This window comes from Kogia breviceps, chromosome 1 (genome assembly GCF_026419965.1).
Source record: "Kogia breviceps isolate mKogBre1 chromosome 1, mKogBre1 haplotype 1, whole genome shotgun sequence".
NCBI lineage: Eukaryota > Metazoa > Chordata > Mammalia > Artiodactyla > Physeteridae > Kogia > Kogia breviceps.
Window position 1 is genome coordinate 22,665,828 of NC_081310.1, and position 134,006 is coordinate 22,799,833.

The window sequence follows — 134,006 nt, forward strand, 5'->3', positions numbered from 1 at the left end:
GGGATCTTCGTTGCCACGTGTAGGATCTTTTTAGTCGTGGCACGCAGGATCTTTAGTTGCAGCATGCACTTAGTTGTGGCATGTGGGATCTAGTTCCCTGAGCAGGGATTGAAGCCAAACTCCCTGCATTGGGAGCGTGAAGTCTTAGCCACCGGATCACCAGGGAAGTCCCCATGTGTTCCACAATTTAAATTCTTAATATAATTGGGAAAAAATAGTCTATTAAAAAGAAAAATATCTTAATATACTAGGGATAAGTTAACTTGTCTGGTATTTGAGATATTCTTATAAATGCTAGGAGTGAGAAAGGAGATTATAGAAGAAAGAATTTACTCTTTTTTTGATAATAGAAAAGGGGAACACCACTGCTTGAACCATTAAAAAATGGTACCAGGCAGTTCAGGGCTCCCTGATAATTCAAGTCCTTGTCCTTCTGACAGGCAAGCTCTATAAAGTAGAATATTCTGTCTGTCAAAGGAAGCATAATTCCTCTTTTTCCCAGAGGAGAAGGTAGTACTTTTTTTATTTTTATTTTTTGGCTGCGTTGGGTCTTTGTTGCTGCACATGGGCTTTCTCTAGTTGCGGTGAGCAGGGGCTGCTCTTCGTTGTGGTGCGCAGGCTTCTCATTGCAGTGGCTTCTCTTGTTGCAGAGCACGGGCTCTAGGTGCGCAGGCTTCAGGAGTTGTGGCACACGGGCTTAGCTGCTCCCCAGCATGTGGGATCTTCTTCCCGGACCAGGGATCAAACCTGTGTCCTCTGCATTGGCAGGCGGATTCTTAACCACTGCGTCACCGGGGAGATCCCAAAGGCAGTATACTTCTTGAACCTTATTTTTCTTTGAACTTGGACAATTAATCCAGTTCTTGGAAAAGGGGGGATTTTTTTTTTTTTTTTTTTTTTTTTTTTTTTTTTTTGCGGTATGCGGGCCTCTCACTGTTGTGGCCTCTCCCGTTGCGGAGCACAGGCTCCGGACGCACAGGCTCCGCGGCCATGGCTCACGGGCTTAGTTGCTCCGCGGCATGTGGGATCTTCCCGGACCAGGGCACGAACCCGTGTCTCCTGCATCCGCAGGCGGATTCTCAACCACTGCGCCACCAGGGAAGCCCAAGGGGGGATTTTTTTAAAAAGAGAGAATCCTCTTTTCTTTTAAAGGCTTTTTTATGAAATAGAATTTTCTCACCTGTTTATTAATACTTAGCAAGTATCAAGATCATTGTATTAGAATGTTGGAGTTTGAAGGAAGGGGTTGGGGAGTGTCTCAAAGGCTGTCTAATGTCCAACAAGCTTCACCAGGTGCCATTTATATGTATGAATTCACAACAGTTCAAAGACCTGGCTCTGGGCCTTGTGGTCTTAGAAACCACTTAACCTCTTGGCCGTCCTTCTTCAGGGCAGACCTACCCCAACTCACTTCACCAAGGCTGATGTAGAACTGGGACACCCATTTATTCATTTACAAAGAAATGTGACAATCTCCAGGATACTGCGGAGGGCACCTCCAATCTACATAAGGAGCCCAACTGCAATCCCAAGGCTGCTTGGTGAGCAGAAAATAATGATAAGAATAGATGCCATTAGTCATTTAATGCGTGTTCAAAATTTATAAAACATTAATAGTGACAGGTAGCCCTGGTCAAAAGCACAACTCATCCTCACAACTTCACCATGAGAAAAATATTTACCTTCCTTATACTGATGAGAATACTGAGAAAGATATCATAGCTCATTAACTCTAAGAGGTACATTTTTTCAAATGTGAATACCCTGCAAACAAAATACATTTAAAAATTGGTTATAAAACTCTATAAACTATGGTCACTTTTTATTTATCCATCAAATAGTTATTAAGTGTCCAGCATGGACTGGGTACTATGCAAGTTGACAGGGACAGAACAGTGTATAAAATATCAAGGTCCTTGCTCTCATCAAGTTTACAGTCTAGTTGGGGAGACCACTAATCAGCAAATGAATCAAAACATCAGGTTGTGAGAAGTGCTGATGGAAATAAGCATGGAAATGTGACCAAGTATAACATGAGGGGTGGGGGGCAAGGAAGACAGGGACTCAAGGAAGACAAGGTGGCTCTCTGAGGGGTGACAGTGGAACTGAGACCTCAGAGCCATCCAGTGGTCTTCACTCTGGGCTATGTAGGTACCAGGAGATAGGTCCTCTCAGCCCTATGGCCCAGGGCTCCTGGCTGTGAGCAGCCCCTTCCCAGGCCCCTTCGAGGGCAGCCTGAGAGGGTCTGACCTGTGCCCCACAGTTGGCACAGAGCTGAGCAGATAAGTGGTGCCCACGAGCCACTGTTCCATGTGATATGCTAAGCACAGCCCAGGAGGTGCTCTAGCCCCTCATCCTTGCTTTAGTTCTGCAGCAGGGAACACTGCCCATCATGGACAAGGAGACAGAGGAATACCATGCCAGGTGCCCAAGAAGCACTGGCGTTGCCCAAAATGCAGCCAGTCGGGGCTGGGGACAAGGAGGCTGAACAGGGCTGCTGGCGCAGATTTGAATTTCTGTCCTCCTACCAGGTACTTCTCACTATTTTAGACTCTTTTTGGTGGTGACCAAGGCACCTACAGGGTGACTGCTTAGCAACATGTGCATTTTGCAAATTTGAGCTGTATCATAATTTTAAAATACTTGACCTTTAAAAAGTTTAATTAGATTCAAAATCCATTCACAAGAAATTCCAAGTTTACATTTGTCAATGAAAGAAAGGCAAGAATTTTAAATATATAACTTCAACAGTTACACTTTTTTGGTTTTTTTTTTTTTTTTTTTTTTTTTTTGTGGTACGCGGGCCTCTCACTGTTGTGGCCTCTCCCTTTGCGGAGCGCAGGCTCCGGACGCGCAGGCTCACCGGCCATGGGTCACGGGCCCAGCCGCTCCGTGGTATGTGGGATCTTCCCGGACCGGGGCACGAACCCGTGTCCCCTGCATCGGCAGGCGGATTCTCAACCACTGCGCCACCAGGGAAGCCCTACACTTTTTTGAATGACTGAAAACAATTATTTTGAAGTTTTTCAGTAAGATCATCAAGAATTTGAAGAGCTCTTCATCCTAAAATCTTGATCAGGAATGGCATGTGGCCATTTCAAGTATAAAACCTGATATAAAAAATTATGCTCATGGATGTAAGCTCAACATTTCCCATTAAAAACTTTGAAAACATTTTATTGGGGAATTTTACACAAGTTTGATATTTATTATCTTCTTTAAAATGTAATTATTTTCTTTCATAGTGATTAGGTAATATAAAAATATATAATGAAAGTTTTAATCAAGTTCTATTTTAATCACTCCAAATCCCCTTCACTTTTCCTCAGTGTACCGTACACAGAGGATCTTTTTCTGAGACATGGAAAAGTGGAAAAGTTGCCTTAGAAGATGAGGGAGCCAGCCCTGTGAAAAGCTTGGGGAGAGCACTCAAGCTGCAAAACACAGTGAAGTGACCCTCAGGAGGGAAGAGCTTGAAAGATAAGGTAGCAGGACTAGAGCAGAATGCCACTAGAGAGGGCAGGGGTGATGCTAGGCCCTGGATTTTAACCAAAAGCAGTGGGAGGCCTCTGAATGCATTTACCCAAGGGTGTGACTTAATCTGATTTACATTCTATAAATCTAATCTCTTCATGCAGTGTAGAGAATGGAATACAGAGGTGCAAGAGTGGAAAGAGAAAGGTCATACAGGAAGTAACTGGGGGCCAGGTGAGAGGTGAGGAGAGAAGGAAAGGAGTAGGTCATTCTGAGAAGCTTTTCAGAGGTCGGACCAATAGGACGATGGGAGTGAAAGAAAGGGAGGCTTCAGTAGGATGCCTACATATTTTGGTTTGAGCAGTTAAGTAAATCATAATGCCATTTACTGGGCAACACTGAAGGAGGGACAGTTATGGAAGAAGGACTGGGATCCAAAGTCTCAGGACATAGTTTTCAACAAAGGGCAAACAGAATCATAGATGATAAGAGATTTAATGGGCATATGAATCATTAATCTGGCTCCTACAATACATACTGAAATATCTACAGGTAAAATGATGCAAAGCCTGCAATTTGCTTCAAAATCATTTGAGTGGGGGGAGGTGGGAAGAATGAGTACAGGTGTAGATGAAACACAAGATTGGTCATGAGTAGATCATTTTTGAAGCTAGCTGATGGGTACCTAGAGGTTCATTATACTACTCTCCTTTTGTGTATGTCTGGCAATTCCATGGGACTGGATGAGATCACCTAATATTCAAGAAATGGGGACAGCCCCACATTGGGGGTGGAGTGGAGTAGAGGTGGCAGTGCTAGTGCAGTGGAAAGAAAGAGATAAGACCACTGCTGTCCTAGCATTGACATTCTCTGGGGAAGAGACAGATAACAAGCACGTAAACAAATATGACAGATTTAAATCAATGTGATAAACAGGAAGGGTGATGTGATAAAGTGTGCATGGGTACAGCAACTGAGTGGCCAGAAGCAACAGCTCCTTGAGGCAGTAATCTTTGCATTGGACTGACTCACGAGCTAAGCAGATATCAATAGTGGTGTTTTTAAAGTCCTTTCCATTCTACTGTTTAACCTTTTACTGATAAACAAATCTGAATTAGTGACCATAAGCTTTCTACTCTAGGGAAAATGTTTTAACTTAAAAGCTTTTGCTCCCCTCCTCTCCGGTTTTTTTTTTTTTTTTTTTTTTTTTTTTTTTTAAATTCATTTGGCTGCATTGGGTCTTAGTTGCAGCATGCGGGATCTTCAGTTGCAGCATGCGGGATCTAGCTCCCCGAGTCTTAGTTGCAGCATGTGGGATCTTTAGTTGTAGCATGCGGGATCTAGTTCCCTGACCAGGGATGGAACCTGGGCCCCCTGCATTGAGAGCATGGAGCCTTAACCACTGGACCACCAGGGAAGTCCCTCCATTGTTTTTTAACTCCAAATTTTGAAGCTATTATTAGCCCAAGAGTTCTAGAAGTAGAGCCAATTCAGGACTGACCCTGGTACCCCTTTAGAATCCCTTTTTGCCCTGACAGCTTTCCTTCCCCCATCACCTGACTCTAAAGTCCTCTTCTCCCCTTAGCTACAGTTTTTGCCACTCTTAGGACTCCAAAGGACCTCTTTCCTTCCCTCTTCCAAGTGCTACTTCCCTGTGCAAAGCAATGCTTCCAGAGATCATAAGCCCCATGAGGGCTTGTGTTGTTCACTGCTGTCTTCCAGCACCCAGAACTGTGCCAAGCACCCAATAAATATTCACTCAGTGAGAAAACTTCCAGAAGCGACTAGGTAGGTAACCAGGCATCTACCTATGTGCTAAACGTACTTGATCCTACAACTAGAAAAAACTTGTAGCCTATCTTCACACAAATAAATATCACTCCTATTTTACAAACAGACAGCTGAGTCGGTTCAGAAAATCCAAGATCAGAAGTATTTCACCTAAAATAGTCTTTCCTGTCCTTAGAAATATTTTGAAGACAAAAAATAGAAGCTATGTTAAAATCTAGCATATAAAGAGAACGTTACCAGTGTCATTTAACATTTCTTGAAGATATGATGAATTGAATTGATGTGTAACAGCCTTCCTGGAAAAAAACCCAACAAATATTTTGGTTTCCTCAAAACAAAACAAGAAACAAGCAAAGAAACCTCTTCTTGTCCTGAATTATACGAAGTCTTTGCTGTCAGCTCAGCCTAAGCTTTTCTGCATACGTGCTTTTAGGATAGGCTTGCAGATTGCATGTATTCTGCAGAGCAACCACAGACACTTAACATTCATTAAATAATAATGAAACAGGAGGCCTGGATTTTTTTTGGTTTCTCCTGGGTCTGTTCATCACTCAAGTGTCCTTGGACAAATCTACTCCCTCTCTCATATCTGATTTCCATATATCCGTTTCAGGATAATCTCTCATATCTGATTTCCATATATCCGTTTCAGGATGATGTTTATGACTAAGATGCTTTATAAGACCTTCAGACTACCAATAGTAGTTATGCCCTCCATCTATGAAATTTATCTCCTTCACTATCCTATGGGATGTCTTCATGACACTTCTACTGAAAACCTTCACACATAGTTGCGAGTGCTGTCAAAACCATCTAGGGACGGTACAGATATTCTAAGGCCAATGAGCTGACAACGTGGATGACTTGAACCTGAAGTCTGTTTCCTATGCTACCGAGAATTGCAAAATGGATAAATGTGATAATCCCCAAACCACGTTGTCCTTATTTCTGCCGTTTTCCGCCGCATCTAAACTATGCCGAAGCTGCTGACAACACTTGACTATCCAATATTTGGCAATTCTACCGAATACTGAAAAGGTTAAAAGGCCGAACTTGCTAGTAGGACAAGCTGCCAGGACTGGTAGTCAGGCTCTGGTGCAGTTAGCTGTGTATTCCACACATTGTTTTAGAGGCTTACAAAATACAGCCATCTTGCATCAGGCATCCCGGCCCAGGAAGAAGGCGAGCCCCGTCCCCTGGGCCCTGGAGATGCCACCTGCGCGGGGCCAGGCGTCCTAGGTGGCAGAGCCCTTGCAGACCGCCTACAGCCTGCACCGCGGGGCCCGCCACGGCCCGGGCCGGTGTGTTGAGTGACTAAAGTTGTCTACGGGAGGGCCCGCCGCACCTGGCCCGGAGAGAGCGTGAAGACTGCCCTCCGGCAGCCCTGCCAGCGGCTAGAGCAGCCCCATCCGAAAGTGGACGCGGGACGCTAGGCTGCTATTTGCAAGCTTCCTGTTGGGTAGTGTTCTCAACTGAGGTGCACCGACCCGGCCGGCGGTGCCCTCCTCCCCGCCCCCACGCCGCCCGCCCGGGCGCCTCGGGGACGCGCGCCTGGGCCCGCGCCGGAGCGGGGCGCCCCCTCCCTCGCCCTCCCCGCCGCGGCCCGAGACGCCCGCAGGCCGGGCGTTCACCGACCGCGCCTCCTCCCGCCCGCCCCTCCCCCCTCACTTCCCCCTCGGCGCCCCAAACCCGGGCTTCCCGAGTTCCAAGACGTGTGCGCACGGAGCAGAGTGGGAGTGCGGGGCCGGAGAGCCGGAGTTAAAACAGGGACGGGCGGGCGGCCATCGCGGCCGGAGCCGGCGGCCCTTCGGCGTGTCTTTTGTGTTTGTACACACACTGCGCGAGGCGGCCGGGAGGAGGGAGCGGGCGGCGCGCGGGGGAGGGGCGAGCGCGCGCCAGCAAACGGGCGCGCGGGGGGAGGGGCGGAGGCGGGGCGCGAGCGAGGGGCGGGGGCGGGGCCGAGCCTTCCCTCCATTGTGTGTGATTGGTTGGCGCGCGGCGCGGGGGCGGGGCGGCGTGTGTTGGGGGATAGCCTCGGTGTCAGCCATCTTTCAATTGTGTTCGCTGCCGCCGCCGCGCCGCTGTCGCTCTCCGACGCCAGCGCCGCCTCTAGCTCGCTGAGCTCCAGCCGAAGGAGAAGGGGGGTAAGTTTCCCCGTCTGCCCGCTTCCCCGGAACCGAGCCCCGGTTGCCGTCAACCCCGGGCCGGGCCCCGGCGGTGCGGTGAGGGGACCCACGGTCCCTCCGGCTTGGCCCACAAACTTTTTGGCCCAGAAATGGAGGTGAGGAGCGAGTTTCCCTCACCCCTCAGGCGGCGGCGGCTCCGGCGGCTCCCCAGTCTCTCGCCGCCTCAGCCCAACAGCAGCAACCGCCGCGTCGCCGAGCCTCCTCTCCCTCCCCGCGCCCCTGGCTCCTCTTTTTTCGGTGAAATCCCTCCCGCCGCCCCTTCCCGGGACCCCAGACCTTCACCACGACCCGCGCGGGCCTCTTAACTACCGACCCCGGACCCCGGACCCCAGTTTTCGAGCGGGAAAAGGGTGGAAATCGCCGCTGCTTCCCACCCTGGGGTAACTCGCTTTTTGCTGCCTCCCCACAGTTGTTGCTAAGCTTCACCATCTTGTCTCTCTTCTCTGGTCACCGACCATATTTTTTCCCCCGTTTCTCTCTTCCCCATTTCAAAAAACGAGGAAAAATTTTTAAAGAGAAACGTTTTTTTCTCCTTTTTTAGAGAAGCGGAAACTTGATGCATTTGAAATGCACAAAAAAAAACTTTTGCATTTTGGAGGGCGGCACGTGGCAGGGGATCGGGCTATTTTCGAGCGATTTGGTGTTTTGTCTCTTTGGTAGGGAATCGGATACGTTTTGCGATTGTTTCCATTTTGTTCTGGTCTGGGAGCCGAGTTTGTGCCTGCGCGAGACGCTGGGAGCGAGGCGGGCAGGCTGAGGGACCCTGTGCCGAGGGGCCGGAGGAGGCGAAACCAAAAGTTTATGTGGTGCTTGGGGTGGACTGGTCGGCCGGTCCCCTGCGTTAATTAAAGCCTGGGTGCGGGGCACTTTTTTTTAAATTTCACTGCGAAGCTTCTGAGGACTGGACGCCAGGACGGTGCTTTGTAGAATGCTCGCTGGTGGTAGCTGTTGTTCCTCTCTTGTTTTTTGAGACGCCTTTTTGTCAACAGAACTGTAGAGATGCAAAAGCAGGAATGTTTTCAGATATTTACAGCAGTCTATCAACTGCCAGACGTTAAAGGGGGGGCGGCGGGGGGGTGACCAAAACCTTTTTTGCTGTAATTGGACTCGACCTTTCTGTGGTTTGTGGCTACGTTCTTTTGACTTGATAATGGATCGAATATTTACAGACATTTCTAATTTCTACTTTAATTAAAGAAACTGAAGTGAAGGCTGTTTGGGGGTCTTTTTGTTTTGCCGTTTATCGCTCAGATTTGGCATTTTTGAGAGATGATTGGTGTTAATGCTAACAATTTTCTAGTACTACAGTTTGTTTCAGGAAGTCATATTTGGGTGGTAGACGTAATTTGCACACTTTCAAATTATGTAACATTACAGACATTTTTTTATACTGATCATAATTTCCAGATTTGGGGGGGCGGTGGTAGTGGCAGGAAAACTTGTATGTTTGGTAGTTGCATATGGTGATTTTTGTGTTTTGATGTTGGTAGGTAAGTAAGGAGGTCTCCATACCATGGCTCGTACAAAGCAGACTGCCCGCAAATCGACCGGTGGTAAAGCACCGAGGAAGCAACTGGCTACAAAAGCCGCTCGCAAGAGTGCGCCCTCTACTGGAGGGGTGAAGAAACCTCATCGTTACAGGTATTAAAACGAGAGGAGGGAAAAAAATGGGACAAAGCCTATCTCCCGAAGAAGTATCTGTCTATATAATTTAATAAAAAGATGTATAATCATATTTTTTGTTTTAGAGAAACTGATAATTTTTCCTTTTGAATATTTACTAATACATATATATATATATAACTTAGTGTTAGGTTTTATTGGGAACATGTTTAATTTTGAAGCCATGATTTTGCCCATAGCCCAAAGGAGAGGTGTATCACTAATAATGTTAATGGGATGGGGTAACATTTTATTTAGCTGTTAGGTGTAATGTATATTTTTTAAATAGTAAAGTGTTTTTAAATACATTTTTGAGGATACTCTTTCTCTTGGTAAAGTAATTTAATCAAGATTGGGGGTCATTTTGTTTTAGGTAAGTCCTTCATTTACTTGAATTGGTTTATTTCCTTCTGTTAGCACAGGTTTGAACTACCCTGAGCGGTGTTGTTAAGGGCATCTGCCATTAGAGGGCAGAAGTTGTCTGTATTTAGGTGCCCTCTGCAAATGCTTTTACAGTTAGCCTAAAATAAAAGTGGAAGAAATAAGTCAGAATTGAGGTGGATTTCTTGCTTAAAGTTAGTTTTAGAAAGAAAGAAAGAAAGAAAGAAAACTTCCATATGGAAGATACCATAAAAGAGTATTCACATTTAATCATTCATGAGGGATGTGCAGTATTCAAAGGTATTCTGGGAAATCAAACTTAAATGCCATAAGTGTATTTTTTAAAGGAAACTCATTGGGTTGTGCTGGTATGTCTTTTAGAAAAATTGGGGTGCCAGTGGGAAGGAGAGTGCTGCCAAATTGAGAAGAGTCTGAACAATTTTGACCTCTTTATTTGTGGCCTAGTACTTTCCCAAGTTAGTGATATATATGTTAAAGAGGAAGAAAATAAAGGGGACTTTGATTAACGCCCCCCGTCAGGAATCTACTTTAATATCATGCTTTTTGCTTTAAAGGTATTGTTGTGTTACTCTTAACAGGCTTGAATATTCCGGTCATAAATTAATAAGTGAAATTTGATACAGAAGCTGAAGAGTAGTTGGGTGATTTATTTTTTGAAAAGTGACTGCGTCTTTTTAAAGCTGATGACCACTCTTTTATGTTTTTTATGTATTTGGTAACCATGTCTTTATTGTGTTTTGTTTTAAAGGCCTGGTACCGTGGCACTCCGTGAAATTAGGCGTTATCAGAAGTCCACTGAACTTCTGATTCGCAAACTTCCCTTCCAGCGTCTGGTGCGGGAAATTGCTCAGGACTTCAAAACAGATCTGCGCTTCCAGAGTGCAGCTATTGGTGCTTTGCAGGTAAAATGGCGGGTGGGAAAGGCCCTAAGAGTTGGCCGTTCCTGCTTTGTACCAAGAACAATTGTAAATCTTTGCATATGCTTGTTAAATTTAATCATCACAAGCAAATGGGGTAGGTCTTATCTATTTCACTGTTAAGATGTCAGAAAGGTTAAGTTGCTCAAGGTCATACAGGCAGCATAGGATTTTAAAATTTTAGACGTTGCAGTGTTTAAAGGGAAAAAACCTTCTGGTTTGGCTTACAGTTGCTGCAGGACATCAAGAAGTCATGGGGCTAAAGGTCTGTATTGGTAATTAGTTTCAAACAGTGACTGATATAAAAGGAATGTTAGAATAAATGGCTTCCTGAGCCTGAAGAGGCAGTTGCAAGTGGAGAGAACATAATATCTGGGATGGGAACAGGCAGCATAAAAGAATTGTGCATTGAGGTAAAAGAAGCATGAGTGGTAGTTAGGATTAGGTTGACGATAAGGAGAAAAAGATAATAGGCTTGTAAAGAGAAATTGGAAGACTTGTAGTTTGCTAAAGGGGATTATGTATGGATTTCCACTTAAATGGGAAACATAGTGAATTTAATCTTAGCTCCAGTGTGTCAGAACTTTGAGAAGTACTGTTTTAGCTGTGGTTATTATGTATTTGAAATACTGATGGTTTGTGCTAAGATTAAAACTTGAAATGCCCACAAGTAAGATATTTGATTAGGTATGTGGGTATAATTAACATCAGTCACTTAAGTAACCTATAATGTTAACGAGTTTGGCATTTGTTAGATCATTGTAACTCAAAATATGGTAAGACTGCCACCTCCTTCAGAACGTGGGGTTAGAGGTGATTAAAATTGCAGATTGCTAGGCACCTCCACAGACCTGAATCAGAAGCTCTTTTGGGGGAGGGTCCAGAATCTACATACACTCCATTGGAGGATTTTTCAAGGCTGCTGTTGCCAAGCTTTTCCTTTATGTGTGAGGAAGATTTGATAGGTGGATTCTACCCTGAAGTGTAATTGGTTGAACTGTTTCTATGGTTAGTCTGAACTTCATTTCATTGGTGAATTCCAGGAGTAGGCATCCATTAAATTCTCAATGAATTGAAATTACTGAAATTTCAAACTACTAAAATCTTCCAGTGCTGTTATTTAAAACCTTTATTTTCTGTTTTAATCATTGACTATCTTTAGATCCCATTTTGTTTATTACTACAATTGCTAATCACATTTTCCCCACTAATTTTAAACATAGAAATATTGATATTCTCAAGCATTGATTTAAAGCTGCCAGTTTTGTTTTGTAGTTACAGTTAGCAGGGCTATGCTTGAAGAACACACTATACTTGAAAGTCCAACATTGTTGAGCTTAAGTGTCAATGATAGAGCTTTGTAAATTGATTACTAAACAGTCTGAGTAAAAGACTATTGTCTTTTTAAAATTCGCGTATAAGCTTCCACGTTGCTGTTATTAAGGTGTGTGTTTTATATTTGTCAGTAAGTGTGGTTGTATTGGTTTTGAGCAAAATGTTCAATTCTGCTGCCTGTAGTACTCTTGCATTAGGTAGCTCTTTATTGGAAGAGTAATCTTTGTTAGAAGTTTATTTTGTTTTTGTTTTTGTTTGTTTGTTTTTGTGGTACGCGGCCCTGTCACTGTTGTGGCCTCTCCCGTTGCAGAGCGCAGGCTCAGTGGCCATGGCTCACGGGCCCAGCCGCTCCGCGGCATGTGGGATCTTCCCGGACTGGGGCACAAACCTGTGTCCCCTGCATCGGCAGGTGGACTCTCAACCACTGCGCCACCAGGAAAGCCCTGTGTTGCTTTTTTTAATACATCAGTTCTCTTAAAGATACAGAGATGGAGAATTTGCTAGTGGAAATAGGGCAATAGAAGAGAGCAGTTGAAATAGAATTCCAAAAGTCACTATTTTTGCCGTTAGAATTACACAGTTTACAAGTTTTCTAATACAACTAAATGAGGAGGGGAGGTAGTCCAGTGAGGATGGGAGAGAATTTAGTCTAGGTTTGCCATAGATAATCAAGAATTAGCTAACTTGAAATTTAGCCTTTGCCCCTAATATCTGAGAGTTAGAACTAAGGTTTCGTGTTAAAAATGGACATTGGTGGTTTGAAGTGGTGGAAGAGTCAGATATTGAATATACTCAGAATGTTGTAAATTAACATTTGCTTCCAGTTAAAAGATATTTTTTTATTTTGCTATTATCTCAAAATTACGTTCATTAGGCTATAAATTAATGTGTCAGTCTTTGATTCCCATCATAGCCTTAATGTTTAGGAGACTTTGGGACATTGGCAATAGAATTAGAAATATATGAGTCATGGTTAAATTCCCTATGAGTATTGACTCTTCTCCCGGAGCTGACCAGACACAACTCTATAAAACCTATAGCCAGGTTGTAAGATGGCAGTGAGAGGCCCAGCTGCCACATGCCACATTTGAGTAGTACTAGGGGAGCCAGTAGATCATTATTCCACTCTGAAATGGTCTCAGAATTGCAGGACCTGTTGGCTTGTCCATATAGCAGCTCATAGTGCTATGTTTTGCAGAAGCCTTCTAGATTTCCATAATCCTGAGATACGCTGGGTGAAACAAAAATGAAACTAGTTTCTTTCTTGAGGAACTTCAGTCCTAGTATCTGATGTGTGTTGTGAACCCGTAAGAGTAGGTAGGCCTATAGTATGTTGTGTTTCCTAAATTTTTTACCCATTTCTAGAGCATCCCAATAATTAATCCCTGAACATTAAGGACTTTTGCTTTTAATATATTCTTTGGAATAGGTAATATACACAGAACTAATTGCATAGAAAAGATGCACATTTCGGGAATTCCCTTGTGGTCCAGCGGTTAGGACCCTGAGCTTTCACAGCCGAGGAGCCGCATTCAGTCCCTGGTCAGGGAACTGTCCTGTAAGCCACATATCCCAGCCAAGAAAAAAAAAGAAAAGATGCAAATTTCAGTTAGGGTTAGAGATCTCTGTTAAGTACTTTAAGGGCATTAAAAGATGGCTAGTGTACAAGGCCAATGTGATTGCCAAGGAATTAGGAGTTCAAAGTTACCTGCACCTGGGAACCAGGGGCAGGAGGAGTGTTTGCTTTCTCCTTCATGGAATAATCTTAGGTAGTCCATAAAGGGTAGGGAAATAAGACTTAGCTCTTGATAACAAATGCTGCAGAAAGACATGTAGGGATGGTAAACTTTGGGTGAAACATTTTTATAGAAGAGAGAGATTAGGCTAAAAAGAATGAAGATATAAATGTGGGAAATAATTTTTTCATAACATGGAATAACGTTAAACCATTTGAATTAATTATTGCTGTGTTAGTGCTTTTAAAAGAAGAATCTCAAGTTTTATTGGCAAAGTCAAAATGTTTGTAAAAAGCAAATCTGGTTCTTCCCATCTCTGTATCTTGTGTGTTATATAGTATTGTGGGGCTTGAGTTGCTCAAGTAGTCTGTGTATTTCTCTTTTAGTTTTATTACCTAAAGTTTCCAAAATGGAAATAATTTTTTTAATTAGGACAAACATAGCAATTACAAAAATCTGTTTTTTTCCCCTAAATGTATCTCGAACAGAGAGATAACTTGCTTATAGAGAAGCCAAGTAATGTCTTTGATTTAGTGTGTTCCTAATCCACTAAAACAGTTGGACTGATGACTGGACTGGTAGAACAGTAGGTTCATTTCAAAATGAGTAATCAGATGTTTTAACCTAGACTAAAGGAGTCTTCAGCTTTTCAGACAGCTGTAAGATGTACTAACAATTTAAGAGTTATTTATAAGTAGAAGCTCCCCTTTTTTCCTCTTTACATGCCAAGTGTTAGTGAATGATTTCATGTAGCTACCAGTTTTTGAGTGAAAGTAGGGATAAGAAGATGCCTTCAGAAAAGTCTTAAGAGTATAATGAGAAAAACCAGAGGGATTAATGCTGCTGGGAGGTAGCAAAAATGCCATTACAGATAGGGGTGCATAGAGAAAGGTACAGTTAGTGGGGAGTATGGGGGCATATCTCAGCAAAATAGGTCAATGTATGTAAGTAAGACACAAATCTGGTGTGTTCTGGGACCCAGTAGCACTCTAGTGGTAAAACTGAGGTGTTGAAGGAAAGGTAGATGAGGACCATATGATGGAAACCAGTGGTCAAACAGATAAAATGAAGTGTGAGTAAGATTCAGAAAAAGGAGGACACAGCAGGGTAGGAGAGTATATTACTTTGGATTAGATACATGATTCTATTTATCTTTCTGAGGATGAGAATGAATGTTAGAATTTAAGTTGGATTTTTTTGTTTTACTCAAGACACATTTCAGTTAACTAAAAATCACATATAACATTAAAAAAATTAAACTTCTTTAGTAGTGAAATTATTTGACTTGTATTATTTGATAAAGACTTGAGTTTTCACTTTCATAAGCTGCCTTTCAGCCTCGTTGCACAGATTTTAAAATGTAAGCATTTGGTAAAATAGTCAACATCTTCTGAAGTAGGTTTTTAAAGGGCTCAAAAACCTCATCTTTTTAACTGATACAGATGTAACTTAACTATTGATAATATTGATATTTTTTTCTTTATTCCTGTTGTAGGAGGCAAGTGAGGCCTATCTGGTTGGCCTTTTTGAAGACACCAACCTGTGTGCTATCCATGCCAAACGTGTAACGATTATGCCAAAAGACATCCAGCTAGCACGCCGCATACGTGGAGAACGTGCTTAAGAATCCACTATGATGGGAAACATTTCATTCTTTAAAAAAAAAAAAAAAAAAAAAAATTTCTCTTCCTGTTATTGGTAGTTCTGAACGTTAGATTTTTTTTTTTTTTTCCCGTGGGGTCAAAAGGTACCTAAGTATATGATTGCAGGTGGAAAAATGGGGGACAGAAATCAGGTATTGGCAGTTTTTCCATTTTCATTTGTGTGTGAATTTTTAATATAAATGCGGGGACATAAAGCATTAATGCAAGTCAAAATGTTTCAGTGAACAAGTTTCAGCAGTTCAACTTTATAACAATTATAAATAAACCTGTTAAATTTTTCTGGACAATGCCAGCATTTGGATTTTTTTAAAACAAGTAAATTTCTTATTGACTGCAACTAAATGGTGTTTGTAGCATTTTTATCATACAGTAGATTCCATCCATTCACTATACTTTTCTAACTGAGTTGTCCTATATGCAAGTACATGTTTTTAATGTTGTCTGTCTTCTGTGCTGTTCCTGTAAGTTTGCTATTAAAATACATTAAACTATACCTGCTTTTGGTCTTTACTATCAACCTTACCTGTACAATTAACTTACTTAAAATTTCCATATTCAGAACAATTTTAGTATCAAGTGTTTTGTCACTTTTTATCTGAAACTGTTGAGAGAGGAGGAAAGTATAAGCTTTGTATGGGAAGGAAACTGGAGCTAATGGCTTGCCTCCAAATTTTTAAAAATTTGAAGATGGTATATCTATTTTCCAAAACCAGAGTTTGACTATGGATATGTGTACTTTTAACCAATTCCCAAACCTAGCCGGCCAGCAGAATCACATGAAAATAGTTAAATCTGTATAAGCAGTGAAAGTACATTTATAAACATAATCTGTTATTAAACTTTGAATATTTAATGGTAATTTAACTGCAAATTTAATAGTCTCCAGCTCAAAAATTAGTGCATCAGAAAGCTGGCTATTTTAAGATATTGTATGTTAACCTTGAACTTATAAATCAAACACCCATAGTTCATTCTTACCACTGTGTTTTATTTAGCATTGGGGTGATTAATGTGAAATGAGGATGGTGAACCTTTTAAGACAACATTTCTTATTAGAGAAATGCAAATCGAAACTACAGTGAGGTATCTCACACCAGTCAGAATGGCCATCATTAAAAAATTGTCTGCAAACAAATGCTGGGGAGGGTGTGGAGAAAAGGGAACCCTCCTGCACTGTTGGTGGGAATGTAAACTGATACAGACATTATGGAGAATACTGGAGGTGCCTTAAAAAAACGGAAAGTAGAACTACCATACGACGCAGCAATCCCAGTACTGGGCATATACCCTGAGAAAACCGTAATTAAAAAAGAGTCATAGGGCTTCCCTGGTGGTGCAGTGGTTTAGAATCCACCTGCCAATGCAGGGGACACAGGTTCGAGCCCTGGTCCGGGAAGATCCCACATGCCGCAGAGCAACTAGGCCCGTGCGCCACAACTACCGAGCCTGTACTCTAGAGCCTGCAAGCCACAACTGAAGCCCGCGCGCCTAGAGCCTATTCTCTGCAACAAGAGAAGCCACCACAATGAGAAGCCTGTGCCCCATAACGAAGAGTAGCCCCTGCTCACCGCAACTAGAGAAAGCCCGTGTGCAGCAGCGAAGACCCAATGCAGCCAAAAATTAAATAAATGAATAAAATTTATTAAGAGTCATGTACCATAATGTACATTGCAGCACTGTTTACAATAGCCGGGTCATGGAAGCAACCTAAATGCCCATGGACAGACGAATGGATAAAGAAGATGTACATATGTACAACAATATTAGCCACGAAAAGGAACGAAATTGGGTCATTTGTAGAGACATGGATGGACCCAGAGACTGTCATACAGAATAAGTCAGAAAGAGGAAAACATCGTACATTAACGCATATATGTGGAATCTAGAAAAATGGTACAGATGAACCAGTTTGCAAGGTAGAAATAGAGACACAGATGTAGAGAAAAAACGTATGGACACCAACGGGGGAAAGCAGGGGGTGAGGGGGTGGTGGTGTGATGAATGGGAGATTGGGAATGACATATATACACTAATAAGTATAAAATAGATAACTAACAAGAACCTGCTGTGTAAAAAATAAAATTCAAAACAAGGGGCTTCCCTGGTGGCGCAGTGGCTAAGAATCCGCTTGACTGGGACGTGGGTTCAAGCCCTGGTTGGGGAAGATTCCACATGCTGCAGAGCAACAAAGCCCGCGCGCCACAACTACTAAGCCTGCGCTCTAGAGCCTGTGCGCCTGGAGCCCATGCTCCACAAGAAGCCGCTGCGATAAGAAGCCCGCGCACTGCAACAGAGTAGTCCCTGCTCGCTGCAACTAGAGAAAAGCCCGCGCACAGCAACGAAGATCCAACGCAGCCAAAAATTAATTAATTAATTTAAAATCAAAACAAAAACAGAAAGACACATGCTCCCCCAGTGTTCCTTGCAGCACCGTTTACAACAGCCAGGACATGGAAACAACCTAAATGTCCACCAACAGAGGAATGGATAAAGCAGATGTGGTACATATATTCAATGAAATATTACTCAGCCCTAAAAAGGAACGAAATTGGGTCATTTGTAGAGACGTGGATGGACCTAGAGACAGTCATACAGAGTGAAGTAAGTCAGAAAGAGAAAAACAAATACTGTATATTAACGCATATATGTGGAATCTGAAAAAAATGGTATAGACAATCTTGTTTACGAAGCAGAAATAGAGACACAGATGTAGAGAACAAATGTATGGATACCAAGGGGGAAGGGGGGTGGGATGAATTGGGAGATTGGGATTGACACATATACACTATTGATACTCTGTATAAAATAGATAACTAATGAGAACCTACAGTAGAGCACAGGGAACTCTGACATTAGTTGTTAGCATATGAGTGAAGCTGCTCTGGAAGTGAACTGAGATGAACTAATCAATGGGCTAAGAACAGATTCATGTCAATAGGATATAACATTGGGCTTATAAACATTGGTGTTAAGCTCCTTTTTAGCAGTAACTTCATTTTTAGATTTTAGGTCATTATAAAATCAATGTGAGAAATATGAGATTTTTTGAGAGCCTGTTTCTGGTTTGTTGACATGGTATCCTAGTTTTAGCGTGATCGTTTGTATAGGCTTCTATAGGCAGGCACTAGTATTACTTGGAGTATTGACAGGAGCATATGTTCACTGCAGTATAAGCTACTAAGAGCCAATTGGAGTATGTTTGATACAAAATAGATGAACTTGGCACTCAAAGCAGGTACACAGATGTCTGGTCAATGTACTGAGCTTGTCTCAGTATACCATGGTCTGTTAATACTTGACATGTATTCTCTTATTCCTATAAGGTAGGTAACTCTTTCCTACTTAACTAAAGAGGCAGTGAAATTTGGGAGGATTATTCTTATTTGACTAGGGTCTAAACAATATGCATAATTTTGAGGTCAGGGTTATTCTTTGACTTAGATATGAATGTGATCTGCCACTCCCATTGATGCTTATTAACCTGGGCTGAAAATCCTCTTACCTGCTATGCTTTGGAGTTGGCTACATGAGAATTTACCTAGGAAAAATCTATAGTGAATTAGAGTTGGGCCCAAAGTGATATGCGGGGACCATAGCTAAACTCACCACTTGTTATTAAGTTCAGTTTTTAGCATCTGTAACAAGGTGATAACCAGCTTTTGAATATGAAGTATCTTATGAACATAGCTGATTAATACATAAAAGTTTCCAGAAAATATTCCTAAAGTCTAAGACAAATTTACAGATGAAAAACCCTATGAAATCATGTGGTAAGATAAAAACTTTATTTTTATTTATTTATTTATTTTTAAAAAAAACTTTAGATAAAGTTTTAGGGAAATCAGGGAATGCTGGAAGAACTTCTAGGAAGGAATTTGGAAATGTCATTCTCTTAGGCAAATGAGGGGAGGAAATCTTCTCTTGGCTAAATACTGTCAGGTGGGTTAGTGCTTGAACAATGTCCAAGCTCTTGCCCTTCTCATCTTGACAGCCTAGAATCTGAGAGGAAATCAACGTTGCACATTTGAATATATCGAGGATCTGCTAGATGCTGAGTATGTAAAGCTATAAAACTGCTTCAATTTAAATTCTCAACAACTCTGTAAGGTGGGTACTATTATATACCCTATTTTACAGGTGAAACTTGCCCAAGATCACACAGTAAATAGAGGGGATGGAATTTGTTCCCCGGTAGACAAAACCCAAGGCCTTGCTCTCTAATTCCCATGCTCTAAGTGTGAGACATACAAATAAGAGCAGTTAATTTGTCGGGGACACTAGAAGAAGTTAAGGAAAGTCTTGACAGTAGAAACAAATGGGGGCCAGGGGAGAGAAAATTGGGAATGAGAGGGACAGATTATAGAAATTACAAGAAAACTCTTCATTTGAAAACATGCTGCTCACCACCTGCTCAGTCTTGAGCTTCCCCCTTAATTCCTCCCTCTTCCTCACCTCCGTTAAATCCTGTTGACTTTCTCCAAAAGTGCATCCAAAACTTTCCACTTACTTACTCCTTCTACCATCCTAGTCCTAGCTGCTATCAGCAGCTAAGGTATGGACTATTGCCATAACTTATATCAGTCTGCATTCATCCACTCATTCCCTCTGGCCTCTTCACACAGCCCCCAGAGAATGTTTCTAAAACATAAATCATTTCAGATAATTACCACACTTAAAAATATCTAGTGACTTCCCATTGCTCACAGAGAAACATCCAAACTGGCTCATGAGGCAGGCCCTGCATGATCTGGCCTTGTCAATCTTTTCTTTCCACCACTTGCTTATTAAGCTGTAGCCAAACCCTCTGCCCACATACCCTTTGTCACAGCCCTTGGCTTTATTTCCTTATTTATCAAAATCTGAAATTACATTACACTTTTCCTGACTCTACCCCTACTAGAATGTGCTACAAAACAGGGGTTCATTGTCTTCTCCATTGTAGCCCCAGTGCTGGTACCTAGTAAACCTAAATAAAAATCAGTTGCATTCATGCTAGAATGAATGTTCTTGCTGTCCTTCAGATTTTAACATTAAGCTCGTATAACCTTAAAATATAGTAACTGATTTATTGTTTTGAAGATTAAGTGAAAACGTGAGGTTTGGCACACAATATTCAATAAATACTGGGCTAGAATTTTAAATTCCAGTAAAGCAAGTCAGCATACATACTGTTTCTTGCAAAGTTGTAGAGAAAAATGCCTCCAACTTCCCATCTTTCTAAGTAGTATGCATTTTCTATTAAAACCCTGCTGAATCGTTATCATTCTTATGCTATTAAGCATAGGTGTCTAAGTGAAATAGGATTTAGGTGACCCCCTTATCAAAGTCAGTTGAATCAGTAAGTACATAACTAGTGGTGAAACCATAGGTAAGAGGCATTCTTTTAAAGTCATTGTGAGTACTTTTTTCACCACTATCACTAAACATTCTTTGGAAAGTTCTAGTCAATGAGAAAATGTATTTTTTTTAAAGGAAATTATTTGCAGTATAGCTTCATAGCTGAGTTCCGGCTCTGGGAGTTTTCCTGGCTGTCCAGTGGTTAGGACTCCGGGCTTTCACTGCCGTGGCTTTGGTTTGATCCCTGGTCGGGGAAATAAGACCCCGCAAGAGCAGCGGTGCAGGGGGGAGTTCAGGTCCACCCGATGCCTTGTTCATTCAGTATTTATGGAGCACCTTCCATGTGCCAGGCACTGTTGAAGGAATACTGAAGTGAACAAAACAAAGTTACAGTTCTCTGTCCTCATGGAGCTGCATTCTAGTGAGGGAAATAGACAAGGATAATCCTCAAAGGATAAAGAAGTAAAATACAGTTGTTCCCCTGAATCCCCTGGGATTGGATCCAGGACCCACCGCAGACACCAAAATCTCGGATGCTCAAGTCCCATAGTTGGCCCCTCCACGGCCGTGGTTCCACATCCAGGAAATCAACCACCACTGATCATGTGGTACTGTAGGATGTATTTAGTGAAAAAAATCCACGTATCCTTGGACCCACAGAGTTCAAACTCGTGCCATTGATCAACACAGGCTTGAATTGTGCAGGTCCACTTATAGGTGGATTTTTTTTCAATAAATATGCAGTGAGCCCTCAATTTCCGCGGGTTCTGCATCTGCAAATACGGAGCACCCACTATGGGACTTGAGCATCGGCAAATTTTGGTATGCGAGGCGGGTCCCGGAACCAGTCCCCCACAACTGTACATCGTTTATTAGATAGCGGTAGGTGCTAAAGAGAAAAAGTAACATGGGTGAAAAGTGTTGTGATACAAGGGAGGTGGGTGTTGGGAGTTAGGCCAGGAAGGCATCACTGAGGTGTCTTTGGAGTAAAGCCCTAAAGAAAATGAGAGAGCAAGCCACACAGGCCCTACTGGGGGTCCTGCTGGAGGCAAGCCTGGTGCGTTCAGGAACCACAGGGAGACAGGAATGGGTGGAGTGGAAAAAGTGAGCAGAGTAGGAGAGAAATCAGAGATGCAATGGGGACCAGATCCTGCAGGACTTAGAGGTCCTAGTGAGGACACTGAGTGAGAGGAGATGCCTCAGGAAAGTTTTAAGCAGAAGAATAATATGGTGTGACTTAAGTTTTAACAAAATCACTCCAACTGCTGTGTGGGAAATGAGGAGAATAAAGGTAGAGCAAGAAGGAAAACCCCTTAGGAAGCTACTGGCAGTAACCTAAATGTGACATGATACTGTGGCTTGGACTTGAGTGATGGCAGCGGAGGTGGTGAGAAGTGGCATGCTGGCTATTTTTGAAAGGTAGGATGGCTGGGACTTGCTAACGGGTGTGGGCAGGAGAAAGAGAGGAGTTAATGGTGTCAAGGTTTTTGGCCTGAGCAACTGAAAGAATGAAGTTGCTATTGCTTGAGACAGGGGAACCTGACCGGGCGGGTTGGAGGGGAATATAAGGAACTTAGTTATGGACATGTTAAGATTGAGACGCTTATTAGACTTTAGTGGAGATTTCAAGTAGATTGTTGGATACGAGCCTGGGGTTTAAGAGAGAGGTTTGGGCCGGAGACAGAACTTTAGAAGTCATCAGTAAATGCATGGTCTAAAAGCCAAGAAGCTGGATGAGATCACCAAGGGAGTGGGTGTAGATAGAACTTAGAGAAGAGGTCCAAGCACTCAGGGACTCAACATTCAGAGTTTAGGGAGCGAGGGAGCACTCCAAAGGAGGCTGAGACAAGTGGGCAGACAGGAAGAAAGCCAGGCGTCCGTGATGTCTCTAAGCCCGAAGAAGCAAGTACTCCAAGGAAGAGGAGTGGTCTCTGTGACAATACTACTGCTGTGTCAAGAAGAGGGAGGTCTGAGAGTTGACCATTGGATTTGGCAGCGTGGAGGTAATTGGTGATCTTGATAAGAGCCATGTTGGTGAAATCGAGGGAACAAAATCTGATTAGAGTGGATTCAAGAGCGACCGGGGCTTTAAGCAAAATGATCATACTTCACATTGTGAATAATGACACAAACTGACATTATAAACCCCTGATGTAAAACACTAAGGACAAAACACCCAAAGGTTTACCCCAAATGTTTAATCTGTATATAATCATGAGGAAACAACCAGCTAAATCCAAAGCGTGAGATATACTACAAAACAACTGGCCTAGACTCTTCAAAAATGTCAATTTCACAAGCCAAAACAAGGCCGGGGAACTGTTTCAGATTAAAGGTGATTTAAGAGACATGACAATTAATTGCATGTTAATCGATCCTTCATTGGATCCTGGATTAAAAAAAAAAGTTAAAAAGAAACTTTGGGGACAGTTGGGCAAATTTCATTATGGAATATATGTTAAATAATATATCAATTTCAAATTTCTTTGGTGTATGATAATGGTATTAAAGTTATAGAGGAGAATGTACTTGTTCTTCACTCATGCTGAAGGAGTGAAGAGTCATAATAGCTGCAGCTTAATCCCAAATATATAGAGGGGAAGGTGGGGGAGGGATAGATTGTGAGTTTGGGGTTAGTAGATGCAAACTATTACATATAGAATGGATGGACAATGATGTCCCACTGTATAGCACAGGGAACCATATTCAATGTCGTGGGATAAACCATAATGGAAATGAATATTTTAAAAAATGTATATGTATGTATAACTGAGTCTGCTGTATAGCAGAAATTAACACAACATTGTAAATCAACTATTCTTCAATTTAAAAAAGAAAACATATATAGAGAAAATGATAAAACAAATATAGTAAAATAACAATTGGTAAATTTACACTGTGCCATTCTTTCAACTTTTTTATAGGCTTAAAATTTTGAAAACAATCAGTTGGAAATGTTTTTAAAAAGAATTAGAAGAAATGAATTGGTAACTCCAGGAGTTTTGCATAAAATAAAGAGAAATGGAAAGTAAGTAAAGAGGAAAGTGGAGCTCAGTGTTTTTGTTTTTGTTTCCTGTAAGATGGGAGAGATAGAATATTTGTTTGCTGTTGTACGTATGTGCTATTGGGGTTGTGAGGATTATATGAATTAAAACATGTCAACTGCTTGGAACGTTCCTGGCACATAGTAAATGCTCAATAAATATTCACTGATATGTTTATTATAAAATTGTTATTATTAACAAATAATATTTATCTTGGAAGCCCAAGAGTCTCAACTACAAAATTATTGGTTTTAATGAGGTGTCAATAAGATGGTAGGTAATAAAATATACAAAAGTCAATAGTAGTGATCATTTTGTAATGTATAAAAACATTGAGTCACTATATTGTACACCTGAAACTAATGTAATGTTGTAAGTCAATTATACTCCAGTTTTTTAAAAGTCAATGTAATTTCTATACATTAATAATTAGTTAAAATTTATAATGAGACTAATTGCTGATTATAAGATTAACATATGCATATGTAATATAAAAAAATACTATCTACCATGTCCACTAACTTATAACACATCAAAAAAAAGACCTAAGAAATGTGTGGAGAATTATTTAAAGAAAACCCAAACTTTTGTTGAAGGCCATAGAAAGATCTGAATAAAGTAAGAAAGATATATGTTCCTGGATGGAAAGACTCAATACTGTAAAGAATTTAGTTCTTTCCACATTAATCTATACATTGAGACAATCTCAATAAAAATTCTAACAGGATTTTTAATGGAGCTTTACAAATTAATTCTAAAGTTCATTTGAGGGGACTTCCCTGGTGGCGCAGTCGTTAAGAATCCGCCTGCCAATGCAGGGGAATAGGGTCCGAGCCCTGGTCGGGGGAGATCCCGCATGCTGTGGAGCAGCTAAGCCCGTGCGCCACAACTACTGAGCCTGCACTCTAGAGCCTGCGCTCCGCAACGAGAGAAGCCACCACAACGAGAAGTCCGCGAACCTCAACGAAGACCCAACGCAGCCAAAAATAAATACATAAATTTATTTTAAAAAAATCATTGGATAAGGGTGAAACTATTCAATTTTGAAAAAGTAAGATAATTGCACTATTCATGAGGCAGCAGTTGTATTACTATTTCATAACCCCCAAATTAATTTCAGGTTGATTAAAAGACTAAACATCAAAAACAAAATTAATAGAGAAATGAAAGGAAATACTAGAGAATATTTTAATATTCTTCCTCAAAAGCTCCACGTCTATAAACCTGTCCCCTAGAAATGCAAAGATAAGCTAGGATGAGCATATGTTTCCCAGCACTGTTTGTAAAGCTGAAAATTTTGAACATCCTAAATGTCCATCAGTACAGGAATAGCTAAATAAAATTTTATGGAGTGATATTAAGAAATACTATGTAGCCGGTACTTCCCTGGTGGTGCAGTGGGTAATACTCTGTGCTCCCAATGCAGGGGACCCAGGTTCGATCCCTGGTCAGGGAACTAGATCCCACATGCATGCCGCAACTAAAAAACTTCACATGCCACAACTAAGGAGCCTGCCTGCTGCAACTAAGACCTGGTGCAACCACATAAATAAATAAATATTTTTTTAAAAAGAAAGAAATACTATATAGCCATTGAAAAGAATGAGGCAGAGAGAACTATACATGCTGATGTGGAAAGATTTCCAAACTATACTGTTAAATAAAAAAGAAAGCTGTGCAACAAGCGTAGCATTTTTCTTTCTATGAGTCTAACAACAAAAACAGCAACAAAACCGCAAATCACTTGTAAATCGTGTGTGTATGTAGAGACTACATGCATATGCATAGGAAAGGTCTGGAAAAATATGCACCAAACTGCTAACAGTGGTAGCCTAAGGGGAGCAGAGTTTGTGGAATCTTAGATATTCTGGCAGAGGAGCCACTCACTCACAAGCATGGCTTCAGAGCTCCTTACCCAACTTTTTATAGCAACAGGAGGGATTTATTGAGGGCTTGCTATGTGCCAAGCCAAGCACTGTACTAAACACTCTGCTTTATCTCAGTTCTCACAAGGACCTCAGGAAGGAGACTGTTACTACCTCCATTTCAGAGATGGGAGAAGCGAGGCTGAGTATCCCCAACTTCCCATCCCTGCCCAGCCCTAGTGTCTTGGACACATCACTGTGTCTGTGGTTCCCCTTTGCGAGAATCCTTCTGTTTGGACCACTCCAGGTTGCTTCCTTTTGTAGTCACCTGTGTCTGATTTGCGGGCAGTTTCAGGAGTTAAGTAGGGCAGTAGCTTGGCCAATGCCACAACCGTGGGCCGGACACTTAACCTCCGTGAGCCTCAGTTTACCAGTCCAAAAAACAGGGGCCACTGGTGGGACATGAGGTGATTTCATGTGGCTTATGAGTGATTTTTTTTTTTTTTGGCTGCGCCGCGGGGCATGTGGGATCTCATTTCCCAGTCCAGGGATCGAACTTCCACCCCGTGCAGTTTCTAGCGCAGTCTTAACCACTGGGGAACTCCCATGAGTGACATTTTAAATATATATATATAGTTTATGAACTAGTAAAATAAACATTGTACATCAAACCTGGGATTTCAGATAGCACCTCTTTACATTTTGAGTGGATTAAAAATTATAATAAGGGGCTTCCCTGGTGGCGCAGTGGTTGAGAGTCCGCCTGCCGATGCAGGGGACACGGGTTCGTGCCCTGGTCTGGGAAGATCCCACATGCCGCGGAGCGGCTGGGCCCGTGAGCCATGGCCGCTGGGCCTGCGCGTCCGGAGCCTGTGCTCCGCAACGGGAGAGGCCACAACAGTGAGAGGCCCGCGTACCACAAAAAAAAAAAAAAAAAAAAATTATAATAAGTAAATAATATAGTACAGGTGGTGCTGGCCAAAATGACGAAAGGGGTAAGAGAGGAGGGGAATTTATGAGAAAAAGCATGAAAAAATGCTTAGCACAGAGCCAGAACGCACACACAGTGAGTGCTCAATGCACAGATTTAACTGGTTATCATCATCACATTTGGACTTGAAATAAGCAGTTCTGATTCCAAGTGTAGGGGAGCGAGACGGAGTGGGGAGAGAGAGAGGTGGCCAGGACTTCTGTCACCAGCCTCGGGCACCCTCAAGACGTCCCAGGCCCGGGCTTAGCCCCGGTGGGGCCCGACAGCGTGCTGGGGAACTCGGTGGCTTCACGGCCAGCTGAGCCGAGGCGACAGCGCTCCTCCAGACTGGTCAGCAGAGGGCCGCGTATAGGGTCCTTCCTGCACTTCCTGCGCGACTCGCGCGGCTCTCAGCGCCCGAAGCGGCGCCTGCCAAGGACGGATTCCGGAGGAGCTCTGCCCAGTCCCGGGGAATCAGCTGCGCGAAAGGCTGCCGCTGCCAACCCGCCCTCGGGAGCAGCTAGCGGGGGACGGGGCACGGACGGGGCCTCGAGAACCGAGCGCTCAGACTCCTCCCTGCCCCTCGCCGTCCACACCCCGTCTACCTCAGGTTGGGAGGTCAGTCCTCCACGCCTTTCGCCTCTCGAGCCCACCCCTTTCGCTCCTTGCCCCTGTTGTTGCTCTAATGAGGGCTTTTCCTTTTCCGCACTTTTCTGAAATCGCCTCCTGACCTGGGCTCTCTCTCTGCGATCTCTCCCTCTCCACACACTGTCCAGCGCCTGAGGGACGTTCCTACGACGCCAAGCTGATCTTTCCGGCCCTTTCCAACCTAACGCCAGGCCAGTGGGCAGCACCGCCGCCTTCCTCCGCGGTCACTGGAGGCCGCCCGACCCAGACCACGCCCCTCGGAATCCCGACAAGCCCCCTCCGAGACCACGCCCCTCCGCGTCGGCGGCTCTTCTGGAGATCCGGAAGGTGAGTTATCGCTAGGAGTCCCGGCTTTGCAACGCACTCTCCTCCCGCACCCTGAGGAGGGAAGATCCTGGACGCCCCCTGCCGTCCCTGCGAGGGCCACACGCGTCCACGATGAGACCTGCTTCCCAGACCTCAGCCTCCCCGGGGGGCAGGGCCCGGGCTCGCTGTCCCCACAGCTTCTCCCGGCCCTCAGGTTTGGGGCCCCTTCCCCCGACGAGGGGCCGGAGGCCCGCACGGCTCCGAGCTCAGGGCCTCCCCGCCCCCGGCCCGCCCCCGTGGCCATCTGTAGGCCCGCGAGCTGCAGCTGCGGCCCCGAAGACGCCGCACGTCCCGCCGAGCGGTTACACTTGGCGTTTTGGAAAAACAAAGCTGGTTAGTGCTCAGCTGCCTCCAATGAAAACTGTGGATGAAAATGTAACACTTGTGAACGGAGAATCCATGAGCATGTAAACTGCGTTTATTCTTGCCGCGGCTCGTGGGGAGCAGGAGTTGCTGGCCCCGCCGAGCCCGCAGTCGTCTCCGGCAGCCGCCTCCTTCAGCCCCGCGAAGGTGGGCTTCAGCCTTTAACCCACCTGGACCTGGCTGAAACTGATCGGGAAGCAAGGCTGACGGAGAAATCGCCAGGAAGCCGCAGGCTTCCGAGGCGCAGTCACTGCGCCCCAGCCTCCCCTGGGGCGGAGGAGACCGCTTCCCTGGCTCGCCCGGACCGGCCCGATTCCCAGTGCTCCGGATTAAGTTTTTTTTTTTTTTTACCCGGAGCTTCGGTCTTTGATTCAGCCGCCCCGCTGGGAGCTAGGAGAAAGGATGACCAGGCGGTTCCCAGTCCGGAGAAGGCGAGTCCGTAGGGGACACTCAGGAGAGGGGAGCCAGTGCTGAGGGAAGCGGCGGGGTGGGGGTGGGGGGCGGTCGTCCAGGTTAGCTTTCCCCTTGCCCTCGAGGATGAGCAAGATTTATACAGGTCAGGAGAGGCAACCGGGGAGGCTTTAAGATGGGATTTTCCTTAGGAATCAGTCATGTGGGATTGTCGCAAAGTGATCAGTTATGAGGTCAGGGCAAGGCCTGAGGAGCTGCCCCTGGGGGAGAGGGAATCCTCAGTCCTGGAGGAGTCATCTTAGGGACACCAAATGTAGAAGGGTCCTGGGATTGGGGCTGTCTCCCAAGGGTGCCTTAACTGCCCAGCTCAGCTTCTCCCACTTGCTGGGGAGGAGGCCTGGGGCGACCTGGGGAGGGGACCCCAGCACGAATACCACCTTCAACAGAGCTTTGCCTCTGTACCACCCCAGCCCCTGCCCAGAGGTTTTAACAGGACCATTTCCTCCCTCCTCACAGAATCAAGCACTTGGCAATGAGTCTGAGAGAAAGAGCAGGTCAAAACAGTCCTCAGCACAGCAGGGGAATACTTTTCTAAGGAAAGGACACACCCAGAGAGAGGATGCCACCTCCACTCCTGGCGATTTCAGGTAGGTGCCACCTGGGATCTCCCCAGAGCCTCCCTTCCTTCCATCTGCTGGTTGAGTGGTGGGGACACTGTTGAAGTCTCCCAGGAGTCTGCTCTTGGGAAATAAAGAACAATGGATTAACCCAAGAGTTCTAGGACCCTGGAACTTAATGTTGAAAATGGTTGAGAAACAATTTAAAGGGAGATATTTGGCTTCATATTCAGGATGAAGGGATGTTCTTGAATATCTTCACCATGAGCCAAGCACCATGCTAAGCTTTCATTCTCATGTCCTCAGAGCAACCCTGAGGAATAAGTATTGTTTTCCCTATTTTAGAGATATGGAAACTGAAGCTCAGAGTTATGAAATAACGGTCACCAATCACACAGCTATTGAGGGGCAGAATCAGAATTATAACACAGGTCTTGACTTCAATCTTGGTATAAGGAGAAATTTAGATAATTAAGAGATGGATGAAACCTTTTTAGGTTTGGGGAAGCATATAAGGACAAACATGGACCCAGCCACAGGTTTAGTAAGCAGGGTCTTCCAAACGGGAATGACCAACGCACCCCAACCCCTTGGGTTGCCCTGTGCCGTTTCCACTTTGCAGTGCGGGGCAGCACCTCTGCTTTCCCGCTGGCTGACCTGTAGACCGCACCGGGGAGCAGGGCAGGAGACTGCCAGCCTAGAGGGGGCAAAGGGGACTGACTTCTTCCCGGAGGCTTCCTGTGGGCTTTCCATCTGCTTCCAATTTCCGGGGGCATCACCCGGGTCTCAGTTCTTCAGCCCAGCAATAGCAGTTCTTTCCTGTGGCAGCGGCTCAACCCAGTTTGCAGAGTTTCTCCTACATCCTCATCATGTACCACCGCAACCCCCCACCCCCTTCACATACCAGAGATCTCAGCACTGTTTGGACAACGTCCCCTCCTCAGAAGATTGGGTTCCAGATCCACAGGGCCCTTCTTCCCAGCTCAGAGACGCTAGCACCAGCCAAGCAGTACCCCCTTCTCTGAGGTCTGTGTTTCAGCTCCGGGCCTCTCGTGTGAGTTTCTGTTTTCATCATTCTGACCACTTTAATTCTCCCAGCTCTAGAGTGGTGGCTGCTTCCTGTAGTTGCTCCCTTTGTGATACCTTAAAGCTTTCTTTTTACTCAATGTTTACCTACTTAACAGTTCTTTTTTTAAAACTTTATTTTACTGAAGTAGAGTTGATTTACAATGTCATGTTAATGAATAGTTCTTTATATTAAATTTTCTCTGTTAAAAAAAACTACTGTGGGGCTTCCCTGGTGGCGCAGTGGTTGGGAATCCGCCTGCGAATGCAGGGGACACAGGTTCGTGCCCCGGTCCGGGAAGATCCCACATGCCGCGGAGCGGCTGGGCCCGTGAGCCATGGCCGCTGAGCCTGCGCGTCCGGAGCCTTTGCTCCGCAACGGGAGAGGCCACAGCAGTGAGAGGCCCGCGTACCACCAAAAAAAAAAAAAACAAAACTACTGTGGCTTCCGTCACCTGACTGGCCCTTGACTGATACGGAAGTTGGGACCACGATTGGAGTGTTAGGTGTGATAAAAGCAAGAGGAGCCACTCTCGCCCTGATTCCCAGGCCCGGGTGTCGTGGCTGTGGGACAAACAGCGCCACGTGATGGTCTCTGACTCAAAGCATCCTCTGTAGCCTGTGAGACAGAACCCCATCCCTTCAGGGTGGTGACTCCCAACAGGCACCATAACTAGGTCATCAGTCGGTCATCCCACCTTTCTATTAGGTCAGCTGCTTCTGAGTGATAGGGTATGGATTAAACTGGTTAGTTCCACGGGCATCAGCCCTTTGCTGCTCTTCTTCTGATGTGAGGTGACTTCTTTGATCCAAAGCAGTGTTGTGTGGAGCCGCGGGACCGTGAACGAGGCACTCCGCCAATCGGTGCATGGGGTTGCTTGCAGAAACACTATGAGCAGGAAAGGCACGTCTGTATCCAGAACGTGTGTATAGCCCATTGGGCACAAATCTCTGCCTCTTCCATTATGGAAAGGGTCCAGTGTAATCAACCTGCTGCTAGGTGGCTGGCTGCGCCCCCCAATATGGCTCAGTGTTGGTATCTGCTTCTGGCTGATTAGACGGTCGTCGGCCAAGTCAGCATTGGTGAGGGGAAGCCCGTGCATAGACTTGGACTCAAACCCTGCCGCCATGGCCACTTGGTTCCATGGGCCCATTGAGCAAGCACTGGGGCAGCTGTGCAAAGAGGCTGACTGACATCCTCAGAACATGCTTTGTTCACCTGATTGGCAAGAGCCTGCTTTGCAGTGAATACCCTTTAGCGAGCAGTTACATGGGGCACAAATATCTTGGCATTCCATGCCCGTTTGGAGAGACACATCCACATACTTCTTCCCCAGACCTCCTTGTCACCAACCTTCCAATCATATTCCTTCCACATCCCTGCCAATGAATCCATATAGACCCAACTTCTGGCCGTCTCTCAGCCCAGACAAAGTGGGCAAAGTGTCTCTTGAAGTCCTGCCCACTAGGAGGATTTTCTTTCATTGTCCTTCAGAGCCACCCTGGCACGGGGTTGGTGCCAGCAGATCGTGTAGAACCTTCTGTAAGCCAGACCTGAATTTTTTCCTTCTCATCCAACTGATCACAAGGAACTTTCTATGAAGTCCTGGGATTAAGGGAAAACAGGCTATGAAGGAAGAGTCTCTGTTACAGGCATCTGAGCCACATGCACACACAACCTACCTGTGTCTTCTGAACCTGCTTGAGCCCAGCCTCTCACGTGCCATTCCACGGGACAAACCAGTGTCGGATGTTGTACCTGAAAAGCTATCACCATACCCAAGTTCACGTAGATTTTCTCCAGTGTTATCTTCTAGGAGTTTTATAGTTTTACCTTTTATACTTAGGTCTGTGATCCAGTTAGAGGTAGTTTCTGTGAAGGGTATAAGGTCTGTATCCATATTCCTTTTTTTAAAAAAAATAGATCTGTATTGGAGTATGATTGCTTCACAATACCGTGTAAGTTTCTGTTGCACAACAAAGTGAATCAGCCGTATGCATACACATGTCCCCATATCCCCATATCCCCTCTCTCTTGCGTCTCCCTCCCACCCTCCCTATCCCACCCCTCTAGGTGGTCACAAAGCACCGAGCTGATCTCCCTGTGCTATGCGGCTGCTTCCCACCAGCCAACTATTTTACATTCCGTAGTGTATATATGTCGATGTTATTCTCACTTCACCCCAGCTTTGCCCTCCCACCCCATGTCACCAAGTCCATTCTCTATGTCTACCTCTTTATTCCTGCCCTGCAACTAGGTTCATCAGTACCATTATTTTTTTTTTTTTTAGATTCCATATATATGCATTAGCATACTGTATTTGTTTTTCTCTTTCTGACTTACTTCAGTCTGTATGACAGACTCTAGGTCCATCCACCTCACTACAAATAACTCAGTTTCGTTTCTTTTTATGGCTGAGTAATATTTCATTGTATATACATGCCACATCTCACATTCACTTTTTTGCATGTGGATGTCCTGTTGTTTCAGCACCATTTGTTGAAAAGCATAATTTTATTTTTTGAATTTACATACAGTAAAAATTGACCTTTTTCACAGGGTGTGTGTGTACACTTCCGAGTTTTAACGTATATATAGATTCATGTAACCATCACCACAATCAAGGTACGGAACAGCTCCATCACTCTGCAAGATTCCCTCATGCTCGCCCTTTGTAGTTGAACTGTCTACCCAGCCACTAGCCCCTGGCAGTCTCTGATCTGTTCTCCATCCCTATAGTTTTGCCTTTTCCACAATGCCATATAAATTGACTTGAACAATATGTAACCTTCCAACGCTAGCTTCTTTCACTCAGCACAATGCTTTGGAGATTCATCCATGTCATTTCCTATATCATAGTTTGTTCCTTTTGCTGAGCGGTGTTTCATGGTATGGATGAACCATTTGTTTATGTATTTGCTCATTGAAGAACATTTGTTACTAGATTGATGACTTATTAAAGTTGCTATAAACATTTGTGTAGACGTTTTGGGGTGAATGTAAGTTTTCATTTCTCTAAAGTAAATACCTAAGAGTGGGTTGCTTCATTTTTCAGGTCACTTTATTAACTCTTTTTTTTTCTGTTGGCCGTGTGGCGCGACTTGTGGGATCTTGGTTCCCTGACCAGGGATCGAACCTGTGCCCTCAGCAGTGAAAGCATGGAGTCTTAACCGCTGGACCACCACGGAATTCCCTCAGGTCAGTTTTTTAAAAAAATATTTATTTATTTATTTATGGCTGTGTTGGGTCTCAGTTGCGGCACATGGGATCTTCGTTGCAGCCCATGGGCCTCTCTCTAGTTGTGGAGCAGGGGCTCAGTAGTTGCTGCGGTGCATGGGCCTAGCTGCCCCATGGCATGTGGAGTCTTCGTTCCCTGACCAGGGATCAAACCCACATCCCCTGCATCAGAAAGAGGATTCTTAATCACTGCACCACCAGAGAAGTCCCAGCCCTCAGATCAGTTTAAATTGGGCTTGCTGTTACTGAAGATGGAAAGCATCCTAGGAAGTACACATCCCAGGATCACAGGGTCACGTGCAGTGCCCAGGCACCACATGGTCTCCAATCTTTGGTCATAGGTCCCTGGTGGTATCAGCAGTGACGCCCATGACCCCAGCTCACAAGATCCCTATGGGTGTGGAGGTGCTGTTGCTTCCATGCCTCTTATGAAGTTGGGGTTCTTGGGTGAGGCTGGGCCTCCCACATCTAGGATCTGCCTTCCCTGGTGTTACAAGCAGCCAGCTCTCTGAAACACTACCCCCTTCACTGCAGCTGACAGTAAGTAGGCTCCATGGAACCTGTGGCAATTTCCAAACATGGTCCACACATTCTTTGACACTCTTTCCATCAAAGAGTAGAATCTAATTCCCCTCTACTTGAACCTGGGCCATCCTTGGCAACTCGCTTCTAGTGAATAGAATGTGACAGAATTGATGCCGCGTGGCTTCTGGGGCTAGATTAGAAGAGGCAATGTGCTTCCTTGTGGCTCTCTCCCAGGATGCTTGCTCTTGGAACCCAAGCCCCATGCTGTGAGAAATCCCAACAGCCACATGGAAAGGCCACACGTAGGTGTTTCGCCTACAGGTCCAAGTGAGGTCCCAGCCAATAGCCAGCATCAACCAGACATGTGACTGAGGCCTCAGTGATTCCAGGCCCCAGCCTTTGAGTCCAGGTCCAAGCTGATGACCAGAAGAACAGAGACAAACGGTCCCCACCAAACACTGCCCGAGTAGCAGATCTGTGAGCAAAATAAATGGTGTCATTGTGTAATGCTAAGTTTGGGGGCATTATATTATGCAGCAACAGATAACTGGAACAGCAGATAACTTCTTTCCCCGGACTCTCTCCTCTGGGTCTTACTGCTTGTCACCCCTCCCCACCCCCTGGAGCACCCAGCATAATCTCTTCAACATCACCAGCTTTGGGAAAACTAAAGCCAGAAAGGAGAATGTGGTAACTTGCTAGTTATGCCTCAAAATATCTTCTCCCCTTCCTCTAAAGTAATCGAGTTAGGTTAGCACACGTTGCTCCAGCTAGAGATGCCATTTCTCAGCATTCCTTGCAGCTGGATGTATCCACTTGATTTAATTCCAGACAATGGAATGTGAGTGGGTGATGTGTGCTACTGCTGAGCCTTGGGCATGTGCTTTTCTAAACTCTCCCCTTTCAATGGGCTGTATCATAGATGGGATGATGTCCCAGCTGCAACCATACAGATGAGGATAACAGCCTAGGAGATGGAGGAACAACAGCTTAGAGGAAGCCTGGGGCCCTGAATAATCCTGTGGAGCAGAGCAGTTTATCCTTCTTGAACCTCAGCTGGCCTCCTCTGCGCTGGCACATGAGAGAGAAGTAAACTTATATCCTGTTTGAATGACTATACTTTGGGGTCTCTTCATTACAGCAGCTTAGTCTCTACCCAAATAATACTAGAAGTAAGTGTCTCAAGCCCTGTGACCTAACTTTCCCTGAGACAAGGGCACAGAAGGGCGTGGCTACTTTCCTAAAATGGGGATTAAAACACAGGGATGAAAATCGCAACCAATGCTCAGGAAATTATCCTGCTCTAAGGTCTTCTCTGATGAGTGCCATATAACTGGTCCCAGCAAGGGCGCTATGGGAACCTAGAAGAAGGAGAAATTGCCTTCAGATGGAACTATTAGGGAAGACTCCTGCAGAGACAGTGGCATTAAATTGAAGGTGGAATTTGGATAGATGGAAGTGGGGTATGGGAAGTTCAGATAAAGGGAAAGTGAGCCAAAAGGTGGAGATAGGAAGATGACATATCTTTCTGGGAGAGATGCAGAAGAGATAGTACGCAGTTTAAAAGTAGAGCTAAATATAAGCCGGTACGTTGGGGCTTAAATTCAACATGGCAAATTCACAGGTTTAGTATCCTAAAAGACTCTTTCCTGTTTCTATTAGAGAACTGTGTGCAAACAAATCTTTACTTGATGAGAAGTTTAAACATAATTACGTCTTTTATATTACATGCATATTTCATTGCTTTCTTAAATCCTTCAAACAACACAGTTCTTGGAAGTATAATTAAACTCTTTAGAACATTACCTCACAAGAGAATGAATGAATCATAAACTTCAGATATTCTTTCTAAATACGTCTTAGTCTGTAATGTCTGCAGTGATACTGAGTGATGCCATGTGAAAGTGGCCTAAGGGAGTGAGGGTGGTGGTACCCAGCTCACTTACTCCTACTCCCCTTCTTCTGGTAACAGACTTTCTGGCCAGAAGAAAGGCATGTCAGCCAGGCCTGGGCCATTGTAGTACACCATTCCCCAGGCCTCAGTGATTAGACCAGTGATGGATATGTGACTAAACAGTGCCAATCAGAGTTCTTCCTTAGGATTGATGCACAGAGGTAGGTAGAGAGGGATTGGGAAGTATTTTACTCTCAGGACTATTAAGCTGGGGTTTCCGCCATGGAGGAAGAGAACCCATAGGCAAAGATGAGCAGAGATGAAATATGGACAGAGATCTAACAGGTTGAGTCCTACTTTCAGTGTCTCTGCAGCTCTTCCTTCAGTCCAATGACTTATTCCCAGGATCCTTCCCAATTATTGAGGGTAAGTTCCCCTTTGAGCTGGATTTCTGTCACTTGCAACCAAGAGTCCTGACACAAGGATGAACTATATATAAGGGAGGCTACTAGGATCAGCCACTTAATACCTTACCTCCCTCTCCCTTCTCCCTTTACAGGCAAACTCTGCTAAGAGTTGCCCATCCCTCTCCTCCCCTCCTCTCTTGGAGCCGCTCCAGTCAGGCTTTGGGCCCACTGCTCCTCCAAAACTGCTCTTGCCAGCATCACCAGTGAGTGACCTCCTGGTTTGGACCCAGTGTCCACCCTCTGTCCTCATCACTTGACCCTGCAGCAACGTTCTGCCAGGTGCTCACTCCCTCCTCCTGGTATCACCCTCTTCTAGGGTCTTCTGGGACACCACACCTGCCTGGTTTTCCTCCTGTCTCTTTGCTGCTTCCCAGGCTTTCTGCCGGTTCCTCCCCATCTTGCTGGCTTTTACATAATGGAGTGCCCTTGGGCTCAGTTAATCCGTGGACCCCTTCTCTTCTCTAACCACCTTCCCTCCCTAGATTGAAAGTATCCAATAGAAGTTGAATATCAACCACATGTATAATTAAAATTTTTCTAGAAGCCATTTTTTAAAAAGTAAAAAAGAAACAGGTAAAACTGATTTTAATAACATCTAATTAACCCATATATCCAAAATAGCATCATTTAAATATGGAATCAATATAAAAATTATTAATGAGACGTGTAGCTTTTTGTATTAAATCTTCGAAACAGTGTATATTTGACACAGCATATCTCAATGTGGACACCACATTTTCATTGGAAGTTCTTGATCTGTATTTAGATTTTATAAACTCTATAGCTGAAAAAGTAGATCTGTATACCCAAGTTGTTCCAAACATTAAAATTTTTCCAATAATTCAATCAAATATCAGTTTTTAAAATGTAACTAAAATTTAAAATTTAGCTCTTCAGCTGCACAATTTCCACTAATTTCAAGTGCTCAGTAGCCACATACGGCCAGCAGCTACTGCATCAGACGGCACAGAGCTAGATCATCTCAGAAAATTTTGGCTCTGAATCCCAGCAGATCTTGCTGATGACTTCCCATTTTTATCTCCAGCCTGTACATTTCCTCTGGCACTGCAGACCTGTCTAACCAGTGTCTACTCAACCCTGCACCTGGACGTCTAAAGGGCACCTCCACCCTAACCTGTTCAAAACTGTGCTCCAGAGAGGTCCACTCCCACCCACCAAACTAGCAAGGCCAGTTTTCTCCATCTTGGTTAATGACCACTCTTTCTTCCTGTAGCTCAGGCCAAAGCCTTGGTACTCTCCTCGTCCTTTTTCTCTTTCCTACCTCATATCTGGTCAGTCTCCCCATCGAAGTATTTCCAGAATCCCACAACTTCTGGTCATTTCAGCTGCTACCACCTTGGACATGCCCCCTCATGGCTCCTAGATTACTGAAGGGCCTCCTGGCTCTGGTCCTGCCCCGGCAGTCTGTTCCCATTCAGAATGCTGTTTTAAAAATAAGTCAGACACATCCTCTGCTCAGAACCCTGCAGGGCTCCCACCTCACCCAGGGGAGAAGCGCAGAGTCCTTACAGTGGCCCCATAAGGCCCTCCCACATTGGATCATCCACCCTGACCCCTTCATCCCCAGCTTCTCCTAGGTGCCTCCCCCTACTCTGCTCCAGCCTCCTGGCTGTTCCTGGAACACTGTAGGACACCAGATATCTGCGTGGCTGGCTCACTCAGTCCTTTACTCAAAAATCGCTGTTCTCCTACATGTACATTTCACACCTGCTTTCCCTGCCTTTTTGCCTTTAGCCCTAATTACTAACACATTCTATATTTCACTTATGCCGTTCTGTCTCTTCTATTATAATATAAGCTCCAGGAGGGCAGGGACTTTCGTATGTGTTTGTTTTGCTGCTCTAACCCCGGTGCCTAGAATAGTACCTGGAACCTATCAGGAGCTCAAGAAATATTTTAGATGAATGACTTTCAGTCAGGGAGAAAAGCTGGAGCAAATCCAAGGGCAGTTGCTACCTTGAGAAGCCTGAAGCTGTAACTGGGGAGCAGCGGGGGGTGGGGCAGACCACTCCCCCGGTTGAGGTTGGCTCGGGGGGTGGGCACTGAAACTTTGCTATCTGCAAGATGGGAGCCGGCGCCGGAAGCTCAGAGTCTTGGGAAAGCGGCGGGTCTGTGATCTCCTCCAGAGAGGCTGGCAGAGAGGGAGAGGCGGGTTGGCTTCTTCCGTCACCACTCCCCCCCGACCCAGGGAAGCCCGGGAGATCCGAATGTCGAAGAACTCTGAGAAAGCAAAACGTGTCATTAAACTCAAGCTGGGGATTTGTATGGAGGATCCTAAATGACGGCTGCCCCCTCGGAGGAGCGCGGAGGGCGGGCCGGGCTTTGTCCCGGGAGGAGGAGCCGCAGGCTCGGGAAGCGCGCACGTCACGTGGCCGCCAGTGCGCCGCTCCGCGAAAAGGGGCTGACCGCCGGGCCGTGGGCAGTGAGGCCCGGGAGGGCGGCCGAGGACGCAGAGTGGCGTGCGAACCTTCTCAGTCCTCGGTCCCCGCCGGGACAGTGCAGGCCCGAGCTACCGCTCGGAGCCGGAGGCGAGGCCTCCGGAGCCCTGGGCAGCTCGGCGCGGGCGCGTGCCCGGGTTCCCCGCCGCCACCAGTACGTCCGCGTTGCCGGCGCGCGTCCGGGCCGTGCTCACAAAGGAGATCCTTTCCCCGGGCGCCCCGCCGCCCGCGCGCTAGCCGCGGCCCTGGCACCAAGGGGAGGGGCCGCCCACGAGCCGCTCCAGGCTTCCAGGCTTCCAGGCTCCCCGGCCGCTTGCCCCGAGCTGCCCTTCATTTATTTATTTTGGTGGAGGAAGGCGGCATCTATCTTGGAGCAGCAAATCTTTCCAGGAAGTTTGTACCTATTAATATTTCAGTTCCTGGCAGCTGCTTTAAGTGCCTGGGTGTGGGGGTGGGGTGGGGGAAGGGCCAAGTTCAAAGCCGCGAGAGAGGGAGCTGCTGAGTGCGGCCGACTGTTCTCGGCAGGCCTGCGGCGGTGGGACCGAGGGGCAGTCCCCGCGCCTCCGAGACACGTCCCTCTCCGCCGGAGGCAGGAGCTGCCCGGACCCCCGTGGGGAGCGGGCACGACAGTGGCGGGTACCTCGGGAGCGTCGCGCTTGGGGGCAGAGGCGGGCCCAGAGTCTGCGACCTGAGCGGGGACGCCAGCTCCGGGTTCCCACAGCGGGGGCGGTGGAGGGAGCGGGGCGGGGAGGCTGCTCAGCCAGCAGATGTCGGCGCGGAGCGGACGCGGGCGGGGAGGAAGGAAAGGCGGCGCCGGGAGCACTCCGGCTTGGAGGGCGCGTCCCCGCAAGCGAGGGGCCGCCCGCCGGGTCCCTGCGGCTCAGCAGTCGCCTGCGTTCGCGGGGAACCGGCGACGGTGAGGCCCAGAGACCTGAAGAGGTCGGGACGCCCTTTCTGACCTTGGTCCAGCCACACAGTGCGAGGGCGCTGCTGCAGAAACTTGATCTTTCAAAGCTCGATACTCCTCGCAAGCACCCTGCAAGGTTATCGTTATCGCCAGTCTACAGAAAATGGAGCTCAGATAAGTTAAATAATCTCCTCGCGATCGCAGTGCTGCTGCCCCACAGCGAGGTCCCCGATTCTTGACATATCTTGCAAGAAGTGGTCCCTTGGAAGCAAGTGCAACGCTGTTCTTCCTATAGTACCGCCCACAGGATCGTCCCCTAAGGGGAACCACGGGAACGAGTAAGAACCTAGACCCCACAGCACCTGGACTGGCCAGCTTTTCAAAATCCCTTTCATTCATCGCAGAAGTGCCTGCTCAGGCTTCCTAGCCAATCACACGTCCGGAAACACCAGTCGTTTTGCCAAAGAAAACTTATTTTTAACATCCCCCAGGTGCATATGTAGATGAAGAGATTTGAAGCGGTTGGCATAGCCACCTCTGAAGTGTGGCTCCTGAAAAGTTACTTCAAATGCTAACATCCCCACGGTAAAAATTGAAGTCCTCACACATAGCAACACGGCACTGCCTTGTCCCCAGTATTGCAAAGTCAGTCGTAGACACTATGGCAGCGTTCCTTCTCAGTATTATCAGCCCCACTCGGCTGAGGCTCTCTGTTCAGCCCGGCATGGAGGTCACTCACTCCAGGGACAAGACTTGGAAACCCTTGGGCAAGGGGAAGTTTGTCTCAGGCACCTTCTCACTCTAGTCTCCAGGATCCCCTCCTCCTTCCACCCTCTTATCCCCTCCCCAGCTACATGTGTTTCTCCCAGGTGGCCAGAGCCCCACTGGCCTTGGACCAGAAGGGAGGATGTGACAGATTCAGGCATCTTAAGGTAGCACTTGCTGACTAGAAAGCCTTCCCTGACCACGTATCCTGGGACAAGTACTCATAGGAAACCCCCTGGTGGAGCGTGTAGAGAGCTGGCTGCCACATCTGTCTTGCTGGGATGCCAGCCTTGGTGAAACAATGGAGAATTTCCAGCCTCTGCTGGCTACAGTCAGCAGGGCGTGCTTTTTGGAGGCTTAAGTCCTCAAACATGGCTGCCTCCTGTGAGCTTTCTCTCGCAGCCCTGGGCCATACCCAAAGCACCCTGCTTCTGTTTGCATTCCCACCGCTGAGGTTTTCGTGAGGGGGGGGGGGGCGCTGTCGGTGAAACAGATGCCCTCTCCCCGGCTTGGGTGGGCTAGCCCTGCCAGCTGCCTTCACTTTTGGCTGCAGAAAGCCTGCCAGGCTGCAGTGTGCAAGGGCCTGAAACAATGACTGGTAGCATCAGCTATTTTAATGCAGAGTTAGGCACACACAATCCTTGCTAAAAATATGTACAAAGGAAAGCCCCAAAGTAGCTAAGCCTATTTTAATACCTTTTATTTTTCTTGGTCCTAGTTCCTTTGTCTTCCCTTGCAACTTGGGAGGTGCATTTCACACAGGGCCCACCCTGAGTGTTGTCCGGGCTCCCCCCACCCATGTCCTGTGGACCTACAGCCCAATCTTGATCATTGGCAGGAACAGTCAGAGGGAATAGAGGGAAGAAAAGGAAGAAGACTCAACGGCCATTCATTTGGGTGCAATTTATATTGTTAAATAAAATGACGGCATGATTTCTGAGGCATGAGAACCACAAAGGAGCTTAGGGGGGATGCGTCCTCTTCCCACTCTGCCCAGCTCCCATCCAGCTCCCACGCAGCCCCACGGTGGGGAGAATGGACGTCTGCAAAGCACCTGCCTGAGAAATGGCTAGCGGATGCTGCTCTCCTCTGTTGGGAGGAAACAAATTCGAGTGCCTTTGGGCTCCTGTGGGCATCACCGCTTACCTTTTCAGAAGGGAAACAAGGGTGGCAGACACCTTTGTGGGTGTCTACTGTTAAATTACTTAAACAAGGAGGCCATTAGACTGACTGTGGCTCTAATGCTTTGGGGGCTACCTAGGCAGACCAAAATCTAAGCCTGTAAATGCTTCAAGGTTATGAAATCAGAACTATAAAGACAACTCATCACAAACAGCCAACTAGGCTGTAAGCTACTGCCAAGCAAATGATTTCCTTTTTTTCGCTTCCACAAATAAGTCTCTCTTTCTGTCTTTCCCCAGCTCCTGGAGGAGTGCTCCAAACCACTTCCAGTTTAACCCTGCCCACTTCAAATGGGTTTTTGCTCAAACAAACTTACAATTTTCAATATGTCTCAGTTGATTTCTTAACGCTGCCTGGATTGGAATCAATGACCCCTCTTTGCCCTGGGAACTGGTCCTCATCCCTGTGGGCTCAAAGAGGTAGTTCCTACCTGCTATGGCGTTACAAATTTTCTCTACCCACCCGCCCACCACCCCTGCACCTCTCTCACAGGTGATAGGATCGGAGTGGACACCTGGTCCGATCAGGCTCTTCCCTGGAAATTGGAACAGAGAGAAAGGGAGGGAAGGAGACAGATGAAGCCCAACATCTGGGCCCCCTCAGTGAATTTCTAGTGACTCCTTTTTTTCAGATTACAGGGCACACTTTTCTGTTTCTTTGCATATCCTGTATTTCTTTTTTTTTATTGACAAGTGGCTATTGGAGGTCATATATTGTAGCGGCTCTGAACTTGGACCCCACCCCACCCCTGCTGCCTGCCCTTGTTACTGCTGGGTGTGTTTGTTTATGGGCTTGCTCGGACCAGTTCTGTGGAGTCTGTCTCCCCGCAGCTGTGCAGCTACTGCTCTCTCTACTCTGTTTTTTCTTCTTGTTTTGATGTTTTGTTTTTTTTACATTTTTAACATCTTTATTGGAGTATAATTGCTTTACAACGGTGTGTTGGTTTCTGCTTTATAACAAAGTGAATCAGCTATACGTATACATATATCCCCATATCCTCTCCCTCTTGCGGCTCCCTCCCATCCTCCCTATCCCACCCCTTCAGGTGGTAACAAAGCACCGAGCTGATCTCCCTGTGCTATGCGTAGGCTTCCTACTAGCTATCTATTTTACACTTCGTAGTGCATATATGTCCATGACACTCTCTCACTTTGTCCCAGCTTATCTCTCCCCCTCCCCATGTCCTCAAGTCCATTCTCTACATCTGCGTCTTTATTCCTGTCCTGCCCCTAGATTGTTTTGCTGTTTAATCTGGCCTGTCTAGAGGCTGTCCCTGTGAGCCAGTGATTGGTCAGAGGTTATGCCCACACTTTTTGAGCCAGTAAGGCTTCCACCCTTTGCCGATGGATCTGTGTGTAGGTCAGTGGAATGCATTCAAAGTTCAGGCAGCTGTGCAAGTTTGACCCCGCCTTCACTTTCTGCCAGGCCCTTTTGTGTCTCTTCCACATGCGTGCAAGGCATGCATTCAGCCAAGGATGTGTGGAGAGCCAGGGCTGTCTCAGGTCTCTCTCGAGTGGTGCAGCCTTGGGCCTGCAGGCAGCCTCCAGACCACGCAGGATGTGAGGAAGACTACACACTGATGAGAAGAGCCCTCCTTGTTCTCTCCTCCGGGGACCAGAGGGTGAGATCACTGGTCACCAGTGTTAGGTCCCTTATTGCCATGACCAAGAAGGATGCCTGTGTTCGGACCTCAGGCACAGCCCAGAGGCCTGAGCTCCACTGCCAACGTACTGAGGGGACAGCTGGGGTCTTTCTGCCCTCACAGAAAAGTGAAGACTTCTGCCCCAAGCCAATTCTACACCGACTTCTCACTTCTCCTCCCCTTCACCAGTAAGCAGGTCAGGCCTGGGGGAAAGAGACCACAAGATATGGTTCTCAGGCACCAGAAACGCAGGGCTCAGGTGGGGAAGGGAGCCGGGTAAGTGACTAGCTCTAGGACAGTCCCCTAGGTGTCCTAACCGAGGGGGCAGGAGCTTGATTGGGAGCAGAGGGGGAGCGGGGTGGGAGTGTGGGTGGGCGGACCCCGTGGCAGAGTGTGGGTGGGGGACACTGGGCCTCGAAGGATGAGGGCGCACCTGGCTTCCCTTGCTTCTGTCTCCCCCTCTCACTGCCCCTGCTTTCTGTATGCCCCCCACATTCCAGCCACCACCAATGAACCCTGCCTGGATCATCACACTTTGGTCCTTTCATTGGTGGATTTTCTAAGATTTGTATTGTTAAAAGATAAACTGAGACACATTAAAAATGTTAAGTTATTTGAGCAAAAATCAATTCAAATTGGGCAGCATCCAGTCTTGCAGAGGACCTGTACAAAATGGAAGACTTTTATAGACGGGAACAGGAACAGTTATATGAGGCCAAAAAGCAAGGTCTTGGCTATGGCAAGGTCACTTTTAGGGAACGGCAGGGCTCTGCCAGGCAGATGACCTCACTAGTGCTGACTGGTTGTTTCCTGATGGACTGGTTTAAGATTCCATTTCTGGGAGAGCCAAAACTGTAATTAAGTCTCAGATTGGTGACATAGGGCCTAGCATAAGTAACTCCATGTGGGGCTGTTGCCTTACTTTTTTTCACAATATGTTACTCTTTCGTGATTTATTTTTTCTGTTATGCCTCACTTTTTTTTTTTTTTCTTTTTTTTTTTTCTGGCTGCATTGGGTCTTAGTTGTGGCACGTGGGATCTTCTTTGAGGCATGCGGGATCTTTTGTTGAGGCGCGCGGGCTCTTTGTCATGGTGCACGGGCTCTCTAGTTGTGGCATGTGGGTTTTCTCTTCTCTAGTTGTGGCGCACAGGCTCCAGGGTGCGTGGGCTCTGTAGTTGTGGCTCGCGGGTTCCAGAGCGCATGGGCCCTGTTGTTTGCGGCACGTGGGCTCCAGTTGAGGTGCGCACGAGCTCAGTAGTTTTGGCATGTGGGCTTAGTTGCCCCGTGGCATATGGGATCTTAGTTCCCTGACCAGGGATCGAACCCGTGTCCCCTGCATTGGAAGGTGGATTCTTTACCACTGGACCACCAGGGAAGTCCCTATGCCTCACTTTTTATAAGTATTTGACTTATTTATTTGTCAGGTGGATGATACATTCACATAGTTCAAAATTCAATAGGCACAAAAAAGGTATTCAGGGACGAACTCCCTCCATTCCCAGGCCCCAGCAACCCTGCTCCTGTCTGTAAAGGCAGACTCAGCTCTGTGTTCCAGCTGAAAGGTTTCAGCTCCGAGCTACATGACAAACATTTCCCTGCCAGCGGGACTATGGGTCCACCAGTCAGGAGCACCTTCAGTCCCAGCCCTGGAGGCAGGAATGTCTTGACTGTAGCAGGACTTGATGCCTTGTCCATCAAGAACCCAGTGCCTGTTTGTGGAAGGGATGGACAGACGGATCAACATTATTTAATATTCAGCTACCACATATTAGGGGCCTGCTGCATAGTTGTTCACACGTCTTATTTCTAATCCTTTCAAAACTCTGTGAGGTACATCTATTATCTTTATTTTACAGATAAGGGAACTGAGGCTCAGAACACTCAGGAACACTCAGCTTATAAGTGGCTTTATTGGTTTTATACTGCTGGATAATAAATTACCCTAAAGCTCAGTGGCTTTGAAACAATGCACATTTATTACCACTCACATTTTATGTGGCTCAGGAATTCAGGAGTAGCTTCATTCTGGCTCAGGATCTCTCAGGAAATGAGAGTCAAGATGTCAGCCAGGGCTATAGTCATCTGAAGGCTCGAGTGGGGCTGGCGAGTTTGCTTCCAAGGCTGCTGACTCACGTGGTTGGCAAGTTAGTGCTGCTGCTGGTTGGGAGGCCTCAGCTACCCGTACACGGGCATCTCCGAAGCTGCTTCGGTGGCCTCACAACATGCTGGCTGGCCTCCCCTAGAGCCAGTGATCTGGGGGGGGGGGGGGCGTGTCACGGGGAAGCTGCAATGCCCTTTATGACCTTGTTTCGGAAGTCACACGTCACTTCCGCCACATCCAATTCATTATAAGCAAGTTATTAGGTCAAGTCCAGCTCACACTCAAGGGGAGGGGATTTTGCTCCATCTTTGGAAGGGAGATATGCCAAAACACTTGTGAACACATTTTAAAACCATCACAGGGCTGATCCAGAATTGTAACTGTAGTCCCCAAAGCCCATTTTTTTCACTCAAGCCCTGGAGGTCGGTGAAGCTAAGCTCTCAGAACGGGAAGCTCTCAGAATGTAAAGTCTTTGCCCTCAGGATGCCCCCATCTGGATGTGTCATGAGGACAAGACCCCACAAGGCAACATGAGCGCTAGCTTGTTGGGTGTGGATGGCAGTTACAGCCAAGGCCAGTGGAGGGCAGGGCCAGAGTGGGTCTGAGGGCCTGGGAGAGGCTGGGAGGAACCAGCCACAGGAGGCTGGTCCTTGACAAGTTGGCTTGGAGGGGCCACAGGGCATAATGAACTGGGAGGGACCGAGGCGGGATAGAGGCCTGGGGGCTAGTGGAGAGGGCCCCTGAGAGGGGGAAGAGCCCTGGGCAGGTGCGAGGGAGTGGAAGGCTGTGACACTGTTCACTGCCGACCCAGGGCTGGGGATGTCCCTCTTGTTGGAACAATATGACCAGCTGCCTGGGTCCACCATCAAGCTCCTCCTGACTTTCTCAAGGCACTAGTGTGCTGCTTGAGGCCCGTCTTGGGCCCAGACAGGATGGTGTCCCAGCTCCCCATTTCCTCTGGGTCCCATGGCTCTGGCTGCCCCAGTGAGGAGGGGTGCTGGTGGCCTTATGCACGTCTCATCTCCCTGGAAGCATAGATGCCCTCCCTTTCTTGGGCCTGGCAGGGCATTGACTCATCCTTCCATTGTGTCCCAAAGCCCTCTCCTCTTCGGCTTCAGCTGGTCAGGGACCCCAAGTATTGGGAAATCTGTCCACACTGGGTCCACCTGACCCCCTCCACCGTGTAGCTCCTGAGGACAGAACCCCGTCCCTGGGGGGAGGGCTCGTCTCTTGCCCTTTGCGGGGGGGGGGGCAAATGCCAGCTGTATTCCAGATGACTTTTAGTGTTTGCAGAACTGGGTCAGAAGTGGGCAGGAGGAGAGAATTCTCCCGCATCAGATGGTCATTTCAGCAGGGGAATGTCGCTTCTGGGAGGAGTAGCATCCACGGTCTGCTAGAGGGTTCATTAAAGAAGCCCCTGACAGTAACAGAGAGGAGGTGAAGAATAATGATGATGAACGTGGGTGAGCTGAACCGTGGGTCTTCTCGATGGTGCCAGCCCCACACACGTCTCCTCGCCTCTGGCGGCCTCTGTCTAGGCTCATCAAGGTGATTAGAATTGCTGTGGGGGACAGCAGGCCTGGGTGTCTGTCTCCCCTCTGACCTTGGGCTGCTGCCCACTGCATGGAGGAAGGGAGAGAAGGGAGAAGAGGAGAGGGATGAAAGGGAGTGGCAGGGGAGGGGAGACATCAGCTTTTTCTTAAAGGCCAGGAAAGCTGGCTGCTGGGTGGGCTACTTTGGTGGGGAGGAGGCCGGGAGGAGTGGGTAGCCCTTCCCGCTGTGATAGGGAATTTTCCTGGGTGGGGGTTGTATTTCTAAGGAAGGAGATGAAGGGTCCAGATGAATTCTCTTCACTGATGGCTGACTACAGGGAGGTGTGAGGAACGGACCCTCATGGGATGGGGTAAGGCCCTGAAAGGAGGACACACAGCCACCAGAGGCAGAGCCGGGATATGGGGGGGGCCTCCTGACTTGGAGGAGCTGGAGGACCCCTTTCTTTTGTCGTGGGATATCTGCCCCTGTCCTGGTCAGGAGTCCTCGGTGGTCCTTGGCATTCAGTCAGTCAATTACCAATCACGCAGACAGCACATGCTTGCGTGTCTCCAGACAATAGGGAAGAGACTGATGAGGAGGCTTTGTGGGCTGAAGGAGCCCTGGCGGGTGAGGGAAGATGGAGGGAGACCAAGGGCCTTCGGGGAGGAGGGTCTGAGCTAATCTCCACCCCTAGAGCCTCAGGCTACCTTTCTATTGTGGCCAGAGAAAGTTCTACAGGGACCTCTCAGAGCTTTATGGCCAAGGCTCATAGTGGAGGTATCTGGCCAAGGTGCCCTTGGTCTCACTTTTCAGATGAAGAAACTGAGTCTCAGAGAGGTTGACTGACTTGCCCCAGGTCACACAGCTGATAAGTGGTGAAGTCAGTTCTTTGCCTCAGTATCAGGAAGTAAGTAAGAAGCACTCTCCATGAATCCTATAAAAATATGTTTTAGGGGGACTTCCCTAGAGGTTCAGTGGTAAAAAATCTGCTTTCCAACATGAGGTATGCGGGTTCGATCCCTGGTCGGGGTGCTAAGATCGCACGTGCTGTGGGGCAACAAAGCCCACGCACCACCACTACTGAGCTCACGTGCCTCAGCTAGAGAGCCTGCATGACGCAAACTACAGAGCCCACGCGCCCTGGAGCCCAGGCGCCACAACTAGAGAAGAGAACACCCGCGTACAACAGCTAGAGAGAAGCCTGAGCACCGCAACAAGCCGTAACAAAAGGGTCCCGCACGACTCAGCGAAGATCCCGTATGCTGCAGCTAAGACCCGGCAAAGCCAAAAAAATAAGGAAAATAAATAAATAATACATATTTTAAGAAATATGTTTGGACTTTCCTGGTGGCGCAGTGGTTAAGAATCTGCCTGCCAATGCAGGGGACACGGGTTTGAGCCCTGGTCTGGGAAGATCCCACATGCCGCGGAGCAACTAAGCCTGTGAACCACAACTACTGAGCCCACGTGCCACAACTACTGAAGCCTGCGCGCCTAGAGCCCACGATCCACAAAAATAGAAGCCACTGCAATAAATCCGCGCACTGCAACAAAGGGTAGCCCCCGCTCACCGCAACTAGAGAAAGCCCATGCACAGCAACAAAGACCCAACGCCGCCAAAAATAAATAAATAATTTTTTTTTAAAAAGAAATATGTTTTAGGTCTCCACCCCCACCTCTACTGGAGAGCCTGATTCAAAATAGGTGTCAACAATAAAGATGTTAAAAATAATAATTTTTTTTAAAAAAAGGTGTCAGGAACTGTGTGTAGAGCAAATAAGTGAAGAATAAATAGAAAACAATGACTGAAATCTGCTTCCTGAAGTGCCTTCTGCACATGCTGCCCAGAGGATTGAGCCCATCGCTGCTGAATAGGCTCTAAGCCCACACCAGTTGCAGGGGAGGGGAGGGGGCCACCGTGGTGAAGGCAGTCGGGTGGTTCCTCCCTGAGGCCCCAGGTCGTGTGCCCCTCCCCACAGGCTTCCCAGGCTTGGCCCTTGCCCTCTGGCCAGGGAGGCCCAGCGCTGCTGGGGTGGTGGGTGGTTTCCCTAAATGGGAAACCCTGACATTCATTGGCTCTGCCTCTCCTCAGCCAAGGGAGGTGAGCGCTTGTGTGTTCGCCTGGCTCTTTGGACTTGACGAAAAATTCACAAGGTCAGAGGATTTAAAAGCAGCGAGTGAGCAGTGCTATCTGCTAATGGTTGGTCTCTGCCCAGCACCAAATGGCCCAGGGAAGAAGAAGGCTTGTGTCACCTCCTTGCCCAACGCTGGGTGGCTGGGTCTTTCCTTGCAGCAGGGTGGCCTGGGGCTGGTGGACCAAGAGATGGTCCACACTTCACACGAAGTCCTGGAGCCCAAGATGCCATCTCCTCCATCCACCAGCATCCAGATGCCCCCACTGAGTTCAGGAGTTCTGTGGGTGGGAGTAGGGAATGCGTGGGTGTCCCCAAGCCAGTGTCCCCAGGAGGAGCACCCAGGCAGGGTGGGAGGCCCTGGTCAGCACACAGGGGTTGACTGGCCAGTGAAGCTGCTCCCTGTGTGGTCTCTAGGTCTCTTCCCGCAGTGGCACATGGAGCAGCCAGATAATCTGTCCTGGGGGTGAGGGGGGAGGAGGTGGGGTCAGGAGGGGAAACTGAGGCAGGAAGGGGCCCAGCTTTAGTATCCCCAGACCAGGGGAGGCAGAATCCCGGCTACAGAGCGAGTGGGAAAGAACTGACCCTAAGCAGCAGGTCAGGTCACCTATCAGTTGAGCCCTGAGTCAGCTCCCCCATCACATGCCCGCCCTTGGCCCTGTATCTGTTATTACCAGGGAAGTATTTATTTTATAAAAGGATTGATTTTCAAGTCCCCTGAGCTGTTATAGATGTTCTATTTACAAGGGACACTTTCCTACAACTTATTCATTGAGAGAAATCCCACTGCAAGTGATTTTGTAAGGGGAGGAATCCCTTTGTTAAGCTGATGCCAGATTTCCCTTTACGGAGTGTGCTCAAAGGAAGGGCTGCTCGCGACTGCCCAGGCTGGTAGTGAGTAGCGACAACATCACAGCGCCCGGGGGTAGGTGCACCTGGGAATGAGAGGACCTGGCTCCCACTCTCACGCACTTTCGATTTTAAATACAATAACGAGGCAGTTTGTACCACTTCGTCCGTGCCGCTCTGGGAAAGCCCACCCGCCGGGCCCCTCCCGGGTGGCCTCGGGGTGCCTCGCAACCGCGCCCAGCACGCAGAGAGGCAGTGCTCATTCTCTGTCCACAGGCGGAAAACCGAGTTCCCAGGAGGGCCAACACATGCCCCGAGGTCACACGGCGACCGAGCTTGGTTCTCGGGTGGCCTCAGGAGGTTCGGGCCGGGACAGGGTCTGCGCGATTATCCCCCAAGGCACACATCCCCTCCAGGCCCTTCCCCGCCGGACCAGGCCGGTCGGCCTCCGCCAGCACGTCCCCGCTGCCCTGCGCAGGAGCGGGGTGGCCCGCCCGCCGCGGACCTAGGAGTCCGCCGGCCCGAGCCTGGGTCGCGCGCTCGGCCGGGTCTCGGCGGCCGGGGCGCGGGAGGACCAGGGGACGGCGCCGCGCGCCCTCTGGTGGCCGCTGCGGGCGGAAGCGGGAGCGCTGGTCCCCCGCGCCGCCGCCGCCGCCGGGCGGGGGCGACAGCGGCCGAGGATCCCCCCGCATGAAGCAGCGTCCGGGCCTCGCGCCCGCTTCCCCTTTTCCACAAAAAGGAAGCACGTTTGGGGTAAAACCGAACTTCTGTAAAATCAATGAAATCGACAGGGACCCCCGGTCTATAAAACGAGAGAGAGGCGCCCAGGCGCTCGGGACCCGTGGGGAGAAGCCAGGGGAAGCCGCGCCAAGCGGAAATGGTGGCTATTGTCGTGGCGGCGCGCAGTTCCGCTCGGGCCACCCACTGAGGGGCGCGGCCGCGGGGCCACCGGGCAGGGCGGGGGGCGAGAAGGACACTCCCCCAGCCCGGCCAGGGCCCAGCCTGCTAGGCTGGCCCGCCGCGTCAGCCGCCCTTTGTCCACCGCCGAGCCCCACCCCGCCTCCCCTGCGACTCCGCCCGCCGGGTGCCCGCCGCTTTCCCCGCCTCGGCCCTCACGGGTGAGAGAGAAAAGCCGGGGAATGTGATCGCCTGTCTCGGCCGCCGAGAAAACCTTCTCTAGGAGGGGAGGTGACTGATTGCTCGTCACACGGCACGGCCAGGACCCGAACCCAGGTCTGCGGGGCCAGCATGAGCCTCCCGCAGATGTGGGAGCCGCACCCTTCCTGCCCCCGCGCCCTGTCCCTGGGGAGTCCAGGCCCGGAGGCGGGGAAGGGCCGTCCCAGTCGCTGTGCGGGAGGCAGTTTGCTGGCTAAATGCCCAGCACCCTCTGGTTTTTAAAAATCGCCTTTATTTGCAGAGCCCAGTCAGCGGCGCGGCTTCCTGGACTGTGAAATCAGAACTGGGAGAAGATCTGCTGCTGCTTCTGGGGATTTGGTTCCAGCTTCTAGGTGCTTCCTTGAGAAGACAAGCACTTACTTGAGGGGCGGCTGCAGCCCCGGCAGGAGAGGGGAGGATTCAGCGAGTGCAGCGGTTGGGCCTTGCCTTCCAGTCCGGGGACAGAAGCTGGATAGACAGGGCTCTCCCGGGAGCTGCGGAAGGTGGTGCAGAAGCCGGGCGCTGCTGGAAGATTCAGAGCGGGGGGAGATGGGGGACGAGTTAGGCACGCTCCAGGACCTGGCACATGGTAGGGGCTCAATAAATAATTGTCTAAGTGTCTGCTGCAGGATGGAAGTGGGACTTGAGCTGCGTGAACTCCGGCTGAGCAGAGAGGACTGAAAAGATCTGAGGGGACTGTTTGGAGCCTGGCAGCCCAGGGGCTTTTCAGGGCAGTCAGGAGCCGCCTGGAGGAGAGGGGCTCCAGGTGGTGTCTGGGTTGGAGAAGGTTGGCCGGGCAGGAATGAGTTTGAGGAGGGTTTGAGGGCTGGCAGAGGGTCTCAGAGGGTGATGAGGGCACCTGGGAAGTGGCCCCTCTGCTGGAGCTTATTGCTTGTAAAAGTGACAGTTGCCTTGGCAGTACCCAGTCACCAGCAAATGTTTGCCCAATGCGGCTGCTGGTCTCTCGAGCTCCTCCTCCCTGAGGGGTGCTCAGTGGTGGTGGCCATGGTCGGCCTTTCCAGGTGAGGCCCTGCCAAGCCAGGAAAGGCCCAAGTGGGAGCTCACCAAGCCCTTCATGTCCCCATATATACCTTGAAAACCCAGAAAAGTCATCTCCTGTGATTGTAGAAACTGCCTTTAGAGTGGCACATTTGCTGACTCTAAACATCTGGGTCCTGATGCAACTTCTTGCTGCAACAGCTGCATGGACCAGAGTTTATCACACTTATCAGGGTCCCTCACACAGTTAGGTACCTGTGACACTTGAAAGGGACTCCCCAAAGGAGTTACTGGGAGGGAACTAGGAGCTCGAGGAGCTGCCTGGGAGTCAGCGGACCGGGGCTCGGAAAACAAAGAGGGACCAAGGGAGCCTAGTTAGCCGACGCCACCACTGGGCCGCAGCACTGCTGGACTCAGCCCCTGCTGCTGTTACTCAGCCATAGGCTCTGCTCCTGGGGGAGCGCCCACAGCCCAAGCTTGCTCTGTGCTCTGCACCCCCAGCTGCCCAGCAGAGGGGGAGGTGAGAGCTGGAGCCCTTCAGCCTCTGAAGTGGGAGGAAAGGCCCTGCACAGTGCAGATTGCCCCCAATGGGAAGGCCGTGTGGACGCTGACAGCCCACCAAGTGTTCGCTACTGAGAGCTGTGAAGGGTCTTCAACAGGAGCAGCCGGACCACATAAGCTTCTGAAGTTGCCCCCTGGCTGGGGATGATGTCGTGGGGAGGGTCTGGCAGCCACAGCCAGAGAGCGGTTTCAATTGCCAGGTGTGAGGCTGAGAAGGACATGCTGATGGGAGGGGGGCAGAGCCACTGGGGAGCCTGGTGGCCCAGGGAGGTGGAGGCTGGGAGCTGGATCAGGTCACGGCTGTTCCTTTTGCAAGAGCAGCAGGGACTCCGATACTGGCAACAGAAGGTTTCTGTTTGTTTCTTTGTTTACCTCTTAAAAACGGAAAAAGATGTACAGTAAAGGTTTGTAAAACGAAAGGCCTCCTTCACACTTCCCCATCCCCCCCCCTCACCAGGCCGTGTGTCCTGACCAGTCCTCCTTTACATCTTCAAACTGATGTGTAAACCATAGGTCAGGTTTGGGTTGGTCTCTTTTAGTAGCTGGAATTGTGCTGTATATGTTGATCTGTGATATGCTTGTTGAAGATGTTTACAGTCCTGCAATACTCCTTTTAGCCACTACATAACATTCCATAGAATCAGTGTTCACCATCTTTTTTTTTTTTCTATTATAACCAGATGATTTTATTGAAAGTTACAGAAAACATAGCCAGTGAATTGAAAGTGCCTTGCTTAAGATGCCACTGAGAGTCACCAGGAGATCCAGACCCATGCCCCTTAACAGCTTTTTATAATTGATGCTTTTTATAATTCTACCCCCTTAACAGCCATCCTAGGATGACACGTTCTGAAAGGAGTGACTTTCCCCCTTCCCTGTTTGGGTCATTTGTTTCTTGCAGTTCTGTCCCACCTTTGAAAATGTTTTTTTTATTTTGTTTTTGGCTGCACCATGCAGCTTATGGAATTTTAGTTCCCCAACCAGGGATCGAACCCGTGGACCACGGGACCCGGGCCCTCAGCAGTGAGAGCGAAGAGTCCTAACCACTGGCCTGCCAGGGAATTCCCCCACCTTTGAAAATGCTTCAATCCCTCTCAGGTTGAATCCCCATAAAATCCCCGTGAGTTGGGAGGATGAAATATCAGTATTTTTGTTTTCAAATTAAAACAAAGTCTTGATCGGGAGTTCCCTGGTGGTCTAATGGTTAGGATTCAGCGCTTTCACTGTCATGGCCTGGGTTCCATCCCTGGTCAGGAAACTGAGGTCCCAGAAGCCACGAGGTGGGGTTAAAACCCAAACCAAAAACCAAAGCAAAAACAAACAAGGTCTTGATCAAAGGGGTTCATTGGCTTTTCCAAAAGCATTTGAGAACGCCCTCCAGCACCTGCTGGACCACTCGCCAGCTTGCAGCACACTTGTCTAACCCCGAGTGTACCTGCATTGATGTCTTCGAAAGGTGGTTACCTTTTCTTCTAAACATTAAAAACAATTGGATGGGAAGCTAGAAAGGGAGAAGGAGATGAAAGTGGGAAGTTATGATTGAGAGAGTTATGAGCATTCTCATTCGGTTTTTCTATCACTCCCTAAGAAGGAAATTACAAATCTGTGAACTTCCCATTACTGCAGCTGCAACAGTAAATTCCTGATGGCTGCTGGATGAAAGGAGCACCTGATTGGTTTCTCATTTCAGCATTTCCCATTGCAGGCATAGTCTCTTACTTGTGCTAAGTCTCATTCAAAATATTTTCCCTTCCTATTTTACTTGTTTTGTTTTTGGTTTTTTTTTTTTTTTTGGTCTGCACCACGTGGCTTATGGGATCTTAATTCCCCGAGCAGGGATTGAACCCTGGCCCATGGCAGTGAAAGTGCCGAGTCCTAACCACTGGACCGCTGGTGAATTCCCTCCCCTTTCTATTTTGAAAAAAAAGTTAGTTTTCTTCCTATTTTACTTTTCTCTCCATGAGGCAGTTTCTGGAACAGGGGAAGGTGAGCCTTGATTGACAGGATGCCACTTTCTTGCCAGCTGCTAATCTTTCCCTCCGCCCCTCATATTTCTTTTTCCTACAGTGTTCACCGTCTCGATGGACATTTGGGCTGTTTCATTCTGCTCTAGTTATGAGCACTTTTGTGCACACGTTTGAGTGCAGGGCTGGGATTTGAAGGGGAGACTCTCCGTGTGGATCCCTGCCCATCTCAGGGGAAGAAGTGTTGACTTGGCATCCAGCAGGCACCCCACTGCACGCTAAGCCACGTGGGAGAGCGTCTGGCCTGTGGATTTGGGACTCAAAAAAGTCCAGAGGCACCCGTGCGGCCAGGTAGGTCGCTGGTTTTGCTTCTGGGCTACAGAAAGGTCTGTGGGCCGGGGCGGGGGGGGGGGGGGGGGGGGGGAGAGACATGTCCACTAGATGGCGCCAAAGCCAGTAAGACGAGGCCTGGGCTTCGGAAGCCCCAATTGCTGCAGGGGAAGTGGTTCCAGCGTCTGACCCCTTCGTCCCTAGAAGACAGGTGAAGATTCTCCTAAGGCACCAGCTGCCTCACTTAAACACCTTGGAGGTCGCGCGGTGGGGAGCGGGGCAGCCGTGAATGGTTCCACAGCTTAAGCCCTGCCCGGGGGCTCTGGCCAATACAGGGGCTGAAATTCAGGCTGTGAGACTGGCCGTGACAGCCCAGGGGAGGGGCTGCTTTCTTCTCATTCATACAAGTTCAGAAAGCGCTTGCAGTGGCCTGGGGCGGGGCGGGGCGGGAGTTCCAGTAATACAGCCCCGTGTTCCATATTGCTAGTACCTGCAGAGGAACCCAGCTCCTGGAGAAAATATGGGATTGGATGGCACAAGGATTCTCTCTGCTGGCCACTGAAGGTTCGAGATGGCTGTAGACAGTCCTGCCCCACGAAGGAGCTCACCGTCAGGTAGGAAATAGACACTGGACAAATTGCAATTTGTTATGGCACTGCTCTAATGGTCCATTTGGAATCAAATAGGATGATGTGAGGGACGGTGCTTTGAAACACCTAAAGCCCTCATGCGCGTGGGATAATTCGCCATTTGTCGAGAAAAGCTTCAAAGCAGCAGCAATAGCAGAATCTCTCTCCCTCCTTCCTTCCCTCCCTCTTCTCTCTCCCACCCCCTCACTGTCCCTAAGTTCCGAGCCCACCCTGCTGCTCAGTCGCCCTAGCAGTGTCCAGGCTGCTCCACTCCCAGCATCTGAAGCTGCCCCAGGCTCCCAGGACTGGAGCTCAGGCCTGACTCTTTAAATTGTAAATGAATTTGCAGAGAAACGTTAGCCTCTGGCCCGGTTCCCAGCATACTGTAGGTGCGCGATGTAGGGTCAGAAGGAAGCAGGGAGGAAGAATGGACTCTGGCTGATCAGAGTTCCTTCCCTTCCCTTTCTGTGCTGGGGCAGGAGACGAGGTGTGGCTAAGTGGGTTTCCTGACTGTGGATGAGCATCTCCCCCCACACGGGGGTGACGTCACACCCTCCGTGGAGCGTGGGGTCTGTTTCCTCCCCTGGAATCTGGGGAGCCTGTGACTGCTTCGGAAGTGATGTTCTCTGATGACAGACTTCCCATTCGTTTTTTTTTTTTAATTTTTAAAATTTCTTTTTTGGTTGAGTTGGGTCTCTGTTGCTGCGCGCGGGCTTTCTCTAGCTGCGGCGAGAGGGGGCTACTCTTCGTTGCGGTGCGCAGGCTTCTCATTGCGGTGGCTTCTCTTGCCGTGGACCATGGGCTCTAGGTGCGTGGGCTTCCGTAGTTGTGGCACGTGGGCTTCAGTAGTTGTGGCTCGCGGGCTGTAGAGTGCAGGCTCAGTAGTTGTGGCGCACGGGCTTAGTTGCTCCGCGGCATGTGGGATCTTCCCGGACCAGGGCTCGAACCCGTGTCCCCTGCATTGGCAGGAGGATTCTTAACCACTGCGCCACCAGGGAAGCCCAACAGACTTCCCATTTGTGTTCTCTCTTTTGGGACATGCCCCCTGGGACCCTGATCGGCAGGTAAAGGGCCATCTACCCTGAAGCCACCAGGCTGGAGGGACCATGTGTAGCCAGAGATGCCAAGGGCCTCACTATTCCAGTCTCAGCGCAGGAGCCAGACCTTTTCACTTTTTTGTTTTTTCTTTTCCTCCTATGGCTGCGCCGTGCAGCATGTGGGATCTTAGTTCCCCGACCGGGGATCGAACCTATGCCCCCTTGCAGTGGAAGCACGGAGTCTTAACCACTGGACCGCCAGGGAAGTCCCAGGAGCCAGACCTTCTGATGACGCGCAAACCCCAGACGTTGAGCTGCTCAGCTAACACAGAGTGGAGCAGAGATGGGCTGGCCCTGCCCAAGTTGCAGATTCATTAACAAAATAATATTGTTTCGGGTCACTCTATTTTGGGGGCGGTGTTGTTTCACAGCAACAGAAAATGAAACACAAGGCCTGAAGCTGGGGTGACCAACCATCCTGGTTTGCTGGGAACTGAAAGGTTTCTGGGACTCAAGACATTCAGTGCTGACACTGGCAGGGTCCAAGGCACACGGAGAAAGCAGTGGTTCTCAAACTTTCATGTGTATCAGAAACACCTAGGGATTTATTAAAACACAGATGGCTGGGCCCCACCCCTAGAATTTAGTGGGTCTAGAGTTGGGTCTGATAATTGGCATTTCTAACAAGTTCCCTGTTGCTGGAGCCCAAACTTCCAGAAGGACTGGCCTGAATGAAAGGCTGAGTTCGGGACCTGCAAATCCCAGTTTACTGCATGTCCCACTACTTCATGCTCTGTGCAGTCCAGCAGTGTGGCAGGAAATGGAGGAGGTCAAGGTCCTCTGGGCGTCAACCAGGAGAAACCCACATTTTCCTGGCAGGGTGGCTGGGTGCTATGGAAACAAGGCTAAGCCCAGAAGTGCCCAGGCTCCTTGGCATCTGCTTCCCAGAGGGAGCCTTAGCCCCTGGGGAGGAGCGAAGTGAAAAAGCAAACAGCAGAGATCAGCACTCGGCCAGGGAGGGTGCCTGCAGGTGCCCACCTCTCAGGAAGCAATCCTGAGGACAAGCCTCTGCCAAGGAAACCACCCATCTCCCAGGGCCTTGAGTTTTGTAGCTAGACGGGACCTTTGCCATCATAGGGCCAGCCTCCTCTTTTAACTGGGCGGGGTGGGGGGAGCAGGCTGTGTGTTGACATGACTTGTCGAGACCACCCGTCGAGAACGAGGTGCAGTCAGAAGCTTCTCCCCTCCTACCTGGGTAGTGCTCCCTCCTACCTCAGCCTCTGGCCCCAGCTCCGCCTGGATGCCCACAGCTCCTCACCCCACTTGGTCCTACGCTGTGAACCCACATCCCCCTGATGGGCCCTCCGCATCTTGAGCATCTCAGTCCGCGTCAGCACCAGCCACCAGGAGCTGCAGGCCCGGGCAGAGGACAGCTAGAAAGCGGCTGCTGCCTTACTGCAGGGCCCCAAGCTTCAGTGTGAAGACTGCAGATTCCTGGACCCACCCCCGAGAGTCTGTCATGGGGCCCAGGCACCGACATTTTCGACAAGAGCCCTACGTGATTTGGATGCAGGTGGCGTTGGCCAGACTCTGAGAAGCAACCCCCTAGCATCATCTTCCACAGAAGGCCACCAACAAAGAGGTGATGAAGTGACAGAAACCTGACTCAAATACACTTGGGAGGAAGCCGGAATTTATTATTGGTTCTAAAACCCAGACAATGGACAAGGTAGAGCAAGGATGTCATTTGGCCTCATGGACAGTGGGAGCTGAGGCCTGGGATGAATTCTCTTGATTCTCATGGCTAATTTTTCCATCCAGCTGGACATAATTACCCACAGGTCACATCTTCCACCAGGGGGTCAACTCACTCTCCCAAATTAAGAAACTCTGGGGGGGCTTCCCTGGTGGCGCAGTGGTTGAGAGTCCGCCTGCCGATGCAGGGGACGTGGGTTCGTGCCCCGGTCTGGGAGGATCCCACGTGCCGCGGAGCGGCTGGGCCCGTGAGCCATGGCCGCTGAGCGTGCACGTCTGGAGCCTGTGCTCCACGACAGGAGAGGCCACAGCAGTGAGAGGCCCACATACCGAAAAAAAAAAAAAAAAAGAAACTCTGGGGGAAGGCTGATTGGGTCAGGTGCTTCTCCCTGGACCAGCGAGTAGGATCCTACACAGGCCCCAATAGCCCAGCCTGGTCAATACCGCTCAGGGTCTAAGAGAGGGAAATGTGGTGAAGAAGGGAGGACTTGGTTCCAGTCTGTGGAGGCTTCTCCCAACCACTGAGACTCTGGGCAGGAGACCTGGTATGGCAGCCAGCCTCCAAGACGGTCCCATGATTCTTGTCTCCTGGTATTCATGTACCTATGCAGTCCCTCCTATATTGAATAGGGCTGACCTGTGTGATGAATAGGATATTGCAGAAGTGATGAAGTGTCTTCCAAGGTTATGCTTTAAGAAGTATTGCAGCTTCTTCCTTGCTCACTCTCGGGTCACTGGCTCCAGGGGAGCCAGCTGCCATACTGTGAGGCACTCAGTCAGTCCTTTGGGCCAGGGCTGGGATGAGGGTGAGTGAGGCACTTGCCTCAGGCTCAGAATCTAAGGGGTTGCCAATAAAGTCAGTTATCAAGATAGACATTTTTAAGTAATATTTTATTTATTTATTTTTTTAATAGTACGTCAAGTATACCTCAATTTAAATATTTATTTATTTATTTATTTATGGCTGTGCTGGGTCTTCGTTTCTGTGCGAGGGCTTTCTCTAGTTGTGGCAAGCGGGGGCCACTCTTCATCGCGGTGTTGTGCGGGCCTCTCACTATCGTGGCCTCTCTTGTTGCGGAGCACAGGCTCCAGACGCGCAGGCTCAGTAGTTGTGGCTCACGGGCTTAGTTGCTCCGCGGCATGTGGGATCTTCCCAGACCGGGGCTCGAACCCGTGTCCCCTGCATTGGCAGGCAGATTCTCAACCACTGCGCCACCAGGGAAGCCCCTAAAGTAATATTTTAAAAAATTCATGCAAAAGATCCATCATGAACAAAATATCAAATTTTTAAATAAAGACAGGCTCAGTACGGTCTGAACTGTACTGGAGCCTGAAGCAAAAGGGAAAATCAGTAACACTGGTCCTGACAGCAATACTAGAGCCCGCCAGGAGTGTGGGAGGTCTCGGTCCCGGGGCTGAGGATCTAGTGACATCCACTCAGTCTCCCAACAAGTGACTGGATAAGAAGAACACACATGTGTTATTTTCTGGCTCCAGGAAGAAGGCAAATCTAGCAGGGCGTCTCCCTCTGTGTCTGGACTAGGGTGACTAAGCTAAGGTCCACTTAGCCAAGCAGAACAGTAGCTGGCCACTTCCAGGGCTGCAGCCTGATAATGACTAAGAATCGTAATAACCACATTTGTGGATTACTTATCACGTGCCAGGTCCTTTGCCAAGCACTTTTCAGGTATTAACTCCACTCCTCAGTGGGGACCTGAGCTAGGTTCTAATCACTATCTTACAAATGAGGGAACAGAAGTACAGAGACTTAAGTAACTTGCCCACGTTTCCACAGAGCGAGTGGTCGGAGCTGGGGTTTGACCCCAGGCAGTGTCTGCCTCTGGAGTTTCTTAATTACATTCAGCTGCATTTGAATCTCAGCTCTGCCGAGTATTTGCTGTCTATACTGGGAAAATTACTTCACCTCTTTAGGCTCAGTGTTCACCCCTGTAAACTGGGGATAGTAGATGAGCGCATGCTTAAAGCACTTAGCACCATAGTTGCTAAGAAGCAAATGAACACTCAGCATTAGCCATTATTCTTCTTCCGTCAGGTGCACTTGAACTTCAGATGGTAGCTTCCACTCAGGGACGGTCTCCCCCTGGCCTTTCCCTCCACTTCCTTTTTTACTGGCTTCTGTAACCATCCTCCCTCACTCTGCAGGGACCCCTTGCCTCTCATGGGATTGAACCTACTCCCCACCCAACCCTCATGCCGTGAAGCTCAGAAAATCCAGGAAGAGCGATGGGATGCTGGGGAGAGCCTGGGGTGGGTGTGGGGAGAGGAGCAGGAGGTGAGCCAGGCAGGGAGAGCGTGGCCCTGGGGCAGGAAGCGCCCGGCTAGGGGAGGCCTCAGGGCCCCAAGCGAGCAAGCTTGCCGAGCTTGATCCTGTCTGCTTCCCTGGCTGCAGCCCCGACTCACAAGGAGACCTACCAGAGTGGACACACCGACTAACCCGCGGGTCTTCTCCCCTCCCCACCGCCAGGCGCCACCAGGGCGATCCCAGAGGCCTCGTAGGTGGGAAGGGGATCCAGGAGCACAGGGCAGGCTGGGCCGCTGCGTGGAAACCTGGCTTGAGGGGATGGAGGGACCACCTCTGCCATTCGTCCGCCAACACCCCCACCCCCCGCCCGCCCAAATTCATGCTCATAAAACAGCTTGTGGGCACAGGCTGGGGACCAGTGACTGCGTGTGCACTGGAGTGCTGGTGGCAGTGAGCTCTGCCAGGTGGCTCCTGCTGGGCGCTACTCCCCTTCAGCCATGCCACCCAGTGTCACCCAACAAACCCATCACGACGTCCCAAGTCTGTCTAGTCTTCTGAAAAGACTTGCTCTCTTCTCTTATTGCCATCCTGGCTCCTGCCCTCCTGGGAAGGGATGACCTTCATCCCGTGGCGGGTCCCCGATGCCGTGCTGGAAGCGTGAGACACACAGATGAAAGGTGCTCTAGGATTCTCGGTTCCAGTCTGCAGGGGGTGGGGGGTAAGAGCCGATTTGGTCCCAGTGTCTGGGCTATGGTAGGAGGCTATGCAAGGACAGGGGCAGCAGAGGGAGTTCCAGAGTCCTGAAGGTCACCAGGAGTTGGCCAGGGGAAGTAGAAGTGTCCCCAGAGGAAAGGCCCTGCAGGGTAACTGGGATGAATTCTGGGGGCGTGTCCTGGAGGCAAGTGGGGAGGAGTGGGGAGGTGGAGCCGATGCTGCTGGGCTTTGTAATTAGCGGGCTTTCATAGTTTGGCTTTTATCTAGAATCCTCTGGGGATCCAAAGGGTTTTAAGCTGAGGGACATGATTAGATCTGCCTTTTGGAAAGCTCTCTGGCTGCAGAGAATGGATGGGTGGATGGGGAGGCCGGGAGAAGAGTGGAGGGAGAACAGGTGCCGGCCCTGGGAGGAGAGCGTTGGCGTGGGAACCAAGAGGACTTGGGGGCTGATGAGGGGAGACTCTAAAGAGGACACAGTTTGCTGACATGGGGGATTGAGGAAGAGGGCAGATTTGGGGAAGGTTTCCGACACGTCCACAGAAGAATCCAGAAGGTACCTGGATAGCACCGTGTAACTGCGGCACCTCCCTTAACCCCCTTGAGCAGGAGTTGCAGGCCCATTGTTTCTAAGTTTGTCCCTCAACCCTCCTCCCCCCTCCTCCTCCCACATGACCAAGACCCCAAACCTACTCAGTTTAAAGGGTGGGGCTTCCCTGGCGGCGCAGTGGTTAAGAATCCGCCTGCCAATGCAGGGGACGCAGGTTCGAGCCCTGGTCCGGGAAGATCCCACATGCCGTGGAGCAAGTAAACCTGTGTGCCACAACTACTGAGCCTGCGCTCTAGAACCCACAAGCCACAACTACTGAGCCTGTGTGCCACAACTACTGAAGCCCGCGAGCCACAACTACTGAAGCCGGTGCGCCTAGAGCCCGTGCTCCGCAACAAGCCACCGCAGTGAGAAGCCCGTGCACCGCAACGGAGAGCGGCCCCCACTCGCGGCAGCTACAGAAAGCCCGTGCGCAGCAACACAGCCATAAATTAATTAATTTTAAATTAATTAGTTTTCAAAAGGGGTGGGTACTGTGGTCTGCAGCTGTGACTCCCATAGGACTTGATAACACTGCTCAGGGCCCCAGCACATCCGGTGGGGTGGCCCTCGCTATGAATCGTGGCCCCGCGGTCCTCTGCAAACTGCCACTCAGAACAGGTCCTGTCACCTGCCAGCTCTGACTCCAAAACCTATCCTGAACTCAACCCTCCCGTCTCCACCGCACCACCCCACAGTTCAAGCCACCAGCGCCTCACCTGGACCACTGCCTCCTAACTGGTCGGCCAGCCTCTGCTCTGGCTTCCCCACTCTCGATATGGCAACCAGAGTAATCTTTTCAAAATATAAACCAGATCATGTCACACACTGGGTTAACACCCCTCTGTCTGCATGGGCTAACTTACCACTCAGGCCTCAGACAAAATATCCCCTCAGAGAAGCCTTCTTGACTCCTCCCCCACCCAAGCTAGATTAGTGGCCCCAGCCTCAGTATCCCATCACCTTCTTCTACTTACTTTGTCGCTCTTTCATTATCTGACATTATCTTGTTGCCTTGCTTCCTTGCCTTGGTCTGTCTCTGCCCGACAGGATGTCAGCTGTCTGACAGCAGGGCCCTTGCTGGGCTCGATGGTCCAGTATCACCGGCGTCCGGTGCCGGGATAATAGGTGCTCGAGGAGCATCTGTTCAAGGAACTGTTAATGCAACAGGGCCCCTGGTGCAAACTGCCTCTGAGCCCTGGCATTTGGGCAGCCTGGTGATCTCCCCTGACCTGAAGACAGCACCTAGTGACAAGGGTCAGGTAGAGGAGTGAGACTCTGACAGCCTGCTCTCCGTGCCAGCCTCCTCCTGCCCGGCCCTCCCCGCCGGTACCCCAGCACCGCTCTCCTCTCCCAGTGTCCCAAGTCTGCTCCACGGTCTGCTCTGTGGAGAGGACACTCCTTTTAGGGAACCCCTACTCCTACTCCACTTCGGCGGTGAAGCCAGGAGCTGGTGGGAGCTAGAGGGGAGCAGGCCGTCCAGAGCAGAGGGGCAGCACTAGCTTTGGTCAGTCACTGGAGAACAGGCTGCGAGCTGAGAGCACAGCCGTGAGTCCACATCTCGCATACAGGCTTCCAGTGTCCCTGTGCCGCCACGGCCTCTCTGCGGGGTCCAAAGACTGAATCGGGAGCCTCCCTCCCATTCTCTAAACTGCTCACATTGTTTACTACACACAGGCCCTCATTAAACCTAAGAAAGCCCTGCAGGAGGAGCTCCTGTTTTTTGGGTGCCTCCCCTGGCGTGTGGGGAAGGAGGGCTGCGGCCAGAATCCTGGGAACACTGGCCTTCAGGAGACGGGAGGAAGCGGAGGCTAAGGCGAGGATGAAAGTGCCCAGAGGCTCCGAAGGAAGTCTAGAGAGGACGCTGGAGGCCAGTGGAGCAGAGGATTTCAAGAAGGAAGTAGTAAACAGGGTCAACGTTGCCAAGCAGTCCGGGTTGCAGAAGTGTCAGTGGTTCACCACTGAGATTGTTGGTGACTCTGGTGGGGGCAGAAGCTAGCCAGGCGTTGTAGACACGAGGAGCCTGGGACTTCTTCCTCAGTAGCTTGTGCCTGTGATGGAAGGGAGACGGGGCAAAAGCTCATAGGGCTCAGGGGACATGAGCCTTTTTCCTTTTGAGATGGAATGTGAGCATGTCTACATGGGAAGAGAAAGGCGGCCGGGCCAGAAGAGAACCTAAATGATGCAGGGAGGCCCCGGGGGACAGGGGGTGGAATGGGATCGGTGGGCAGCAAGGCAGCAACGTGAGGTGATGCACAGTGGCGATGAAAGGGCTTCTTTCTCACTTGTTGGCAGGAAGCGAGCTCACTTGCTGGAGTTGGGGGTCGAGGGGCAGCGGCAGGGCGGTAATTGTTGCTGTAGGGGAGGGAGGGCGGGTCGTGCGAAGAAGTGAAGGGGCCCTGAGGCCACGTGACCTGGACCAACACCCTCGAGAGGGAGCAGGAGACTTTCTCTCCAGAAGCATTTGTCAGCCCAAGTGTAGAAACAGATTCGAGGGTTTTGCTTTCCTCCTCCTCCTCCAAACCCTCATTTTACGGAGGCAAGTCTTGTCGTTACTTTGGTTAGCAGTATGGCTCCACGAGAGCTGGCTTTAACGATAAAACCTGCTGGATAGAAGAAAATTCTTCCATAAAAGCCACCCAAAAAACTATCCAAAAAAAGGGGGGGTGGGGGGAGTGTCATGGGTCTACATTTACAGGTGAAATAAAATAGTACAGTCCCACCGAAGCATACATACCAAGGCCTCTCGCAAAATGACTGGAGAAACCAAGAGTATTAAAAAACAGTTTCCAAGTAAAATGACTGGGTAGCTCCAAATCTAGTTTTGGTTCTGCTGCAAATGATTACGTGCTTTTATGTAGGTGCGCCGTTTCCTTTTTCTTAAAAAAAACTTGTTAAAAGGGAGTGGAATTAGAGAGCTGCGGACTCCCTGGGCTCTGAGGCTCTGAGCCTGAGAAATTTCCGTGCGTCAGCAACCCCCGGGGCAGCCGCAGGGACGCCGTCTGGTGGCTCTGACCCCAGTCATGCTGCCCTGACCTGGCAGCAGGCCTCCACCAGCAGTGGCCACTCCCGCTCCGGGGACTGTTGTTAGTCTGGAGCTTGGCTTTAGCCACTCCTTCTTCCTTTAAGTTTGTCTCCAGCATTTGGGGCTCTTTCTGGCCAGGATGGAGATCTTCGTAGTAGGGATACCAGGAGGAAATATGTCTGCTCCCAGCATGAACGAACTGCCCAGGAGGGAAGGAATTCTGTCACAAAACATCTGAGAGATCAGTTCATCTGGTCCAAACCTCCCATTTCACAGATAAGAAATACAAGTCAGCCCAGAAGAGCTGCGTCTTTGTTAACCTCACAGTTGGTGGCAGCACCTGTGTGCCCTACACACTGGGGGCAGGGTAGGCGGGTCGGGCCGTCTTGGAAAGACAGGGAAACTGAGAAAAGAGGGAGGCAGCCTGTTCAGATGCTGGCAGTTAGTACGTGAAGCCAGAAAGCATTACCAAGATTTTGTGGTACACCCATTTTGGGGCCAGAAGAAACAAAAATCTTCACTTTAATTTTCTGTGATCCCCGTGGACTGCCTGTCTGTGTATGTACTCAGTGCTTTGTTGTGTAATACAATGACTTCCCCAAGATGCTACACAGGTATACAATCCCTTAGGCAGAAATAGTATTCACAGGATATTAATAAATGGAACATAAAGACAGTGTTGGCCACAGACGTTTTAATTCCTTAAGGGATTTAATTATATTAAAGAGCTAAACGAATCTGTTCCAGGGAAGATTCTGTTCCCCTTTCACAGCCAGTTCATGGCAAAAGGTTTCTGGGGACAGGCAGCTGTCCCCAGAGACAATTAACTGAGGCTCCAGGCTACTGCTGGTTGCCTTATTCGGCTCAACTCTGAGGAGTTCCTGACAGTCACTGTGGGGGGACGATACAGGCAGAAACCCCTCAGTCTCCTCACAGATCGCTGAGAAAAGGGCCTTTAAAACAAACAGAAAGAAGGCAGACAGAAGACTCTGGAGAAGTAGCCAAATAAAGGCCTTTGAGACCACAGAGGAGAGGCTTACTGCATGCACAGCTCAAAGTATAATCACCAGCTGGCTGTGACAGATCTGTCCTCATCAGACCTTGGACTCTAAAGCTAGTTCTCAATATAATCCTGAAGCCCAGTGGTGGATGTGGAGAGTGTTATCTGTTCTCTATCCCCTCTGCACTTACTGTTTTAAAAGGTTCAGCAATCTTGTTTATGCCACAGGTTTAACAAAGCAAAAGCCTTCAAAAAATCACTATGTCCAACCCAAAGAATTGGAGAAAATATTTGCAAACCATTTATCTGTTAAAGGATTGATACCCAGAATATATAAAGAACGTCTACAACTCAACAACAAAAAACCAAACCACCCAGTTAAAAAAATGGGCAAAGGACTTGACTAGACATTTCTCCAAAGACATACAAGTAGCTAACAGGCATGTGAAAAGATGCTCAACATCACTAGTCATTAGGGAAATACAAATCAAAACCACAGTGAGATACCACTTCACACAAATTGGGATGGCTGTTTCATAAATATATATAACAGGCAATGGAGAGAAACTGGAACTCTTGTACATTGCATTCTGGTAGCACTGTAGAAAACAGTACAGATGTTCCTCAAAAAATGAAAAATAGATCCAGCTATTCCACTTCGGAGTATATAACCCAAAGAGTTGCAAAGTAGGGTCTTGAAGAGATATTTGCACACCCATGTTTATAGCATTGTTCACAACAGCCAAGATGTAGAAACAACCCAAATGTCCATCAAAAGATGAATGGATAAACAAAATGTGGTATACACAGATATACAATGGAGTAAGATTCAGCTTTAAAAAGGAATGAAATTCTGACATATGCTAAACATGGGTAAACCTTGAAGACATTATGCTAACTGAAATAAACCAGAAACAGAACAAATATTGCATGATTCCAATTATATGAAGTATACAGAGGAGTCAAATTCATAGAGATAGAAAGGTAGAATAGTGATTACCAGAGGCTGGGGCAGAGGGTAAGAGAGTTACTGTTTAATGGGGACAGAATTTCAATTTGGGATAATGAAAAATTTCTAGAGATATTGGTGATGTTTGCACAACACATGAATATACTTAATGCCACTGAAATGTACACTTAAAAATGGTTAATATAGTAAATATTATGTTATATATATTTTACTAAAATAAAAATAAATTAAATAAAAAAATCAATCTGTCACCAGATTGGTACAACTGTCATGTCTCAATACCAGTATCAAATAATCTTGTTCTAAGGCTGGAGAGAAAAAATGTGAAATCTTTTCAAGACAGAATAACTTATTCTAAAAGACTCCTGGGGACCTCCCTGGTGGTGCAGTGGTTAAGACTCTGTGCTCCCAATGCACGGGGCCCAAGTTTGATCCCTGGTCAGGGAACTAGATCCCACATGCGTGCCGCAACTAAGAGTTCACAGGCAACAACTAAGGAGCCCGCCTGCTGCAACAAAGACCCAGTGCAACCAAGTAAATAAATATTTTTTAAAAAAGACTCCTGGATACAAGATCAATATGAAGTTAGCAACAAATCACGATAAAAGGCATTTAAAAAATATATTTTCTAGGTTCACCATTCTTTTTAAAAAATTTTTTTAAAATTTTATTTATTTATTTATTTTTGGCTGTGTTGGGTCTTTGTTTCTATGCGAGGGCTTTCTTTAGTTGTGGCAAGCGGGGGCCACTCTTCATCGCTGTACGCAGGCCTCTCACTATCGCGGCCTCTCTTGTTGCGGAGCACAGGCTCCAGACACGCAGGCTCAGTAGTTGTGGCTCACGGGCCCAGTTGCTCCGTGGCATGTGGGACCTTCCCAGACCAGGGCTCGAACCCGTGTCCCCTGCATTAGCAGGCAGATTCTCAACCACTGCACCACCAGGGAAGTCCTCACCATTCTTAATATGTAGAAATACATTAACAATGGAAGAAAAACTGAATAATATTAAAAAATCATAACTTTCCTTGGGCCCATCTCAGAGCTATTACAAAGGAACCAAATAAACTGAATTCCAAAGGGTAATGAACCCATCCAAGCAGAGAAAGGGATGCACTGAGCATGTCATATTATGCTGATCATGGAAGAAAAAGGTGAGTGCCATTGGAGATAAGGAAGAAGAAATGAACTAAAATTTTAACAAGTTTTTAAAGGCCAAGTGTGGGCTAGTGTGTCAATTTTGACAGCAGAGAGGACCAGAAAAGGAGAACTCACACTCACTTGCAAGCTCTTTTCTGGGTTGGGCCTCCAACAGTACAGACCAGGAGGATGGAGAGAACCACCCTTGGCGGCACATGCATGCAGGAGTGATAGGCTGCTCTGGGGGAACAGATGTGAAAACCCACCTCCTTCCCAGGAATCCTTCTCTCCTCCACAGCCCAGGCAAAAATCTATTCTAAAGACACTAGGGAGGACATGAAATATGCTGCTGTAATGTTTTTATACTGTACATGAAGTGGTATAATATATTTGAAGGTAGACTGTGACACATTAAAGACATGTATTATGAACTCTAGCACAAACACTAAGTAAACCAAAAAGAGTAAAAACAAAAGAATAAGTCAATAGGAGAATTCCAAAAGAAGGCAGTAAAAAAGAGGAAAAATCATCCAAAGAACAGATGCAACAAAGAGAAAACAGCAAGAGTATAGAGTTAAATGCATATCTACCAACAATTACATTAAATGTAAATTGTCTAAACACTCCCATTAAGAGCAAATGATTTTTTTAAAAAAAATCCGACTATATGCTATCAATAAGAAACCCACTTTAGATATAAAGACATGGACAGGTTAAAAGTAAAAACATGGAATAAGATATACCCTGTAAACTTTAATCAAAAGAAAGCTTAAGTGGCAGTATTAATACAAGATGAAACAGACTTTAGGACAAGGAATAAAACTTAGGAATGAAGAGATACATTACATAATAAAAAAGAGGTCAATCCATCAAGACATAACAATCATAAATGTAGACACCCAATAATAGAGCTTCAAAATACATAATTCAAAAATCGACCAAAAAAAAGGATTCAAAATAGACAAACTCAGAATTTAGTTGAAGACTTTAACACTCCTTTGTTGGTAATTGACAGGGCATACATAAAATCAGTGAGGATATAGAATACTTTAATACTACTATCAACCAACTTGACCTGCTTGACATTTACAAAAACATTCTACCCACCAAGAACAGATAACACATTCTCTTTAAGTGAACGTGGAACATCTACTAAGAGAGACTATTCTGGGATCTAAAACAAGTCTCAATAAATTAAAAAGGACTGAAATCATATAAAATATGTTCTTTGGCCACATGGAATTAAATTAGAAATCAACAACAGAAAACATTTTGGAAATTTCCAAATATTTTGAAATGAAACAATGCACTTCTAAATAACTTACATATCAAAGAAGAAATCACAAAGAAAATTAGAAAATATTTTAAATAAATGCAAAAGTACCAAATTTACCAATATACCAAATTTATGGGATGTAGATAAAGCAGCATTTAGAGGGAAACTCATAGCTTCAAATGACTAGACAAAGAAAGATCTCCAATTAATAACCTAATAAGCTACTTTAAGAAACTGGGGGGTGGAGAGGTGGGAGCAAATTAAACCCAAAACAAGCAAAAGGAAAGGAGTAATAGTAAGAGGTAAAATAAATTATGTTAAAAAAAAATCTATGAAACCAACAGCTGATTCTCTAAAGAAAAATAAATCACTAGCCAATCAGATCAAGAGAGAGAAGATACAGACCAACTGGAATGAAAGAGGAGACAACTCTATACAGATCCTCAGACATTAAGTGAACAATAGGAAATATGAATAAATTTATACCAGTAAATGATAGTTTGGTAAAATGGACACACTCCTTGAAAGTGACAAACTACCAAAGCTCACTCAAGAAGAAACAGATAACCTGAATAGCTCTACGTATGTATCAAAAAAGTAAGTTCACAGTTAAAAAGAAAGAAAATTCCAGGCTGAGATAGCTTCTCTGGAGAATTCCACCAACGTTTAAGGAAGAAATAATAAGAAGCCTACACATGCTCTTCCAGAAAATAGATGAGAGTATACTTCCCAACTCATTTTATGAGGCCTCCATTACTCTGAAACCAAACCCAGACAACAATATTATCAGAAAACAAAACTACATATCAACATCACTCATGAACACAGACATAATTTTAAAAATTGAATCCAGTAATATATAAAAAGGATCATTACCAAGTAGGGTTTATCCCAGAAATGCAAAGTTGGCTCAACATTCGAAAAGCAATCAATATATTTCAACATATCAATAGGCCAATAAAGGAAAGTCATGTATATCTCATCTCCATAGACAAAGAAAAAGCATTTGGCAATATTCAACATATAATAACTCTCAGACTTCCCTGGTGGTGCAATGGTTACGAATCCGCCTGCCAATGCAGGGGACATGGGTTTGAGCCCTGGCCCTGGAAGATCCCACATGCCGCGGATCAACTAAGCCCATGTGTCACAACTACTGAGCCTGCGCTCTAGAGCCCGCAAGCCACAACTACTGAGCCCGTGTGCCACAACTACAGAAGCCTGTGCGCCTAGAGCCTGTGCTCCACAACAAGAGAAGCCACTGCAATGAGAAGCCCATGCACTGCAATGAAGGGCAGCCCCTGCTCACAGCAACTAGAGAAAGCCCAGCGCAGCAACGAGGACCCAATGCAGCCAAAAATAAATTTAAAAAACAAAACAAAACAAAAAACTCTCAGCAAGTCAACAGAAGGGGACTTTCTCAACTTGATAAAGAAAAACCAATAGCTATCATCATCCTTAATGGTTAGGACTAAATGTCTTCTCTTTAAGATGGACTAAAGCAAGGATGTCTACTCTTATTACTCCTTTTAAAAGGAGTGTTTTGCAGGGAGCTGAGCCGTTATAGAGGCAGCGTGCACCCCGAGCAGTGAGAGTGGCACTGCCAAGCTCCTTCCTTGGAAACTACACTCAGCATCAAGCCACCAGAGCTGTGAACTGTGTCTGTGAACATCTGCACTTTACCTCGATTTATTTTGTACATGTTAGCAAGATATGTCCTAACATAACTGCTGTTTCACTTTATGCCACTTTGGCTTATGAAAGGTTTCACAGGAATGCTCTACTTTCAGTGGGGGAAACCTGTATATGGTCAACTAATTTTTGACAAAGGTGCCAAGGCAATTCAAAAGAGGAAAGAGTCTTTTTAATAAATGGTGGTAGAATAAGTGGACATTTATGTACAAAGACAAAAAAACCCCCTGTTACCTCACATTATACACAAATATCAATTTGAAATGGATCATAAAACTAAAATGTAAAACTAAGCTATAAAACTTCTGGAAGAAAATACAACAGAAAACCTTGAGTTAGGCCAAGATTTCTCAGGACACAGAAACCACAAATCATACAAGAAAAAACTAAACTTGGGGCTTCCCTGCTGGCGCAGTGGTTGAGAGTCCGCCTGCCGATGCAGGGGACACGGGTTTGTGCCCCGGTCCGGGAAGACCCCACGTGCCGCGGAGCGGCTGGGCCCGTGAGCCATGGCCACTGAGCCTGTGCGTCCGGAGCCTGTGCTCCGCGGCGGGAGAGGCCACAGCAGTGAGAGGCCCACATACCACAAACAAAACAAAACAAACCCCCCAAAACCCTAAACTTCATTACATTAAAATGTCTGCTCATCAAAAGGTACTGTTAAGAAAATGAAAAGACAAGCCAAAATATGAGAGCAAATATTTGCAAAACACATTCCTGTAAAGGGTTTGTATCCTGAAATATAGGGAACTCTTAAAAGTAAATAGTAAGAAAATAGCCCAGTCAAAAAAGAGCAAAAGATCTGAACTGATAATGCATCAAATGATAGATATGGATGGCAAATAAGCACATGAACAGATGCTCAACGTCTAGTCCTTAGTGAACTACAAATGAAAATCACAACGAGATACTTGTACCTATTAAATGGCTAAAAATTTTTAAATGACATACAAAGTGCTGGTTAGGATATGAAGTAACTAGACAGAACTGTGTTGGTGGGAATGCAAAATGGCAGAGCTACTTTGGAAAGCAGTTTGGCAGTTTGTTTAAAAAAAAATTAAACATATACTTACTAAACAACTTAGCAAACCCACACCTAGATATTAATCCATGAATAATGAGAACATATATCCACACAGTTACCTATACATGAATGTTTACAGCAGCTTTATTCCTAATTACCAAAAATTAGAAAAACCCAAATATCACTAACAGATGAATGGATAAACAATAGAATACTTCTATGGTATACAACAGAATACTTCTCAGCAATGAAATAGATTTATATATCTACAAGGATGAGTCTCAAATGCATTATGTTTAATAAAAACATCCAGACACAAAAAGCTCCACTTGTTTACATTTATATGACATTCTGGCAAAGGCAAATCTACAGGGTCAGAAATCAGACCAGTGGTTGCCAGGAGGCAGCGAAAGGGGACTGACTCCAATGGGACAAGGTAAAAAAATTTGGCATCGTGACACCTAACAATACAACTCAAAAGGGTGCATTTTACTGCCTTTAATTTATACCTCAATAAGCCTCAATATAAACTTGATATTTAAAAAACGACAAAGATAAAAAAAGATAATCTACAATAGCACCAAAAAAGTATCAGAGATTTAAAGATGTATTTAAGAAACAAATGAAATTATCCTGAGATACATATGCAAAATGATATAGGTACATGATCATTTACTGCAAAATTCTAATGGCAAAGATTGGAAACCTAGATATCCTTTATTACTGAAGTTGTACAATCCATTTATTGATAGGCCAAAAATAAACTGAAACATGTATGGTTTCAACAAGGATTTTCAACAAGGATTCCAACTGATTTTCAAGGAGCATTCCAAGACCATTCAATGAAGAACAGTCTCTTCAACAAATGGTGCTGGGACAACTGGATAACCATGTGCCAAAGAATGAAGCTGGAACTCCACCTCACTTCATATACAAAACTTAACTCAAAATGGATCAATAACCCAAATGTAAGACCTAAAACTATCAAACTATTAGAAGCAAACATACAGGTAAATCTTCATGACCTCGGATTTGGTAGTAGATTCTTAGATTTGACACCAAAAGCACAAGCAACAAAAGAAAAAATAAGATAAACTGGACTTCATAAAAATGAAAGACTTTTGTGTATCCAAGGGACCTTATCAACAATGTGAAAAGACAATTTAGAGAATGGGAAAAAATATTTACAAATCTAATAAGGGTTTAATATTCAGAATACATAACAAACTCTTACAACTCAACAACAAAAAGACAAATGACCCAATTTAAAAATGGGCGATGGACTTGAATAGACATCTCTCCAAAGAAGATACAGAAATGGCCAACAAGCACATGAAGAGATAACCAACATCACTGGTTGTTAAGGGAATGCAAATCTAAACCACAATGAGATACCACTTCACATACACTATGAGGCCAGAAAAAAAAACCCCAAACAGAAAACAACAAGTGTTGGAGAGGGTGTGGAGAAATAGGAACTCTCATTTGTGGTCAATGGGAATGTAAAATGGTGCAGCCGCTGCAGGGAACGATTTGGCAGTTCCTCGAGAAGTTAAACATAGAATTATCATATGACACAACCATTCTTCTCCTAGATATACACCCAAAAGAACCAAGAACAAGTATGCAAACAAATATTTGTTCACAAATGTTCATAACAACACTATTCACAACAGCCAAAATGTAGAAACAACCCAAATGTCCATCAACAACAAATGAACAGATAAACAAACTGTGGTCTAGCCAAAGAATGGATTATCATTCAGCCATAAAAAGCAATGAAGTACTGATAACATGCAACAACTTGGATGAACCTTGAAAACATTATGCTAAGCGGAAGAAGAAAAACACAAACTGTCACATATTATATGATTCCTTATATATGAAATATCCAGAATAGGCAAATCCAAAGAGTCAGAAGACAGATTAGCAGTTACCAAGGGATGGGAGGAGCAGGAAATGGTGTGATTTTTTTAATGGGTATGCGTGTTCTGCTGGGCAGATGAAAAAATTTTAGAGGCGGTGGTTACACACTGTGAATGCACTAAATGTCACTGAATTGTACACTTTATAATGATTAATTGTATGTTATGTGATTTTCATCTAATAAAAAGAGAAAAAGATGCATTGGTCTATCCAACGACATATATATTTATAAAAAAGAATGGGGGCTTCCCTGGTGGCATAGTGATTAAGAATCCACCTGCCAATGGAGGGGACACGGGTTCGATCCCTGGTCCAGGAAGATCCTACATACCGTGGAGCAACTAAGCCCGTGCACCACAACCGCTGAGCCTGCGCTCTAGAGCCCGTGAGCCACAACTGCTGAGCGCGCGTGCCACAACTACTGAAGCCCACGCACCTAAAGCCCATGCTCTGCAACAAGAGAAGCCACTGCAATGAGAAGCCCGCGCGCTGCAACAAAGAGTAGCCCCTGCCTGCTGCAACCAGAGAAAGTCCGTGCACAACAACGAAGACCCAACGCAGCCAAAAATCAATAAATAAAATTTTAAAAAATAATAATAGGCAAAAGATAAATATTCTGAGTCTTAAAAAAAAAAGCTATTATGTATTGATATAAGATTACAAAAGTAAGTTTTTGGGCTTCCCTGGTGGCGCAGTGGCTGAGAATCCGCCTGCAGATGCAGGAGACACGGGTTCGTGCCCTGGTCCGGGAAGATCCCACATGCCGTGGAGCAACTAAGCCCGTGAGCCATGGCCAATAGGCCTGCGCGTCCGGAGCCTGTGCTCCGCAATGGGAGAGGCCACAACAGTGAGAGGTCCGCATACCGCAAAAAAAAAAAAAAAAAAGTTGTAGAGTATATACAGTAGGGGAGAATTTATAAATATGTACTTATTTACTTGGATATGCATAATACACATGAAACTGGTAATACTGGTTGCCTTCAGGGAGCAAAGTTTGAATCCTTGGGTGGCTGGGGACAGGGTGAGGAGCTAATTTTTATATAAGCTGTTGTACATATATAGTATGAATATATATATATTTTCTGTATATATCAGACTCATAAATAATAAATATAAAAATACACACAGGGTAACTTGTTTATGAATGACAGTGGAATAATTTTAGTTATCCCTCTAGAAAAATAAGTTAATAACTCCTACTTCACAAAATAAAATTTAACGTGTACTTGAGACCTAAATGCAAAACACATTTTAAAGTACATTTTAAAGTACAGAAGAGAATATATCCTCAGGGCTGAGGAAAACTTCTTAAATATGGAAAACACAAACCATGAAAGTTTAATAAATTTAAAGTAAAAACTTCTGAATAGTAAAAGACATTATAAAGTAAAAAGACAACCTGAAGTGTCACACCAGTTATTTGTGATGCACATGACCAAAAATAAATTGTAGGATCCAGAATATTTAAAGTACTCTCACAAATCAAGAAAAAACACAAGAGAATGGATAAAGGATATAAATATGCACTTCACAAAAGGCCAGTAACATGAAGAAATGCTTATCCTCACTGGTTATTAAGGACGGGCAATTAAACCACACATGACATTTTGTTTTATATCCATTCAGTTGGTAAATACAAAATCTGACAACTGTCAGTAAAGATGTGGAACACAAGCACCCCTGAATATTGCTTTTGGGAGTTTAAATGGGCACAATCATTTGAAGAGTAATTCTGCATTATCCAGAATAGTTGAAGATCCACGTAGCTTATGACTTAATTCTATTTCTTGATATATACACTAGAGAAACTCTTGTACATGAGCATAAGTAGACATGTATAAGAATATTTATAATAGTGGAAACCCGAAAAAACCCTGAACATCCAACAGCAGGAGAATGACTCCATGGCGTTATATAGTATCCACATGATGGACCACTCTAAGCGTAGAGCTATATGAAGCTAATCACTAAAAACAATGCAGGTCAGAAAAAACAAACTATCAAATGATATCATTTTATATAAAATTCAAAAGCATTCTGTAAAACTGTACTATTCTGGCAATCAAACTTTTTTGGCAACATACATTATTATAAAAGGCATACAGGGGATTTCCCTCGTGGCACAGTGGCCTGCCAATGCAGAGGACACAGGTTCGAGCCCTGGTCTGGGAAGATCCCACATGCCGCGGAGCAACTAAGCCCGTGCGCCACAACTACTGAGCCTGTGCTCTAGAGCCCGCAAGCCACAACTACTGAGCCCGCATGCCACAACTACTGAAGCCCGCATGCCTAGAGACCGTGGTCCACAACAAGAGAAGCTACCACAATGAGAAGCCTGTGCACCACAATGAAGAGCAGCCCCTGCTCGCCGCAACTAGAGAAAGCCCGCACGCAGCAACGAAGACCCAATGCAACCAAAAATAAATAAAAATTTTTTTAAAGGCATATGGAATGATAAACATAAAAATCAGAATAATTATTATCTTTGGGAGGAAGAAAGAGGATTGGTAATCAGGGAAAGGTAGAGAAGGCTCAAACTCTCATTAATGTTTTATTTAATTAGACAAGATCTGAAGCAAATAAGGCAAAATGGCAAATATGACCAAAGGGGGTGTTGGGTACATGAGTAGTCATGTTATGCTCTATACTTTAATGTACACTAGAATTATATCATAATTGAAAATTAGAAAGAAAGATCAGAAGGAAAATTCCCAAATGATAACTATTATCTCCTAGTGGTAGGTTTATAATTTTATTCTTTTCACCTATGTATACTGTCTAAATCTTCTATAGTAAATGGGTATGGCTTTTATAATGGAAAAAAAAAATCAATGAAAGTTATATATTTTAAAACTCACTTGGGGACTTCCCTGGTGGCACACTGGTTAAGAATCCACCTGCCAATGCAGGGGACACGGGTTCAATCCCTGTTCCAGGAAGATCGCACATGCCGCAGAACAACTAAGCCTGTGCGCCACAACTACTGAGCCCGCACAACACAACTACTGAAGCCTTCGCGCCTAGAGCCCGTGCTCCACAATGAGAGAAGCCACTGCAGTGAGAAGCCCGTGCACCGGGCTTCAACAACAAAGTCCCAATGTAGCAGCAACAAAGACCCAATGTAGCCAAAAATAAAATAAATTAATTAAAAAAAATAAAATACTGTTAAAAAAAAACCTCACTTGATAAATCCAAGTCTGCTCACTGGCCACTAGAATCCATTTCCTTTTCATAATAAACATACTCACCCCTCTCCAAGTTCCAAGTTTTGGCTGTGTACAAGACTGCCCAGCTAGAAATGGCCATGTAACTTAAGTACTTGCTAATGGAAAATGAAAAGAAATAGGGGTTTTCTCTTTAAAACTAGTCATGAACCCCTCCCCCGACCCTAGCTGAATCAGGAATGTAATCCCAGCAAGCCTGAGTCTAACCATGCACACAGAAACAATATCCCCCAGGATGGTGGAGCCAGTAACATTTTAAGAATCTGGGGCTCTCAATCACTTCATCAAGTACTGCAGCCCACCTGCCCTGCAACACTCGCCTCCTTTGGCCTGTATGAGACAACAACTATCCTATCTGAACTACTTTATTTTTGAGTCTCTGTTGTCCCAGATTAGCCAGTATTCTAATTAATTATGGCAGGAAAGACCACTTAAGGGTTGTATTTTCCATTTCTTCTACTGAAACTACCATTTAAGAACAAAGAACTATCCATCTTTCTTTAGAAAGGCAATCTAAATGACACTAAAAATCAGTGGCTGAATCTCTACCAATTCATCTAGAAATTCAACACAGTATTGTAATGTAAATCCCAAGATTTTTCATGAAATATCAATATGACACCCTAATGATTAAATTCATATGGAAGAAAGGTGCAAAAATAGCCAAGAAAAAGTATCAAAAGAACAGAGGAGATTCGCCTTTGTATCAAAATATATTTTAAACCTACAGGTATTCAAAGTGTAGTATTAGCACATACATGGTCAAACAGATAAATGGAACAAAGTTCACAGACAAACTCATATATATATATGGAAATAAGCAAAAGCCATAAAGAAAAAAACTGAATAAAACTGACAACACAGTTTATAACTTCTATGACCAAACAGACATATACACACACCAAAAACACCATAAACAAAATTAACAGACTAGCAATAAACTGGGAGAAAATACTTATATATAATGTATGATTAGTATACGAACTATTTTTTTAAATGCTAATAAATCAATATAAAATTACCCAGCTGAAAATAGGTAAAGGACATAAACAGGCAATTTATAGAAGAAATACATATAACAATAAAAATGGATGCTTAATCTTACTGGTTATCAGAGAAACACACAAAATGAAATTCCATTTTTCACCCATCAGATTAACCAAAACTTAAGTCTGATAATATCAAGTGTTAAAAGAGAAAAAAACAGTATTCTCAGACGCTGCCCACCATAGTGCATTAGAGGGAAAATTAGTTCAGCTACTTTGGAGGACAATTAAAATTTAAAATGCACAGAACTGGACTTCCCTGGCAGTCCAGTAGTTAAAACTCTGTGCTTTCAATACAGGGGGCGCAGGTTCAATTGGGGAACTAAGATCCTTCATGCCACGCAATGCGGTGAAAAAAAAAAAAAAAAAAAAAAAAAAGCACAGAACTTATCCAGCAATTCCACTATTCCACTACTTGGTATTACTCTTGAAAAAGTCATGCACATATGCAGAGACATATAAAAGAGTGTTCACTGGAACACCATTTATAAGAAAAAAATCAGAAGCAACCAAAAACACTCACTAACAAAAAACAGCCAAAGAGCCACTCCACAGAAGAACATAGAGCAGATTGAAAGAACACAGTAGACCCATACCTACTAACAGGAAATGTTCTCCAAAACGCAACCTGAAATTTTAAGTAGCAAAATGTAGACCTTTTGAAAAACATGTTTATATTTCTGCATTTTGCCATGCCCCCCCCAAAGTTATGTTATCTTCAAGCTGGATATATTTAAATGAATGATCTTAGAAAAGGGTAAAAATTGTTATAATTGTACAGATATGCCATAAAGAAAGGTTAAAAAAAATCGGCACTTGTAATCAAATTTGTACTTGCTCTTTTCAGAGATAGACTTGCAAATCACCAGTTCACCGTAGGGTTGAACTAAGCAACCACACACAAGCTTTCAACACAGATGAGTTAACTGCTCAGTTTACACGTTTACCCCATGTTTGGACTGCACTTCCAAATCCAAATGCCAATGTCAGTTCTGAAAAAGTCAGCCACTTAGTTTTCTGTACTAAATTAAGTACCCTAATCAATTTGCAACTTACAAGTGACATGTCAACTAATAAAAATAGAGCTAGTGCTTACATCTCTAATTACAAAACAAATCAAGCAATATAATAAGCAACTGAAAAAATGTAATAAACTCAAAATAAGGGTGTTGAAAGGACAATAATCAACTTGGTCTTAAAAAACTTTCATTAAGAAAGTTGAGGAACCCTACGCAAATGTATGGAGATAAAAGTCCAATATTGATTCATACACATTTTGAAAAGTTAGTGAATGGAAATGAAATTAGGATTTGTGCTACCCCAAGAATACATGCATACATTTTTAGGTTGCTGACAGAAGTGCTCAACTGAGAAGAAGCTGGGGACACAAACAAAGATGGCTTTGGCTATAGACTACTGCACTCTAAGTCCCAAGGAATTATTAGCAATCATTTGCTATTTTGAACTAATTGTTTCTTCTCTTCCATAAAACAGATGGTCAAGACTCGGTAGCATGGTTTCTAAGATGTGCTCACACATCAACAACTCTCCTTAACTGTTCCATGATCTGCCTTCATGGTAGCAACAAACTACACAGAAAGGAGAAAAAAAAAAAAAAAAGATGGTAACATCATCTAGCCTCTCCAAATTTCCAAAGGGGGAAAAAAATTAATGTCCAAGTGACCGTGCATTTCAGTGGGGTCATTTTTAGAATAGTTTGTGGCATTCCACATCACACTGACTGGGGCATGCCTCTCATTGCTGCTTCCCAGGCGCCACACCTCAGGAGATATTTTAAAGTAGCATATTCCATCTTCAAGGAACATGGTACACAAATGGTTTGGAAGGGGAAATACTTTTATAATGTCACTGTCAATAAGAAAAGTCAGCGCTTTCCCTTCCATCAAGAAGTCTGAAAAACTGTTAACCTATTTTAACAAACTAGGGTAATTCACAGCAGAAACGAAATAATTAGCCAGAAATAGTTTGTTGTTGTTTAACTTTCTAAAACAGAAAAGATCATTTAAAACATTTCTTGTCCTACCCAAATGATGAAATACAGAACTAATGCTTCAAAGAGTAACTATATTAATGAAACATCAACAAGATACAGATAAACATTTTAATTGATTAAATATATTATTTTCAAGATCTTTTTGAAATCGCACTTGTAATATACTAATCAACAGCCAAAGGCAATAAAAAAGTTTAAAACCAAAAATGTTCTGACATGAACATGTGACAGGAATTGCCGCTATGTCAAGTAACATACACTGCTCCCAAGAACAATATTTTTGGAGGATAATTCATCTTAACATGTGCAAGGAAAAATCTGTAATCAAAGGCTGGAAGAAATATATATTAGTGCCTGCTTTTTAAAAGTTTATTTTACATTTTAAATACAGTGTTTTCTCATTTAAAAAAAAGCCAGGAAATGCCTAACCCCAAGGTTTCTATACCATGTCCACATGAGGGCTGACGGGCAGCGTGACAAACCTTCTGGTGTAACAGTACGGACATCCATAAGCCGGGACTACTGAAATCAAAATTTAAAAACACACATTAAGCATTGCTTAGGAGAAAATAATCCAGTTTCTGAACAACCAAAAGAGAACAGAGTTAGATATGTACAAAACCAGGTATTGAAAAATAGAAAGAAATGCAGCACACAAAAAACAAACAGCCCCATATGTAGTGAATTGTATACACTGCAGCTAATCAATGGAAACCCTCCTACAAGTGATTTGTGATTTGAAATTTTAAAAATCTAAGTATCTCAGTAACAACATACAATAACAGCATCATGTGTATATTGCCATCTTTGTGATTTTTCTATCAATACCACCCTCCCTTCTGAAAACAAGAATCTCCAGACGAGTCAATCACTTATACAAATTTGAGGCAATTAATCCATATTTGTTTTCAGTAAAGAAAACAAAGATGTACCTCTTTCCATCAATGAAGACATAATACATATTAAAGCTATAAAAAAATTTAAGTACAGGCATTCGCATTTCCAACTCTTTCTCATAATTCCCAACTGGAATCATGTAGGGTGTATGCCTAAGTAGTATCAAATCAAAAGAAAATGGACTATCTCTGGCAGTGATTTCCATATTAGTGCAATGTTATTCCCCATACACTGAGTTATAGTTAAATGATTTTATATATTTTAATTCAGTAGGTGTCATTTTAAGTTTACAAAATCCCTAACTATATGCTTGTGTAGAAAACAGTTTCAATTTGAGATGCTCTATAAAGCCAAATCAAGGCAAAAATGAATTAATTTTGCATTGCTACTGGTAGTTATGAATACCAGATGAAGAGAAAAGGGCCACGAGTTTGCGGAGGCTTGCTAAGATGGATGTTTGAAGTGTTCTATGTATCTTGATACTTCAATTATCAATCAGGTTTGAACATTCTATATTAAGATTATTCAGAAAATAATTATCTGTAATATAACTCCGAACTAAACAGATGCACCCAAAGCAAAAACAATCTGGGTCACTCAGAACAAGATCAAGTTGACGCAATTTCTTTTTCTATTATAATCCGTGAGGTCTTAAGTTTTTAAGTTTTATAAATGGTGACCTTCGATCAAAGTCGGATGTACCTCAGGTAGACTATTAACACAGGATTTCAACTCAGAGGGCACTGTTAAGGAACTAAGTGCTCTCATAAAACACAGATAGAGCAGGCAGCAATGCACTAACCATCAGCCAGGTGGGGTCAATGTTGAGCTGTTTTATTTCGGAGACTTTAAAAATTTAACATGTAGCTCATGTAACGTTAGCATCCACTTGTGACTCTGCTGGTCAGCACCAAAGGGCTGGATGAGTCTGAGGAGTCCCTTTAACCCCAAAGTACTAATGCTCAAGAGTTTCAAGGAAATCCTGATTCCTAAGAAGAGTCACAAACCATCAGACCGAAATCAATAGGGTAAACACAGACTGCAATGCTCCACAAAAGTCAAAAGGTGTTTCCAAATTAAATGCCATCTTCTGTGCAACCCTAGACTCCAGACTCTGTAACATCTTTATCTAGTATAATAGACTCTGTAGTAGACCGATTTTGACCTCCACAAAGAGTAGGAGTTGTCAAACTTGAGGAGGTAGACTCCTCTCCCTGGATATTGGTGGCTGCCAGCATACACCTCTTCATGACAGTCCCGTCGGTACACAGGCACAATCTCGTCCAGTAGAGGCTTGTTGGCATTCTTTTTGGCTTTCTCTTCAGAACTGATGTTTTCTGTGAGAAAGCACGGAGACACGTCAGTGTGAACAGATCCAGGAAAACCACATTTACCTCCGGCATCTTAAACTCCATCCTTTCATTGAGAAATTGCTCATTAGGAGTTCTCTCAATCCATTCTACAACTTTGTGCAGGCAAACACGTGTTGATTCCTTCTATACCTGAGCAGCTGCTATCTACCAAGCACTGTCGGGGCCCTGAGAGCCCAGTGGCAAACACCTGGTGGCAGCAGCAGTCAGCATCCTCTCTCCCTCTCTGTACTCACAGACCATTGCTCCTATTTCTGAGCCCCACTTTTTCCCTTCCACATCCACTCAATTCCTAATTCCTCCCAACAGGTGGAATCTCACTGATCTGAGTGAGACCAGGGAAAATGTTACTCTGATCCTCCTCTTCTCAACAACATGAAAGTCCTCTCTTGTTTTAGGAAGGTGGGAGGGGAGCTTATGAGGACTATTATTTTCTATTTATCTGAAATATAAAGAGTAAAATGAGAAAGCCACACTAGAGAGGGAGACATTCACAGACACTCTGAAAATTCAATTATTTTCACTAGGCCTGTGAAACCCAGGGATGATCTCGCTGGCAAAAAATAAGCTTCGATTCTAGGTTTGCCCCAGTTAATAGTTTTCTGAACTGTAATGATATGAGGTTAGGGAAAAAAAAAAACCTATAGAAACCTATAGGAGGGCTTCCCTGGTGGGCACAGTGGTTGAGAATCTGCCTGCTAATACAGGGGACACGGATTCGAGCCCTGGTCTGGGAGGATCCCACATGCGGCGGAGCAACTAGGCCCGTGAGCCACAACTACTGAGCCTGTGCATCTGGAGCCTGTGCTGTGCAACAAGAGAGGCTGCGACAGTGAGAGGCCCACGTACCGTGATGAAGAGTGGCCCCCGCTTGCCACAACTAGAGAAAGCCCTCGCACAGAAACAAAGACCCAACACAGCAAAAATAAATAAATAACTTAATAAACTCCAACACCCAACATCTTAAAAAAAAAAAGAAAATAAACCTATAGGAATGAGAACTATGAACCAGTTTAAAAGTCTCAGTTTAACATATTAAATATAAACAGCCTCAAGGAAAATAGATCAAGGGAATACTCAGCAGAGATTTTAAAAGACTTTCAGGTTTACAACATGGCAGAATGAATTACAGAGACATGAGTCAATTATGTGACGACTGTCAATGGGCCACTATTAGGAATTTAAACCAGGAAGGTCTAAGAAACTCTCACAGTCTAGAGGAGCTTAAGGAGACGTGATAGCTGTAATGTGGCATCCTGGATGGGATCCTGGAACATTAGGAAAAATTAAGGAAATCTGAATAAATATGGACTTCAGTTAATAATGTATCAATATTGGTCCATGAGCTATGATGAACATACCACAGTACAATGCAAGATGTTAATAATAGGGGAAACTGGGTTGTCGGGTATACAGGAACTCTTTGTATTATCTTTCCAATGCTTCTGTAAATCTGAACCTATTCTAAAATGAAACGTTTATTTTAAAAAAGTAGATGACACTCTTATAAACGGGCCCAAATCAGATTTGCTTTATCACAGCAATACTACTTGAAAATTAAATGTCCTCCATTTGCAAATGAGAAATACAAGCCATTCAAATTATATACTATTGCCCATAAGAATATCCATGAAACAGATTATCAGGCCCCACTAATTCAAGATCCAAATTTTGTTCAAAATCTATAAAACTAAAGGTTACTAGGATAGATGAACAATGCATCTTTCATCAATCTAAGCAAAGATTTGAGACCTGGAAACAATCAAGTTTTACAGCAGAAAGATGGATTACCATTATGTTTTCTTCAGAGAAAACGAACTCCTCTATCTTTCAATCTTTCAAGACTTAATGGAGAAAAACTAAAGCAACAAACAAAAAAACTGGACTCCTCTTCCATCTTAAACCAAGCTAAAAGGACTCCCCATAAAATAAAATACACAATTTGGATAAGACATGGTGGCACAGTAGCCTCCATAAGGAGGCATATGGCTAAAAGCCACTTGTGAGATAAATCTTCAAAAAGGAGACAGGCTCACTCTGAGGAAAGAATTCTAGGGAGCAATAAATCCTCAGTGTTGCATTTTTTTGTTTTGTTTTATTTGGCCATACCACACAGTTTGCAGGATCTCAGTTCCCTGACCAGGGACTGAACCCGGGCCATGGCAGTGAAAGCCTGGAATCCTAACCACTAGGCCACCAGGGAACTCCCCTCACTGTCATTACTGTTAATGTAGAGGTTTTTTTTTTTTTTTTTTTTGCGGTACGCAGGCCTCTCACTGTTGTGGCCTCTTCCGTTGCGGAGCACAGGCTCTGGACCAGCAGGCTCAGCGGCCATGGCTCACGGGCCCAGCCGCGGATGGGATCTTCCCGGACCAGGGCATGAACCCGTGTCCCCTGCGTCAGCAGGCGGACTCCCAACCACTGCGCCACCAGGGAAGCCCGAATGTAGAGGTTTTAATGGGTTAGTTTTAGTTGCAAATCACTTTATGATTACGAACAGCACAAGGATAGGTAATGCCATTTTCCATTTGAGGGCTATCATACATTAGAGCAAAGGTCAAGGATGTCTTACCTCTAGTCAGGCATTGGACCCCAGCCATATTTACCAGTGCTCTTCCTAACAGCAATAACCCCAAATGATAATCAGCTGAGGGCTCAGACTAGGAAGTAATCTCCTTTAAAAGCTACCTAGCTTACAAGCCAGGAGAAATATATTACCTCAGCCCATTTCTTAACAGAGAATTCTCTCTTACTATTCACAAAGTATAGTAATTTGCACATGCAACAAAAACTTCCCTTCCCTTGACAGGTATACACTAATATGTATAAAATAGATAATAAGAGCCTGCTGTATAAAAAATAAATAAAATTAAATTTAAAAAGAAAAAAAAACAAACTTCCCTTCCCAAATATTTGCAAACCATCTGATTTTTTTTTTTTTTTTTTTTTTTGGTAGTACGCAGGTCTCTCACTGCGGTGGCCTCTCCCACTGCGGAGCACAGGCTCCGGATGCGCAGGCTCAGCGGCCATGGCTCACGGGCCCAGCCACTCCGTGGCATGCGGTATCCTCCAGGACCAGGGCACGAACCCGTGTCCCCTGCATCAGCAGCGGGACTCTCAACCACTGTGCCACCAGGGAGGCCCAAACCATCTGATTTTAATGAGTTCCCATGTGCATCAGAAAGGCTAGTAAATGGCTTAGTTACTGGTCCTGATGTTGCTGAGGGGCACTTAACACAATGGTAGTGGCACCTGCCCTGCAATCTCAGGTCTCTCTCTTACCTCTTCTTTTTTTTCCCCATTCTTACATTTTTTTTCTTTCTGGTTCTGTTAGTAGTATTTATGGGCAATGCTTTACCTTGCTGGTGGTACTTAGAAATAAAGATTTGCTGAAAACAAAATGCCATGTAAGACAAAGTAGCTCCTAAATGACACTGGTCCACGTGTGTGTGTTGCCGTACATGACCCTAAAGGGCCTAGACTGTCTTGATGATGTAACTGAACTTGTATATCAAAAGCTGATTGAACTTTTAGCCTCCCTCCATGCACCTTCCAACAACTACCTCTTTAAACGTATCCCAATGGAGTCTCTGTGATTACCAACACTCTTCAAGAATAAGCAGTTTGTTTACAATTCACCTGAAAGGTTAGTTAGGGCCAAGAATTGAAGGTGCTTTTCCATTCTCCCAGTCAGGGCACTCTTTCCATATTACTCTCAGTCAAGTCAACAAATACTTAAGTGCTTACTAGGTGCGTACAAAAGCCCTGCGTTCTAACTTTTCTGGATAGTAACAAAACTGAAGAGACCATCTTCTCAATTAGTAAGCAACACATTTTACAACCTACTTCCTAGACCAAGATAGTTTAGACAGTCATTGGAAACACTCTATTTTGTCTAGTTAGAGAAAATAAATCTTAGAATAATAACCTAAAAAGCTGATATCAGAAATATGAATTTAATAAATTCCAGAGTTGGCAGAATTTCTTGCTTGCTCTTTTGAAATTTTTCAAAATGGCCTTGCACATTTGGCTTTTCAACACACAAGGCTGGAAGTAAACCAGCATTCAGGGCTTCCCTGGTGGTGCAGTGGTTAAGAATCTGCCTGCCAATGCAGGGGACACAGGTTCGACCCCTGGTCTGGGAAGATCCCACATGCCGCGGAGCAACTAAGCCCGTGAGCCACAACTACTGAGCCTGCGCGTCTAGAGCCTGTGCTCCACAACAGGAGAGGCCATGACTGTAAGAGGCCCACGCACCGCGATGAAGAGTGGCCCCCGCTCGCCGCAACTGGAGAAAGCTCTTGCACAGAAATGAAGACCCAACACAGCCAAAAATAAATATAAATTAATTAATTAATTAAAAATTAAAAAAAAAAAACAGCATTCAGAAAGCGGTAAAATAAACTGTCCAACAGACCTTCCTGGTGTTAAAAAAAATTCACGTTCAAGCCCCAGTCCCTTAAGAGGCTAGCTTCTCTCACAATCTTTTCAGCCCAAGGTCCCACTAACGAAGCGACTGATTCCCGTCCAGGAAGTGTTAATTAGGAAGCATATGGCTGGCTGACATCTGAACTGCTACCATTTTTGCTGACACACAACCCAGATACTGAATATGGACCAATGGCTCTACCTTCTTCCTCCTCGTCGTCATCACTGGACTCACTGACATGCACGCTGACAGCAGTGTTTGGAGAGTCTGTCCATTCAAAATACACCCCAAACCCAATGTCATAATTGTCTGTAGCAAATTCCCAAAAGAGATATGATCCTTCTTCATGGGTGGGTACTCGAACAGTGACTACTTCTCCTCGGCCCACTGTAATCACAGAATCCGCATCCTGCCGAATCTTCTCTTTAAAGTCTTTGATCTGGGGTCGTGTCCACATGGATGGAGCTGCTATTACTGGAAGAGATTCTAAAGGCAACAGGAATTACAAAGGCTAAAGAGGATGAGCCTTCACCAGTAGGCGGCAACATTTGCATAGGACGACCTGCTCAGCCACATGAAGGCACCAAGTACAATCTGGTCTACCTTAGATTGAGGACTTTAAAAGCTTCCCCATGGAAGTCTCCCCCCAAATTACTACATTTAACAACGCCACAGGTATTTAGAGGTCATCATACCACTTTAAGTAACAAATGCAATCCACAGTCTTAAGAAGGATTTTTTTCCAACACTAATTGCATATGGGCATTGAAGAATGACCTTGGAAACTTCCTAGCTGGAGATAGGGAAACATTCTAACAAAGAAGAGAGATCTGGACTTGAAATAAATTCATTTTTGGATGTGAACAAAGAAAGCTGGGCTTTGACTTCAGTCTCTCTGTCAGAAAAAAGTCTTGACCTCAGAGTAAACCAAAGTTCTAGGAAAGGGGCTATTCTAAAAGAACTCAAAAGAAAGAGAAAAACTTGGATAGGAATAGAACCACTAGCGACTGAGTAAAAATGGGTAAAGTATCGTTACTGAGCAGTATCTATGTGTACTCAACAGGTTTTCCAGAGTTATTCACAGAGCCTTTGACAAAAGATTCATTTGAAAATACTGGTAAACTCTTAATAGGAAAAAAAAGGGGGGGCTATGTGAACCAAGGTATTTCAAGGTCTTTTCTGAAACTATTTTCTGTTACTTGTTCTAAAAAGAACAAGGAAGAACTCTGAAATCAACTTTCTTATGAACCACACCACCATCTCTGATCACTGTCACTGAAATGTTCTCTTCTTCCTTTTTACTTACTGAACTCTTGCTTCAGATCTCTCAGCTCAAGTGTCCTTTCCCCCAGGAAAACCTCTGGTGACCTCTCTAACTAGGTCATATCCCCCATATTATGTGCTCTCACATCATAATAGACCTTTCTCTCCAGCACAGTACCTACCATAGCCACAATTTTTATTCTATGTGTGTTATTTTGCTTCACTACTGTGGCCCAACACTCAGAAAATCTTCAACCAATTGCTGAATGAATGAATGAGCTGCCCATGAAAAGGTAAGCAGCCCTCTGAAAACCTAAATTCTTATTGGTAACATGGTACTTTTGTCTCAAAAATATATTGTAAATATATGGTAGCCAATCTACAAGATGGCCCCCAGTGATCCTCTCCTGTGGGTATTCATGTACTTGTAAGGTTACCACCCCAAATGCATCAGGACCAACAGAATATGGCAGAAGTGCGGATGTATTACTTCCAAAGCTAGGGCATAAAAGACACTTGACGCTTTTGCCTTGTTTTCCTTTGTATCATGTGCTCTGGGGGAAGCCAGCCACTGTGTTGAGATCACTCAAGCAGCCATTTGGTGAGGCTTCACAGGGCAAGGAATTGAGGCCCTCCTGCCAAGGGCCAGCACGAATTTGCCAGTCATGGGAGGGAACCACTTTGGAAGCAGAGCCTCTAGCCCCAGTCAAGCCTTCACATGACTGCAGTCCCAGCCGACATCTTGACTACGACCTCACGAGAGACCAGAGCCACCACCACTGAGCTAAGCAGCTCTCAAATTTCTGACCCACAGAAACTGTGAGAGATAATAAATGTTTATTATTTTAAGCTGCTAATAAATTCAGGTACAGTGTGTCACACAGCAATAGATAACCAATATATACAACAAGACAACCCAAACTGTCCAAAGGACATCTGATTTGCTCTTCTAAACTATTCAAAGAGTCACCAGAAGCACCAGATTCAGACTGAAGAGTGAAAAAATATTCAACTCTCACAAATATGTAATTGCTCTCAAAAGCTAATTAACCTGACTTCCTGACTTTTGCTTTTCATGAAGTCTGAATTACAGCATATGGATGGAAGAGCACATATGCCAAACCATACCTTTTGGTCCATTCTCCAGGGCTTCCTCTGCGGCTTCTGGTTCAAGCTCTTTTTCAGAGTTGTCAGTGTGGGTTTTGGCCTGTCCATTCACTGACATCATATCACTTGGCGTAGTCGTATTCATTTTTGATGATGTAGGCAAAGAAGCCCCAGCTGCTGCTACTTCCTGTTGTTTCTGTAATGCTGCCTATAAGTCAAGAAAAAGTGAAGATACACTGACCAGGAAGGCTAATAAACCAGACATCTACCCTGAAATGTATTCTGACCCTATGTTTTTGCCCCATCAAGTAGCTCCAAGATATTACTAATAAACTCTATCAGTTTTTAGCCTATCTAAATGAATATTAGTATCATAATATTAAACTGATAGCTAAAAATGTCAAAATATTAATGTGGACAAAAAAACTGTAACTGAGGATCACATTTTTGTGACCTGAGGATCACTAGAAAAACTAAACAGGAAAAATTAAAGTAGGTAGAAATAATCAATCCAAAATAAAATTATTATAGGTAAAAACTGAACACAGTAACATCTGTTCTTAAAATTGATAAAAGAAAATCTTGATAAAATTCAAATACATAAAATTGGATTCAGAAAAATTAAACTTGGTAGAAATAAATGGTCACAGAAGAAAATTAATAAAGGCAGAAGCTATAACTGGTGAAACCTGATAAGGGCCCCCAAAGTAACCAACAAATCAAATATGGACAAAAATAATCAATAAATTAAATCTTCACTCTAAACTATATACAGAAAAATTCTTATCACGATTTAACTAAAAACTGTTAATCATGTAAAAAATATTGACCTAAAAATTAAATAGGCTTATAAAATGGAGTTTGAGGTCAAAATACTTTCTTAATGAAAATTCATCACTGTTTACATAATTATGATTAAAATGTATATTCATAAACATGAAATCAAAATGTCCTCAGAGTCAAAATGGAGAATAAAAACATCTTAAATCTAAAGGACAACTACTTTAGGACATTCCTCTCCTATCAAGATGAATAAATATTAATACTACTAGAAATACCTAAGTATTACTTGAGTAACTTTTGGGGGAACTGTGAATTATAATGTACATATAGAAAAGTATACAAATCATAAATGTACAGCTTGATCAATTTTCATTAGCCAAACATACACATGTAACCAACGCCCAGACCAAGACATTACCTGTGGGACTTCCCTGGTGGCGCAGTGGTTAAGAATCCGCCTGCCAACGCAGGGGACATGGGTTCGATCCCTGGTCCAGGAAGATCTCACATGCCGCGGAGCAACTAAGCCCTCAAACCACAACTATTGAGCCTGCCTGCTGCAACTACTGAAGCCTGCGCACCTAGAGCCCATGCTCTGCAACAAGAGAAGCCACTGCAATGAGAAGCCCACGCACCACAAAGAAGAGTAGCCCCCGCTCGCTGCAACTAGAGAAAGCCTGTGCGCAGCAACAAAGACCAAACTCAGCCAAAAAATAAATTAAAAAAATTTTTAAAAAGATATTATCTGCATGTCAGAACCCTTCCTGGTATCCCTTTCCAGGAAGTCCCCCAAGGGTAACAAGTATTCTAACTTGTAATATTAAAGATTTGGCTTTGCCTATTTTTGAACTTTACATACATGAAATTGTATAATATATGCTCTTTTTTGTGTCTGGCTTCTTTTACTCAACATTTGTTTGTGAGGTTCATCTATTAAGTCACAAGTAATTATAACTGTATTTTGTTTGTTTGCATTGCGACAGCATATGCCACTGTGAAAATACAAAATTTATTTATCCAATCTACTGTTGAGTGTTGGGGCATTTCAGTAACTTTTTAAACTAAAACACTGAGTTATAATAAGTAAGCATACATTTACAACAGTTAAAAAAAAAAGAAAACATAGGAAAAAAGCCTTTATAATATAATTTCATGGTTTAGGGATAATGATATATTTTGGCATATCTGTATATACATTTCATTTAACATATCATTTACAAACCAGTTACTTAAACAGCAACGCCTCTCTCTGCCGTTAGTGCAGGTTGGCAAAACACTTAAAGAGTTTAAAATACCTTCTTCCAAGGCCTAAATTCTCAGTAATTTTCACATCAGTTTTCTAAAAGAGTACCAGCTTCAAGAAAAAGGGCATACAACCAAAACAAGTCAGCACACTCAGAACATTCACTGCATGACAGGAAAGCAAAAAAAGCATTTCTGTTGATGATCAATTGGTCAGCTCAAATGGTCCCTCTCCATTTCAATCCTTTCTTGAAACTCTAGCAGAATGAACAACTCTCTACCCCAGGATCCCACTGCCTATGAATATACCTCTATTACCTATAATAGATTGTAATTATGTATTTACATAATCTCTCTTCTATACTCCAGGAAGTATTTAAAAGAACAGAAAGGCACAGGAACAATGTAACAAACACCCATGTAACCACACCCCCAAATTAACAAGTGTTCCCATTTTGTTATTTTGCTCAATATTTATATAAAAATTAATACTTTATGGGACTGAAGTTCCCTTTGCTTCTTCTCCAGTCCCTCTCCTTCTCTCTTTCCAGAGACAACCAATCAATTTGATAAACTTGAGTTTGTTCACTGCAATCTAAACTATGGCTTTCCAATTCTGTTTCAAAGATTTTTGGTTTTCCCCTATATGACTGACTTTGTTATGACTAAGTGATAGCAACCTATAAGCAGGACAGTGTGTAATGAGCTAGCCTATTAAATAATTATCTCAATGCCCATCAAAGAAGCAGGAAACGGGGAGTGATACGCTAAAGTAGAAACAGGCTTTAGAGGACAGAAAAGAAATCCCTCCAAAACACCACCTATTATCTTGTAACTCTAGTTTGACATCCTTTTTTCCTCTTCTCATGGATTATACAAAACCTGCAGTGCCTTTTAGCTGCTCACTAAATGCTAAAGACTCAGGGGAAAACGTATTTTAGATGAGGATATTAATTTTCAAGGAATTTAAAGAGCTTGGCAAAACAACGAAGATTACTTCACCTAACAAGAAATGTTGAGCAACTATAATGCAACACTTCTCTTCCTTTTTTTAAAAAAAAAAACATTTTATTAAATTTACAGAGAAACATAGTTTGTGTTTTTTTTCTTTTTTTTTTTTGGCCATGCTGTGTGGCTGGCGGGATCTTTGTTCCCCCACCAGAGATCGAACCTGGGCCCCTGGCAGTGAAAGTGCCGAGTCCTAACCACTGGACCGCCAGGCAATTCCCTGCAACACTTTACTTCACTCAGGTATTTGGACAGGTAGTAACTGCTTTATAAGTGAAAATTAATTAAATACGTAAACTTAGCTAGGTTAACTTTAAGGAGGCATTTTATGCCTCTGCAAGATGTAAAATAATGAATGTAAAATCAGTTATCTTCCCTATGTACCAAATACTTTCACAGAGTAACTATTTTCTCATTTCATTCCTCTGATAGTCCTGTGAAGTTAACAAGACAAGTACCAGGATTTTATAGCTCATTCTTACTGACTGGGAGAAAAGGCAGAAAAATCAGAGCAATAGGTAACTTGCCTGAGATCAAACAAGATAACGGCGAAGCCAGGACAGAATCCAAGTGGTGTGTGACCTCCAGTCGCATGTCCTTCCCCTAAACCACATATTCCTATGTGGAAGCAAAGCCTGTGGGGGCACTAATCACCCAAGTCCTTATGGTTCCAGGACCACTATTAGAATCTACATCAAACTCACTGGAATAACACTAGGTCCATACAAATCCCAAATACATTTATGACAATATAATAGTGGCCACATCATTTGTTGCTTCGCTATCATACCCTTCCTTTCATAATTGCCAGTGCAATGTTAAAATCTCCCTTAATAAAGGTCCTCTAAAAGTTACGTTATACCTGAGAGGCTAACTAATGCAAAATTCATCAGCAACTGTTAAAAAAGAACTTGCATTCCAATGAAACTAAAAACCCTCTCTATGGCTGAATTCGGGGGTTATCTATCATACCTGTTGCTGTGCAAGCTGGACTTGATACAACTGCTGCATATATTGCTGATAGTGTTGCTCCTGCAACTGGCGGATGAGAATTTGCTGCTGTTCGTAGTTCCCTGGATACTGTTGGGCTGCATACTGCTGGAACTGCACGGCAGTCTGCGAGTTTAAAGCTGCCATTATCTGCTGCCTAAAAACATTAAAAAATATACACTAGTCTGACTACAGGAGATTGATTGTTCATGACAAAATAAAATGTCCTTGTTATTGATTTTTATAATGCATAACTCTTAAAAATGACTAAGGTAGTAATGTATACCAATCAACGTGTGTCCTACGTCCAGAGAAAGATTAAGAAAATAAACTTGGCCCCTAATTTTTCACATAGGTTTTTCAAGGAAAATTTGGGATGAAGAGGGAGAATAATAAGCATATCATCATCACCATCATCATCATCACCATCATCACTGCTAACATTTATTGTGCCCTTACTATGTGCCATGCAGTGTTCAGAGCACTTCCATGTACGAACCCACTTAGTTCTCACAACCACCCTCTGAGGTAGGGTTTCACAAAGCAGGAAATGGAGGAGTTCAGTAACTTGTTACACTGCTAGTAGATGTCAGAGCCAGGATTCAAGTCTAGGCAGTCTGGCTCCAGCCTATACTCTTTTAAGAGGATGGGTTGTCATCTATGGCAGAGATGAGACATTTAACTGTTGGCCATGGTTTCTCTACCTAAATACATGAAAAGGCAGAATAGCTAAAAGATGTCACAGATGGCTCTGGTAAGTATAAAGAAAGCCAGTGAAAATCTGAGTGCCCTTGGCATTTAATGTAAAGCCTGCCTTAAAGAGGAATACTGAAGATAATATCTGGGCACACTTGGTTTAGAGATACTGATTTCTGTAAACTATTACTCTTCTTTTTTTTTTTTTCCAGAGGAACCACATGCGTAACTCAGTCATGTGACCAAACATAAACACCTCAAAGCCATCTGTTAACAGATAATAACAAAGCAGAATCTCACAAACTCCTGAATAGAACATGACACTGGGTCCATCTAGGGTACCCCTCTCCCCTCAAAAAGAGTAGTCTCTCTCCAAGGTAGACTGAGGCCCTGGGTCACTTTGAAGCTTTTCTGAGGAACTACTCAGAAATAATGGGGAGAAAACAATGGACCCACATGTCCTCTGGTTTAATCTATATGCCATGCCACCTCTAGAACCCTAGGCCTTCTTCCCACAGTGTTTTATGGGCGTTAATCCCTTCCTCCTCATTCCCACAGCTCCCTCTGGAAGAACCAGTCCCTTCTGAGACAGCTGCTCTCACAGCCCTTACTGAATAAGAAATGGCTTCAGCTCCCAAGTTCTGTACTAGGAGACTAGGAACAGACACCCAACACAGGCTGAACCAACTAGATCCTTTGGCCTGGGAATTTGTAACTGGGTCTCTCATATGCCAGCCAGTCTCTGTCCGATGCATGAAAACAAAGACCACATAAATCTTGGCTAGGATAGCCTTGCATATGCCAAAGCAGAGTGACAATTTGCAGAGAACAGGAAGAATGAAACAGAGACATAGCTGAGAGAAGCAAAGACAAGAGACTGTGTGGACCCAAAGACAGAGAGCAAGCAAGCAACCCCAGCTCCTATTCTAGTGCCTGGGTTCTGGGAGCAAATCCCAAATCCTTCTAATACATTCTTCACTCACAACCAAATGATGCTTAAGATGAGGCCTTCCTTGGTAACACATCATTGGTACAAATGGCAAGTAGCTAATGCTGGTCGACTTCCCAGTCAAACAAATCAGAGAATTATTCCAAGGCACACAATGGTAAACGGTCAAGCACAACAGTGTGTCAATCCATTGCTCACTGTTAAACACAAGCCACACAACATACGTACTTTTGCTGCTCCAGCCGAAGCCTCTCTTCTTCTATTCGCCTCCTTTCTTCTTCCTCCCGTCTAAGCCTTTCTTCCTCTTCTTGCCTACGTTTCTCTTCCTCCTTTTGCAGACGTTCTCTTTCTTCCTCTTCACGCCGCCTTCGCTCTTCCTCCTCCTTCCTACAAGGTAAAGGACAGAGAGAATGAACCCTAAACAAAAAATCCCGTTTAAAAATAATTTAAGACTATTTCCCAGTGAAGACTGACACAAGCTTTTTAGAGAATCGTGTGATAATTTTATCACAATTTGAAATACCTATACTTCATGAGGAGAAATTTATCATATGGAGTCAATCTCAAAATATACAGATCACAGCAAAAACAATGACTGCTGCACAGCAACAGAAAAAGGAGTCCATCAGTAAGGTACCACTTAAAACATTATGATACCCTAAAACCTCCCTTCTAAGATATGCTCACAGCACCACAAGCTTTTCCTTCATACTACCTGCTGTGGTTGAAATCAAATTTGTGTGATAAAGTTAGCAATACATCTGCCTTACTCATTAAAGTACATGCTCCATAAGGGCAGAGACTGTCCATCTCACACTGCTATATCCTCAGGGCTTACCACAGTGTGGGAAAGAATAAGCAAGCAATAAGTGTGTAGAGAAATGAATAATCCACCCTGAAATGCCATGTAGCCATAAAAAAAGAATAGGACTACATGGCCCAATATGTAGACATTTAATATATATGTTTAATGGAAAAAGCAGGTAAATAAATAGAAGGAGGAGGCCTGGAAAGATATACCTTAAATCTGTCCGCTATTATCTACGGAGAGAAGAGTGAGACTAAAAGTAAGGTGGGAAGGAAGGTTTTCAGTTTGTGCTTCATATACTGCCATAAGTGGAAAATCATTTATATTGCTTATATTCGTATATAATTTCTGAAATTAAAAAAAATTAAAGCTTTTAATTAAAAAAAAGAAAAGAACAATTGGGGATGTAGGTGCAGCCCTTACCCAGCTCTTGCTCACCACCACAGCCCCTCTCCCGAGGGAGAGCAGACTCTGTTGCACTAGGAATGGATGCCATCCATATAGGTTGAGAGTTGTGAGGAGTGCAGGGAGGTTGAAGATGGGATGAAAGAGAAGACTTCTGAGGGGTCTTCGAGAAGGCATCATTTCATGGCCCTCCATGAGAAGTGTCTGGGTTACCCCACTTTTCTCCCCAAACTTCTATAAGTGATTAACACACCAGAGCCACAACCAAGTCTCAAACTACAGCAATAACATGACCTACTTTTTATATGTCACAGACAGTACACAGGGCAAGATGTTCCATAAACCAAAGCTTAAGCTTCAGGACAGAGGAAGTCTAGTCTCAAATGCTTTAAAAGAATTCTACATGGACCTCATCTCATGACAAAGGTATATTTTTAAAAGGAAAAATACAGCTTTACATGTTGAGTAGTAACTTAAATATTCAATTTATCATTAAAAAAGAACTTAAGGGACTTCACTGGCGGTGCAGTGGTTAAGACTCCGTGCTCCCAATGCAGGGGGACCGGGTTCAATCCCTGGTCAGGGAACTAGATCCTGCATGCCACAACTAAAAGAGCCCGCATGCTGCAACTAAGACCCGGAGCAGCCAAATAAATAAATAAATAACTTTTTTAAAAAAAGACCTTAGAAAGCAATATATACTACTTCCAAAAACACAGCTACACCTCAATGATCCAATATCACTACACAATGGACTGCAGCACATAAATCAATTCCAATAAAGGAACCTCATTCCATTCTCATAAGAATCAAAACTTTTTCTCTGGCTAAAAACTATCTTCCTTTGGATAAGTATCTTCTGGAAATGTATTAAGATATTTTCTATTCTCTCAAAGAGAAATAAATTATACCCAATACTCTGTCTCTTGATAACTCAGGAGTTATAACTGCAAGCATAAAAATTATACACATCATAATACAGTGATAGAGAGTTTGCTTTCACATTAGCCCTGACTGCCACACTTTTATCATTCTTGCATCTATTTTTCATGGTTTCTGTCTTCTCCCTCACTGTTAGGCTATTTTCTCTTCTAATGTTATTTCTAATCCACGTTAAGGTGGGAAACCAGAGAACCAACTGTTTCTAAAGTAAGTATAATATAATCTGAGGGAAAATTGGTGTTACAGCATTATTTTCATTACCTAGAATTTTTGGACTGTCAAAGTTCTTGAAAATATAACCTCTAGATAAATAAAGATTCACAGTGGCTGAGAAATCCATGCTCCCAGTGCAGGGGGCCCGGGTTTGATCCCTGGTCAGGGAACTAGATCCCACATGTACTCCGCAACCAAGAGTTTGCATGCCATACCTAAGGAGCCCGCCTGCTGCAACTAAGACCTGGTGCAACCAAATAAACAAATAAATAAATATTAAAATAAATAAAGGGCTAGCTATAATTGTTGCGTTCACAATCATGACAGAGAATCCCATAAACATACAAACAGCACATTCAACAGCTCCCCGTGCAACCTCTGGAAATAATAAGCCATCTGGAAGCCACAGCCAATATGAAATGCCTATATAAGGTCTACCATGTAGCACAGCTGATAACCATGATACGGAGTATGAATATTCTAGAAACCCAAGGGAGGCAGCCCAAAGGGTGTATCAGACCAGAGGGTAAGGAGGAGGGGGGTGGCTGAGCTTACTGTGCTTGCTCAGAAACCTAGTGTAGTAACACAAAAGGAATGCTGCCATGATGGATGGGCGGTTACTTTTAAAGGTATAGCCAGACGGAAGCAGCAAACCCTCTCCCTTCAAAACTCATAATAAAAACACCTGCTCACATCGGCAAGTTTGAGCAATTGCCATAAGAAGTGGGGATCCAATGGAAGTAAGACACCTGATTTAAAACAGACACTCCACAAAGCAAAAGCATCAGTATACTATGAAGTAGGCTGTTCAAGGACAAAGTATTCTGTGCCATCAAACTTCACCTTTTTTTTTCTTGCTCTTCCTTCTCTATTTTGTGGGATGCAACATACGTTGAAAAGAGATGGCAACACCTATTCAGGAGCTTGACAAACTCTACCATGGCATCCTCTTTAGACATGTTTCCCAGGGCTGCCCATTCTCTCCTGTAAAGAATAACAAGAAAAGTTACTTCCTCTTCTTAATAGAATGAGAATTTGATTTAATTTAAACCTAAATATGAACAAGTCTCAGTTACAACTAAAATGAAGAATGATTCTACTATAAACAAAAGGTTCAAAACTTCAACAAGCATGTACTGATTTACTAAATTAGATATGCCACATACAAACCAAACGTACTTTCGTAAACCACAATTTAACTGCACTGCTGATAATTTCCATACCAGTAAAAGGTATCAAAGTTTTACTTTTCTTATATCATAGTTTATTTAGCCTTAACTGAATAAAATGCTTAATATATTCTTTCTTGTCACAACTCTGTATGTCCCAATAAGGGAATCAATTACTATATTGTAAATGGCTTTTTAAATATTATTTAGGAAGAATCAAATGAAGCTGTACTTGTTGTATGTTCATAAACAGATGAGTAAACTTCTTCCACAATATTTAGCCATAAACATCTCCGAGCCAAAAACAGATAAACGTCTGAAGACTCCAAAAGCTGCAAGCAAAAATGTTTGTTTAGTTCTTAGTCTAAAGCTAACGAGCCAGCTATTTACATCTTAATCAATTTACTTTGTACCCTTTTCAACATTACTCTCATTAAATTCATTATACAGTAAAACACCGTTACCTCCTGTCATTGCCCAACACATCAAAGAATCCAACCTCAGGACAAGTGTCTGGATTATATGGACCCATAAGAACCTGCTTATGCAGTGCCACAAGCTTCAGTTTTTCTTCATAAGTTGGATGAAATGCTTTGCCATCTTTTTCTTTAAGAAAAATAAATACAAAGAAAACAATTAGCACTGGCAAAATACAGAATTTTCAGCATTATATGTTGAAATTTTGCTGTAAGGTATATCACAAATTGCCTGTGATATATATAAACAGCACTATAGGGAGATTTTAATTTCAAGTACTAAATTTTCATCGTCAAAGCCAAGATAGAAACACTTTATGCTAAATTAATTTTTTAAAAATAAAGCTTAAGTACTGTTATTTATGTTAAAACTACTACAAAGAGTAAATCAACTAGAGTTAAATTTTTTAAGAAAAGCTGCCACTAAAGAGAAACCAATCTGTCAAGCTACAGTAAGGACACACATACTAGTGTACCACTTGACATATTTTACAAATGTTAAAAATGTTCAGCAATCATTTCTTAAGTAGTTTAAAAAATAATTTTAGGGCTTCCCTGGTGGCGCAGTGGTTGAGAGTCCACCTGCCGATGCAGGGGACACGGGTTCGTGCCCCGGTCCGGGAAGATCCCACATGCCGTGGAGTGGCTGGGCCCATGAGCCATGGCCGCTGAGCCTGCGCGTCCGGAGCCTGTGCTCCGCAACGGGAGAGGCTGCAACAGTGAGAGGACCGCGTACCACAAAAAAAAAAAAAAAAAAAAGTATAGCTTGGCAATACAGTATATAATTGTGTTTAGGTGCATATACCAGGTATATATATACTGCAAACAAATTATTAAAAATTATATTTTTAAAGTAACGATTATTTTAGAGTTAAGGAAAAATAAAATTACGTCAGAGAGGTAATAAAATGACTTGTTCCAACTCTTTAGGTTGGGCCAGTAGTTACGTTTAATTCCAACATAGTATATAATCAAAATAAAGTAAAACAGATGAGAGCTTACAAAACCGAAATACATCTTTACTTTATCTTTCATGTAAAAACCAACAAGCCTAGGGACTTCCCTGGTGGCGCAGTGGTTATGAAGCCGCCTGCCAATGCAGGGGATATGGGTTCGAGCCCTGGTCCGGGAAGATCCCACATGCTGCAGAGCAACTAAGCCCATGTGCCACAACTACTGAGCTTGTGCTCTAGAGCTCGTGAGCCACAACTACTGAGCCTGTGTGCCACAACTACTGAAGCTCATGTGCCTAGAGCCCGTGCTCTGCAACAAGAGAAGCCACAGCAATGAGAAGCCCTCACACTGCAACAAAGAGTAGCCCCTGCTAGACACAACTAGAGAAAGCCTGTGTGCGGCAACGAAGATCCAATGCAGCCCAAAATAAACAAATTATTAGTTAATTAAAAAAAATAAAAACCAACAAGCCTAAAAGAGGTGCTCCTTATTTCATTCACTTCCCAATGAATCTTTTCTAAATACAGCCTTGAACAATTATCTTAGCAAGAAACACGGTGTTATACCTGTTCACTGCTGCATTATTTAAAATTATAAATCTAATTATTCAACAATAATGCAATGCTTATAGTAATCCACTGAATAGACTATACAGCTATTAAAATAACAATATAAGGGCTATATAGCATTTCAGAGAATATATTTATGATGTATTAATTTAAATAAGTAGAATAAAAAATTAGATACTAGGTTTATAACTATGTAAAAATGGGTGATTACACATACAGATCTTTCTTTTTAAAAATTACAGGTAAGATTTTTCTTACAAAATTATCTTACCAGAACTCTGTACTCTAAGATGTTAGGGTGCTAAAAAATGTGAAACAATAATGGCAACTTTTTACCAAAAAGCCTTTCTCCAATTTTAAAGATGCCCATAAGCTTCCTTTACCATCTACCTTAATTCTGTACATATTAATCACCAAAAGTTTTCTTATGCTAATTATGTCTCAGAGAAACATAGCAAAACTTTTTTTTTTGCGGTACACGGGCCTCTTACTGTTGTGGCCTCTCCTGTTGCGGAGCACAGGCTCCGGACGCGCAAGCTCAGTGGCCATGGCTCATGGGCCCAGCCGCTCCGCAGCATGTGGGATCTTCCTGGACCGGGACACGAACCCGTGTCCCCTGCATTGGCAGGCAGACTCTCAACCACTGTGCCACCAGGGAAGCCCCAACTTTCTTCTTACTTCCCCCAAAAGTGATGATCTGAAAAACAGCTCCAACCTTGATCTTAGCCTATTAATTGAAAGATTATTATTTATAAAGTTTTTGTTTTTTAAAACCAAAAAGGCACCAACCTAACTATTCATTTTATTTTGAGGCTTATAAAAGAAAAATATGCTGCTGGTCATTCAAGAAAAAAAAAGGTGTAGTGAGCCTGGGAAACAGTGGGGGTAGAGTCCATAGTAGAATATAACTTCCTTGTTTTGTTCAGTCAGGATCCCTGAGATTTTGTTTTGTTTTTTCCTTAAAGAAAAAAAAGTCTAAATTCTATGAAAGTTGTTGCTTTGACCCAAATAAACGTCAATAAAGATAAAATCAGATGGAAACTTTATTCACTGGAAGACCAAACACTTTTCTGAGTAGTCATGTAATACAGCACTTTTCAAACATAAACACACAAGAATTCTTATTTGCTTTAGCGAGATGATCTGAAGCTAACAGATAGGACTAGTGGGTATGAAAAAAATATTTAAAAAATATGACTACTATAAAGTTATTCTAATGGAGGGAGGGTCCATTTCTTATCAGGTGATAAATTTGCTCCTTTATTTCAAACTAGAATCAGGGACCATGGGAGAGGGTGAGTCAACAAGGAAACTGTACCCATTATTCAGCAAGGTGTTAGTCTAACCTTGACCCTAAAAGGTGACTCATCAACAGAGGAAGGGGGGTTTCAGGATTTTTGGATGTCATTTTAACATCTGCCCTTTTTATGCCTGACGGAATTAATTTTTCAGAAGGGGAATATGTTTTTAAGTGTAAGCTTCTGTCAAGCACTCACATAAATTTGTTCACCACCATGAACGCCAGCACTAAGCGCACGCTTTGTTAACAGGCGCTCACCACACCAAAACCAGGCCCAACAAATCTCTCTAAAGAAGAAACTGACTGTACAGGTCAAGTTCTGTGAAAAGGAGCAAAACAGTACATCCAATCTTGTGAATTTTACTGGCCTTTCCACAGAATCTTTTATGCATTTCCTAGTTTTAAGACTTGCTCTATAATCCTTCCTTTAACACATATTACTGAATCTTCAAATTATTCATCATTATTCTAGCCGGGAACTAAATCTGTCTTAAAAACACACACACACACACACAAACCAAAGAAAAGGAAACACACCAAAATGTTAATACTAATAATTATTTCTGAAAGATTGGATTACAGATTTTTTCTTTATTCATTTTTTATTTCCTCAGATTTCCAATGTGCATATGTACTTTTATATCAAATACACATATTCTTTTTTAACAAACGTTTTTAAAAAGTCGAGGCAACTTATCTTTCAGCCTTTGGGACGAGATTAACAGATCAATTATTCTCTCCTGAGGAATATACAAAACCCAGAAGGATATACTAAGAATCCCAACCACCTTTAGTACAGGACAGCCCACATCATGTTGACATTCTAAACTTCAACGAAAACAGAAAATGAAAACCCTTCACAATCAATATCATTAGGCAGACTATTATAGTATTACAAAAAAGTTACTTCTCTCCTACTCTTCAGATGGCTCTAGTTCACACACCACGAAGATTTGTTTTATTTAGTTTTTCTGCATTAGATGAGAATAATTTTCTCCTAAATTATTTCTTTTTTAAAAAATATATTTATTATTATTATTGTTTTTTAACTTGGTCTTGTTTCACGACTTGTGGGATCTTAGTTCCCTTACCAGGGATCGAACCCAGGCCCTGGCAGTGAAAGCACCAAGTCCCAACCACTGAACAGCCAGGGAATTCCCTCCCCTAAAATTATTTCTGGTTCCAAGGGCATTAAACGTAGTTAGCAGCAAAGAAGTTATAACTACTATAACTGCAACAGACAGAAACGCCTTGCTGAAACTCGAAGATCTTTAGCCAAGACCATATTCCCAAAGGAAAGCTCTTTCAGTCCTGCCGGTAAAGAAGAGAGGCATCATCCTCGGTCCCTGCACTTACAGAGTTAATTAGTACAAAGTCATTAAATTCAATCAATTTGGAAAAGTGCTTTCTATGGCAACCAAAAAGACATATAAATTATGCTAGAAAGAACCGGCAGAGCTATTTTTCAGATGCAAGTGTGTGAAAACACATCAATGAAAAGCAGAAAATGACCATCTCTACTACCTGGAGAAGTGTGAGTACAAAGCTAGCCATTTTCAATCAAATGGACTAAAAAGGATCACTTGCTGGCATCTGTCCAGTAACAATTATATTAAAAAGTTTATTTTCTATAAAATTGAAGACCAAAAGTCAGGTTAAAAAACTATTTTACCTAAAGGAGACAGACTAAAGCAGGGATTGGCAAACTAGACCAACTCCGCCCACAGTTGTTTTTTAAGGCCTGTGAGCTAAGAATTGTTTTTATCTTTTTTAAGAATTGTTAAACAACAACAAACAGAAATAGACGAACAAAAAACAAAGAATATGAACACAGACCATATATGGTCCTTAATGCCTAAAATATTTACTATCTGCCCCTTTACTGAAAATGTTTACTGACCCTGGACTAAAGGAAGAAATAAATGCAAAAGCCAAATTATTTCTAAATATTTAAAAAATTCGAATATAATTTAAAGGATTGAAAACATAAAATTCAACTTCCCGTTAAACATGGATTGAACACACACTATTACATCTGATCCTCAATGAAACCCCACTAAAAGGAAAAAGGAGGCCAATTCAGAGAACCCTGGAAAAGCTCCGGAATTGAAGGCACCAGGTTCTTTAAAAGCTGAAGTCTAGATAAAAATAGGGGTTTCGGTTTAAAAACTAGCTAGGGACCTCCCTGGCAGTCCAGTGGTTAAGACTCCACGCTTCTAATGCAGGGGGCTCGGATTCCTTCCTGGTTGGGGAACTAAGATCCCACATGCCTCGGGGCGTGGCCAAGAAGTAAAACAAACAAACAAACAAACAAATACATATATATGTATATAAATATATAAAACCATCTAAAAAATATAAATATATTAATATTTTATATTAGATATATAAATACATCTAATATATATAAATATATAAAACTATCTAAAACTACCTAAAAACTATAAAAAACTATCTAAAAAACTATCTAAAAACTATCTAAAAAGCAGGTACCCCTACCTCCCATTTTGTTTGGCAATCCCAAGCAGGCAGATGGCTACCTTGCCCCTACTTAGCAGAGGTCTGGATGTGTATACTAGAGAACACGAATCACAGATACTCCAGGTGGGAGAACACCAGCCTGAGAGTGAACTGCAGGACTAAAAAGAGAAACAAAATGAAAGCTAGTAAATGGTAAACAACTTCCACCCACCCTCCCTCCTCCTGTCTAGTGCCTAAATGCTGGCCAACTAGATTCATACACTCCAGGCAGGAGACAGGAATATTTTCATGAAAAACTGGCCCAAAATAAAATACCTACACATACTAGTTTGAAAGATACTGATGTCGAGGGTTCCCCGATGAAACTTCTGCCTCATTACCTACAATAAAAGCTTGTACTCTAGGTTACAATTGGCTCTCCAGTGCCTCACCCTTTAACAAGAATGAATACCCAAGGATCACGGGACATTTGAGAAAGCTCCCAACATGGGGGAAAAAAAGGCTGAAAGAAATTTTCCAACAGGAAAAAAGAAAGTCTACAAGAAAATAAGGAATTCCAGAAGAAGGAATTCCAACACCACAGAGAGGTAAAGGTAATTTTCAGGATGACTGTGGGCAGAGACTCAGAAGGTAGAAAGCTAAGACTGAATCAAAAATTTAAGGATATCTAGGAGAGATGTCTCTTAAAAAAAAGAGTTTACCTGAGGACAGAGAAAAAAATGATAATTATCTCTAACTACACAAAAGACAAAGAGTTTGCATAAGAACCAAAATATAACCAAAGTGCATGATCTGTCTCAGGTATGAATAACACAAATAGACAACTGACACTGATTTAATCACAAATGTGATAATATAAAATTAAGAGTTTAGGAAGGAGGAAGAGAGAGGCATACATGTATAAGTTACTTTTTACTTTTTCTTTTTCTTTTTTTTTTTTAAATTGAAGAAGCAGGGACTTCCTTAGTGGTCCAGACTCCACATTCCCAATGCAGGGAGCCTGGGTTTGATCCCTGGTCAGGGAACTAGATCCCTCGTGCCGCAACTAAGACCTGGTGCTGCCAAATAAATAAATATTTAAATAATAATAATAATTAATAAATTAAGAGAAGAAGCAGGAAAACAGAGACAAATACCAGAAGAAACAGTTAAAATAATGGAAAGTGATTGCCTTGGGGGAGAAGGTCTTGGAGATGGGAAAAAAGAGAGACGGGGCTGGCTATTTTTCCTTATAAATTTCATAGTACAACTTGACCTTTTAAATTGCCTTGGTTTTCACTTTGATAAAAAGGTAGGGCTTCCCTGGTGGCGCAGTGGTTGAGAATCCGCCTGCCAATGCAGGAGACACGGGTTCGTGCCCTGGTCCGGGAAGATCCCACATGCCGCGGAGCGGCTGGGCCCGTGAGCCATGGCCGCTGAGCCTGCGCGTCCGGAGCCTGTGCTCCGCAACGGGAGAGGCCACAACAGTGAGAGGCCCGCATACCGCAAAAAAAAAAAAAAAAAAAAAAAAAAGGTAAAAGGAGTAAACTCATATGCTCAATTTCAGTAATCAGCTCATAAGACATTATAACATGTGGTAGGCATAGTAATACCACCCCTCCAAAGATATCCACATCTAATCCACAGAATCTACATCCCAGTGAATATGTTGGGTTACATGAAAAAGGGGAATTAAGATTGCAGCTGACCTTATCCTAGACTACCCACGTGGGCCCAAAGTAATCACAAGAGTCCTTATAAATGGAGGGAGAGCAGGAAGAGTCAGACAGAGATTTGAAGATGTTATGCTGTTAGCTTTGAAGATGGAGGAAGGTGCCACGAGCCAAAGCATGCAGCTGGCCTCCCGAAGCTGGAAAAGGCAACAGATTCTCCCCTAGAGCCTCCAGAAGGAACAGAGCTCTGCTGACACCTGTATTCTAACCCTGTGAGACCCATGTTGAGCTTCTAACCTCCAGAACTATAAAACAGTATGTGTTGCTTTAAGCCACTGAATTTCTTCTAACACATTTTCCCAATAAAGAGAGAAATGGCTTCTAGATTACATTTCTATTAAATTTATAAGTATCTAACTTTACAGTTCTAGTAAGACAACATAAATAATTTGATAATAGCGTTATAATCACAGTTACCAAGCCCAAAGCTCTGAAAGATTACCCTTCCATCTGAAATTAATTAAACAAAAGGTTATTAGTCTCGCATGTCAACTGTTAGAGTAAGTTTACTGAGAAATATTTTTCTCTTCTCTCTGGAGGTAAAGATAGAGGAAGGCAACAAATTATTTCAATGTTCCTTCTAGTCTTTATTTGATGAAATGAAAGCCAATAAAATCTATGGGTTGGAAAGGATATTAAAGATAGACGACTGGGCTTCCCTGGTGGCGCAGTGGTTGAGAATCCGCCTGACGATGCGGGGGACGCGGGTTCGTGCCCCGGTCCGGGAAGATCCCACGTGCCGCGGAGCGGCTGGGCCCGTGAGCCATGGCCGCTGAGCCTGCGCGTCCGGAGCCTGCGCTCCGCAACGGGAGAGGCCACAACAGTGTGAGGCCCGCGTACCACAAAAAAAAAAAAAAAAAAAAAAGAGATAGACGACTGAACTGCACAACCAAAGTTCAAATCCTCTCTACATAACCACTTGCTCTACAGTAATTTGTTACTGGACACACTATATAAAAAGATGTATATTGTAACATCAATAATCTAAAATGTGAGGGAGGGAGAAGTGAAAGAATATAGTTACTGTATGCTATGGAAGTTATCAGCTTAACCCATAGTATATTTTTATACTACAGTATAGTATTTTATAGTATAACTATATTATATAAGCCTCACAGTAACAACAAAGAAAAAACCTGAAGTAGATACGTAAAAGATTAAAATAAAGAAATCAAAGCATACCCACCTAGTTACTGCTAACATATGCTTGAACACTTCCTGGTGATGGGAATTCATTGTCTCAAACAGCCTATTCCATGTTTGGATAGCTGTGATTTTTATTTCAGCTCTTTATTCTGAGTAGATCTGTCTCAATTTTATCCACAGTGTCTATTTCCAGTCCTTGGCATTAAATAAAACACATCTAACAGATCAGACCTCAAAAAAAGCCACAAAATACTGTATATCATATTTGCCCTGAATTCTCTATTCTTTAGGCTAAATATTCCCAGCTTATTCACTCATACATACCTCCTAAAGACCCAGTTCTGCTATTTACTAAGTATATAACACAGACACAGATAACCTTTCTGAGCCTCAGTTTTGCTATCAATAAAATGGAGATAATAACTTCTCACATTTCTTGTGAGGGTTAGAAATACTGTGTTCCAAAGTCTTGATACAGTGCCTGAGTAGAGCAGACACTCACTAAACAGCAGCTATTATGATAATGATGGCAGGCATTCGAATTCCCACACTATACAAGTTGCTCTCTTCTGAATGAGCTCCATTTTGTCTTTAACCCTAAAGAATGATGCCTCAAACTGAAAGCAGTATCCAGGGATTGCCTGAACTGTGTGGAAGATAGCGGGACCACCTCCCCCTTCTCTCATTCCAGATACAGAATTTCCCCCAAAGCAGCCTAAGCTCAAATCTGTTTTCTTTCATGGCCCTATCACTGTTGCCTGGCAGAGAACACACTTTGAATAAAATCCATCTTTTAGAAATATTAAAATTAAAACCACATCTCGTCCATGTTCAACTGAGAAAACAACTGACTGATACATTTTTATACTACTTATAAGAAAGTATAATAAATGCAGTATTTCTGAGTTAATGAGTATGAAACTCTGGAAACTGTCTAGCATGTACAAAGTGCTTAATAAAAGTTGATCTCGGGCTTCCCTGGTGGCGCAGTGGTTGAGAATCCGCCTGCCAATGCAGGGGACACGGGTTCGTGCCCCGGTCCGGGAAGATCCCACATGCCGCGGAGCGGCTGGGCCCGTGAGCCATGGCCGCTGAGCCTGCGCGTCCGGAGCCTGTGCTCCGCAACGGGAGAGGCCACAACAGTGAGAGGCCCGCATACCACAAAAAAAAAAAAAAAAAAAAAAAGTTGATCTCCCCCCCCATTAATTCAACACACTCTCTAATAAATTCTTGGTAATCTCTCCTCTTCAACAACATAAGCAGTCACAGAATACCAATTGCTAGGTACTCTGCTAAGAGTTTATATATATATATAAAATTCTTATAATTCTTACAACAATTTGAGTAAAGGAAGGCAGATTTTAAACAACTGAGTGGCAAAACTAGGAAAAAATACCCCAGGTAGTGTTCACTCCAGAACTCAACTTCCTAAATACTGAGCCAGAGTAGCTCTCGTTTTAGCTAACTGATAAAAGTAAACATTACCTCCTTCTGGTTGTTGGTTACCAAAGTGTACTCACTTTGTAAAAATGCATCAAGCACCATTTATGATTTGTGTACCTTTCTGCACGTGCAGTAAATAAAGGGGAGGCCTCAGGCAAATGTGAAAATCAGCTACACTAAAATATACACATATACAAAATATATACAAAAAATACACATATACAAACACATATATAAACATATCCTTGAATCCAGTATTCAAAGGAAAATTTTAGTTCAGCTCAAATCTAGTATGAAATAGCAAATTAAAAAAGCAGATGTTTAAAAGGCATACTATTCTTGGCGGCTGTAATTTTCTTTCTTATAAGTGTCTCTCAGGTCTATTACATCCTCCTACGCTACACATGTATACCTAAAGATAAAGACAATAAAGAAAGAAGGGAAAAATAAACTCAAAATTTAATAGATATTCAATAGTAACAATTAAACTTGAAATTATCTGAAGCTAGTCCACTTAAGTCCAGGAGGCACACACTAATTATTATGCTACCAAAGAATAAATTACAGTTGTACAGTATTTTAAAACATTAATGGAGCCATTTATAAAAGTTCTTGGAGATGCATATGTTTCAAGAGGACAAAAGGAAATGGAACTATTCAGTATGTCCATATGATTGCTTCTCTGCTATCAGGCAACATAACACAGTGTAATCGACAGCAATGCTAGTGGAGATTCATTAACAATTCCACAGAGAAACTGAGTCGTAGACTTAAGTTCCTCCAAATTCAACTACAGCTTCCTTTCACATATCACACCCTCAAAAACTTATCACTCCCCTCACACACACACACCCTAGATCTGTCTACTGAAATAACAACCAATCCAGTAGCAATGAGCGCCCACTGCTAACACCCAGATTACCGCTCTTCAAATGCCGCTCCCCACTAAAGGAACCATGTCTCTTTGGAGAAATGGCTGATTCCTATGGAGGCAGGAAATGTATAAGATGAATTTGGAACATCTCATCATACCAGATACCAAGGAAGCTATAGAAGACTACTAGTCATGTCAAAGGAACTTAGGAGCCAATCTTAAAAGGCCACCACTTGCTAAAGATGGTACAATTTGAGCATCAATAATAAGAGCCTAAGCAAAAAAAAAAAAAGGTTTACATGCATGAGTATATAACATTTTGAAAACTGTCACCTTTTGAGGCTGCTAAGGGAACAACTCATTATTCTGAAACCTAATAATGGGAAAGAAGCATTTATCTTTTCTTTCTTATTTAAGCTGTACCCCAAACCAAATAGCATGTGAGGAAAAGTATTACAATGAAGGAAAGACAATTAGAATATTACCATTTTTCAATTGCTAATGAATCACACATCCATTTTCAATTTACCAAGAGTAAAACACAATCATCCTTTCCAGATCTCTGAAGAGATTCTCGATAAAGTGACCATGAGCAGAAAAACAGTATCTTTCCATTAGCTCTTAATATTTTCAAGCAAATATATTAAAGAAGTTCTAAAATGTGATAAGGCAACAAGGTAGGTAGTTTTGAATATTTTCCTAGGAACACCATCAAAAAGCAAGGTGTTCCTATTTGCTTTTCATCTCCTATAGTGGGAAGAACTGCCTTTGGAATCAGACAGACCCAGGACCAGCTCTGCCTCTTACTACTGATAACTAACGGGCCTACAGGGCAAGTTTCTCAACTAAGAAACCAGGATAACACCCCCACAGAAGGGCTTGTAGAGGATTAAACAAAACAGTATACATACAGCTCTCAAAATAGTACCTGATATTTAGTGAACATCTGCTCAATAACTGGTGGCAATTATCACTCTGGAATTTTAAATTAATGCAACCATCTACCAGCTTAATGGAGTGAGGCAACAAAGTATTAGACAAGGAAAAACTCAACCCCAAGAACTCTAAAAGCCAAAACACAACTCCGCAGGTTAACTTCATCCAAGAAGTAGAAAGTCTACAAATAAAGCCAGCTGATTCCTTAACCCAAGAGATAAGAAAACCAGCTTAATCTTCCTAAAGTAGAACTGGGCAACTTTGCTCCTCCTTTTAAAAACCTTCAATGGTTCCTCACTGTCTGCTGTCAAAAAGGCTATTTACAATAGCATTCCAGTCCTTCCACAGACCTGACACCAATTTACCTTCCCAGCTCTCTCCATCAAACTACAGTACCTACTTCCTATTTGCCATTTCCCCGACACACATGCCTTGCCCTTTCATGGCTCTTGGCCTTCGCCCTTCTCTGGAATGGCATTTGCTCTCTGGATCCTCCACATTGTATTGCAGTTGCCACTGGGTCTTTAACTCCTCTTTTGGACTCTAAGTTCCATAACAGTAAAAAAAAAAAAAAAAAAAAAAAACCTGTAAATGAATACTATTCATTTACAGTGGGTAACCTTATATAAAACTTGATCCATAATAAGGATTCAACAATGTCTGGAGCTTAAATGGTAAAATACTAACTTACATTTTCCAGTATTTTCATCTATTATTTTACTTTTACCTTCAAAAACTAAGAGGATTAGGTAACTGACACAATGGGTTCGGCACTGGCCTATGCTCACTGTGGCAGGGAATGAGAAATGAGAAACAGGGTCCCTAATTCCCAACCCAAGTTATTTTCAATGGAAAAAGATACCCATGCTTTCAAGATTCATATTTATTCCACAGCAAAAGATAAAGTGTAATGTTATTTCTAATTCATATGAGATACAAAACCACAAAATAGTGATTTATTAAAGTCCTTGCAAGACTGATAAAAATGCCAAGTATTATGCTGGAAAAATTCACACATTAACAAAGGCAGCCAACACTTGACTCACCCTACTTTCCATAATTCTTCTGACTGTTTTTAGATCCTTCCCCCCCACCCCACCTCAGGAACCTCATATACTAATAGCTTCTTCATTGCTAACATTTAATGATCCATGCAGAAAGGGAGCTTTTGATTGCTAGACTGTTATTTCTCCTTTTAAGTACTTGGATATTGCTTTGAGAGCTTAACTTAGGAACTTATAAATCATAACTATCAATGTAGCTTTTTTCTTTAAGATGACTGATAACTAGGTCCCAAATTACAGGTTCCCCTAGGAGTCCTACCACTCAACAAACTCGTTAAAATAATGTTAGGTTTAGAGCACTAAACCTTAAATCTGAGATGTCAAAATTCATTTAATCCAGCCATATTATATCTCTATATATAAACAAACTGAATCTGGAAGAGAAAAGTTAATTGTCTAGGAGTACATGGTAAGTAGAATTCAGAGGGATTCCCTGGCGGTCCAGTGGTTAGGACTTGGTGCTCTCACCGCCGTGGCCCGGGTTCAATCCCTGGTCGGTGAACTGGGATCCCGCAGGCTGCGCGGCACAGCCCAAAACAAAGAATCCAGAGTTTCCTGACTCCCAAGCAATGCTAAATTTACCGCACATTAAGTGTTCTAATCTTTCAAAGAAGACATTACTACCATTTTCAAATAAGACAGGCTCAGAAGATAAAATTATCCATTTTTTTTGTTAGTTATATGGCGAAAGTTAAGATTAGAAGTTCATTCTTTTCTATTTTTACACGTTATTCTGCTACAATATACTTTAATCTTACTGTACACCAGAAAAGTAAGTTCCAAGAATAAAAATTTTAAGTAAAATGTAGTTATATGAATTGTACAGAAACCACCCAATTTTTACATAAGTGGCAGTATATCATCACCTCAGGAAACTCTAAATTCAAGCCAGTGACCTAAGGGTCAAGTGATCCAAAACCCATTAGTCATTACCAATTCCCCAAGCTGGCATGGAGAGCTGAACTCATCGTGCAGTGACGATGAATATTTCAAAGGTAAACTTTTTAATAAAAAATGCAATGAAGGGGAATGACCAAATATTCTGGAAAATTTATAAAAGACTTTCATTAGTTTGCACAATTAGAATCATTTTCAGAGAAAACAAATAACTTTCGAATGTATCACTACTTTCAACGATTCAACTTCAACTAGTAAAATATGTACTCCAAAAGGTACTCCCTCTGGGAAAAGTGTCATAAATATGCTGTTCTGGAATGTATACGGAACCTAGCAACCACGTCTGAAGTTTCATTTGCCGATGTTTCTCCTTGCTCATCTACCCCACAAGATCAAAGTATCTCTTCTCATCAGTTTTTCCCACTGACAAGGTCATGTGAGGCACCACCACCATCTGACTTCGCGAACTACCCAATTAAAAAAACCCACACACCACAATCTAGCTCTAAGACAAGATTTATTACAATTAATTCTGTGAGAAGTACAGAGGGTATTTAGGCCTTAATCTGAGAATTCACTCTTGGACATTGCTTGTAAGGTAAAATTTTAACCATCTAGAAGTTACTAGTTACACAGCGAGCATCCCTTCTCTTCAGTTTGACAAACCAAGGGGGATTAATACTTTACTTCTTCTCTGCCACATCAATACTGCCAAGTGATCAAGTCCTAGGCTCTCCATAATGAATGGAAAGTATATGTATGAAACCCATGGAAAGATTTCTTCCACTGTGGAAAAAGGGCAAAAATCGGTGGTTCTGACGTGCCAAGCCATAAGAAACAGGAAAAGGAATGCGACAGTTAAAAAAAAAAAAAAAAAATCCCAGAACGGGAACCTCTGGGAAAGAGAGAGAGCTCATTCTTCCACCCAGGCTCCTGGAAAACCGAGAAGCTAAATCAGGTAAGATGCCCCGGTAACCTCGGGGAGGCGGGAGCCGGACTGCTAAACCAAGGTTCCAGGCCCCTACGGGTGGGACCTAGTGGCCAAACGGGTAGTGACAAACTTCGGGTAACCCCAAGGACAGAGCCCAGCTCCGGTCACTGCGGTCCCACACGGGTGGGTGAGGACGAGACGGGTCCAGTCTCCCCGGGGCCGGGCAGAGACGGCGGGGGTGGGGCCTGCCCGGCTCACCTTTGAAGAAGCGCAGCGCCAGGCCATACAGCTCCTCCAGGCCGAAGCCCCAGCGCTGCTCCAGCCGCCGCGCCTCCTCCGCCGCGCCCCCAGCCGCCGCCTCCCCGGGCTCCGGCTGCTCCCCTGCGGCGCCCGGGCCCCGGCCGGACCCAGGAGGCGAGGGCGGCGGCAGCGGCGGCGGCAGCAGCGGGGCGCCCTCCGCGCCGGGCCGCTCCTCCGGGTCCGGGCTTAGTGTGAGCCCGTCGACGGACACCTCGAGTCGCTCTGCGTTCAGCACCGCCGCCATCTCCGCCTGCTGCGCTTCCTCGGCGGGGACAAGCGGCGGCCACGTATCGACTTCCTGCTGACCTCTGACCTCCGCCTTCCGACACCGGAACTTCCGCCGCTGAGTAGGATCTAGGGCTCCCGGGCATGGTGCCCCGCCCGCTCCTTCTCCCGATCTGTCGGTCGGCTCCGCTCTGCCACCACTCGCCCTGACCTCAACCCCGCGGGTCCTGAGCGCCCCGCGCCCACCTTCGCCCGGTCCCCCTCCGGCACTCTTTCCTCCCGGAGAGAGGGTACTATGGCCCAGCGGCCCCTGCCCCGCCGTTCTTTCCGGCGGCTCGCGGTGTCCGGCAGGGGAGGGGTCGGGCGGGGTCAGAGGGACCCCGAGTAAGGTCTGTGCCGGCAGGGTGACTGCTGGTGAGCGCCGTACCCCTCCGGTCAGACCCTCCGCATTTGTAGAGTTGTGTGGTTGGCGGAACTTTGGCAATTCTAAGGAAATGCCGAGCAATCGCCTTTTTCTTTAAAGAATAAACTGAAGCTGCAGAGAAATTCCGTGGCTTCTGAGACTGTCGTGGAAGGGCACATCCTGTTTTGTTCGGGAACTGAAGCTCCTACAATTTGTGGGGCCCTCATTAAGTAAAAAACACAAAAAATTACTAGCAGAGAGGTAGGAAAGTGAATATATATTTAGAATGAGAAAGAACTCACAAGTGACATTTTGAAAAGTTAACTCACAAACATCACACAGATAACCATAAAATTTTTATTAACTGCTTGACACACTTCTACAGGGCGTCCAAAAATCCAGAACATAATTATTTTATTTATTTTTTAAAGATCGAAAAAGCTCGGGGCTTCCCTGGTGGCGCAGTGGTTGAGAGTCTGCCTGCCGTTGCAGGGGACGCGGGTTCGTGCCCCGGTCCGGGAAGATCCCGCGCGTCCGGAGCCTGTGCTCCGCAACGGGAGCGACCACGACAGTGAGGAACCCGCGTACCGCAAAAAAAAAAAAAAAAGATTGAAAAAGCTCTTGACAACATTATATATATTTATCTGTGTTCCTAGCCTTTATGGGCAACATTTATGATAATTTTGCCCACACTTTTTGGCTGTATACTTTTGATCAGCTTTTCCTATGCTAATTATTTTGTAATGTTTTCTATAATGAAAATAGAAAAATCAGTCTTTAGCATGGTGATCCTTTGTTATTATTAATTGCTTATAAATTTTAGCTTCACAACTTATTACTGAATTACTGTGTATTTTTTTAGGGTTATTGTCAAATTTGGGAAAGCCTGTCTAGTTTCTCTCACATATGAGCTATAATATTTCAGGACTGTCTGGCTGCTTCAATGGCAATTTTTTGTCTGGTTTTTACTGGATATCCAGCGATTTTCAGGACAAGATTTTTCTGCTGTGTTAAAACAGAATCTCCTCCGTTAAGATGAATAAAACATGTGACTTCACATAAAGACTCACTACAGTACGACTGCAAGTTTGTGTCCCACAAATACAAGAATTCTAATATATTCCATTCCATTCCATACAAACAAAAATAAGTCTGGTGCACTTATAATTGTATATATGACATTACTTAGATTCCTGATGAGTGAGAACCTCCATTTTAGGTTAGGCATTGAGAGATTTGATCCCCTACTTAGAGTCGGAAGGATTTTTTACTTCTGACAGTCGCAAGGATTTTCTATGGGCTAATTTCTCCTTTTCTTTCAAATCTTGTTTCTCCTCTGCTGCCCATGGCATCACATTCCTGTGCCAGGCATCACAGAGTTATTTTGCCCTCTAGTCCTGCACCTCTGTAACATGGTGCTGGCTGAGCTGGTATAATGGGAGGTAGGTGTATTCCAGAAAGCCATTCCTACACCCACGGTGAGTAATAATTTAACAGTAGCCAGAAATGACTGCAAACCATAAATGCACGCCAGTAAACCCAAATGAAATGTATCCCTAATTGAATCATTGTTCCCTTAGCCAGGTCTCAAAAAAGCCAGTGGCCATTCCTGCACCACTTAATGCAGAAGAGAAGTGATGGAAGTCTGAATACAATGTGACAGTGGTCTTAAATATCTTACTTTAGAAACTTTTACAGAAACATTTGATCTGGTAAATATATTGCCAGGGCCTCTCCAAGGGCCTTGCAAGTGGCCTGTGCAACTGAGGGGCCCTGAAGCTTCAGCTTCATTGATCTACAGTAAACCCACATCTTGAAACAAACTCTAGTACTCTAAGCCCAGTGATTTATTTTCACTTAGCTTGGATCTTTAGATTTAACTTTAATTATTTTTTTAAATGTTTTGTTTTGTTTTATATTTTTGGCTGTGTTGGGTCTTAGTTGCTGCGTGCAGGCTTTCTCTAGCTGCAGCGAGTGGGGGCTACTCTTTGTTGCGGTGCATGGGCCTCTCATTGTGGTGGCTTCTCCTGTTGTGAAGCACAGTCTCTAGAGCGCAGGCTCAGTAGTGGTGGTGCACAGGCTTAGCTGCCCCGTGGCATGTGGGATCTTCCCAGACCAGGGCTTGAACCCGTGTTCCCTGCATTGGCAGGAGGATTCTTAACCACTGCGCCACCAGGGAAGCGCTAATTACTTTAAAGATATGCATATCGGGGCTTCCCTGGTGGCGCAGTGGTTGGGAGTCCGCCTGCCGATGCAGGGGACGCGGGTTCGTGCCCCGGTCCGGGAAGATCCCACGTGCTGCGGAGCGGCTGGGCCCGTGAGCCATGGCCGCTGAGCCTGTGCGTCCGGAGCCTGTGCTCCGCAACGGGAGAGGCCACAACAGTGAGAGGTCCGCGTACCGCAAAAAAAAAAAAAAAAGAGATATGCATATCACAAGGCCTAACCTCCAAGAAGTCATAAATATAACTACATTTTAAAAAAATGTATTTATGGATGTGTTGGGTCTTAGTTTCTTTGCGAGGGCTTTCTCTAGTTGCGGTAAGCGGGGGCCACTCTTCATCGCGGTGCGCGGGCCTCTCACTGTTGTGGCCTCTCCCGTTGTGGAGCACAGGCTCCGGACGCGCAGGCTCCGGACGCGCAGGCCATGGCTCACGGGCCCAGTTGCTCACGGGCCCAGTTGCTCCGCGGCATGTGGGATCTTCCCAGACCAGGCCTCGAACCCGTGTCCCCTGCATCGGCAGGCAGATTCTCAACCACTGCGCCACCAGGGAAGCCCTATACTACATTTTTGTATTTTATCTTTAGTACTCAATAACTTTTGAGGGTGATAATGAGATGGGTAAATATAACTCTACTTCCTGGGATTATAGATTCTGTTTTCCAAGTTTTCTACAATAAGCATTTCTTTTGTAATCAGAAAAAAAATTTTTTTAATTTAGTGTAAATATTAAAACCTACAGAACACACCTAGGAAGATGGACAGGTAAAATATGATACAGTGGTAATTATTGACATTTTATTGTTTTAGAGTTTAACATATTGAATATTCTTGAAAAATCTGCACGTTCTCTAGATCAAACACATAAACCTCTTCCTAATATAACCATCAAAGAATGCTCTGTAGGTAGTTGCTCTTAGTGACCTAGAACTGATTAGGAAATATAATTTTCCTATAACAACTCATGGTAGGAAATGAGTTCCAGACATTCACTATAAGAGGTCAAATTTAATGTGTATGAGTACCACACAAGGGTATCGTTAAACTGAAGATTCTGACTCAGGAGGGAGGCCTGAGAGTCTGCATTTCTAATAAGCTTTCTGGGCTGATACTGCTGTCCACAGACCACGTTTTGAACAGCAAGAGTCTAGGAAATTTTTTCACAGCTTTATGGCGGTATGACTGACGTCAAGTAAACTGCAAGTACTCGAAGTTTACAATTTGATGAGTTTTAACATACACGTATACCTGTCAGACCATCACCACAATCAAGATGACATGTCCTTCACCCTTTCTGTAATGCCTCCCTCCCCCAAGCCATCTCAACAGGTATTTGTTAGAATGTGTTTGTCACAGTAGAATTTGATTTCTATAAACAGTTCAGAGAAGCTACCTCTATTTCCCCACTCCTGTCTTTTATATATGAGGAGACACAGAGTCAGCAAAAAGGTATATTTTCTGAAACCTTTCAAATATCTTCCCCAAGTCTGTTCCTATACAAAAGAGAGTGCTTTTCAATCAACCAACTTTGCTGTGTGAATTTCAGTTAAGCTCCATCCCTTTCAGTCATTTGCCAGATGAAGTATTACCATTGCTGACATGCTTTTGAAGTTTCTTCCCTAAAATCAACCTTTCCCTTTGTTCCCTCCACATATTTTCTTTTCCTTTTTTTTTTTTTTCCTCCACATATTTTCATCTTCTCTGAAATACGGTTAGATCACCAGACAGTGACTGGGTTGAATTGTACGTTCCCTGCTTTATCTCGTGAATTCATAATCGGTCCTTGGTAAAATTTTGCAGTTAGTCTAATTTAGTAATGATAATTATTTTGTGCTCCTTGACTGGAAGCACCTGGAGACCAAAAGCTATGTCCCTGGACTCCCATAGTCCCTAACACAGGACAGGAAACATGGTAGACACTCCAAATGTCTTACTGAGTGAATGAATGAAGACATAATTGCATCTATTACATGCAATATCAGTTCAGCTCAACGTACATTTAGGGAGTGCCCCCTATACTAGATATTTTAGGAAATACACAGACGAGAGGCTGTGGACCACAAAGGAATTATGGTCCAGTAGGTGAGATCACGAGAGAAGCATTTATATTACAGGAGGGCTGCCAGTACTGGAATGCACTCACCAACTCAGTGACCTTGAGCAGGTTACTTAACTTCTGCTTCCTCCTTTGTAAAATGGGGATAATAATAGTAACCACCTCTCAGGCTGTTGGGAAGACTGGATGCATGAATACACGTAAAGCACTTAGAAAAGGACCTGCCATGCACGTAGTGAGTGTTTAGTACATTTTGGCCACTGTTATGTACAATGGCCCATTAAAATGTAGACGAGAGGGAATTCCCTGGCGGTCCTGTGATCACAACTCCACACTTTCACTGCCAAGGGCTCAGGTTCAAACCCTGGTCGGGGAAGTAAGATCCTGCAAGCCACGCAGCCAAAAAGTTGTAGAAGAAAGATTGAACACTGGAGGCCCACTGGATGAACCCTGCCCACTAATGTCTTTTACTTGGCTTGCAAGCGTTGGCCCCTGGAGTGCTAGCATTTCAAAATCTGGAATATTTTTTTAAACAGAATTATTACTTTATTTTATTTGTTCATTTTTTGGCCTTGCTGCGTGGCTTGTGAGATCTTAGTTCCCTGACCAGGGATGGAACCCAGGCCCATGGCAGTGAAAGCGCCGAGTCCTAACCACTGGACCGCCAGGGAGTTCCCCCCGAATCTGGAATTTTAATGTAAAAGTCCAGATTCCTGAGTTACCTTTAAAAATTAAGAAACTTGGTGACACTGGGCCTGGAATTGATGCTAGACATCCACGAGCTGGAATTATGTAGAGGCTGCCTTCTTAAGAAGGGACATGTCTCTCGAGTTTGCAAGAATCTCCCCAGCCCATTGTGATAGACACTGTCCTTGATGTTTATCATGGGCCTGTAGCTGGTGCTAGTGATCATTTTACACCAACTCTATTTATATTGTTACCTGCCTGGCCACTGTAGGCATCTGTGTTTGGAACTCCCTAATGCAGCAGAAAGAGAATGACATATTGCCAGGAGGGTTTAGACATGGCTTCAGAGAGGAGATAAGTATGATCATTGTGCATGGTTACATTTGAAGAAAGTAGAATTCCAGGCAGAGGGAATACCATTTGCTAACTTCCTGAGGGTTAAGAGAGACCAGCATGTTTGGCTAGCCTTGGAGGAGTGACAGGAGATGAGCCTGAAGAGGTAGGTGGGGTCAGATGTGCAGAGCCTAGAAGGGTAGGCCAGAGATGGTCCTGAAGGGGATGGGGAGCCATTGGAGGATTTTATGCAAGGGAGTTTCACAAATAACTTGGGCGGCGGTGGAAGGAGAATCTGGAGGGGAGGCTGGCAGTACGGAGCTCAGAAAGAAGCTGTTGTTAGCCCAGGAGAAGACCATGCGATCCTGAAGAGGTGCAGCACAGGGAGATGATAAGGAAGAGATGGATTCCAAAGAGATGTGCAACAGAGCCAGCCAGAGTAGGTAAGGGCAAGGGGCTGAACCTGTCACTTTTTAGGTGTTGTGACCTTAGGACCATTTTCTGGACCTCTATCTCTTTATCTAGAAAAGGTAGAAATTGTTTCTGCCTTGGTTCCATCATAAGATGTTGAAAGGCCTAAATTAACTTATATCTGTGAAAGTGCTTTAGAAACTGTAAAATTCCTGAACAGATAAGATATGATTAGTAGAGCTGCTGTTATCATTCCTCTCAGGCCTTCACATCCAAAACACTCTTAACAGGGGTGACTAGTGTACAGTGTAAATCTATCAACTGTGGCAGTGTGTATATATTTATGTGCCAGGCACCTAACGTTCATGTAACAGCTGCAAAGATATTTAATGGACATCAGATTAATAAAAGAGCATTTTTCCTTTATTATAGTAAAAAAAAAAAAAGTCAAAGATATAGACATTTGTATCTAAAAAAACAACGCTTCTGTAATCCCGTTACTGAGATCTAATCAACATTAGCAATGAAAGACAATTTGTATTGCAAATAATAATATTCATATAATAATAATGATGATGATGATTATAAAGCAATATCCTCCACTTACAGTAAGAAGAAGTTAAATGTTTAGGAATGGAGGCCCCTGATTCCAAGGATCTATCCAAAAGATGCTCCGAGACTAAGGCTTCTGCTTCAGGGGCTTTTCAGCCCCACCTGCTGGCTGGAGGCGGTAGCGCTGCCCCAGCCGGGCTCACCACGCGGGGTGCCCCTGGGACTGCCAGGCTCGCCGCTGCACCCGCGGCCCTGTAGCCATCTCCTGGGTCGGGGTGGTGGGGGAGGGATGCGGGCAGCGAGACGAGCAGCTGCTGGGGCCCCGCCTGGGAACTGGAGAGCCAGGATGAAGCCCGGGGCTTTGGGCAGGTTTGCCCAGATGATGAAAGTTTTCGAAATGAATATAAAAACCAAATTTTGATCAGCCATGCTAGAGGAAAGACTGAATTATCTTTCCATTCTCTCAGTAGAAAACTAAGTTGTGAAATTGGTATCATATGGCGAACAAGAAGTATGCAGCCAAAAAAATGTAGGAAGAAAAATAAGCATAGAGATGTATCAGGGAATCAAATAACAGTAATAGCTGTTGTTACGACTGTGTCATTTCAACTTTGTCACACTAATCAGCTCTTTTAGCATTTGTGATTCATTGTGGTTTCATTTCTCATTATAATTAAGCATTTGTTTTTGTACCTAATCTTTTTATCCTTTTTCTTTCAGAGCTCCCCTTCCCCCCATAACTGAACAACCTTCAGGCCTGGATGTGCCCTTGCTTGGGTGTACTGGAGGAATGCTCTCCAAAGAGCATAGAACTAAAGCCGGGAGACCAGACTTCCAGGTTGGCTTGGTCACTTGTGGTCCTGTATCTCGGATCCAGCCTGAGCCTCCTTCCAGCTCCAGCGCACACTCGTGCAGCACAACCTTTCTTGACCTGCATGTGTGCTTCAGCTCCCTGGTGGCCAAGCAAAAGAGTGACTGAGCTTTCCTGAGGGACACTGGCTGTGGCTCGAGACTGCTGTCTTCCATTTCCTTGCACAGTGCCTGGAAGCCTTGGGTTGCTCTCCAAAAAAGTGGGAACACACCAAAAAACTGGCAAGTGCAAACAAATAGGAAGAATAGAAACTGGGTCCCCAAGGGCGGACAAGATAACTGGGGCGGGGAGACACAGTTGCTTAGTGCGGTTTGGGAAGACTTCCTGGAGAAGGGATAATTTTGAGCCTTGATTAAAATCAACAAGCAACAAGAGCAAGAAGTACAGCTAAATGGATGTGGGAGAGGGAGGCTGAGCCTGGGAAAGAAGTATGTCAAGGAAGCAGTGATTGTTCTTCTTACATATCCCAATCTGTCATGTGGAGGAGGGGTACTTCTCCCACATACAGAGACTGGTCTTTAGTCTCAGTTGTGCTCACAGGCCTGGTCCAGCCCCTGGCACGAGGGAAACAACCAATTCATGTTTGTTGAATGAATGAAAGAGCATGCAAAAATAAAAAACATTATAAAGAAATTTTTTAAAAAGAGCATGCAGATTCCATAGCAATGCAAGGAAGTTACAGGAATTTTAGCTCAATAAGAGGAAAAACTTTCTAAAAATTAGAACTTATGATTGAAGGACACCAGTAATAGCTACTGAACATGTTGTATGTGTCACGGACTAGGCTAAACTCTTTATGTACATTTCTCATTTAAGCCTTACAGTAGCTGCTTGAAATAAGCATCATCGTCCACATTTAAAAATGAGGAAACTGAGTTACAGAGGTTAAGGTATGTGCACAAAGTCACAAACCCCCGTTCAGAGCCAGTGGAGGAGCCTTGACTTGCAGACAGGTCTGCCTGACCTCAAAGCCACAGCTGACCGCGCCCTGAAGGTTTGCCAGTGCTTCAAGCACCTTGCTGACCCGTGAGGCCCTTGCATTTCATATGCAGAATATGCACAGCCTTTCCCCTGAGGAGGCCCTGCCCGGTAAGATCTGCCAACAGGTACAGGAAAAACTGCTCAACATCACTAATTATCAGGGTTTTGCAAATCAAAACCACAAGGAGATACCGCCTCACACCTGTCAGAGTGGCTATTACCAAAAAGGCAAGAAATAACAAATGTTGGGAGTTCCCTGGCGGTCTAGTGGTTAGGATTCGATGCTTTCACTGCAATGACCCGGGTTCAATCCCTGGTGGGGGAACCGTGATCTCACAGGCGGGGCGGCACAGCACCCCCCGCCCAATAAAAGAATAACGTGTTGGCGAGGATGTGGAGAAAAGAGAACACTTTTGCATTATTGATGGAAATGTAAATTGGTGCAGCCACTACAGAAAACAGTACGGAGGTTCCTCGAAAAACTAAAAATAGAACTATCATACGATCCAGCAATTCCACTCCTGGGTGTATATCCGAAGAAAGTGAAAACATTAATTCGGAAAAATACATGCACCCCAACGTTCATAACAGTATTATTTACGATAGCTAAGATATGGATGCAACCTAAATGTCCATCAACAGATGAATGGATAAAGAAGATGCATACACACACACACACACACACACACACACACACACTCACACACTAGAATACTACTCAGCCAAAAAAAAAGAATGAAATGTTGCCATTTTGCAACAAAATGGATGGATCTAGAGGATATCATCCTTAGTGAAATAAGTCAGAGAAAAATGCTGTATGTTATCACTTATATATGGAATCTAAAAAAAAAAAAAAAGAATGAATATAACAAATCAGAAACAGACTCTCAGATGTAGAGAACAAACTAGTGGTTACCAGTGGGGAGAGGAAAGGGGGAAGTGGCAAGATAAGTATAGGGGATTAAGAGATACAAACTACTATGTATAAAAGAAATAAGCTGCAAGGATATATTGTACAGCACAGGGAATATAGCTGTATTTTATAATGACTTTAAATGGAGTATAATCTACAAAAATTTTGAATCACTGTGTTGTACACTTGAAACTAAAATAATATTGTGAATCACCTATACCTCTATCAAAATAAATTTAAAAATTTGAAAAAGAAGCAACAAAGATACTGCTACCTCCCTCCAGGATGTGCCATAAAACGATTTAAGATAAAGTCAGAAAAAAAAAAATCAGAAAAAAAAAAAAAAAAAAGATAAAGTCAGGTTGCTTTTTTTTTTTTTTAACTTTAGAAGTACATGTTTATTATAGAAAATTCTGTCAACATATAATAATATAAAGAAATAATCAGGCAGAATTCTGCCACCCAGAGAACCACTGTTACACAAGTTCTATTAACCGTATTAGCATTATCTCCTAATGGCAGGCTCTTCTGACCCAGCCCAGCAGAGGCTGCTATTTGAGAGACAAAATCTCCTTTGCAGTCCCCTTGTTTCGCCTGGGGCAGGCCAGGTGAGACAAGATTTGAACGTGGCCTCCCATCCAGGTACTAATGAGGTCCAACCCTGCTTACCTTCCAATATCAGAAGAGATGAGGTATGCTCAGGGTGTTACGGCTGTAGGCTGAGCCTGGCCTCTTGATAAGAGACACAGAGCCCCTCAAAAGGGTACCAAGACATAGGCACAGGAATGTTTATTACAACAGCATTTATAATAGAAAAAAAATTAGTAGCAACCAAAGTGCCCAGCAGTAAGAGGCAAGCAACATACATAATGGTGCATCCATTCCATGGAGTTCTAGTAGCTATTTTTAAAAAATGCCCCAAAATGGACAGATCTCAAAAATATGTTACTATGTTACAGAGCCACATTTATAGTATGGTTCTTTTAGGTTAAAATAGTTATATAGCTAAAGATGTCAATATATATGGGATATATGAGAGAGGTTTTAACCTTTCATTTTCTACCTTTCTGTACTGTTTGAATGTTCTAATCTTATATGGGCATTATTTTAAAATATCACAGTGAATTCCCTGGCAGTCCAGTGGTTAGGACTCCACGCTTCCCCTGCAGGGGGCACGGGTTCTATTCCTGGTCTGGGTACTAAGATCCCACAAGCCCCGCAGCCCAAAAAAAAAAAAAAAATGTCACTGAGGATTATCTGGGAAGGAAGGGTTACAGCTAATTTTTAAAATCTTTTCATTGTGTATTCTTTTTTTTTTTTCATTGTGTATTCTTATATTTAAAAAACACATGAATCTTCTACTCCTGTATTACAAATACTTTTTTTTTTTTGGCCACACTTTCCAGCTTGTGGGATCTTAGTTCCCCAACCAGGGATTGAACCTGGGACCCCAGCAGCGGAGTCCTAACCACTGGACCGCCAGGGAATTCCCAATTTTTGTATTTTTAAAATTAACCTTTTGTATATATATGTATCACTGAATCACTTTGCTGTACAGCAGAAATTAACACAACATTGTAAGTCAACTATGCTTCAATAAAACAAATTTTAAAAAAATTAACCTTTTTTCAATGTCTAATTTAGGAATTTTTGAGGTGGCACCCGTTATGGCTACCAGGACTGCCAACCATCCTCATGCCTGGCACATAGTAGATACTGAATAAATTATTCAGTGGATGAATAAATTTGATGAATCTGTTGGAGGCAATTCACTGTACTCGTAGAGCTCAGCCCCTGAAGTCCTCCCACAATCTCTGAAGAGCAGGTTATCTTAAATGTAACCTTTGCAGCCTTCCTCTTCTACCCAAAAGCTCCAACATTTTCACACATTCAATCAGGAAATATTTATTGCTCACTTACTATATGCACAAGGCAGAGCAAGGCGCTGGTGTTAACTTCCCCAAATTATTTTCATAGCTAACTAGTTATTAAGTCAACAAATATTTACGGATCACATATCATGTATTCCAGGTGGAGGGGCAAACAGATGTGATTCCCTGCTCTAAGGGACCTAGAGGTCCAAGGGCCATGGATCTCAACCCTATCAGACCCCGAGCCTCTTCATAAAACAGATCACTTTTAGTATACCTCTTCCTATCTAAAAGAAATCCATAGATAAAACATCATAGGTACACAGTCATTTTTTATGTCCTAAATATAATATAAAGGAGAAATGCAGGAAAAGCAATTAATAACAAAACTGTGGCTGTTTGAGCATGACTTCTAGGGCAATAATGAAGTGGTCAGATGCTTGCATGCCTACATGGAACCACCTTGAAAACATCTGCTATAAATGCAGATGGATAATGCTGTTGCTGTTGGTAACGTGCTTTTTGAACTTGTGAACAACTCTTGAGAAAGAGAATTAGCTCATACATAGATACTTCTCTGGAAATTTTAGTGCAAAAACTCACTGTTTCTTTGTAAAATTCAGGTTCAATTCAGGTTCTGTGCTTGGATAATTATAGACTGGCTTTTTGTCTCCATGACCATCCAGCGGGACGCGGGAGTTGGATAACCTGACCCGTGAGTGGCAGGACATCGGGTGTCCCCGCCCTGCCCACCGATCGCCAGGTTCATCGCCCCCATGGGTGAGAAAAGCAGAAATGCTCGAGGGGAGATACTAAGAATACCAGGTCCAGAGGCTGCCATGGGAGGCTTCAGAGGCAGAAACTGAAGAGTCAGAAGCAGCCCAATCACACTGCATATCTTCAAACAACAGGAAGTCCTGACACCCAGGAAAAATGTGGTGTGCAAGCCCCAGAGCAGGGACTAGGGTGTCGGCTTTCCAGGTGCCAGACAGCAGGATTCCGGCTGAGGCAGATATAAAGGTGATAATCAAATAAAACCCCCATTATAAACGGCCTTAAAATAAGTACCAAGAGTGTGCCAGCTACACCCTCCCCCATGGCACAGGGCTGTGTGCAAGGCTGTATCTGTTTATTTTTTAAAAAGCAAACTTTGGGGGGATTCCCTGGAGGTCCAGTGGTTAGGACTCCGTGTTTTCACTGCCATGCCCAGGTTCAATCCCTGGTCGGGATGCTGGGATCCAGCAGGCCACTTGGCATGGCCAAAGGTTAAAAAAAAAAAAAAAGAAAAGAAAAAAGCAAACTTTTAAAAAGCTGCCTGGACAGCAGGGCTATGGCAGCTCTTGCGTCAGGGTGTGTAACAGGGCGAGAGGCCCAGAGGACATTTCAACAGTCAAAAGGTAGTGGGACCAGGCAATATTTTCTTCTTATTCTTTTTACTCCTTCTGAATTTTATGTACTAATCCTTACTAACATTAATTATAATTTATAAACTTCAATATATGGTGTATGTTTTAAATATAAAAGATAAATATATCATATTGTTATAATATAATCATTAATATAATTCCATAAATACCAATAATAATTCATTCTTAATAAAGGAATATTCTTTATTCCTACTGACTTCTTTCTAATATATTTACTTTTAAATTAAACACAAAATAACACAGATTTGTGGTGAAAAAATATTCACACAGCACTGCAGGGTATAAAGTGAAAAGTTAAATTCCCCTGCCCCTCTCCTAAACTCCCCAGTCCCCCCCCAGAGGTCAGAGTTTCTCAAGTAGCCTTCCCTGAAATTGTTTCTATGCATATGCAAATATATACATGTAAATACAGTACAGAGCCTCTTTAAAAACATACACATGTGCTTATAGTAACAACTTGTTTGGCAATTTGCTTTTTTCATTTCACAATATCTTGGGGACCTCTTTCCAGATAGTACATTTAGAGCTACAAATTCTTTCTGCTTGGGTCTAGATCTCCTTTGAACCAACATACCCCAGTTTATTTAAGCAGGGTGGAGGGCGCAGCAAACCAGACAAGAGGCACTCACCCACGCCGTCTCTCAGGCTCACCTGGGGAAGGGCAGAGGGGCCGCATTCCAGAAGGAGGCTGTGCTGTGTCATTACCCCTTCTCCCACTGCAGGCCGGGGAAGGGTTTGAGTCCTGGAATAATAGCAAGGGACCTAAGAGTCCGGTGCCCACACTATATGGATGAGAAACCTGAGGGGTTGTGTTGACCCAAGTCACCGCCAGCCGGTGGAAGATCCCATACTTGACCCAAAGTCCCCCAGCCCAGCTGACACACCAGCCCACCCTATGGTATCAGCCCCTCCCTGCCTCACACTCCACCATCCAGCCTCCTGGTCTGGGAGCACCTTTGAAAACCGCTGAGAGGGGCCTCTTCTTGTGCCTCACGGAGAACTGGGGGTCAGGGCAGCAAGTGGCCTTTGATGTGGCTTCTTTGGGGAGTGAATCCATCTGTCTGACGGGGATTTCTTGCAGTATTTCCCCCCCAAATTTAGGAAGTGAGTACAACCTATGATCTCATTATCTAAAAACAAGCAGAGTTAATATTTTCGAAAATGCCCCTCCAGAAGCTTTTCTGCGAATATATGTTTGTGTATTTTTTAATTTCTAGAAAATGGTATATTTTCCATATTGTTTGTCATGTAGCTTGCTTTTCACCCTCTGTGGAGGGGGGCAATACTTCATTTTCTCATGACAATGACTGTTACTTCGCATCACAGTTTTCAATGGTTGCATCACATTATATCTTATGAATGTACCATAATGTATCCAGCCAATTGTCTGCTGGTGCTGGTTTGTAATCAAATCAACTGTAGAAGAGTCAAGTTACCAACCAGGCTGTATTTCCTTCTGTGTCCAGCACTTGCTGAGGGGAGGGCGGAAGTGTGGGTCTCGGCTCCTGTCCTCCGGAAACCAAACATCTGCAAACACAGATCAAGAATGACAGGAGGGACTTGCCTGGTGGTGCAGTGGTTAAGACTCTGCGCTCCCAATGCAGGGGGTGCAGGTTTGATCCCTGGTCGGGGAACTAAGATCCCACATGTGGCTCAGCCAAAAAAATTAAAAAAAAAAAAAAAAAAAAAAAGACAGGAGACCGTGTATTGCTATGCTGGGAGATTATAAATGTGCCAGAGTTGAGAGAAGGGAGTGATGGAGGCTTGTCATGGTGAGGAGGTTAGACTGTGGTGTCTGGAAGACCTGGGCTTGGATCCAGGCTGGACCACTAAGCAGCTTGGGTAAGGAGGTCTTGAGTAAGTTATTTGGTCCGGTGCCCAAAGCCACAGTTTCTTTTTCTTTTTTAAAATTAATTAATTACTTAATTAATTTTTGGCTGCGTTGGGTCTTCGTTGCTGCACACAGGCTTTCTCCAGTTGTGGCGAGCAGGGGCTACTCTTTGCTGCGGTGCACTGGCTTCTCATTGCGGTGGCTTACTCCTGTGCGAAGCAGGGTCTCTAAGTGCATGGGCTCAGTAGTTGTGGCTCACAGGCTGTAGAGCGCAGGCTCAGCAGCTGTGGTGCACGGGCTTAGTTGTTCCGCGGCATGTGGGATCTTCCTGGACCAGGGCTTGAACCCGTGTCCCCTGAATTGGCAGGTGGATTCTTAACCACTGGGCCACCAGAGAAGTCCAAGCCACAGTTTCTTTATCTATAAAATAACTGGTGACAACCATACAATGGGATATTTTCCAGCCGTGAGAAAGGAATGAAATGCTCATACATGCCACAGCATTAGATGAACTTTAAAATATTACACTTAAGTGAAAGAAAGCCAGACGTGAAAGATCACACACGGGACGATTCTGTTTTTATAAAATATCCAGAATAAGCAAATGCATAGAGAAAGGAAGTAGATTGGTTGTTACCAGAGGCTGGGAGAGGCGAGAAGGCATAGTAACTCCTTAGTGGACACGGTGTCTTCCCTGAGGGTGATGAAATCCTTTGGAACTAGAAGCGATAGTTGCACAACACGGTATAGGTACTAAATGCCACTGTATTGTACACTTGGAAATGGTTAATTTTGTGTTCTGTGAATTTCACTCCTTAAATAAAATAAATGGTCACAATAATTGTACTTACCACATAGGGCGGCTATGAGAGTGAAGTGAGATAAACTGTAGAAAGCATTAAGACTCCCCTGGCAGTTCAGCGGTTAAGACTCTGCATGCTGGGGACTTCCCTGGTGGCGCAGCGGTTAAGAATCCCCCTGCCAATGCAGGGGACATGGGTTCGAGCCCTGGTCCGGGACGATCCCACATGCCGCAGAGTCACTAAGCCCATGCACCACAACTACTGAGCCTACGCTCTAGAGACCGTGAGCCACAACTACTGAAGCCTGTGTGCCTAGAGCCCGTGCTCCGCAACAAGAGAAACCACCGCAATGAGAAGCCCTCGCATCACAACAAACAGTAGCCCCTGCTCGTCTCAACTAGAGAAAGCCACGCACAGCAACGAAGACCCATCGCAGCCTAAATAAATAAATAAATAATATTTATTAAAAAAAAAAAAAAAAAAGATTGCATGCTGCGGCAGCGTGACCAGGAAAAAAAAAAAAAGAAAGAAAGCATTGAATGCAGAACTCAGCACAGAAAAGAACTCACTATCAGCTATGGTCACAAAGTCCTTCCTCTGAGCAAAGCCTACCAGGGCTTGGGCCCCCAAGAAAAGCCAAAGTCATTACTCTGTGTCTACCAACTAATCTGGGCCCATCACCTCCCTGGCCTGCTTTCCTACTGCTTCCCCTGCTTCACACACCGGACTTGGGGGTCCTGCAACCCACCAGGCACACTGCCACCCTAGGACCTCTGCATTAGCTTTTCCCTCCACAGCCGTCAACTTCAGCGTTTGTTCCAGGCCTCTCTGACCGTCCTATTTAAGAGTGTCATCTCCACCCTATCCTCCTTCCCTACTCTTTATAATACTTCTACCAAACTATGTAGTTAACATCGTACCAAATTCCTATATAATGAATCACTTATTTTGCTTATCGTCTGTCGCCTCTCAATCAGAGCCCCATGGGGGCCAGGAGTTTTGTTGTTTGGTTCATCGCTGGGTTCCCAGTGCCCGGGACAGTGCTGAACCGATGGTAAGTACCCCTGGAACACCTCTGGATGAGGCGGGTCGGGAGGCCAGAATGTCTCCCATGAGACTTGTGTTGGGAGTGGGGACAGGGCCAGCGAGTGTCTGGGGCTCACGAGGAGTCTCGTGGGTTCAGAAATCCTAAACTTCTGAGGTGAGTGTGCAGAGAAAGGGCAGGAGGGGGGGCACACTGACCAGATGGCGGGCTCCAGAAGAGCCAGGGAACATCTATTTTGTCCCCAAATTGGTTGTCTGAGGACTGGGTTGTCATCTCCAGACTCGGTCCCTTTGGGGTTTGTGTGAGGGAACACCTCGATTCCTAGATGCTCCCAGGTGGATGAAAGAGGGCAGGGAAACTGAGGAAGAGGGCTCTGGCTTTCCCATCATCTAGAGGGGAGTGCTGGGCACCTCAGAGGGGTGGTGGGAACTGCATGGGGTTTGGAGGTGTGGGCAGACCCCTCCCCACCACATACATGCTGTGGGTCCTTGGGCTGGTCATCTACATTCTCAGAGCCTCAGTCTCCCCACCTGTAAAATGGGAGAAAAGGCACATGAAGAGTGGATTATTGGGGACATGACTAAGGTTGTATGCACAGAGCAGTTAGAAAAGTCCCTGGCCCAGCATGGATACTCCTTCCTCCCCCTGGATTCTACTGAGTCTCTGTTGGTTTCTGTTTTGGTTTTTTTTTTGCGGTACGCAGGCCTCTCACTGTTGTGGCCTCTCCCGTTGCGGAGCACAGGCTCCGGACGCGCAGGCTCAGCGGCCATGGCTCACGGGCCCAGCCGCTCCGCGGCACGTGGGATCCTCCCGGACCGGGACACGAACCCGTGTCCCCTGCATCGGCAGGCGGACTCTCAACCACTGCGCCACCAGGGAAGCCCTTAATTTTTATTTTATACTGAAGTATAGCTGATTTACAATGTTGTGTTAGTTTCAGGTGTACAGCAAAGTGAGTCAGTTATACATATGTTTATTCTTTTTCAGATTGTTTTACCATATAGGTCATTACAGAGTATTGAGTAGAGTTCCCTGTGCTACACAGTAGGTCCTCGTTGATTATTTTATATATAGTAGTGTGGGTATGTTAATCCCAACCTCCTAATTTATCCCTCCCCCCGCACCTTTGGTAACTGTTTGTTTTCTAAGTTTGTGTCTTAGAAAGAGACACAAACTTGAGGAAGAGAATAAAAGCTGACCAAAAAGTGTACTAGAGAGATCTTATATCTGAGAAGTGGTTGGAAGTGGGTTCTGCACACAGAGGGGGCTCCAAAAGACTCAGATACATGGTTGAATTTCTCAGTCCCTCAGAGACTCCTCACTTGGTGGGAAGGTGGGTTATGATTAGCGAACCATAGAATTCTAGAAATCCTTTATTCTAGTGCTCAAACTTGGCTGCACATTGGAATCACCTGGGAGCTTTAATAACTGATGCCAGTGTCCCACCACAGAGGCTCAGATTTATTCCATCTGAGGTGCAGTCTGGAGTCAGGACATTAACAATTTCCCCCGGAGACGACAGCGTGCAGCCAGTTCGGGGGGTCACATCTCTCCTCAGTTTCCTCCTTTTACACATCAGGAGACTGAGGCCCAGAGACGCGAGAGCTTGCTCAAGGTTTTGCCTTTCTGGGCTGTGCGCTTGGGCCCAGTCTCCTCAGCATGTTACCCAAAGCCCCCCTCCTCAGGGAAATGACAGATTTTGCCCCTGATAAGGGCCCTGCACCCCGCTGCCCTCACGCCCTAGGTGTGGCTGATTGGCATGCTAATTCTGCCCCCCCCACACCCCGCATCACCCTCTGGGTGGCTTCACAAGTCCCTGTCAGCTGACCACTTCCTCCAGCCCCTCCTCCAAGGCTTCAAAAACTGTGGAGAAACTTAACATGGCCCCAAGGCCCTTTCATCCCTTCAGCGCCTTTCATCTGAGCCTTTTAAAAGTGAAAAGTTTCAACTATCAAAGAACCCCCGGGGAAGAAGGTAGGAGGCAGGTACCACTTTCCCCATTTCACTGCTGGCAAAACTGAGGCTCTGGGAGAAGCTGTCTGTTGCCCCCCTGAGCCCTCCAGTTCCTATTGAGATAAATCAGTTGACAGAAACCTGCAGGGGCTGAAAGAAACCCCACTGAGTCTTCCAGAAAGAGACTGCTGACCAGACAGTTGCTTCTGCGTGGACGGCCTCCCCTGTCGTCTTGTGTCTCAGCACCTTGGGTGGGTGCTATGCCCTTTACCTTTGTGCCCTCAGGAGCTCAAGGCCCCGGACTCACACAACCCCAGACACGTCTGAGCTGGCCCCAGAGCTCAGCAGATACCGGGGGCCCTGCCCACCGGGAGCTCGCAGGCCAGATGGGAGCCGAGAGGAGCACACCTGAAAAAACACTGACTTTGCAAAGCAGTAGTGAGACGTGATAGACCCGGCAGTGAGGGGCCACGGAGGGCGGGAGGGCGTATGGGCAGAGCCAAAGTGAGTGCACCGTGTCCCTCCACCTCACTTAACCCGCAGCACCGCCAGGAATGTAGTAAAGGTCAGCCAGATGCTCCACGGGCAGCGTTTTGCAGCGTTCATGGCCTCATCAGCCGAAGACTTGCACCTGGCCTGGGCAGGCCAGCCTCAAAAGCCCTTTCGGGGGTTAGCACCTCTGCTCTCCACAGGCACATTATGCAGCGGAGAAAACCAAAGCCTGGAGATGTTAAAGCCCTCGCCCAAGGTCCAACAACTAATCGAGGACTCAAGTGAAGACAAATTCAAGAATCTGCACCCTTCTGGGGCTGGAGACTTGACCCAGAGTGGGCGGGAACCCCGAACTTGTGCAGAGGGCCAGCCACAGAGAACCCCTGACCCCTGCCTGCTTATCATAATGAAACGTTCACCGAGCCCCTCTTGTGTGCCGGATACGAGGCTGGTGTCGGGTGAGTGGAGAACAAATCAGACCCGGCTCCCGCCAGTCTCCCAGGGAAGGCGGACAATTACCCAGGCGTCCCAGGCAGCGTGTAGACAGGAGGGCTGGGAGCAAGTGCCCTGGTCTTGGGCTCAGGGCTCCTTTTGGGTGTTCATACCATACTTCTACGTGGGCCAGAACCCCAGGCCATCTAGCGCAGGTCAGGAACTTTAGTGACTGCGTGGGAAGAAAGGGGGGGTGGTCACCCGGATGGAGCTCTGCGTGGGGATTGTTGCCTGTGTCTGGCCTCAGGCTGTGAAATACTCAGACGCAGCGCAGTAATATACCTGAACAGACTCTTGCTTTGAGGAAAAGCTGGGGCTAAAACAGGGAGAGGCCTTTTAGAGTCTGAGGTGGGTGCTCCCCAAACAACCCAGCCAGCCCCTCGTCATCCAGGCCCCTGCAGACTCCACCCCTTCAGCCCTCAGCCCTCAAGGTGCCTCGTGGACCCCCAAGTAAGAGATGCACACTCAGCCACGCTCTCCACTCAACCTCATTCCTCTCTGGATGCGCTGGGAGGCACAGGCGTGCTCAAGTCGCTGAGCCTCTCCTAACCCAAAGGCTTGTAAACACACCTTTGCGTCAAGACAAAAGCTGTGCCCGAGGCCCTGGCTCAGACCAGATCTCACTCAGGCCCTTCCTGGAGTGAGCTAAATCACCTTCTTCTTCCACAGTCAGCGTCAGATGCTTCCAAAGTAGCGCTGGCTCCAGGAAAGCGGGGTCTTCCCAGAGCTGGAGCAATCCAGGGATTGCCCCCCGGGGCATCCTGGGACATATCCTGAGTCCTTCCGAATGCAGAACACACAGAAGATTACGAGAGTTTGAGAATGATCGCTGTACAATGAATACAGATACTGTTAAAGCCCGTAAGGAAAAGTGTGAAAGTCTCTCTCCCGCATCCAATGCCACTTCCCACACAGATGGGCACACACACAGATTTTAGATAGTGATTTCTCTCCGGCATCTGACAGATTTTATAGTGTGCTAGGCACACGGGGGCATAGTGATATCAAATAAAGAAATTATAGTCTGGCCAGGGAAACAAGATTCGACTGCAGAAAAACTATACATGAAATTATATAAATACATGTATAGACACACACACCCATACGCATGTACCTGCACAGAGAAGGTTTTACCCGAAATGGCTGATCAATGGCTGACCTCAGATAGATTTATTTCTGGGTCTTTTCTTTTCTCTGTGGTTTACATTTGACTT

General features: G+C 44.7%; 2 protein-coding genes, 1 long non-coding RNA gene and 1 pseudogene across 8 annotated transcripts; 2 read left to right on the forward strand and 2 right to left on the reverse strand.

The window, feature by feature from the left end:
• Positions 1-7,282: 7,282 nt before the first annotated feature.
• H3-3A (H3.3 histone A) lies at positions 7,283-15,445 on the forward strand. Its single transcript, XM_059065919.2, has 4 exons — positions 7,283-7,409; positions 8,942-9,092; positions 10,264-10,417; positions 14,999-15,445. Exons 2-4 carry the CDS (start codon positions 8,965-8,967, stop codon positions 15,125-15,127), a joined length of 411 nt encoding a protein of 136 aa, XP_058921902.1. The 5' UTR covers positions 7,283-7,409; positions 8,942-8,964; the 3' UTR covers positions 15,128-15,445.
• Positions 15,446-27,384: 11,939 nt separating this feature from the next.
• On the forward strand, positions 27,385-70,838 carry LOC131758097 (uncharacterized). Of its 6 annotated transcripts, none has more exons than XR_010839599.1 (6): positions 27,385-27,730; positions 28,688-28,818; positions 32,982-33,052; positions 54,331-54,578; positions 55,045-55,171; positions 70,485-70,838. It is a non-coding gene; the product is annotated as an uncharacterized lncRNA (long non-coding RNA). The 6 variants fall into 6 exon arrangements; XR_010839597.1 differs by lacking the exon at positions 70,485-70,838 and adding an exon at positions 63,219-63,800; XR_010839596.1 differs by lacking the exon at positions 70,485-70,838 and adding an exon at positions 56,400-58,106.
• Positions 70,839-80,219: 9,381 nt separating this feature from the next.
• Positions 80,220-81,781, reverse strand: LOC131751100 (uncharacterized; annotated as a pseudogene).
• On the reverse strand, positions 81,590-113,534 carry ACBD3 (acyl-CoA binding domain containing 3). The gene is made up of 8 exons (XM_059065753.2): positions 113,187-113,534; positions 98,610-98,751; positions 97,820-97,960; positions 94,837-94,995; positions 92,946-93,120; positions 88,962-89,148; positions 86,772-87,056; positions 81,590-82,108 (listed from the first exon to the last, which is right to left on the reverse strand). The coding sequence occupies exons 1-8, from the start codon at positions 113,470-113,472 to the stop codon at positions 81,897-81,899; spliced, it is 1,587 nt and encodes a 528-aa protein (XP_058921736.1). The 5' UTR covers positions 113,473-113,534; the 3' UTR covers positions 81,590-81,896.
• Positions 113,535-134,006: the final 20,472 nt, after the last annotated feature.

What these genes read in the sequence shown, in the direction of transcription:
- H3-3A (XM_059065919.2), top strand. Translation starts at nt 8,965, where the DNA reads ATGGCTCGTACAAAGCAGACTGCCCGCAAATCGACCGGTGGTAAAGCA. An exon ending in AAGAAACCTCATCGTTACAG is followed by an intron (nt 9,093 to 10,263) that starts GTATTAAAACGA and finishes TTTGTTTTAAAG; the next exon opens with GCCTGGTACCGTGGCACTCC. An exon ending in CAGCTATTGGTGCTTTGCAG is followed by an intron (nt 10,418 to 14,998) that starts GTAAAATGGCGG and finishes TTCCTGTTGTAG; the next exon opens with GAGGCAAGTGAGGCCTATCT.
- ACBD3 (XM_059065753.2), bottom strand. Translation starts at nt 113,472, where the DNA reads ATGGCGGCGGTGCTGAACGCAGAGCGACTCGAGGTGTCCGTCGACGGG. An exon ending in GAAGAGCAAGAAAAAAAAAG is followed by an intron (nt 94,996 to 97,819) that starts GTGAAGTTTGAT and finishes TTTACCTTGTAG; the next exon opens with GAAGGAGGAGGAAGAGCGAA. An exon ending in CTTCGGCTGGAGCAGCAAAA is followed by an intron (nt 93,121 to 94,836) that starts GTACGTATGTTG and finishes TAATGTTTTTAG; the next exon opens with GCAGCAGATAATGGCAGCTT.